Source organism: Coregonus clupeaformis, unplaced genomic scaffold (genome assembly GCF_020615455.1).
Source record: "Coregonus clupeaformis isolate EN_2021a unplaced genomic scaffold, ASM2061545v1 scaf1216, whole genome shotgun sequence".
Lineage (NCBI taxonomy): Eukaryota > Metazoa > Chordata > Actinopteri > Salmoniformes > Salmonidae > Coregonus > Coregonus clupeaformis.
In genome coordinates, this window is record NW_025534670.1 from 1,458 (window position 1) to 145,636 (window position 144,179).

At 42.9% G+C, this 144,179-nt stretch overlaps 2 protein-coding genes, 3 non-coding genes and 3 pseudogenes across 5 annotated transcripts; 6 read left to right on the plus strand and 2 right to left on the minus strand.

Moving 5' to 3' along the window:
* Window positions 1–399: 399 nt before the first annotated feature.
* Window positions 400–12,922, plus strand: LOC121562399 (transmembrane protein 41B-like; the record flags this gene model as incomplete). The annotated part of the gene is made up of 6 exons (XM_045217747.1): window positions 400–535; window positions 6,671–6,799; window positions 10,736–10,829; window positions 10,977–11,081; window positions 11,289–11,427; window positions 12,191–12,922. Coding segments are annotated over 6 exons (773 nt in total), but the record flags the coding sequence as incomplete, so codon positions are not given.
* A 4,516-nt stretch (window positions 12,923–17,438) lies between these two features.
* On the plus strand, window positions 17,439–62,348 carry LOC123486435 (DENN domain-containing protein 5A-like). Its single transcript, XM_045217748.1, is given in 27 exon segments — window positions 17,439–17,723; window positions 37,086–37,154; window positions 38,032–38,141; window positions 38,301–38,585; window positions 38,588–39,002; window positions 41,941–42,128; window positions 46,992–47,306; window positions 49,006–49,221; window positions 49,459–49,693; window positions 49,859–49,948; window positions 50,656–50,806; window positions 50,931–51,024; window positions 51,386–51,490; window positions 52,076–52,207; window positions 52,471–52,623; window positions 52,761–52,848; window positions 52,936–53,020; window positions 57,798–57,926; window positions 58,441–58,562; window positions 58,802–58,947; window positions 59,052–59,170; window positions 59,429–59,610; window positions 59,890–59,972; window positions 60,240–60,363; window positions 60,478–60,646; window positions 61,509–61,537; window positions 61,540–62,348. Coding segments are annotated over 27 exon segments (4,086 nt in total). The 5' UTR covers window positions 17,439–17,623; the 3' UTR covers window positions 61,692–62,348.
* Window positions 29,351–29,405, plus strand: LOC121562414. Its single transcript, XR_005999509.1, has one exon. It is a non-coding gene; the product is annotated as a U7 small nuclear RNA (small nuclear RNA).
* On the minus strand, window positions 32,166–32,220 carry LOC121562413. Its single transcript, XR_005999508.1, has one exon. It is a non-coding gene; the product is annotated as a U7 small nuclear RNA (small nuclear RNA).
* On the minus strand, window positions 35,769–35,824 carry LOC123486436. The gene has a single exon (XR_006659382.1). It is a non-coding gene; the product is annotated as a U7 small nuclear RNA (small nuclear RNA).
* A 1,246-nt stretch (window positions 62,349–63,594) lies between the features above and the next one.
* On the plus strand, window positions 63,595–70,156 carry LOC123486432 (annotated as a pseudogene).
* Window positions 70,157–71,597: 1,441 nt separating this feature from the next.
* LOC123486433 lies at window positions 71,598–88,382 on the plus strand (annotated as a pseudogene).
* A 21,655-nt stretch (window positions 88,383–110,037) lies between these two features.
* The window catches only part of LOC123486434, a 37,728-nt pseudogene continuing 3,586 nt past the window's right edge, over window positions 110,038–144,179 (plus strand).

A 144,179-nucleotide genomic window follows, 5' to 3' on the forward strand; every position in this document is an offset into this window, starting at 1 on the left:
GTGTGATTTTTTTTTTTTACCACCAAAGTAATGTACTTAAATAAAAGGTTGGATTTTTCTCTTTTTTTGCATTTGGGTTCTATGTTGTTTAAAAAAAAAATGAGAATTTTTGGAAGTCCTCGACCACATCTTAAACAGGGGTGCCAATAATAGTGGAGGGCACTGTATGTTCCTCATCAAAGTTAGAATACATGTAGTCAGTTTCAAGGATTATATATCTTGAATGGTTTGACTACATAGCATGCTTCATGTACTCTGGGGAAATCAACCAGGAACTAGAACAACAAGTGATGCAAAGTGAAGCAAGACATTACATGAGGCTTACTGCTGTTGTAACAGAAGAATAGAGGCTTATCAAGGTGTTTTTAATTTGGTGACTGTGTGTGCTATATAACTTAGCTACTCCCCTCTCCACAGAGACACAATACACTGGAGGGGGCTCAGCTCGCATGTCTCTCCTCATCCTGCTGTCTATCTTCACCTGCGCGGCTTCTGTCATGTACATAGTGTACAGGAATTTCCCAGAGCTCAACAAGTAATTGTTCTTCACATTTATCTTTCCAGTAACCCAACCCATGTAGAGTGTTACTTTTGTACAACATTTGTAACTTTTGTGAAACAGCCTACCAAATGGCATTCACCAGCCAAGTAGCTGATTTAATTAAAACGGTTCTCATCATTAGCTATGATAACAGGCTCCTGTATAGCCGTAAAAGGCATATTTTCGACCAACATTTACATGATTGATAATATATATATTTTAATGTTTTTATATATACAGTGGGGAGAACAAGTATTTGATACACTGCCGATTTTGCAGATTTTCCTACTTACAAAGCATGTAGAGGTCTGTAATATTTATCATAGGTACACTTCAACTGTGAGAGACGGAATCTAAAACAAAAATCCAGAAAATCACATTGTATGATTTTTAAGTAATTAATTTGCATTTTATTGCATGACATAAGTATTTGATCACCTACCAACCAGTAAGAATTCCGGCTCTCACAGACCTGTTAGTTTTTCTTTAAGAAGCCCTCCTGTTCTCCACTCATTACCTGTATTAACTGCACCTGTTTGAACTCGTTACCTGTATAAAAGACACCTGTCCACACACTCAATCAAACAGACTCCAACCTCTCCACAATGGCCAAGACCAGAGAGCTGTGTAAGGACATCAGGGATAAAATTGTAGACCTGCACAAGGCTGGGATGGGCTACAGGACAATAGGCAAGCAGCTTGGTGAGAAGGCAACAACTGTTGGCGCAATTATTAGAAAATGGAAGAAGTTCAAGATGATGGTCAATCACCCCTCGGTCTGGGGCTCCATGCAAGATCTCACCTCGTGGGGCATCAATGATCATGAGGAAGGTGAGGGATCAGCCCAGAACTACACGGCAGGACCTGGTCAATGACCTGAAGAGAGCTGGGACCACAGTCTCAAAGAAAACCATTAGTAACACACTACGCCGTCATGGATTAAAATCCTGCAGCGCACGCAAGGTCCCCCCTGCTCAAGCCAGCGCATGTCCAGGCCCGTCTGAAGTTTGCCAATGACCATCTGGATGATCCAGAGGAGGAATGGGAGAAGGTCATGTGGTCTGATGAGACAAAAATAGAGCTTTTTGGTCTAAACTCCACTCGCCGTGTTTGGAGGAAGAAGAAGGATGAGTACAACCCCAAGAACACAATCCCAACCGTGAAGCATGGAGGTGGAAACATCATTCTTTGGAGATGCTTTTCTGCAAAGGGGACAGGACGACTGCACCGTATTGAGGGGAGGATGGATGGGGCCATGTATCGCGAGATCTTGGCCAACAACCTCCTTCCCTCAGTAAGAGCATTGAAGATGGGTCGTGGCTGGGTCTTTCAGCATGACAATGACCCGAAAAACACACAGCCAGGGCAACTAAGGAGTGGCTCCGTAAGAAGCATCGCAAGGTCCTGGAGTGGCCTAGCCAGTCTCCAGACCTGAACCCAATAGAAAATCTTTGGAGGGAGCTGAAAGTCCGTATTGCCCAGCGACAGCCCCGAAACCTGAAGGATCTGGAGAAGGTCTGTATGGAGGAGTGGGCCAAAATCCCTGCTGCAGTGTGTGCAAACCTGGTCAAGACCTACAGGAAACGTATGATCTCTGTAATTGCAAACGAAGGTTTCTGTACCAAATATTAAGTTCTGCTTTTCTGATGTATCAAATACTTATGTCATGCAATAAAATGCAAATGAATTACTTAAAAATCATACAATGTGATTTTCTGGATTTTTGTTTTATATTCCGTCTCTCACAGTTGAAGTGTAGCTATGATAAAATTTACAGGCCTCTACATGCTTTGTAAGTAAGTAAACCTGCAAAACCGTCAGTGTATCAAATACTTGTTCTCCCCACTGTGTGTGTGTGTGTGTGTGTATATATATATATATATATATATATACATATATACACACACACACACACACACACACACACACACACACACACACACACACACACACACACACACACAGTTGAAGTCGGAAGTTTACATACACTTAGGTTGGAGTCATTAAAACTCGTTTTTCAACCACTCGTTTTTCAACCATTCCAACAAACTATAGTTTTGGCAAGTTGGTTAGGACATCTACTTTGTGCATGACACAAGTAATTTTTCCAACAATTGTTTAGACAAGATTATTTCACTTATAATTCACTGTATCACAATTCCAGTGGGTCAGAAGTTTACATACACTAAGTTGACTGTGCCTTTAAACAGCTTGGGAAATTCCAGAAAATGTTGTCATGGCTTTAGAAGCTTCTGATAGGCTAATTGACACAATTTGAGTCAATTGGAGGTGTACCTGTGGATGTATTTCAAGGCCTACCTTCAAACTCAGTGCCTCTTTGCTTGACATCATGGGAAAATCTAAATAAATCAGCCAAGACCTCAGGAAAAAAAATTGTAGGCCTCCACAAGTCTGGTTCATCATTGGGAGCAATTTCCAAACGCCTGAAGGTACCACGTTCATCTGTACAAACAATAGTACGCAAGTATAAACACCATGGGACCACGCAGCCTTCATACCGCTCAGGAAGGAGACGTGTTCTGTCTCCTAGAGATGAACGTACTTTGGTGCGAAAAGTGCAAATCAATCCTAGAACAACAGCAAAGGACCTTGTGAAGATGCTGGAGGAAACCGGTACAAAGGTATCTATATCCACAGTAAAACGAGTCCTATATTGACATAACCTGAAAGGCCGCTCAGCAAGGAAGAAGCCACTGCTCCAAAACCGCCATAAAAAAGCCCGTTTTGCAACTGCACATGGGGACAAAGATCATACTTTTTGGAGAAATGTCCTCTGGTCTGATGAAACAAAAATAGAACTGTTTGGCCATAATGACCATCGTTATGTTTGGAGGGAAAAGGGGGTTGCTTGCAAGCCGAAGAACACCATCCCAACCGTGAAGAACGGGAGTGGGAGCATCATGCTGTGGGGGTGATTTGCTGCAGGAGGGACTGGTGCACTTCACAAAATAGATGGCATCATGCGGAAGGAAAATTATGTGGATATATTGAAGCAACATCTCCAGACATCAGTCAGGAAGTTAAAGCTTGGTTGCAAATGGGTCTTCCAAATGGACAATGACCCCAAGCATACTTCCAAAGTTGTGGCAAAATGGCTTAAGGACAACAAAGTCAAGGTATTGGAGTGGCCATCACAAAGCCCTGACCTCAATCCTATAGAAAGTGTGTGGGCAGAACTGAAAAAGCGTGTGCGAGCAAGGAGGCCTACAAACCTGACTCAGTTACAACAGCTCTGTCAGGAGGAATGTGCCAAAATTCACCCAACTTATTGTGGGAAGCTTGTGGAAGGCTACCCGAAACGTTTGACCCAAGTTAAACAATTTAAAGGCAATGCTACCAAATACTAATTGAATGTATGTAAACTTCTGACCCACTTGGGAATGTGATGAAATAAATAAAAGCTGAAATAAATAATTCTCTCTACTATTATTCTGACATTTCACATTCTTAAAATAAAGTGGTGATCCTAACTGACCTAAGGCAGGGCATTTTTACTAGGATTAAATGTCAGGAATTGTGAAAAACTGAGTTTAAATGTATTTGGCTAAGGTGTATGTAAACTTCCGACTTCAACTGTATATATACATGCATGCATGCATACATACATACATACATACATACATACATACATACATACATACATACAGTGGGGAAAAAAAGTATTTAGTCAGCCACCAATTGTGCAAGTTCTCCCACTTAAAAAGATGAGAGAGGCCTGTAATTTTCATCATAGGTACATGTCAACTATGACAGACAAATTGAGGAAAAAAAATCCAGAAAATCACATTGTAGGATTTTTAATGAATTTATTTGCAAATGATGGTGGAAAATAAGTATTTGGTCACCTACAAACAAGCAAGATTTCTGGCTCTCACAGACCTGTAACTTCTTCTTTAAGAGGCTCCTCTGTCCTCCACTCGTTACCTGTATTAATGGCACCTGTTTGAACTTGTTATCAGTATAAAATACACCTGTCCACAACCTCAAACAGTCACACTCCAAACTCCACTATGGCCAAGACGAAAGAGCTGTCAAAGGACCCCAGAAACTAAATTGTAGACCTGCACCAGGCTGGGAAGACTGAATCTGCAATAGGTAAGCAGCTTGGTTTGAAGAAATCAACTGTGGGAGCAATTATTAGGAAATGGAAGACATACAAGACCACTGATAATCTCCCTCGATCTGGGGCTCCACGCAAGATCTCACCCCGTGGGGTCAAAATGATCACAAGAACGGTGAGCAAAAATCCCAGAACCACACGGGGGACCTAGTGAATGACCTGCAGAGAGCTGGGACCAAAGTAACAAAGCCTACCATCAGTAACACACTACGCCGCCAGGGACTCAAATCATGCAGTGCCAGACGTGTTCCCCTGCTTAAGCCAGTACATGTCCAGGCCCGTCTGAAGTTTGCCAGAGTGCATTTGGATGATCCAAAAGAGGATTGGGAGAATGTCATATGGTCAGATGAAACCAAAATATAACTTTTTGGTAAAAACTCAACTCGTCGTGTTTGGAGGACAAAGAATGCTGAGTTGCATCCAAAGAACACCATACCTACTGTGAAGCATGGGGGTGGAAACATCATGCTTTGGGACTGTTTTTCTGCAAAGGGACCAGGACGACTGATCTGTGTAAAGGAAAGAATGAATGGGGCCATGTATCGTGAGATTTTGAGTGAAAACCTCCTTCCATCAGCAAGGGCATTGAAGATGAAATGTGGCTGGGTCTTTCAGCATGACAATGATCCCAAACACACTGCCCGGGCAACGAAGGAGTGGCTTCGTAAGAAGCATTTCAAGGTCCTGGAGTGGCCTAGCCAGTCTCCAGATCTCAACCCCATAGAAAATCATTGGAGGGAGTTGAAAGTCCGTGTTGCCCAGCGACAGCCCCAAAACATCACTGCTCTAGAGGAGATCTGCATGGAGGAATGGGCCATAATACCAGCAACAGTGTGTGAAAACCTTGTGAAGACTTACAGAAAACGTTTGACCTGTGTCATTGCCAACAAAGGGTATATAACAAAGTATTGAGAAACTTTCGTTATTGACCAAATACTTATTTTCCACCATAATTTGCAAATAAATTCCTAAAAAATCCTACAATGTGATTTTCTGGATTTTTTTTCCTCATTTTGTCTGTCATAGTTGACGTGTACCTATGATGAAAATTACAGGCCTCTCTCATCTTTTTAAGTGGGAGAACTTGCAGAATTGGTGGCTGACTAAATACTTTTTTTCCCCACTGTACATACATACATACATACATACATACATACATACATTACCATTCAAAAGTTTGGACACACCTACTCATTCAAGGGTTTTTCTTTATTTTTACTATTTTCTACATTGTAGAATAATAGTGAAGGCATCAAAACTATGAAATAACACATGGAGTCATGTAGTAGGTTAAACAAATCAAAATATATTTTATATTAGAGATTCTTCAAAGTAAGCCACCCTTTGCCTTGATGACAGCTTTGCACACTACTTTGAAGAATCTAAAATATATTTTGATTTGTTTAACACCTTTTTGGATACTACATGACTCCATGTGTTATTTCATAGTTTTGATGCCTTCACTATTATTCTACAATGTAGAAAATAGTAAAAATAAAGAAACCCGGAATGAGTAGGTTTGTCCAAACTTTTGACTGGTACTGTATATATAAATATGGTGGCGTATACATTGTTGGATGATTAATGGAGCAAAAAAGGATTCGATTTTATAACGGAGCGCTTTCTAAATTCAAACATTCCTCTGCAACTAGCCATCAGAGTTTAGAAGACACTGGGGACGTCCGAATAGAGAACGAAGAAAGTATCACCATGTAAAGGCTGTTTGGAAATCTGCCTATTACAGCTATATATAGGAGCCTGTTATCAATGATTATCACAGCTAATGATGAGAACCATTTGATTTAAATTGTCTACATCCAAGTATGACACTCCAATATAGACGGTCATGTTTTAATTTCTCTGTTTCTGTAAGTGTCAAAGCCCTTGCACACAGATTCACATACAGATTTTTATTTATCCACAACATTGTATGATGGTGAATTGATATCCATGTTTTTTCATTTCCCTTAAAAAAAATTTTTTTCCAGTGATGAGATGGCTACTATTAAAATCCCCAAAGATATGGATGATGCCAAAGCCTTGGGCACTGTACTTTCCAAATATAAGGACACCTACTACACCCAAGTGTTAGTAGCCTACTTTACCACCTATATCTTGTATCCTTTTGGGTAGTAAATGTATTGCAAAGTTGTCCACTTTTGGAGGAGTGAGATACGTACTTATTAGCTGTTTCAACATGCAGCATGTCTTTGAGGCCCCCTATGTATTCAAGTCGGTCAGCAGAGGAGAGCGACAGACGGGGAAGCGGACCAACACATGCTTTTGTTACTCTGTGATGGGCCTGTTGATTGCAGCATCCCTAATCTCCCCTGCCTCGCTTTCGCCCGCTTGGTCTCCCTCTCTCATTCTTCATTTCCTGTGAACAAAGCAGCCAGCCAAGCAGATGAAATCTCCAAGGCCATAGAAAAGGCATGGGCTTGCCTCTGGATAATGAATGGAGAAGTAGGGGATAGGATTACAGTGGGCTTTGATCCTTGAGTAGTAATTCAGGCAATTCTTGTGTGTTCACAACATCCAGAGTGCAGTACATTTTCCCTCGTTTTATGACAGGAGAAGACAGATCAATGCAGACATGCAGTGCGGTAGGTTTTAAGAACTTCCTTTCCACCCACAGCTATTTGTAGTAGAAACTCTGTTCCAGCTTTGTCAATTGCACTTCAGACAGACATTACGGGCAGATAGAAGTATCCTCTATAAAAGAGGGGGGAAAAACATGGTCCGATGCATGTTATGGTACCACCTCATATCTAAACATCATCCATCTTCAGAGCACATTTTATTATGATGAATATGAATAAACACTGCACAGTATGAACTATGAATACAAATGCAGTATCATGCCTTATGTCTTCTACACTGCTTCCTCTGCTAGTTTGCCTAATCTCTAACCTAAAACTACAAGGCAACACATCCCAGACAGTGGCTGGGGCCTGGTCAGCTGATCCTGTCCTTGTGCTGTCAGCACATACTGACCAGAGCACAGACACTATGCATTAACATGTTCCTAGACAGTGGAGGGGAAAGAGAATGAGCAAACTAGCTGTAGAAGACATTTACATTTACGTCATTTAGCAGACGCTCTTATCCAGAGCGACTTACAAATTGGTGCATTCACCTTATAGCCAGTGGGATAACCACTTTACAATTTTCACAAAAAAAATTGGTGGGGTAAGGGGGGGGTAGAAGGATTACTTTATCCTATCCCAGGTGTTCCTTAAAGAGGTGGGGTTTCAAATGTCTCCGGAAGGTGGTGAGTGACTCCGCTGTCCTGGCGTCGTGAGGGAGCTTGTTCCACCATTGGGGTGCCAGAGCAGCGAACAGTTTTGACTGGGCTGAGCGGGAACTGTGCTTCAGCAGAGGTAGGGGAGCCAGCAGGCCAGAGGTGGATGAACGCAATGCCCTCGTTTGGGTGTAGGGACTGATCAGAGCCTGAAGGTACGGAGGTGCCGTTCCCCTCACAGCTCCGTAGGCAAGCACCATGGTCTTGTAGCAGATGCGAGCTTCAACTGGAAGCCAGTGTAGTGTGCGGAGGAGCGGGGGTGACGTGAGAGAACTTGGGAAGGTTGAACACCAGACGGGCTGCGGCATTCTGGATGAGTTGTAGGGGTTTAATGGCACAGGCAGGGAGCCCAGCCACAGCGAGTTGCAGTAATCCAGACGGGAGATGACAAGTGCCTGGATTAGGACCTGTGCTGCTTCCTGTGTAAGGCAGGGTCGTACTCTCCGAATGTTGTAGAGCATGAACCTACAGGATCGGGTCACCGCCTTGATGTTAGCGGAGAACGACAGGGTGTTGTCCAGGGTCACGCCAAGGCTCTTCGCACTCTGGGAGGAGGACACAACGGAGTTGTCAACCGTGATGGCGAGATCATGGAACGGGCAGTCCTTCCCCGGGAGGAAGAGCAGCTCCGTCTTGCCAAGGTTCAGCTTGAGGTGGTGATCCGTCATCCATACTGATATGTCTGCCAGACATGCAGAGATGCGATTCGCCACCTGGTTATCAGAAGGGGGAAAGGAGAAGATTAGTTGTGTGTCGTCTGCGTAGCAATGATAGGAGAGGCCATGTGAGGATATGACAGAGCCAAGTGACTTGGTGTATAGCGAGAATAGGAGAGGGCCTAGAACTGAGCCCTGGGGGACACCAGTGGTGAGAGCACGTGGTGCGGAGACATCGGGCATGATACTGCATTTGTATTCATAGCTCATACTGTGTAGTGTTTATTCATCAAAATAAATGTGCTCTGAATATGGATGATGTTTAGATATGAGGTGTTGCCACTGGACCAGCCCCCCCCCCCCTCTTTTATAGCTGATACTTCTATCTGCCTGTAATGTTGCTGAAAGCAGGCAGATGACTGGCACAAATTAAACTTGCAGCCAGAGCTATAATAAACTGGCACTGTATACTACTACAGTGGAGTATGTCTTGAACTATACTGAACAAAAATAGAAACGCAACATTTTTAAAGTGTTGGTCCAATGTTTCATGAGCTGAAATAAAATATCCCTGAAATGTTCTATATGCACAAAAAGCTTATTTCTCTCATTCTGTGCACAAATTTGTTTAAATCCCTGTTAGTGAGCATGTCTCCTTTGCCAAGATAATCCATCAACTGGACAGGTGTGGCATATCAAGAAGCTGATTAAACAGCATGATCATTACACAGGTGCACCTTGTGCTGGGGACAATAAAAGACCACTCTAAAATGTGCAGTTTTGTCACACAACACAATGCCACAGATGTCTCAAGTTTTGAGGGAGCATGCACTCTGCATGCTGACTGCAGGAATGTCCACCAGAGCTGTTCCCAGTGAATTGAATGTTCATTTCTCTACCATAAGCTGCCTCCAATGTTGTTTTAGAGAATTTGGCAGTACGTCCAACCGGCCTCACAACCGCAGACCACATGTAACCATGCCAGCCCAGGACCTCCACATCCGGCTTCTTCATCTACGGGATCGTCTGAGACCAGCCACCCAGACAGCTGATGAAACTGTGGGTTTGCATAACAGAAGAATTTCTGCACAAACTGTCAGAAACCATCTCAGGGAAGCTCATCTGCATGCTCATCATCCTCACCAGGGTCTTGACCTGACTGCATTTTGGTGTTGTAACTGCCTCCAGTGCGGCGTTGTAACTGACTTCAGTGGGCAAATGCTGACCTTCGATGGCCACTGGCACGCTGGAGGAGTGTGCTCTTCACGGATGAAGCCCGGTTTCAACTGTACCGGGCAGATGGCATGTATGGCGTTGTGTGGACGAGCGGTTTGCTAATGAAGCGAGTGCCCCATGGTGGTGGTGGGGTTATGCTATGGGCAGTCATAAACTACGGACAACGAACACGATTGCATTTTATCTATGGCAATTTGAATGCACAGAGATACCGTGACGAGATCCTGAGGCCCATTGTCGTGCCATTCATCCGCCGCCAGCACCTCATGTTTCAGCATGATAATGCACGGCCCCGTGTCGCAAGGATCTGTACACAATTCCTGGAAGCTGAAAATGTCCCAGTTCTTCCATGGCCTGCATACTCACCAGATATGTCACCCATTGAGCATATTTGGGATGCTCTGGATTTAAGTGTAGGACAGTGTGTTCCAGTTTCCGCCAATATACAGCAACTTCACACAGTCATTGAAGAGGAGTGTGACAACATTCCTCAGGCCACAATCAACAGCCTGATCAACTATGTGAAGGAGATGTGTCACACTGCATGAGGCAAATAGTGGTCACACCAGATACTGATGGGTATTCTGATCCACGCCCCTACTTTTTTTATAAAGGTATCTGTGACCAACAGATGCATCTCTGTATTCACAGTCGTGAAATCCATAGATTAGGGCCTAATGAATTTATTTAAATTGACTGATTTCCTTATATGAACTGTAACTCAGTAAAGTCTTAATTGTTGCATGTTGCGTTTTTATATTTTTGTTCAGTGTATATTTGTGACTGCATCCACAAGTGTGTGTGCACATACTGCTGTGTGTTCAACCCTTGAGCTGTATTCCTTGACGCTGTTGACTCAGCCTCCAGACATTTGCGATCCCTGGATCCATCTTCCTCAGCATCCTGTCTGGTTATCTCTACCCTTTCCCCCTAGCTCTTTTCCTCGTCTGCCTGGTGAGTATACTATGGCCACAAGGAGAACGATGACTAATAATAGTGGTGACATTTACTAAATGTACTTTGACTCTGTAAACCAGACTCTGTTTACAAAATGTACTGCCTCTGTCACTTGTACCTCTGAATGTGTGATGTGTTTTCCAGTGCTCTGGCCTGGGGGCTTCCTTCTGCTACATGCTGTCTTATCTAGTGGGGCGACCTGTGGTCTACAGATACCTGACAGAGAGAGCCCAGAAATGGTCCCAGCAGGTAAGACCTTTTGGAAGGAAAAACGGGTTGATTTGGTACGTGAACAGTGTAGGAAGTTGTTTATATCAGAGTACAAGCCAACTTTAACAATTTAGTAACATCCACATATCTATCTGCACCCACAGAACAGTGGAGTCTTAGTAGGGGGCTAGTAGCCTCCAAGCCTTACTGTGAATGACAGGTTCTGGTATCTGTTTTCAATGGCAGGTTGACAAGCACAGAGATCATCTCATCAATTACATAATATTTCTGAGAATCACTCCCTTTCTCCCCAACTGGTTCATCAACATCACCTCACCCGTCATCAACGTGCCTTTGGGGGTCTTCTTCCTTGGTACTTTCTTTGGTAAGGCTAAGATGTATCAAACTCCAGTATTTCCTTCTCAGTGTAAACACTGTTGATAGTGTTGCATTGTCTTTATTGCTGAGCTATTTTTTTATTTCTCATACCATTTAAAACAGTGGTCACCAACCATTTCTGAGTCAAGATGACTTTCGCAGTCAAAAAGGAAGCCGAGATCTACTGCTCAGATTTTTGTTTTTACATTAACCTAATACAAACAGTTTTGTAGGAATGAGTTTTGGGCAGTAGGCCTAATACATTGTCACAGCATATTGGCTATATGCTTGGCCTGCCAATATTGTTAATCTCAGACCATATTATATTTCAAAATTCGAGCTTTGATAACAAAATAGGTCAGTTGGTTTAGCTCTTGTGAGGCACTGTGGAGCATGAATTGAAATAATTTGCTTTTTTATTTTACTGAACTTATGGTACCAGCATCTGATGGTGAACGAGGTCAAATCATGACGTCAGTGATCTTCAGGTAGGAAAGTCGGAGCTCTAGAAAGATGCCCGAGTTGGAATTCCGAGTTGGATTACCGTTCAAAGGCGGAGTTTGTGTCTTCAGACAAAAACAAATGGGAACACTTTGCTTACCCGGTGCGCAGGGCTTTTGAAGATCGACCGGTTGGTGACCACTGATTTTTAAATATATATTTTAAAAATATATTACTGAATGCATGTTTCTGAAATCTGTTACGAAAGGCATTGTCACTATTTCATCAACCAAACAATACTGACTTCCTCCCTTATCTCTGACTGTCAGGAGTGGCCCCACCGTCCTTTGTGGCGATCAACGCTGGCACAACACTGTACAAACTGACGACAGCTGGGGAGGCAGTGTCCTGGAACTCTCTGATTGTACTAGGTGTCCTGGCCGTACTCTCTATCCTGCCTGTCTGCTTCCAGAAGAAACTGCAGCAGAAGATGGAGTAGACAGTAGACAAAATAGCAACTCCTCTGCCTGATCCTCCTGCCCGTCCCTTGGCTCAGGAATGGTACATGCCGCTATCACTCACATGGTCCTGCCTGTTGCTGTCCCACACACCTGCTGAGGTTGCTGTGGAAACATTGCCCGTTGGCACAACCATGACTCCTGTGTCCAAAACATGTGGTGGTGGCCACCTCAACTTTGTGCTCTACAAAGGACTAAATGGCCTCTGCTCACCCTCGGGTTTGTTTTCCCATTTTTGTTCAATGTTGCTTGCCTGTAAATTGAAGATTCAAGAAAAGATACAGAAAACATCAGGCATCTGTCTTTTAATATTGTTTTTAATCACAATGGTTCTCACAAGTTCAAGCTACACTTCCCTCTTTGTATTTATTTAACCATGTTTTAAATGTATTTGATCTCTTAACCTGTGTGATATGGGTGACATCAAAGCAATACTGATCAGAGTCGCAGTTCAATGTTTTTGATTTTCACAATTTGAAGACGATTGTTATGGCTGTTTTACACTGGTTAGAATGTGAACATATTAAATAATTTAGCATTTTCTATCCTTTGAAGATATTGTTAACACACCCACCCTAAAATGACATGTGTACCATCGATGTTGACATGAAAAATATGCATATGAACACCTAGTAAGATAAATATGAAACCCTTGATGCTTGTGCTGGGCCTATCACTATTACATCGCTAATAATTGGATTTCCCCTTTAATTGTATGAAATGGCATATCAAGTATTGAAAACTAGTATTTTGTATACTATACTTTTATACTTGTTCTACTAATGGTGCTGAGACTGCCCCTCTGCCTGTGTGCTCTCCCTCTTGTGTGTCACCAGTCCAAATGCTATGCCAGTTGAGAAATGCAGTAGTGCGCTCCATTCAATGGATGACCCAGCAGTGCCCTTTGCAAAGCTACCAATTGATTTTTGGTTGCTCATGCTTTTCCCAGGTGTTAGTGATTTCACACTGCTACTTCATGTACAGTGCCTTCAGAAAGTAGTCACACCCCTTGACTTTTTAAAATGTTTGTGTTACAAAGTGGGATTAAAATGGATTTAATTGTAATAATTGTGTCAACGATCTACACAAACTACTCTGTCAAAGTAGAAGAAAAATTCTAACATTTGTACAAAAAAAAAAAATAATACCCCACTAATATACGCTACATGACCAAAGGTATGTGGACACCTGCTCGTTGAACATCTCATTCCAAAATCATGGGCATTAAAATGGAGTTGGTCCCCCCTTTGCTGCAGTCGACGTTCCAATTCATCCCAAACGTTTTTGATGGGGTTGAGGTCAGGCCTCTGTGCAGGCCAGTAAAGTTCTTCCACACCGATCTCGACAAACCATTTCTGTATGGACCTCATTTTGTGCACAGGGGCATTGTCGTGCTGAAACAGGAAAGGCCTTCCCCACACTGTTGCCATAAAGTTAGAAGCACAGAATCGTCTAGAATGTCATTGTATGCTGTAGCGTTGATTTCCCATCACTGGGACTAAGGGGCCTAGCCCGAACCATGAAAAACAGCCCCAGACCATTATTCCTCCTCCACCAAACTTTACAGTTGGCACTATGCATTGGGGCAGGTAGCGTTCTCCTGGCATCCGCTAAACCCAGATTCGTCCTTCGGACTGTCAGATGGTGAAGCGTGATTGATCACTCAAGAGAACGCGTTTCCACTGCTCCAGAGTCCAATGTCGGCGAGCTTTACAACATTCCAGCCGACGCTTATATATAGTGTATCTTGTTTAGATATGTATTCAAACCCCTGAGTCAATACATGTTCAAAAAACCTTAGGCACTGATTACAGCTGTGAGTCTTTCTGGGAAAGTCTAAGAACTTTGCACACCTGAATTGTACAATAGTTGCACATTACTCTTTTTTAAATTATTCAAGAGGGGTCAAGTTGGTTGTTGATCATTGTTAGACAGCCATTTTCAAGTCTTGCCATAGATTTTCAAGCCGATTTTCAGTGAACTGTAACTAGGCCACTCAGGAACATTTATTGTTGTCTTGGTAAGCAACTCCAGTGTATATTTGGCCTTGTGTTTTAGGTTATTGTCCTGCTGAAAGGTGAATTTGTCTCCCAGTCTCTGTTGGAAAGCAGACTGAACCAGGGTTTCCTATAGGATTTTACCTGTGCTTAGCTCTATTCCGTTTCTTTTGATCATAAACTCCCTAGTCCTTGCTAATGACAAGCATACCCGTAACATGATGCAGCCACCACCATGCTTGAAAATATGAGGTGGTACTCCGTGATGACGTTGGATTTGCCCCAAACATAATGCTTTGTATCCAGGACATAACGTTAATTTCTTTGCCACATCTTTAGCAATTTTACTTTAGTGTCTTATTGCAAACAGGATACATGTTTTGGAATATTTTATTCTGTATAGGTTTCCCTCTTTTCCCTCTGTCAATTTAGGTTAGTATTGTGGAGTAACTACAATGTTGTTGAGCCATCCTCAGTTTTCTCTTATCACAGCCATTAAACTCAAACTTTTTTTAAAGTCATCATTGGCATCATGCTGAAATCCGTAAGTGGTTTCCTTCCTCTCCAGCAACTGAGTTCGGAAGGACGCCTGTATCTTTGTAGTGACTGGGTGTATTTATACACCATCCAAAGTGGTGTATAAATACCCATCTACCTACCAATAGGCGTTGGAAAACCTCCCTGGTCTTTGTGGTTGAATCTGTGTTAGAAATTCACTGCTCGATTCAGGGACCTTACAATTATCTGTATGTGTGGGGTACAGAGATGAGGTAGTCGTTAAAAAATAATGTTCAACATTATTATTGCACACATAATTCCCTCTACAAACATAATTCCCCTTTGACATTATGGGGTATTGTGTGAAGGCCAGTGACACAAAATCTAAATGTAATCCATTTTCAATTCAGGCTGTAACACAACAAAATGTGGAAAAAGTCAAGGGGTGTGAATACTTTCTTAAGGCACTGTATAGATTTCTTAGAGTCCATCCTGTATGTATCTGTTGGTGTGATGCCTAATTTTTTCTATAGTTTGGGTGCTTTGATGTGATTGGAGTGATTTATTTAGCCTTACCTGATGTCATTATTCGAATTCTCTGCTGCTGTGAAACCTTCTGGTTGTATCTAGAGGTTGATGCAGTGAATGTGCACTTGGACAGTCTTACTGTTGATGTTTCTTAAAACTTAATGTCTCAAGCACTGTCCACTCTTCTGCATCTGAGATCACTCATAATTAATGAAAATGTATTTGATTTTAAAAAGTGAGAAAGCATTTTAAAAATGTTGATTATCAACAGTCTTATTGGATCAACTTTTTAGTCCATTATAGAAACCCTTTCTGTGTCCTTATAGAAAAGAAATCCCATTTGTTAGTATTTAGTAACCTGAATGAATGTGTGGCCACTTGGCATGTCTAAGGCTGTGTTTACACAGGCAGCCTAAATCGTATATTTTTTCCACTAATTGGTCTTTTGACCAATCACATCAGATCTTTTCACATCAGCTCTTTTCTCAGAGCTGATCTGATTGGTCAAAAGACCAATTAGTGAAAAAAAGATACGAATTAGGCTGCCTGTATAAACGCAGGCTTAGTGCTTCATATTTTTAATATAATGGCCACTTTGGCTGTGTTTAAACAGGCAGCCCAATTTGGATCTTTTTTTACCACTAATTTGTGTTTTGACCTATCAGATAAGGTCTTTTGCCAATAATTGGGCAAAAGATCAGAACTGGTCTGCCTGTGTAAACGGCCCTACTGTATCCCAGTCCCGCTGTAACCCATCAAATTAATGACCTTTCATTTTATTTAGTTGTGTTAATGTCCTTGTTGTTGGAAATTTGGGCTTCAGCTTTTTGTAGTTCAGAGAGGTTGCATCTTTACCTCATCTTGATTGCACTGCAGTAGTTTTCAGAGGGATCAAGCTCAATGGGAGATGCTGTAGCTGTTCAGTCAATACAAAGTGTGTGCTCTTATGAAAGCTGTTTTTGTGTTTAAATAAGAATATTTCGTTACTTAGCCCTTTATATTACTATTACATTATTTGTTCACCCAATTTGATATCAGAAGTAATTCCTGGAACTTCATTGACATATTTGCAATAACTGTTTAGAAGTCCACAGTAGTTTTATCCCATTTTTAAAGATCACTGCAAAATTAGGGTGTTACACGTGTTTCTTATTATGTTGATTTCATGCGGAGAAGATTGAGAATGTCTTCGCTGGTTTGGATGATTCTTGGTGTGTTTCCTTGTCCATTCATTAGGCTTGTGATCTTTACAGTATTACGTTGTGCCAAATGATAATGTATTGCAATATGACCTGTGTTTGTAAATTATATTCATTCTTGTACGTCTTTTTGTCCAAGCTAATGAATGTTGGGTTATTATTAACATATTTATTTAGAAATCATAAAAAAATATTATGTACATTTTTGCTCACTGTCCGGTGAATGATTGGAAAATGAGAATGTGAATCTAATGGCAAAGTTCTGCATCTTTTTACCCGTCACCTTTTACCACATGGGGGAGCTCTTTGTACATGTCTACAGATTTCAGCCCAACAATTGCTTTGATTTATTTGAGTTTAAGTAGGACACATTTTTTTTATGATTTAATGAAATATATTCTAAATTGTGCATCAGATAACGTGTCTTTACAAATTTTTCCTGTTTCTGACACTTACTCCCCATTCTCTGTGCCTTGAATACCTATTACTGTATGTGTATTACAGCTATGGTATTACATGTGTATTACATTACTATATTCAAGGTATGATTAAAACAATTGTTCGGGCTAAATTGGTGAAATTAAAGTTTGCATTCAGTTGTACACTGGATGGTCTTGGCTACAGTGGAGTAAGAATACTATGACTCAGGTTCATTATAGGTGCATTATGGCCTATTTAATGCTTCATTACTATAGCATTATTATTATAAAGGAGAGCATTTTACAGGAGAAATACTTAGAACTCAGGAACTGAAGGGTTAAGTGCATAACGTAATCAGTAAGGAGTTCGCACATGCTCAGTGTGTTCCTTCTACGCAGAGGTAATGCTAGGGGTTGAGAAGATCTGAGACAGATGAAAACAGCTGTACTTGAAGATCCATAATGCAATTCGGCTGGCATTCTGTTCTGATATTCAGGCTTTGCAGTACATCCACAATGGCTGCGCGAAATCGCTACGCGATCCTTTAATATGCACCCAGCTGAAAAAGGCGAGGAAAAGGGTACCACCGGACCAGTCTCAAAATGACCACCGGCTTCAGCTCGAATTCTTGTCGATTCGCAGATTATTTTGTTATCTGCGGACTTGACACTGAAAGCGGGCTTGAACCAGACGAACTGTCCGGTAAGTGTCGGGCACGGGCTGGGGAACCAATAAGAATCATTCTGCATGGTTTATAATGTCTTTCCTAGTTTATGTTTCTTTTATATCGATTTTAGAGTACAATATTATATTCATGTTTAAACATTAAACACATGACAAACAGTTTATTTATAATAAGGTTGAAAACTGGTAATACTGTGTACATCAATAAGTAGGACGGCCCATCAGTGTTGTTCATACAAATTCCTATTTTCTACCTTTCCATTTATGTTATATGCCTAGTCGTTTAGAAGGGAATATTCCAATAAATGTTGTTTGCTTGAAATGCTCGAGAACTGTAGGGCGTCTATGTTCCATAGCCCAGCTGTAATTTAAAGACAACGAAAAACTGTTCATGGATAAACCTCCTCCAGCACTCATTAAGTGGTAAAAAGCAGTACAGACACACATTTACATACGTAAATGTTTCAGACCTTACCAGAAAAATACATGTTTATATTTCTACAATTTGTAAATAACAGGGATGTTTCCCCTATCAGTACTGTCAATGGTAATTACACATGTATAAACAAGCAGATATATACAAGCAGGTTAATAATAGCTACATCCAAGAAGCACATCTGATTTCTTAGTTGTTTATGACATCTGAACCATTTGATTGATTCCCCACTACCTTCTTACACACTTACCCTCAGTGATAGATTGAAATCAATTGATCAATACATGGCAGTTGTGGAGTGCAGAAAACAGAGTGAAGCTGGGGGTATCAGGGACCATAAGGTTCTCCCTGGGGGTCAGAACACTGAGTATGACAGGATGATGTCATTATTAGACTGAGAGGGCCTGCTGAGAGCATGCGTCCTGTGCCTTGTACAATAATGAGGTATAATGTAGGCAAAGAGAAGACCGTGAACTGCCGTAATATAAAAACATACACAACTCACTGGTTTGTGAGTGGCACTACCCTAGAATGTCTCTCATTTCACTAAACATAGGCCTAAGGTTCTACTTTTCATCAAGGGCCAGTTACTTGCAGGAAGGATGGAAACATCTTTAGATAACACACACACACAATATCTCTCTTATGCAAATGTGATAACACATCTGATGAGAGAAATTATTAACAGTATTTGCATTAGTTTTTTTTTTTTAACGTTTGTCGCAAAGACACATTTCCTTCCTCTCAGTGTAAAAGTGGAAGTAGAATCTTTTACAGAAATCAGTCAAGGATGTGTTTACTTCTCTGTTGTTTATCTTGAGAGAATTATGCTATTCAGATTCTTATCATCATTGTCTCCTCTCCTGGAGTACCTGCCTCTCTAATGGTGTAAACAAGGTAGAGAGCAGCTGGTGAAAGTAAAAGTCACTGGGGTGTTCAGCAGGAGATTGCATGTCATTCAGTAATTCGCCAATCTAAGAAGAGTGAATTAGGCAAATAATGGTGGTCCTCTGACCACAGATTAGACTGTAGAAGACGAGGTTATCCTGTAGGTTCCATACTTGGCCTTCATGTTTTCTCCTGCAGTGACTCACTCAGACAATGGAAAGCCTTTTTGGGGGCTAAGGGTGCTATTGGCTGAGTTGATATGGGATGAGGAATTTGTCCTCTTTGCCATTCCATGCATAGTTCCAGGGCCATGAGTGCACTGCTGAGACTTGTAGCACGGTTTGGTGTAATGTTACGATAGGCTCTTATTAGACATGCTTGTTACAGACCGTTTCTTGAGTCTGTCAGCCACATCTAAAGGAATTGAAGCTGTTGGCCTGTCAGATATCTCAAGCTGGGTGTTTTATGCAGAATGTGTTTTGAATGATATGCTTCCAGGATTCCTCCTCTTGTAAGATTGGATCAGCGAATAGGAAGTGACTGCATGCCTGGCGGGGTTTGTGAATAGTGAAGACTGCCTAGGGCCAGACCCTAATGTAATCTTCCTCATTGTGGTCAAGGATCGACAGGGTAGGTTATAATAGTTACATGATCAGACCGCCCGTGCGCGTTCGCCATCACGTGCATGTTGATTTTGTCCACCCACACCAGACGCGATAAGGACAAGCAGGTTGAAATCAACTCTGAACCAACTATATTAATTTGGAGACAGGTCGAAAAGCATTAAACATTTTAATTGCTGTTGCTAGCTAATTTGTCCTGAGATATAAACATTGGGTTGTTATTTTACCTGAAATGCACAAGGTCCTCTACTCCGACAATTAATCCACAGATAAAAGTGTAAACAGAGTTTGTTTCTAGTAATGGCTTCTTCTTCAGAGTTTATATGGCGGTTGGCAACCAACTTTAAGGTGCATTACCCCCACCAACTGGACTGGAGTGTGGACCTCAGTTCGTCTTTCAATCACCCACATAGATATCAGTTTGTCTCTGTGAATGGTCTGTCCTCCGACAAATCAACTGTACATTTCGGTGTTCCTCAAGGTTCCGTTTTAGGACCACTATTGTTTTCATTATATATTTTACCTCTTGGGGATGTTATTCGAAAACATAATGTTAACTTTCACTGCTATGCGGATGACACACAGCTGTACATTTCAATGAAACATGGTGAAGCCCCAAAATTGCCCTCGCTAGAAGCCTGTGTTTCAGACATAAGGAAGTGGATGGCTGAAAACTTTCTACTTTTAAACTCGGACAAAACAGAGATGCTTGTTCTAGGTCCCAAGAAACAAAGAGATCTTCTGTTAAATCTGACAATTCATCTTGATGGTTGTAAAGTCGTCTCAAATAAAACTGTGAAGTACCTCGGCGTTACTCTTGACCCTGATCTCTCTTTTGACGAACATATCAAGACTGTTTCAAGGACAGCTTTTTTCCATCTACGTAACATTGCAAAAATCAGAAATTTTCTGTCCAAAAATGATGCAGAAAAATTAATCCATGCATTTGTTACTTCTAGGTTAGACTACTGCAATGCTCTACTTTCCGGCTACCCGGATAAAGCACTAAATAAACTTCAGTTAGTGCTAAATACGGCTGCTAGAATCCTGACTAGAACCAAGAAATTTGATCATATTACTCCAGTGCTAGCTTCCCTACACTGGCTTCCTGTTAAGGCAAGGGCTGATTTCAAGGTTTTACTGTTAACCTATAAAGCGTTACATGGGCTTGCTCCTACCTATCTTTCCGAGTTGGTCCTGCCGTACATACCAATACGTACGCTACGGTCACAAGACGCAGGCCTCCTAATTGTCCCTAGAATTTCTAAGCAAACAGCGGGAGGCAGGGCTTTCTCCTATAGATCTCCATTTCTATGGAACAGTCTGCCTACCCATGTGAGAGACGCAGACTCGGTCTCAACCTTTAAGTCTTTACTGAAGACTTATCTCTTCAGTAGGTCATATGATTGAGTGTAGTCTGGCCCAGGAGTGTGAAGGTGAACGGAAAGGCTCTGGAGCAACGAACAGCCCTTGCTGTCTCTGCCGGGCCGGTTCCCCTCTCTCCACTGGGGTTCTCTGCCTCTAACCCTGTTACAGGGGCTGAGTCACTGGCTTGCTGGTGCTCTTTCATGCCGTCCCTAGGAGGGGTGCGTCACTTGAGTGGGTTGAGATACTGACGTGATCTTCCTGTCTGGGTTGGCGCCCCCCCCTTGGTTTGTGCTGTGGTGGAGACCTCTGTGGGCTATACTCGGCCTTGTCTCAGGATTGTAAGTTGGTGGTTGAGGATATCCCTCTGGTGGTGCGGGGGCTGTGCTTTGGCAGAGTGGGTGGGGTTATATCCTTCCTGTTTGGCCCTGTCCGGGGTTTCTTCGGATGGGGCCACAGTGTCTCCGGACCGCTCCTGTCTCAGCCTCCAGTATTTATGCTGCAGTAGTTTATGTGTCGGGGGGCTGGGGTTAGTTGGTTATACCTGGAGTACTTCTCCTGTCTTATCCAGTGTCCTGTGTGAATTTAAGTATGCTCTCTCTAATTCTCTCGTTCTCTCTTTCTCTCTGAGAACCTGAGCCCTAGGACCATACGTCAGGACTACCGGGCATGCTGACACCTTGCTGTCCCCAGTCCGCCTGGCCTTGCTGCTATTCCAGTTTCAACTGTTCTGCCTGCGGTTACGAAACCCCTACCTGTCCCAGACCCGCTGTTTTCAACTCTTAATGATCGGCTATGAAAAGCCAACTGAGAGACCTGAGCCCTAGGACCATACGTCGGGACTACCGGCCGTGGTGACTCCTTGCTGTCCCCAGTCCGCCTGGCCTTGCTGCTATTCCAGTTTCAACTGTTCTGCCTGCGGTTATGGAACCCCTACCTGTCCCAGACCTGCTGTTTTCAACTCTTAATGATCGGCTATGAAAAGCCAACTGAGATTTATTCCTGATTATTATTTGACCATGCTTGTCACTTATGAACATTTTTGAACATCTTGGCATGGTTCTGTTATAATCTCCACCCGGCACAGCCAGAAGAGGACTGGCCACCCCTCATAGCCTGGTTCCTCTCTAGGTTTCTTCCTAGGTTTTGGCCTTTCTAGGGAGTTTTTCCTAGCCACCGTGCTTCTACACCTGCATTACTAGCTGTTTGGGGTTTTAGGCTGGGTTTCTGTACAGCACTTCGAGATATTAGCTGATGTAAGAAGGGCTATATAAAATAAAATTGATTGAAAATTGATTGTATACGCTCCTAAAAACCAATGAGGAGATGGGAGAGGCGGGACTTGCAGCGCGTCAAGTGTCACAAATAGTACCAAGTTCTATTTTAGCGCCTGGCCACGCAGACACTCATTGACACTCGCGAGCATTGTGGGTGCAATGATTGAATAACCTGTATGTGTACATTTATTTTGCAACGCTCGCGCATGCGACGTGTGCAGTGTGGTCAGCATGTTAGGGAGCATCTTGTCTAATCAGAGAAGATTGCAATATATCACATTTTCCCTTCTGCTTTTTTAGCTAGATCCTACTAGCTGACAAAAAAACGCTATTACAATGTTACTGCAATGTCGTAGCAAGCGGACAATACATTAGCAATGTTATGAGTGTACAACTCTCTACGGGATGTTGCCACGTCACTGAGACATTGTGGGAATGTTTGTTGTAAACTATATCTGTGAAAAGTGAATCCCTGTGAGTATACCTGTAAATCTCCTCCAGCTGTACACACAGGGCTGTTAGCGTTGGCCTTCCTACAGCTCTAATGTGGTGAGGTGGTGTCGTGATTGACTAGTGAGTGAGAGTAGATAAGCAGGGTTAAGGTGTCTAAGCTTCCTGTAGCCTGGCCTCTGTTCTGCTGCTCACCTTCTGACTGCAGACTGGGCTAGTGTCAGAGAGTGTGGGCACGTACACTGCTGTCACCCTGAAAGCTTTATAGTTTATTTCTGAATCGATTGCTCACCACAAATTGTGATTTTCAACCATCTCTATGGGCCTTAAGTCACTCCCCCCATCTCCCCTGACCTCTACTTCCCGTCTCATCCCCCTACTAGTCCACTGTCATGGCCTGCAAACAAATACACCATTGGCACATTTCCACTGAAGATTTACCTCATTAACATAAAACACTGCCGGCCCACTGGTGTGGGGATAAGTCTCACTGGAAAAGCACCTCTCCCTCTCTCTCTACAGTAGAGATCCATGGAGTATGTATCCTCTTAGAGCAACAAGGCCTTTGGATGGTTACATGAATGCTTTCTCATGCAGCTATTTTAGTATCTCTTGATTACGCCCTCCACCACAGCTATACTCTGTGGAGATACTGCAAGCAGTACTGTTCCTGCTGTATGCAGGCTATGTTTTCTCAGTATGAACTTCCTGCTGCCCTCTCGTTCTCAGGCTGCTGAGACCCAGTTAGCACTAGCAGACCTAGCAGAGCTGCTTCATATACGGTAGCAGCGGTGAGTGGGGGAGCTCTTCTTCTCCCTGGCAGACTGGAGGACTCACGTGCACACAGCAAACAGACAGCCCAGCACAAGCTGCTCTGACTGACCAATCTGAGGAGATTATGGGTGTCGTACTAAGTGGACTGAGCAAGCTTCGAGCTGCAGTCTCTAGAGTCTATGCAATCAGTCTGTGCTGTGGTGAGTGTGTCGACTAAAGGCGTCTGCATGCTTTCCAGCCGAAACAGTTCGGAAGAGTTTGTGCATATATCATGATGACATTTTGTGACGTTTATGTTAGTGTTTGACATCGGTAAGGGTTTTTTCGGCTGTTTGGTTACACAAATTTTTTTCTGAAGGCAAGCCGAGGTTGGTAGCCAAAGTCTATGCCCCTTCGTCGGTGATTGGTCAACAGTAGGGATTCTTCAATAAAGTCTTTGTTGTCATTCAACGAGAGATGACTTGTTTTCATACAAATTTTTCATTGAAAAATACTGCACCAAACATCTTAGTTGGATGTAAAATTGTGCGACTAACATCTCCTTGGCAAAAAACGTCAAAATTAATGACAGATTTCTTGAGTTACTTTAGATTAATTCTGACTATTTTGAGGAAGTGTATACCTGCTACGGCTTCTCAAAATGGACAAACTATTGCCGCTTTTTTCTTATTTTTCAAGTGAAAGTTTTTTATGGGAGTATGTGAGCACACTCGCTAGGCGCCAGAAACACAATTAAGGTAGTGTGGTCCATGAAGCAGGCTCAGTTATCACCCCTAAAAATCTGCTGGGATGTTTGTTGGAGAAAGAGGGGCTTGCCCATACGCTGATCTGGCAACGTTGTGAAATCATAAGAAACACCACAATTCAGGTCACTTGAGATCACAAGCTGATTTGTCAGTTTTACAGTGTGGTTTGAGTCACTCACTGGGCTTTCCATGGCTTGTGTTTTGACTCAAACGGTGAAGTCAGGCTGTCAGGATGGATGGGGCTTTCCAGATGGCCCTTTCTCTGATCACCACCAATGATAGGAGAAGGTTTTAGAGGTGAATTGAACAGCTGTGCCTAACTGACAGCTGGCACTCACCCTGTCCTTCTCAGGCAGTTTTGTGTAACGTGTGTATAGAGGCTACACTGTACAGTAGGTTTGTATTGGTTCACAGAGCCCATATATCCTCACAGGAAGCCTCCGTCATCTTTCTCCAAGACACTATCCCATATTGGGTAACACCACCATGACTTAAAACAGATGTGTCCTTTAGAGGGTTGTCTTAAGAACCGGAACAGGAGTGCGCCTGGAGATATAGGCCTAGCAATGTTCTGTAACAGTTGGACCCCAACACTGTATCACTGTACTGACTAGGTTCTCTTATAAGAGTTCATGCCCCCATAATGAGCAGACATTGTGACTTGCCTGAGGACATCCATGTTAGAGGAGAATGATTTGACTGTCTCAGGGGGAGGTATAGAAAATAACATTTTCCTTCCATTCAAAGTAGAAATTGAAAAAGCTGTCAGTGAAAAAGCATATTTCACTTTCATAAGGGGGCTCTGACTGTCAACACGTTGCAACGTGTTGACATGTGAGGAATATGGCGACTGAGGGTAGTAATGATAAGGCTGAGGTGAATGAGGATGAGCTGTCTGTCCCAGAATGCCTCAGTGCTGTGACCAGTGCATGATTAGCCCCTCCAGATCATGAGCTCTGACGGGGGAACAGAAACCCACTCTCTCTCTATCCGCTGCCTAAACATGGCCTGAAGCTTTCCTCTGTAGAGCACTGCATTTCCTTGTGTTCCCCCCACAAAGAGGCAAGATGGTCATCGGCCCCCTTTCCATTTCCTCTTTGATTTTTAATAGATTTTTGTGCACAAAGCCTCTTAAGATGGGACTCTTATTTATTTATATTTTTTCATGGAACTCCCTTTGTCCTCTTCTTTTCATTTCAAAATGCTGAAGTTATTAAAGTCCAAAGCTGTGTGATCTCCAGAAAGGACTCTTCATATCCAATATGACAGACTAGTAATTATTACATGTGATCCGTTCCAAGGCAACATGGACAGATGTCACATAACTGTTTGCTGTGTCACGATCACGATCACAATGTTATTTTTTTTTTTATCAATATAACTAACCAGCTAATATCTCTCTCCCTCAGTATGTAATGCACATGCTATAATCTTTTCATGACACTGACTTTGCCATCAGGGGGCAGTTATATCACTGGCTGCAGCAGCCAAAACGTGGCAAACTTGATGTCAAAACTCTCCTTTATGCGACAGTGTTGGGGTGCAGGGTGAGACCAGATTAGCATATGTATTAGGGGCCCTCCTGCCAGGCCGACGTGATTGGCTGGCTCACAACTTGGTCCTGCTGACACAAGCCCCCCCCCCCCGCCCTATTCAAATGCTAACATCCCTTGAGTTTCCCAGACATTCCCCTCTCTTTAATCCCTCAGTGAATGACATCACTATAAAGCCCCCCACACATGCTCAGTGTGGGTCTGCACTCATATTCACTGGCTGTTAATAATTCATAGGTGTGTTAAAGGAGCTCAAGTCCTAAGGAAGTTTCCTCAGGCATCTTACAGTGTCTAACTAAATACTGTTTAAGCAAATCTGTAACCCTGTGCAATTGAATAATGGCTGTTGAAGTGTGTTATACACATGGAAGTATAATTCAATAGGGGAAACAAGTGTGTGTGACCTTGAAAAATCTAGCCCTCCGGTATTTGTTGGTTTTAGACATTTCGGATGGCCCAGCTGGATCTCTCCTTTCTGTACTTTTATGTAATTCAAAATCACTTTTCAACTCGAGAAGTTGATACTGAGAAGAAGCCAAGCCATCCTTTATTGAGCAATACACATAATACTTCTCTATATTCTGAGATTATACAAGGCAGATTTCTACACTAAACAAAAATATAAACGCAACATGTAAAGTGTTGGTCCCATGTTTCATGAGCTGAAATAAAATAACCCAGAAATGTTCCATACACACAAAAAGCTTATTTCTCTCAAATGTTCTGCACAAATTTGTTTACATCCCTGTTAGTGAGCATTTCTCCTTTGCCAAGATAATCCATCCACCTGACAGGTGTGGCATATCAAGAAGCTGATTAAACAGCATGATCATTACACAGGTGCATCTTGTGCTGGGGACAATAAATGGCCACTCTAAAATGTGCCGTTTTTTCAAACAACACAATGCCACAGATGTCTAAAATTTTTTGAAGGAGCGTGCAATTGGCATGCTGACTGCAGGAATGTCCACCAGAGCTGTTGCCAGAGAATTGAATGTTAATTTCTCTACCATAAGGCGCCTCCAACGTTGTTTTAGAGAATTTGGCAGTACGTCCACCGGCTTCACAATCGCAGACCATGTGTATGGCGTTGTGTGGGCGAGCGGTTTGCTGATATCAATGTGGTGAACAGAGTACCCCATGGTGGTGGTGGGGTTATGGTATGGGCAGGCATAAGCTCAAGTTATACAGAACTGAAATAAATGCTTCACATAAGGAAACCTGCCTTTAAATCCCAGGCAGAGATCATGACTGGAGAGAAGCTTGTATAATAAGCTAACTCTGCCCTCTCAGCACCCTGAGGCTCTCTCTATCTCCTCTGCTACGCTCTGTGGAAACAGGAAGCGTTTCTTATAAAGGAGGTTTAGACGGCTGCACGGCAGAGGAGCAGATAGCGTTTTTATGAAAGCGATGATGTCTGTCCATTTGATCTCAGCTCTGCTGCTGAGGAGGCAGTCTGCCATGAAGAAAGGCTCATGCTGCTTCTGTTGAAAGGAAATGGAGACAATTCATTTTCAACATTGGTCACAGACAGAGGTAAGCTGTGGTCAGGCCATGTTGAGTCACATGATCTAGAGACTCTTCTGTTTGACAGGGAAAAGCAATGATTGGCTGCCACTGGGGCGCTGCTTCCTGAATAGACTATACTGGACAGAGTTCAGTCTCTTCATAAAGTTAGAGAAAACATGCTTTCAGTCCTACTCATCCTTTGGCATTTGGAATTGTCTCCCTTTGCCATTAAGCAAGGTTTTTACAGTGTGTGAGTTGGTTCAGTGAAAAAGAGCACATTACCCATGTCTCCTTTACGACTAGTCCTAGAAGGTCATTCTTTACATGTCACCCCTGGTTACAGTGTCCATACAATACATCTCTCTGTGGAAGCTACAAACCCTGAAAGCAATACCAGCGGCCAGACTGGAAATGCCAGACGAGATGGACAGTCTTTTCTGTTCACCCCAGATAATGTTACGAAAAAGGCTAGCAAGACACAATATAGTGTTCAGGGGCAGAGACTTCTTTCACTTTGCCACTAACTTTAACTGAATGCTACATTAATCTGTTCTTACTCTGTCCAAGGGGCTCCCGAGTGGCGCAGTGGTCTAAGGCACTGCATCTCAGTGCTTGAGGCGTCACTACAGACCCCCTTGTTCGATTCCAGGCTGTATCACAACCGGCCGTGATTGGGAGTCCCATAAGGCCCATAGGACTCCCAATGGGTGGTGTAGGCCGTCATTGTAATTTGTTCCTAACTGACTTGCCTAGTTAAATAAATAAACAATTGAAAAAAATTACAGTGAACAAAAATATAGAAGATCCTAGAAATGTTCAATATGCACAAAAAGCGTATTTCTCTCAAATTTGTTTACATCCCTGTTAGTGAGCGTTTCTCCTTTGGCAAGATAATCCATCCACCTGACATGTGTGGCAAGAAACTGATTAAACAGCATGAATATTACACAGGTGCACCTTGTGCCGGGGACAATAAAAGGCCACTCTAAAATGTGCAGTTTTTTCACACAACACAATGCCACAGATATCTCAAGTTTTGAGCGAGAGTGCAATTGGCATGCTGACTGCAGGATTGTCCACCAGAGCTGTTGCCAGAGAATTGAATGTTAATTTCTCTACCATAACCCGCCTCCAACATTGTTTTAGAGAATTTGGCAGTATGTTCAACCGGCCTCACAACTGCAGACCACGTGTATGGCGTTATGTGGGCGAGTGGTTTGCTGACGTCAACGTTGTGAACAGAGTGCCCCATGGTGGCAGTGGGGTTGTGGTATGGGCAGGTGTAAACTATGGACAATGAACGCAATTAAATTTTATCGATGGCACTTTGAATGCACAGAGATACCATGACGAGATCCTGAGGCCCATTGTCGTGCCATTCATCTGCCTCCATCACCTCATGTTTCAGCATGATAATGCACGGCCCCATGTCGCAAGGATCTGTAAACAATTCCTGGAAGCTGAAAATGTCCCAGTTCTCCCATGGCCTGCATACTCACCAGACATCTCACCCATTGTGCAAGTTTAGGATGCTCTGGATTGACGTGTACGACAGCGTGTTCCAGTTCCCGCCAATATCCAGCAACTTCGCACAGCCATTGAAGAGGAGTGGGACAACATTCCACAGGCCACAATCAACAACCTGATCAACTGTATGCGAAGGAAGATGTGTCTCGCTGCATGAGGCAAATGGTGGTCACACCAGATACTGACTGGTTTTCAGATCCACGCCCCTACCAACAGGGAATACAGATGCATATCTGTATTCCCAGTCATGTAAAAATCCATAGATTAGGACCTAATGAATTTATTTCAATTGACTGATTTCCTTATATGAACTGTAACTCAGTAAAATAATTTCGCTTCATATTGTTGGCATAGTCTCCCTCCCCTAGTTGTGTATCGTTAGGGTTATGTTAACCTAATTTGCATATGACACGCCCACACCGTGTAACATGGACAACCATGACCCATGTTCCTATGTGTTATGTAGGCATGCCACCCTGATGCCATGTTGAGGTATGGAAAGTTAGCGCTTTTAGTATTTGTTCAGTAGGTTTCCTGATTTAGGAAGCCCCCTAGGCCTTTTAAAAGAAATTAAAACAACAATTTGCATTATCCTGTATGAGATTCCCCCACTGATACAGTACGTTGAGACAGCAGCAAGGTGTGCTGTATGAAAGAGGACCACTGGTTTGTCTCAGATATTTGTGAACAAATGGTTCTCTGCTCTCACAAAGGGGACTTCTGCCCACAGCTGTGTATCTCCAGGTGTTTAGCTGCGCATCCCATTCTCCCAGGAAAGCATTAGGACTCTGCCGTCTGCTCCCTGTCTGTCTTACTAATCACCTGCCTTTATGCTGCTGGAGTCAACATGGAGTCATCCCATCCATCTCAGTCCACTCAGTTATACATGGCCAGTGACTGGCATAATATAGAGGATTTTAAATCCCCATCCATACAAGTGTCTTGGATAGATGGAGTAGTTACTCATTACCCGTCTTGTCCCCTTGGCGTAAAGAGTTACTGGTGGCTGTTAATCAACAGGGCTGATTTACTAAGCTCTCCACCATATGTTAGAAGTATGCCCTTTCTTATTTCTCATTCAAGGAAGTGATTAAACCCCTAGATCCTCTACCCCTATCCCATAAATCTCTGCTCTGTCATGTTTTCTTATACAGCAGCCTTGTGAACAGATTGCGCTGAGACGAGGCTGCTGGCCTCCCTCATCTTTATGTCGGTGTGACGTCTGACGTGGTGTAGTACAAACCCATAGGATAATCCATTGTCCTGAGAGGTGGGTGTGCTCTGAAGGCGCCTCATGCTCAAGAGCATGGTGTCGTGTCATGCACTTGATTGAGTTCAACGGCACGCCAGGTGGGTGGAGTTTGCGCTAATGACCAATGGAATCGCATCTAAAATTCAAACCCCACCCATCTAGCGGTCCCAGCAAGTTAAATCAAGCACCTTTTCTCTCCATATTCCCCTCTCCTGATGAAAGATGGGAATGCTCATGCCCATGGTGCTTGGGGATATGGATATAGTATTTCTCCTTAGAAGTCAATAGTGTCTGTCTTCTTCTCCTGTTTCTTGTTTATGCACTCTCTCAGCAGTGTGCAGGTTTTTTGTTGTCACGACCGTGTGTAAATTATGAATTCTGCTGTGTCGCGGGGTTGGGCATTTGTGTGTGGAATCCCAACAGGCCCAGTTAATGGGGTAGAAAAACACACATGGGTTTTCCAGAGGGAGGCCTTGCTCTGAAGGCTGTGAATAACATAAAAATAAGCTGTCTCCTCTGTGTGAATGAGCCAAGTGGCCCATATCTTTGCTGCATTTTTGGCAGGGCTCACTTGGTGAGAAGGTCATGGTGTCTTTGCTGTGATCTGTTTTTGATATGTTAGCGATGTCTGCATGAACATTCTGCTGTGATGATGACGAGCTGAGCATTTTGATAACTGAGAGGCATGAGGCATCCCTCTATCTCTGCTCTCCTGAGTCATTCCATCCTCAGCTCAGTTGGCTGTGATGGCACTAGGCATGGTATGTAGGTTGAGCACAGGAGGGGGTCTGTGCTGGAGGCAGTCCCTGGCACGCAGGACTAGAGAGAGAGAGCAGAGAGTGGGGAGGTAGAGAGCTGTGGCACGACTCTCCCACTCCCTCCCCAATGGCTCTTATGGCATCACAGGCCCTGTCGTTCCGTAGAAAAACAGAGATTCCTGTTCTTTTGGTTGAAGTTATGGAGCATAACAGTATATATAGCATATATGAGTTTCATACAATGTGGTTGTAGATTGATGCCTTCACCACATACTGTACTTGACACCCCCTGTGAGTGTGATTTGTTTACTGTAGCGGTTGGCTCCTTTCCTCAGCAACCCAGTCTAGAGAGCGTTGTAGTTTATTATCAACCACATCGACCCATTTCCCCCCACATGATACACTACATGACCAAAAATATGTGGACACCTGCTCGTCGAACATCTCATTCCAAAACCATGGGCATTAATATGGAGTTGGTGCCCCCTTTGCTGCTATAACAGCCTCCACTCATCTGGGAAGGCTTTCCACTAGATGTTGGAACATTGCTTCGGGACTTGCTTCCATTCAGCCAAAAGAGCGTTAGTGTGGTCGGGCACTGATGTTGGCCGATTAGTCCTGGCTCGCAGTCGGCATTCCAATTTATCCCAAAGGTGTTCGATGGGGTTCAGGTCAGGGCTCTGTGCAGGCCAGTCAAGTTCATTAGATACATTAGATAGACAGTTGAGGTATAAGTGGGTATTCTCTGTGCACTGTTCTCCTGTCTGATTATGCTTGGTATTGAATCAAACAATCAACAGGAAATCAAACACAGGAAATAATTAATGAAATAATTCCCCACTACACCCCACAACAACATTGTTGTGTGAGGTAGATTTGTTTACTGTATTCTGTAGAAGTTGGCTCCTTTCCTCAGCAACCCAGAGCGTTTATCATCAACCACATCATCACTGACCTGGCTGCCACAGAGGAAGGAGCCAGTACTTTCTGAACTGACTCAGATTCATTGGGTAGTCAATGGATGATACCAGTACTGTGTGTGCGTAGGCGTATGTACTAGGCCTACTGGCAGATAATGAATTCAGTGGCCCATGACAGTGGCTTTTTATATAAGATAAGTTAATTGATCACTTTTATCTTGGCTATTAGGGGCCCTGCCTTGGACAGTATTCAGAGATAACTGCATAACAAGGAAACTTGCTAACTTCTACAGTGATGGATAGGCCTAGTGTTTTTGTGGTGCATTATATAGGCTATTAACTTCTCCATCACTTTGTCAGTATTCTTTCTTTAACATAGTTGTGGGGCTTCCTCACTGAGGAAACCTACTGGACAAATACTAAAAGAGCAAATATTCCATGACTTGTTAGGAAATCATGATATGGACTCTATTTGGCATGTACGTTTCTCGGTCATGGGTGGCACACACTGGTATAAGGGGGAGGGGATGGGGTGGGGTATATGCAAATATGAATTAACATATGAATAGATTTATAGTTGTACAGTAGCTAGGTTTTCATGACTGGATAGTTAGCCTGTTGAGGTCTGTATGCTGTGCTCTCTGTTTCTCTCCTGTCTGATTGTGCCTGGTATTGTTGACATACCTCTCCATTGTTTGGCTAGTCTAATTGTTCACATTCCTGGACTAGTTTCCAGCCCTGGATTCTAGGCTGTGGACGTGAAAGTAAGCAGCAGAATAAGCAGTTAATCCTACAGCCGCGAATCTACGGCTGGCTGGCTGGCTGGCTGGCTGGCTGGCTGGCTGGCTGGCTGGCTGGCTGGCTGGCTGGCTGGCTGGCTGGCTGGCTGGCTGTCGTTACCGCTCACGTCTTGCCTTATCATCAGGTGGATGATAATTGTCCCCCACGATGAAATCGGGGAGGGGACTGTGGATCTGTCTCCGTCAGTTTTTACGTTATTCACATGCGATATCTCAGACAGCACTGGGACGATATTGACGAAACTTGGGTGAATGATGTGTCTTACCATAGAGATCCGGCATTTACAAAATGACACTGATTGGCCCAAGCTGGGAGCTATAGTAATTAACTGAAATGTGTTATTCACACGCAATATCTCAATTGGCACAAGGGACGGGCGCTACATCATTCGTCTGGGACGACTTGTTAACTGTTGCCTTGTTGCAAGGAGAAGTGATCAACATTTTCAAATGAATAGATTTGGTAGATCATTTTTCATTATTATGACCTCCCCACATTATAATTGGAAGAGGAAGTGCGAACTCTAACATAGCCTATTAGCTAGAAAGGTAACTCCAAAAACATTTTTGCTAAGAACAGCTGTTTAGCTCTGGTTAAACAAAGTAATTTATTTTCATATTTTTTCCAAATTCATTACAAGTTAAAATCAAATTTAGTTAAAGTTCAAAATAACAAACAGTAAGCAATCAATCCAACTTACGTTAATCAAAAACAAAACAATAAACAACTAAAACACAAATGTAGTCAATAAAATAAAAACAGATGATCATCAGTCCATCAATTAGTTAGTCAGTCAGTCAATCATGGTTGGTCTGGTGGAGTGGTTGACGGTGTGTTTGTGTCTTTGTGTTGGGGGAGGAGAGGGGAAGGGGTGGGGTGGGGTGGGGTGGGGTCTGGCAGTTGCTGGCTGGAGGTGGCAGTTGTGGTTGGTCAGTTCTGTATCCAGGGTTGGTGCTGGTGTTGGGGCTGGGACCTGGAAGAACTGGGTTTGTGTTGGGGCTGGGTTGGAAATCGTGCTGGTATCAGGGCTCGAAAACCAGGGGTTGGTGCTGGGTCTGGTGCTGGGACTGTGGGCCTGTGGGCCTGGGAGAAACAAAAACCGGGAACTGGGGCTTGGCTGGGTCGGGGTCTATAGAGGGGAGCAAGGACAACCTGAGGAGCAAGCAGACACAAGGGAGCCCTAGACCCAAAGGTCAACGGTAGTACTTCCCTGTGGCCTGCTCGCTCCGGGTGAAGCTGCTGGTTAAACAAAGGTTAGCCATGTGTTGGCAAAAATGAGTGTCCAAGTCAAGAAAGCTTACCAGCAGCCAGCGGCACTTGCCGCACTGGTAGAATATTCGCGGGTGCTTTTTCAAAGCCTATGTCCGATACTCCAGTGAGTGTAATTGGCTCCAATGAGTGTAATTTGCTCAATGTTAGGAGTTGAGAAGTGAAGTTGCCATCATTAAAAAGAAGATACTCTCCTCTTTTCCACTGTAGGTATGTCATTCGTTTATTCTGTTGTTGCTAGCGATATTAATAAAAACATTTGTTTTTCTTTTTTTGGGACCCCCGGTTGAATACCCCTGGCCTAGATAACAGATAGACATCAACACTTACCTTTAGACATCTGAATCACAGCAAAGACGTACAGCGAAATAATAATAGAGGCAACATTGGCTATTTTTTACTTTCCCTCATCATCAGCACAAACTGTATTTCCATCCACAGTTTTTATGCGAGTAAAGTCATACCGTATACAAATAAAAATAATCACGACACCTGTGATGGATACAGGAAGTTTTGGTACAATTTTATAAATGGTGACAGATAATTTGTTTGTTCGACATGGTGGTATCTTTTTGTGTCTGTAAAATTAATTATGCGCGGAATGGTGGTGGAAATGCCTTTATGCGCAAATATTGATAGAATAACCATCATATCGAAGTAAACTTGGAGTCACGCAATGACATGGTGTGTGATCCTCCCACTACGACACGGGAAACCATGCAGTTTATTAGGCTACAGATTAAATAAATTATGATGAACTTCACAGGGTGATGAAAGTGCATGGTATGAGCTTGATGCTCCTTTCCAATGAATGTCGAGGGTCTTATTCTGGTGACATGATGAACGATGCTTGACTGCCGCTTTGACAAATAAAAACATTCCTGCTCTTTTCCATAATCTCATCATATAGACTAGCCTACCCACACTGTATCGCGAGCTGTTGGCTAGGCACATTTGCTATTTAACGCAACAGTTTTTGTGACAAAAGCTATCGGTAGAGTTTAAAATGCGATGGAAACACACTGAACATTAGATTTTTATTCGGTACATGAAAACTTAAGCGAAAAAGTACATTTTGTGTGCACTACGTCATCAAGCATTGATTTTTTTTATCAGTTTGGTGGAAACACACCACTGGTGTGGAAATGTGCATATTTTCTTTATGCAGATTTTAGAATATTTGCATGAAAATCTGTCGCCAATAGGATGGAAACCTAGCTATTGTTTCTTCAGCTTTTTTCCGCTGTCACTAAATGCCAGCTAAAATAAGCAGAATAACATGTTCAAGCAGACACACAATGAATCAATCACGTTACTCAGTACTCAGAAAGAGGCTTTCTTTTCCACAGCATCATCAATAATCTGATGTACTGTGTGTCATCACTGAGGAAAATGATGGGTAAGGCCAGACAGGTTTACCTGTCAGACCAATCAGTAATGGTCCTATTTGTGGGTTATCACAGAGAGGTAGTTATAAATCTGAAGGGTTAGGGAGGACGGTCTGGGAGAGGCTCTGGATTGGACCGGATCTCCTGACTCAGGGAAGACAAGAGAGGGCACGTCATACATCCCACACAGCCACAGGCTCCCTCAGCTCTAAAATGCGGTGTATAATGTGTGACAGCCGGACTGGAGGAGGACTGGACCCTAGCCATGGCACAGAGAGAGAGAGATGCAGACCTAGGTTTCTCTCTCCTTCTGTGTGTCTAAAACAGCATAACACTGAATGAATCAGCAGACTGACACCTGTGCAATAGCAGGTGTACTATAAACTCACCAGGGATGGAGAGATTTGAACAGGCTGGCATTTACTCACTCTTCAGCTGACTATTGGACCTTAGTAACAGCAGTCAGTATAATAATAATGTCATTGAAACATATGTAGATGCGTCAGGTATTTCTTTGACAGAGATGTGGGGGCTTCCTCTTTGAGGAAACCTACTAGAAAAATACTAAAAGAAGCAAGTATTCCATGATTTCTTAAAAAGTCAAGATAAGCTCTATACTTGGCATGTAGGTTTTCTCAGTCATGGGTGGCACACATTGGGGTTTATGGGGGAGGGGAGGGGCGTGGTATATGCAAATTGTACCGTACAATAACATCCATCCCCCAGGTTTATCTAGCTTTGTGGACAGTGTAGGAAGGAACACAGGGACCAGTCTAGAGAGTCTTATTATGATCTCTCACTGACTGTCTTAGGATACACATGATCTACCAACTTCTACCTCAGGCAATCAAGAACATGTTTGTTCATAGCTTTGACTAGAGAAAAACAAAGGCAACAGTATAGAATGGAGACTGTTTATTATTGATGTTTCAGCTGCCAGGCCTTTTTCAAGACTCAATGGGACAATGCACTGTTATGACCATACAGGGAAGAATGTGCGTCATTCATAACTTTGACTTACAGCAGAGCACATATTTTTGTATACTTTCAGAATAACTTATTGTTTAACAAATACCTTCTTTGTTCAGACCCCTAGTCTGTTTTTTATAGACCTGTGTCTGCCACATTCCACTTCTTCTGAAACACTATAGTTAATGTGTGTTTTTCAGGATCCTCCACTATCCCCTCAGGTGTTTTTAAATGATCTCATCCTCCATCAGTTACATTTACATTTACATTTTAGTCATTTAGCAGACGCTCTTATCCAGAGCGACTTACAGGAGCAATTAGGGTTAAGTGCCTTGCTCAAGGGCACATCGACAGATTTTTCACCTAGTCGGCTCGGGGATTAGAACCAGTGACCTTTCGGTTACTGGCTCTTAAACACTAAGCTACCTGCCACCCCACAGTTACACTGTGTTGCTTCCTTCAGAACCAGCACAGGCCTGATCATATTCCCCATGTATTATAACACACAGATACAGCTCTTCAAGTGTGTTCACTGTAATACCATAATCCACAGCATAGCACTGACAACAGGGATTAATCATGGGTTTTGGAGAGGAGAGGAGAGCACTGCATTGCTACAGCAACACACATAATTCTCTGACAACCCACGCAGCTGGTTTAGACAGAAACCTTCTAAACCTGACAGAAACCTCTGTGCCTCCATACACACATGAAGAGGACGTGTTGTTCCCTCAGTGTTTCTCTCACCTATAGGAGAACACTGTCAGAACCCTCCGGTCCTGAGTAACTCCTGCTGTGTATGCACATATTGAGAAGTGATGCGGTACTCAGCAGTAGCCATGTGATTAATTACTGTTGTTTTATCTGTTGTGTAGCTTTATGCCAGTATATAGAGGCTACTAAATTCAGAGATGGGGCCAGAGGATTGGCGAGTGCAGATGAAGGTAACCCCCCCACCCCCCCACCAGCCCCCCTCCTCAGAATGACCTCACCTCCGCTTGCTCCTTTAACCTGACACGCCCTTCTTTCACAGCACTCTCCTTTTGTTGATTTTTAATGTTTCTGAGAACTCAGTTCTGCACAGGTGAGGGGAACTCTGCAAGCACTTTTCCTTCTGACCTTCCTCCCTCTCTCCTCCTCCTCCTCCTCCTCCTCTACCTTCACCTCCTCTTTTGGCAGCTAGCTACTCAACAACAAGCCAATCTGTTTGACAATCACTACGTCTCTACATCACACACACCCAGTTCTACCTACCAGCGCTGGTGTTGCTTGGCCAATGTGTACTCTTCCCCTCCACTCTGAATGACTTATCAATCATGTCTTGGTGTGTGCATCACTTCTGCTTTCACTGTGGGTCTGAATCAATTTGATTTGTGTTGGTTTGTTTGATTGATTGATTGTTTTGCGGGTTGCTTTGCCTGTATTGCCATAAAAGCTGTCACTTTACTGGTACTCCTACATGTAGAAGTTTGTTTTCTTATAAGCAACAAAGCATTGTCTTTTTCTGAATAGATTTATACAAACAAAACCCAATACATAGTATTATTATCTGACTATTTGACCTCTTTGGCAGCGGTTACTTTCCTTCACTGGCCCAGTACATGATGCTGTTGACAGCTTTACATGATGCAATACAGCCTTTCTCTCCAGACCACTGTGCTCACTTCCTATTTCCTGTGTGGAGGGTTGTCTTGTGCCTCAAGCCTGCTTCTGATTGGGCCTCTGCATCCTTTTGCGCTTCTGTTGCTCTTTGGGCCCTGAGTCCTGAATTTTTTTCCTTCTGTCTTTTTCTCTGTCACTCTATTTCTCCCTCTCTTTCAGGTGAGAATTTTGAGCAGAGTCCACTGCGGAGAACCTTTAAATCCAAAGTTCTAGCGCACTACCCAGAGAATGTGGAGTGGAGTCCATTTGACCAGGATGCCGTTGGCATGGTAAAGGAACTGCGGAATGTGTAACTAACACAAAGTGTATTTTCTTTAAAGCTACACCCATTTCTGTTTCCAGGGTTTACATCTGTATGTCTTTATGGATTAGAACCTGTATCGTTTTGCTGATAGACTAACCTGATCTATTCCGTTCTCCTCTCTCAGCTGTGTATGCCAAAGGGTCTGTCCTTCCGGACACAGGCGGACACACGCGAGCCTCAGTTTCACCCCTTCATCATCACACGGGAGGACGGCTCGCGGACGTATGGCTTCGCCCTCACCTTCTACGAGGAGGTGACCAGCAAGCAGATCTGCAGCGCCATGCAGACCCTGTACCACATGCACAATGCCGAACAATATGACATCCTGCACACCCCCCACCACCCCCGCGGTGCCCAGAGGAGCAGCGCCACCTCCATCCCCACCCTCTCAACCCCCACCCCCAACACACGCTCCTCCCCACACCCTCCATCTCCCGGCTGCAGCGCTTCAACTCCTACGACATCAGCCGCGACACGCTCTACGTGTCCAAGTGCATCTGCCTCATCGCACCCATGGCCTTCCCCCAGGCCTGCAGGAAGGTGCTCCAGCAGCTCCACCAGGCCGTCTCCTCCCCCCAGCCCCCGCCCCTCCCCCTGGAGAGCTACGTCTACAACATCCTATACGAGGTGCCCCTGCCTCCCGCTGGGCGCTCCCTGAAGTTCTCGGGGGTGTACGGGCCAGTGGTGTGCCAGAGGCCCAGCACGGCAGAGCTGCCTCTCTTTGACTTCCCTATCAGCCAGGTGTTTGAGCTGCTGGGGGTGGAGAATGTCCTCCAGCTGTTTACTTGCGCCCTGCTGGAGATCCAGATCCTGCTCTACTCACAGCGTAAGTCCTTACTTAGGATCTTTCTCTCTGATCTGCTGAACTTTCTGTGGTTTTCTGTCTATTGTCCCCAAGCATCGCTTTTAGAAAGGATTGTGATTTGTTATTTCAACAGAAATACTGAAAATGTAGAAGAAAAACTGAAATAACAGTTGTGGTTAAGATCTTCGGTATGTTCAATGGAACTATTATCCAGGCAGATTAAATAAACTATCCTGTGATTCCATTAAAGGCCCAGTGCAGTCAAAAACGTGATTTTCCTGTGTTTTATATATATTTCCACACTATGAGGTTGGAATAATACAGTGAAATTGTGAAAATGATAATGGCCTTTTAGTGTAAGAGCAGTTTGAAAAGACCGCCTGAAATGTATGCATGTTTTGGTGGGATGGAGTTTTGGCCTTCCATGGTGACATCACCATGCAGTAAATTTGTTAATAGACCAATAAGAAAGAGAGTTCCAAACCTCTCTGCCAATAACAGTTTTATCCTCCCCACTCAGACCACTCCTAGACAGTCCTAGCAAAATTCTTGCTTGAGACATTGCCCTTTGCTAAGAAGCTATTTTTTAAATATATATTTTTTACCATTTTAATTGAAAACAATCACAGTAAGGTACTTAATTGTTACCCAGAAGTGATTTGATGTTGAGATAAAAACGTCTGCATTGGACCTTTAAAGAAAGCTGTATGCTTCTCAGCTGTACGTTTCTCCTCATGGGCTCTTAGCTCAGGCCTAGCCTGTGTGTGTGGTGTGTGTGTGTGGCGGCGTGTGTGTGTGTGTGGTGTGTGGTGCATGTGTGTGGCGTGTGTGTGTGTGTGATGTGTGTATGTGTGGTGTGTGTGTGTGTGTGGTGTGAGTTGCTGGGGTAAACAGGCTGTAGTGCAGCAGCAGCAGTGTGTGTGCTGTGAAGGGCTGTCTCTGTTGGCTGTGATCAGTCCCTCTTTGTTTTCCCCTGCTCATGTTCAACCCCAGGCCTACGCTGAGAGAGAATGACAGTTAATAGGGACACATTCAAGAGAACCTTTTTGGGAGGAATGACAGATATTTAGATATGACACAGGTCATTTGGCACATAGAAAAATGAGATCTACAGAATTGATAGAAACAGGTCTTCCAGTATGTGTGTGAAAAGAAACAGCATTATACATAATAAATCAGCTCCAATCAGGAATTGTTTTGTTCAGGGACCAATGTTGGAGGTTTTGAAAAGCAAATCTGCCTTTCAGCATTATACAGAATGGCATATTCCTCCTCCATGGAAGCACACAGGGATTTACTTTGATCAGAGTCAGATTGTTTCAGGATTGGGGAGCAGGCGTGTTGATAGGATCCATTACGGAGACAGGGAAAAGGCAAATTGTTTATAAAACGCTAGGGGCTAGAGGTGCAATGCTGTGGTGTTGCTAGGCAACCCTCGCAGGAGGATAAGGAGGAGGACGGCAGTCAGTGATGCAGGGTAAAGATGATTGGTTGGAGATGACATCATCCTTTTTTTTCTCCAGAAGGCTCATCACTGCAGAATGTGTGACCTAAAGAGTGTTTTCTAGAGTGTGAGCCTGTGAGCTTTCCACTGAGCAGGGACAGGGTGTCGTTAGTTAAAACTGCATAGGCTGAGGCAAGTGATGCCCTATACTAAATATGAGCTGCCTGGAGAGGGGCTGTTCTAAAAATAGAGGCATAATTCATAACTCAGATACATAGGCCCTGGCCTGGCCAGTGTCTTTCCCACATACAGTACATTAAACCTCCTTGAAACGAGCATCTGCTGCTGTTTTTCCCATCTCTCCAAGTAGATCAATGGAAGCTTGCCATTTCCCCTGCCTGGCCTGCATGGTAGTGGTCCATATATAGAGCTCTTATTCTGTTAGCAAAGTACTCAAATAGGCTCCGATGACCTTATTCGTCTTAGAAAGGCCTTTTGGGAAGCAGTGTAGCAAAGGGGAGGACAAGTGGAGGACTACACCAACACTGAAGCTCATTAGATTTCCTCCAGTTGAATATCTGATGAATGACCCTATTAAAGAGTATGTTTTCTCTTAGACCAGATTAGCTGTTGGCAAGGCCTGTGTGTGTATGATACTGTGGTGCGGTGTGTGGTTTGTGTGTGTGCACGCATTTGTGTGTGTGTGTGGATGTGTGTGTACTTTAATGTGTTTGTTTGTGCGTGTGCGTGCGTCCTTTCATTTGCATGGGTGTGTGTCGGTCTGTTTGTGGTTTTTCTCAGGAAGGTGGTATCATGCTCTGAAAGGGCCTGTTGTTGTTCACCAGGCAAGGTCAGAGCACTAGCAGACAGGCTAGATTAGTATTCCTGTCTCTGAGTCCCTAGCCCGAGTCCTGGGAGAGGTGGCCCGACCAGGGGGAGACCTGGCCTGGGAGAGGGCCTGTTCTGAGGGGAGAGGGGAGAGGGAAGAGGGCCTGTTCTGGGGGAAGAGAGAAGATGGGAGAGGGTCTGTTCTGGGGGGAGAGGAGAGGGGAGAGGGCCTGTTCTGGGGGGAGAACGGGGGAGAACGGAAGGCGAAATGAAGGACTAGTAGTTATTTTGGCAGTAGAACAGCAAAGACAGAGCTGTTACTGAATATAGGTTTGTTGTGACTGATAGAGAAGGAATGTAGATAAACAGGACTGGATGGACGTTTAATAATAATAATAATAATAATAATAATAATATGCCATTTAGCAGACGCTTTTATCCAAAGCGACTTACAGTCATGCGTGCATACATTTTTTGTGTATGGGTGGTCCTTGGGATCGAACCCACTACCCTGGCGTTACAAGCGCCGTGCTCTACCAGTTGGATGCCAAACACTTGACTTGGAGAGGATTGTTTAACCCTGTACATTACAATACAGTGCGTACTGTAGGTGTCAAAACCATTAGCCTTTGTGACCGTATAAAACCAGTCAGTTTGTGACTCTCTCCTCTGTTGTTTGTGTGACAGATTACCAGAGGCTGATGACTGTGGCAGAGAGCATCACAGCCTTAATGTTCCCTTTCCAGTGGCAGCATGTCTATGTGCCCATCCTGCCTGCCTCACTGCTGCACTTCCTGGATGCCCCCGTGCCCTACCTGATGGGTCTGCACTCCAACGGAGAGGGTGACCGCACCAAACTAGAGCTGCCCCAGGAGGTAACCTATACACTCATGCACCTACAGTTGAAGTCAGAAGTTTACATACACCTTAGCCAAATACATTCAAACTCAGTTTTTCACAATTCCTGACATTTAATCATAGTAAAAATTCCCTGTCTTAGGTCAGTTAGGATCCCCACTTTATTTTAAGAATGTGAAATGTCAGAATAATAGTAGAGAGAATTATTTATTTCAGCTTTTATTTCTTTCATCACATTCCCAGTGGGTCAGAAGTTTACATACACTCAATTAGTATTTGGTAGCATTGCCTTTAAATTGTTTAACTTGGGTCAAACGTTTTGGGTAGCCTTCCACAAGCTTCCCACAATAAGTTGGGTGAATTTTGGTCCATTCCTCCTGACAGAGCTGGTGTAACTGAGTCAGGTTTGTAGGCCTCCTTGCTCGCACACGCTTTTTCAGTTCTGCCCATACATTTTCTATAGGGTTGAGGTCAGGGCTTTGTGATGGCCAATCCAATACCTTGACTTTGTTGTCCTTAAGCCATTTTGCCACAACTTTGGAAGTATGCTTGGGGTCATTGTCCATTTGGAAGACCCATTTGCGACCAAGCTTTAACTTCCTGACTGATGTCTTGAGATGTTGCTTCAATATATCCACATAATTTTCCTTCCTCATGATGCCATCTATTTTGTGAAGTGCACCAGTCCCTCCTGCAGCAAAGCACCCCCACAGCATGATGCTGCCACCCCCGTGCTTCACGGTTGGGATGTTGTTCTTCGGCTTGCAAGCCACCTCCTTTCTCCTCCAAACATAACGATGGTCATTATGGCCAAACAGTTCTGTTTCTGTTTCATCAGACCAGAGGACATTTCTCCAAAAAGTACAATCTTTGTCCCCATGTGCAGTTGCAAACCGTAGTCTGGCTTTTTTATGGTGGTTTTGGAGCAGTGGCTTCTTCCTTGCTGAGCGGCCTTTCAGGTTATGTTGATATAGGACTTGTTTTACTGTGGATATAGATACTTTTGTACCAGTTTCTTCCAACATCTTCACAAGGTCCTTTGCTGTTGTTCTGGGATTGATTTGCACTTTTTGCACCAAAGTACGTTCATCTCTAGGAGACAGAACGCGTCTCCTTCCTGAGCGGTATGACGGCTGCGTGGTCCCATGGTGTTTATACTTGTGTACTACTGTTTGTACAGATGAACGTGGTACCTTCAGGTGTTTGGAAATTGCTCCCAAGGATGAACCAGACTTGTGGAGGTCTACAATTTTTTTTCTGAGGTCTTGGCTGATTTCTTTGGAATTTCCAATGATGTCAAGCAAAGAGGCACTGAGTTTGAAGGTAGGCCTTGAAATACATCCACAGGTACACCTCCAGTTGATTCAAATGATGTCAATTTGCCTATCAGAAGCTTCTGAAGCCATGACATAATTTTCTGGAATTTTCCAAGCTGTTTAAAGGCACAGTCAACTTAGTGTATGTAAACTTCTGACCCACTGGAATTGTGATACAGTGAATTATAAGTGAAATAATCTGTCTGTAAACAATTGTTGGAAAAATTACTTGTGTCATTGTCACGCCCTGGCTCTGGGGACTCTTATATGTTGAGCCAGGGTGTGGAGTTTCTATGTGTTATTTTCTATGTTGTGTTCTAGTTCGTGTTTTCTATGTTGGCCAGGGTGGTTCCCAATCAGAGGCAGCTGATTCTCGTTGTCTCTGATTGGGAACCATACTTAGGCAGCCTGTTGGCACTTTTGTTTTGTGGGATCTTGATCCGTAAGGTTTGTGTTTAACCCTAGGACTTCACGTATCGTTTGTTTTGTTGTTTTTGTCGGTTGTTAAGTAAGTCAAATAAAAGAATGTACGCTTATCACGCTGCGCCTTGGTCCGCTTCATGTAACGATCGTGACAGTCATGCACAAAGTAGATATCCTAACCGACTTGCCAAAACTATAGTTTGTTAACAAGAAATGTGTGGAGTGGTTGAAAAACGAGTTTTAATGACTCCAGTGTATGTAAACTTCCGACTTCAACTGTATACACGCATGTATGCACACACACGCACCGCGACTCACACACATACACACACACACACAAATACAAATATATTTTTTTGATTAATGCATGGAATTATTTCTCGAGGGTTGTATACCTTTTTCATTTCTCTCCTCTCCTGTCCTCCCTATTCCTTCTCTCCAAAAGGCATTTTTAATTGGAAACATTCAGCTCTAGCTGAAACCATTTAGTTGGATTCCCTCAGCCCATCCCTCTTTAAATGCAGCCTGTCAGAGCGTTAACAAGTCATTTCTAATCAGATTGCTATGCGGGAATGATGTGTGTGCTGAGAATACTAACAAAGACTTCCCTCTGGACACTCCTGCCAACCCCATCTCCTTCATCTGCTGTCTGATACACCCAACAAAGTGACGGCGTGAAATTGGCTAATCTGTAGAGAATCACAGGGCCTTACAACTCAGATTACAAACCATCCCTCGTTCCCTAGCTCTCCAGGCTTGTTTTTGTCCTTCGTTTTGATTAACAGTCGTTTTACCACCTAATTTACATAAAGTAGGTACATTTTTTATCAATTTACTTATACACTGCTCAAAAAAATAAAGGGAACACTAAAATAACACATCCTAGATCTGAATGAATGAAATAATCTCATTAAATACTTTTTTCTTTACATAGTTGAATGTGCTGACAACAAAATCACACAAAAATTATCAATGGAAATCAAATGTATCAACCCATGGAGGTCTGGATTTGGAGTCACACTCTAAATTAAAGTGGAAAACCACACTACAGGCTGATCCAACTTTGATGTAATGTCCTTAAAACAAGTCAAAATGAGGCTCAGTAGTGTGTGTGGCCTCCACGTGCCTGTATGACCTCCCTACAACGCCTGGGCATGCTCCTGATGAGGTGGCGGATGGTCTCCTGAGGGATCTCCTCCCAGACCTGGACTAAAGCATCCGCCAACTCCTGGACAGTCTGTGGTGCAACGTGGCGTTGGTGGATGGAGCGAGACATGATGTCCCAGATGTGCTCAATTGAATTCAGGTCTGGGGAACGGGCAGGCCAGTCCATAGCATCAATGCCTTCCTCTTGCAGGAACTGCTGACACACTCCAGCCACATGAGGTCTAGCATTGTCTTGCATTAGGAGGAACCCAGGGCCAACCGCACCAGCATATGGTCTCACAAGGGGTCTGAGGATCTCATCTCGGTACCTAATGGCAGTCAGGCTACCTCTGGCGAGCACATGGAGGGCTGTGCGGCCCCCCAAGAAATGCCACCCCACACCATGACTGACCCACCGCCAAACCGGTCATGCTGGAGGATGTTGCAGGCAGCAGAACGTTCTCCACGGCGTCTCCAGACTCTGTCACGTCTGTCACATGCTCAGTGTGAACCTGCTTTCATCTGTGAAGAGCAAAGGGCGCCAGTGGCGAATTTGCCAATCTTGGTGTTCTCTGGCAAATGCCAAACGTCCTGCACAGTGTTGGGCTGTAAGCACAACCCCCACCTGTGGACGTCGGGCCCTCATACCACCCTCATGGAGTCTGTTTCTGACCGTTTGAGCAGACACATGCACATTTGTGGCCTGCTGGAGGTCATTTTGCAGGGCTCTGGCAGTGCTCCTCCTGCTCCTCCTTGCACAAAGGCGGAGGTAGCAGTCCTGCTGCTGGGTTGTTGCCTTCCTACGGCCTCCTCCACGTCTCCTGATGTACTGGCCTGTCTCCTGGTAGCGCCTCCGTGCTCTGGACACTACGCTGACAGACACAGCAAACCTTCTTGCCACAGCTCGCATTGATGTGCCATCCTGGATGAGCTGCACTACCTGAGCCACTTGTGTGGGTTGTAGACTCCGTCTCATGCTACCACTAGAGTGAAAGCACCGCCAGCATTCAAAAGAGACCAAAACATCAGCCAGGAAGCATAGGAACTGAGAAGTGGTCTGTGGTCACCACCTGCAATAACAGTCCTTTATTGGGGGTGTCTTGCTAATTGCCTATAATTTCCACCTGTTGTCTATTCCATTTGCACAACAGCATGTGACATTTATTGTCAATCAGTGTTGCTTCCTAAGTGGACAGTTTGATTTCACAGAAGTGTGATTGACTTGGAGTTACATTGTGTTGTTTAAGTGTTCCCTTTATTTTTTTGAGCAGTGTATGATTTATGAATTACTTAGATATCCCATTGATAAATGCTAAATGGTTATCATTAAACATTATTCATGCTTAATGAATTTTCTTAAATAAAATGGGTTTGTGTTTACTTCTTAATAATTTAGAGGGTAGAGAGTGTCCTTTGTGAGGACAAACAGCCTTCATTAACCATGTTGTAGTTTACCCATGCTTTTACAGTTGATCAAAACACGTTGCTTTACTACTGTTCACAGCAAGGGCCCTTAAACATAGAGCCTGGAGGAAGGGTGCTGTGTGTGCCAACAAGCTTTTACACATCTTGAGCCGGTCCAATAGAAAGAGCTATGACGCATAAAAAGCCGGAGAATGTATAAATTGATGACCTAAGTCAATCTCAATATTGCCTTATTAATCCATGCCTACATTTAACCCCTAATACTCTTAAGATGAAAGGCAGCATGATCAACAATGGAGGGCTGATCTTATTCAAAAAAGTAGTTTGTTCCATTCAGAATATCTGTTGATATTATATTACTGTCTTCAGTTAATATCTTGAACTCATCCACATCTTTTCTCACTATGCCTCAATTGGTACTGCTCTGCTTTAAGCCACCTAGTGGAGCGAAGTGGTAATGGTTCTGCTATAACGAGAAAATAACTGTCACTCAGTTGGTTTCTCTCTGGTGTTCTCTGTTTCACCAACATGTTTACAATGAAAGCTAAACAAGACCGCCTGTCATTCCAGGCCAACTTGTGTTTCGTGGACATCGACAACCACTTCATCGAGCTGCCAGAGGACCTTCCTCAGTTCCCCAACAAGCTAGAGTTCATCCAGGAGATCTCTGAGGTGCTGTTGGCATTCGGCGTGTCTCCAGAGGGAAACCCGCACCACAGCCAGGGTCAGGCCAAACACCGGTGCTTACGCTCCACCGACATGGTCACGGACAGACGCAACGGCAACCTGGCCAGCTCGCCCCTCAACTCCTACCTGCTGAGGGAGAACGAGACCATCGCCAGACTGCAGGCCCTGGTCAAGAGGACTGGGGTCAGCCTGGAGAAGGTGAGAGCAGGGCCACGGTCATCCGTTTGACTGGAACATATTATTCTAGATACATAGTCTGCATATACACTGAGTGTACAAAACATTAAGAACACCTGCTCTTTCCATGATATTGACTGACCAGGTGAATCCAGGTGAAAGCTATGATCCCTTATTGATATCACTTGTTAAATCCACTTCCATCAGTGTAGATGAAGGGGAGGAGACAGGTTAAAGAAGGATTTTTAAGCCTTGAGACAATTGAGACATGAATGGGCAAGACAAAAGATTGAAGTGCCTTTGAACGGGGTATGGTAGTAGGTGCCAGGCGCATCGGTTTGTGTCAAGAACTGCAACGCTAGTGGGTTTTTCACGCTCAACAGTTTCCCGTGTGTATCAAGAATGGTCCACCACCCAAAGGACATCCAGCCAAATTGACAGAACTGTCACACTCTTTTGAAAATGACTAAGGTGTTTGTAGAGCAAAGATACTGTAGTGCTGGGAAAGGCAGTCTATGAGCTGCCCATGTAAGGTTTCACCTCATCAGCTGCTGCCTGCCAGCTCCAGGTGTTCTGTGTTCAGCCCTGGTGACGGAGGACGTCTACTACATTGCCATCAACAGAAAATTGGCGCCCATACAGAACCTAATTGCCATCTGGTTTGAACACGACACAGAGGGCCGTTGGTAATATATGGTAATGTTTCAGCAAAATCACATTACAGACCAGTGAATGGATAAATTAGCTTTTAACTACCGAGAGTAGGTCTCTCCAACTCGCCATATCTCTAGGAGCCCACAGTAAGCAGCTTATGGACTAGTAGGGGCTAGCGTTAGCTTTCTATGAAGAGATTGCCCTGCCCTGGTAGTCTGCTTTTAGCGCCCCAATTAGTGGGTAAGGCTTCAGGTAGGGTCATTGTGGCCATGTCCCACATTAAGGTAACCACCTGATTTAGGATCAGTGATGTAGAGCAATGAATTAGAGGAGGGCTCAGTGGGTCACATCCCTGCCATCTGATCTGGGCTTCGTAGCCATTACACATCTTCAAGTCTGTGCAGACACGTATAGGTGACTCACTCACTGTGTCCTTTTGTCCTGCTCTTGCATGTTGAGATCTGCAACTGTGTCACACTTTGATTGTAACAGAGGAATGTGTGTGTTTTCAGTTTTTTTTTCTCAATAAATCAAAACATCTCAGACTTCCTCTCCCATGCCCCTATCACTGCTCCAGCAGCCTGTGCTAACATGGAGATAAGATCATGTGTTAGAAACCCATACCCTCTATGGCAGGAGTAGGCAACTAGAATCAGCCGCCGGCCCGATTTTTGTCGGAGCGGATGTTCGGGGGGCCGGAACATAATTATAATAATTTGTACACTGCATATTGACCACAACTAAGCCCAAGAATCTCAAATATAACATATATTTTGATTTGTTGAACACTTTTTTGGTTACTACATGATTTCATATGTGTTATTTCATAGTTTTGATGTCTTCACTATTATTCGACAATGTAGAAAATAGTAAAAATAAAGAAAAACCCTTGAATGAGTAGGTGTGTCCAAACTTTTGACTGGTACTGTATATCTATATTTTATAAACTTCACTCATTGGTTGGTTTTGGCCCGCGGGCCGCCTGTTGCCGACTCCTCACTCTCTCTATTTTTCTGTGCTGTGTTTTCCTGACCCCCTGTGTTTCCTCCCCCTCTCCCTCTTCCAGCTGGATGTGAGGGAGGATGCCAGCAGCAACAAGGACCTGAAGGTGCAGTGTGATGAGGAGGAGCTGAAGATGCACCAGCTCAACATCCAGGTGCGAGAGGTCTTCGCCAACCGCTTCACCCAGATGTTCGCCGACTACGAGGCGTTTGTCATCCAGCCCAGCCAGGACAAGGAGTCCTGGTTCAGCAACAGGGACCAGATGCAGAACTTTGACAAGGTGAGATCAGGGACTGGATTCCCTATATAGTCCACTACTTTTGACAAGGGTCCCTAGGGCTGTTGTCAAAAATAGTGCACTATATAGGGAATAGGGTGCCATTTGGGATGCAATCCCACTCATGACACTGAAACATTCATTTGAGTGGAAGTCTTCAGTAGTCTTTAAAGCTTTTCATATTAATTAGCCCCCAGGAGTCCTCACTTCATTTTGTGATGTGATTTTTGTCCCTTCCAGGCCTCCTTCCTCTCTGACCAGCCTGAGCCCTACCTGCCCTTCCTGTCCCGTTTCCTGGAGACTCAGATGTTTGCCTCCTTCATCGATAGTAAGATCCTTTGCCATGATGACGAGGACAAGGAACACACATTGAGGGTGTTTGACTTCCGCGTGGACAAAATCCGCATGCTGAACGTGCGCACGCCCACTCTGCGCACCTCCATGTACCAGAAGTGCACCAATATCGACGAGGCGGGTAAGAAAAGAGGAAACCCATTTTCACACCGATACTATTAAGGGATCATTGTCTCAGATGGTGCAAGATACTTGTATGTTTTTAAGACACACATGTCTCAAATCGTTCCTCACTGATTTATTTTAACCTTTCTTTGCTAACAGACGTAACTGTTCTCGTTTTCAGACAAACTCCTTAAAAAGCGATATGAGAAAATCGATTTTGTCTCCCCTGAACCTCACTCCATCGGGTTAGAGAACTACAAGGCTCACCTTAGTAATAATCCGTCCTTATTTCCCCTTGGTGGCAGGTTATTGTTTGTGCTTGCAATACATTATGGGAACAATAAGATTAGAGGGCATAGGTTTTTCTTCTACTCTGTCTTTGGGAACAGTCAGTAGCACCTGGAATAATTCATGTGAAGATTAATTTTTTCCATTAACTATAGATTATTTCAAATTTCTCTCTGTAATCGTATGATTCATTGAATGCATTTCAGTTATGTACTAACCTAATACATTACACAGTTATCTACACAGTTGTAATAGTCTTAACTATGTAGCCTGCTGTCATTGGTGCTGATGATGTTGAGGGTTGGGTCAGGTTAGGGATGCAAAATTCCGATAACTTTCCAAAAATTCCCAGTTGGAAGATTCCCGGAATCAGAAGGGAATAAGCAGGAAATCATGAATCCTCCAACCAGGATTTCTGAAAAACCTGACAATTTTGATAAGGTTAATGGAATTTTGCAACCCTAGGTCAGGTGATGATAACTCACAGCATGGAGGTGTGGTGGTGAGGGTAAGGAGTCAGAGATGAGATGTGGAGTGGTGAATCTATGTGACTCCTCAGTGCTATGACTCATAGGCACTCACAGAGTGTCTTAACGATGACATAAGACTGTTAAATCCTCCATGACGGTTGGTGCTAAAGGATCTGCTTTGACAGTACCTCATCCTCCTCCCCTCTCTGTATCACCCCAGAGAAGGCCATAGAGATGCGGGTGGTTAAGATCGACCACACGGCACTGCATCCCCACCTGCTGGATATGAAGATTGGCCAGGGTCGCTACGAACACGGCTTCTTTCCCCGGCTGCAGTCTGACGTGCTCTCCACTGGACCCATCAGCAACAAGTGAGGATCACACCTCCGCAAGAGACACTGATTTACATACTGAAGAAATATGTTTGTTTTGTCTCCATCTTTGCTATTTGGCTTTCGTGTCTTTCTAAGTGAAGTTATTTTGTTTGTATGTTAGATGGGCGAAGAGGAGTGCTCCAGCACAGTGGAGGAGGAAGGACAGACAGAAACAGCACGCTGAACACCTTTACCTGGACAACGACCAGAGAGAGGTGAGAGGACATCAAGCAGCCCTAGGAAAACGGGATTAACATTCCCAAACCATATTCACATGGATTTTGTCTCTCTGTTTTTGTGTTATTGTTAGTTTCTTGTCGATTTCTTCCTCACTCTTCTTCATGGTTTGTGGTATTCACTTCTAAATCTCTAACGTCTGGAACAATTGAATTAAAGTCTTGTTTGTCCATTATCTCTGTTACTCTCTCCCTCAATTATTTTCTCTTGGCCTAACCTCTCTTTCTGTTTCTGTTTATCTCCCTCTGAAACCTACTGTCTTCCTCACATCTACCTACTTTCTCTTACACACTCTCTCTTTGGTCTCTCTCTCTCTCCGTCTCACACACACGCTCCCAGCATGTGGAGTGTTTGTTCCCGGAGCTGCAGCTCCTGCTGTTTCTAGACTACTACTGGCTCTCGCAGTCCTTCAGGCCCTGTCTAAAGTCTGTGACTGTGGATGTGGTATGTGTTGGCAGTGGGTGGGGCCTGAGCCTCACACTACGTCCACATGGCCCCTCCCCCCATGTGGGTCCTCACTCCCTCCTCCTCCCAGCATCACAGCTTTACCTTATACTCCAGATCACTTTCCAGGGTTTCTTCTCAGGTTTAGGGTTTCACTTTAGGGTGCACTTAACTCAACATTAAGAAAGCAATATTTAGATAGATTTGACAGCATCCAGAAAACACATGGCACTGACACGCCTCCCAGGATGGATGTTGAGGTCAGAAAGGTAAAGGACAGAAACACATCATCCATCATGAAATGACCTCAGTACAGGCAGCTCAGCTCATTATACAACTGACTCAGAGCTCCTCCCTCTCCCTCCTCTGGAATGATCAATCCCTCACTGTAGTAGTTACCAGAAATCTGTCCACTGTATGCACTGTATACATTTTTGGTTGGTTGCCCAGTGATGTGACCCTCTGTGTTTATGTGATGATGACCATTGAGCCAGATTGATTACTCTCCCTTGGTGTATAGCCTACTCCACGTGTGTCCTCTCTGACCCTGTCCTCTCTGACCCTGTCCTCTCTGTCTCATAACAGAAATACATCCAGGAGGCCAGGAACCTGGGCACTACCATCCGGCAGCCCAAGCTGTCCAACCTCTCCCCCTCAGTCATCGCTCAGACCAACTGGAAGTTTGTGGAGGGTCTGCTGAAGGAGTGCAGGAATAAGGTACAGTAAATACTAGTCTACATCTCACTCTTACTCAGACATAAAACGATTGCAATGACCACTGCAGTAGACTATCACATGGATATTGAGATACGACACCTTCAGTGAGTCTACATTAGTTTCAATGTCACTCAGAAGTATTCTGATGTCAATGACCATTGCGGTAGACTATCACTTGGATATTGATATCGAACACCTCTAGTGTCAACCATCTGGCCTCCAGAGATGGTAATCTCCCTGTATGGTGATGTGTGTCCCTCCAGACCAAGCGCATGCTGGTTGAGAAGATGGGCAGGGAGGCGGTGGAGCTGGGTCATGGGGAGGTCAGCATTACAGGCGTGGAGGAGAACACACTTATCGCTTCCCTCTGTGACCTGCTGGAGAGGATCTGGAGCCACGGGCTGCAGGTCAAACAGGTCAGTACACACACACACTCACACACACACTAAGTATGATATAAAAACAGTATATATACACACTAACACACATGTATGCATTTAGGTGCATTCAATGCACATTCATTCATTCCCACATCTCCATCTTCATCTGCCAGGGTAAATCTGCCTTGTGGTCCCACCTGCACCACTATCAGGAGAGCAAAGAGAAGACGGATGCAACGCCAGCCGGTTTGGGTCCCCCAGGTAAGCCACTCATTGAATCCTGAAATGTGATAAATGGACGGTGATGTAAAGCCATAACCACATCCCTCTCTCTCCTCCCCACATCAGGTCTCATCCACAACACAGAGAGACGCAAGTCTGACGCTGGCGCTGCCTTGCCCCCTCTCAAGGTATCCCTGATCAGGGACATGAGGTGAGTCTCCTCATCCATTCACCAGGTCTCCCACAGTATCAGTATCAGTATCTTCAGATGCTCTACCTCCCGTATAGACACTATTTGTCAAGTATCCTCGTGAATATACATTTCAAGTCATATGGTCTTGAAATTATGGATGATTGTAAGGGGAACGTTGCAAATGAAACTATACTATTCTGCCTGTGTTGATTGTCCCTTCTGTAGTGGCAGAAGCGGTTCAAATGTATGCCTTCGTACCTCTACGTACTTCTTTGAAAATGACCATTTCGAATCAAGGTGAGATAATGATTGATTGATCATACCGCAGAATGCAATGATTTCCAAGTGTTTTCACTGCCATCTTGTGGCCCACTGATGAAAAACACTTTCAGTCACAACAAAACATTATCAATGATTCAGGACCATATGTAGTGGAAAAATACTGACATCAGCCTCATAGCCATGCATCTCAAGCTTTGCAGCAGGCATAAACACTTGATTTCCAGCTATGTTTAAAAAATATGTATAATATATACATATATACACCAGTGTTTCCTCTGGGAAAATGTGTAGCAGTGGGGGGAAAGGGACTGAGGAGCTCAGTTCTGGTGTCTTTTTAAAAGGACATTCTACTCCAAAATGAAATAAAATAAGTATGCTGACACCATCTAAAATAGAATTTCCACCTCCAGAAATTAGCCCAATAACACATTGGTAAATTTATTTGAACATATTGGGCCATGTACAGTATATAGCGTATGCATGGTCCATATTATCACATGCATATTATCAGGTATGCTATTAGCAATAAACATTATCACCTTTAGCCCAACTAATGCAGCAAAGTGCAAATGCATAGGCTGAAGCATGGGGTTGCCTATCTGCATTTACCCTATTGGGCTAATCATTAGCCAGATCTCAAATGTGATCTTTTAACTAGTTATTGTCATATTGATGAATTTTATGTCCCAAAAAACGTGCATAAACACTGAATATAATGTAGGCCTACCTGTTAGGGTAACTTAGGGTAACTCGCCAATGGGGGTAAAAAGCCCCCTGCCTGTACTTCTCACAGAAACCACTTCATGTCACAATTTTCCCCCCAACACTTTCCCTGGTTTCCACTACACTTGCTCAACAAAAAATATGATCTGTCTCATCACAATTTTAAAAGTAATTCCAAATAAATAATTTTGATGTAGCGAGGCTTTGTACCCCAAGTCACCCTACAATTGACCCGTGTTACATTTAGCCCCACTCTCCCCTATGCACTCACTGCCCATATTTAGGAGTTGAGAAATAAATAAAGTAGGAATGGAAAGCTGGGATTCCCCTCTTTATAACAAAAACCATTAAAACTGCTGTTTAGCATAGAACACAACAACAAGCCAACTAGGTAAATAGATAAACTATTCTACTATGGGGTTGTTAGATTTTTCTATGAATTACTCGTTTTGTTTGCAGAGGAAAAGTACAATGTTCTAGCATCTTTAAAATGCACCTCAGCAGAAATATCTTTTCATGTTCCATATTTTTTGGCTTGCGTGGCGGCAAATGATTTTGCCGTGGCGCAGCACCACAGCAAAATGAGTGCAGAGGAAACACTGATATACACACTGTACAGCATATACTGAATGCTTAGCCTTCCATCTTTGTGCTCTAATTGATCAGACTTAACCTACATTCCTCATGGTCCTCATGTCTGGCCCCTCATGTCTGGTCCGAATGCTATACTAGCAGTGTCGATTTTAGCGGACGTAGTCAATATAACTATTTGTTCAGCACTTTTGAAATGTACAGCGACAGAATTCAGAACATAGGCCGTTCTTACAGTATCCTCCCCTGTAAACCAAGTCAGAACCGTAGGATAAATAAAAGGGGGCATATAAGCAGACAATGAAAGCTCTTACAATATTCAAAGATTACATTTCTCTAAAACAGGCTATAGGCTACATGTGCACCACCAAGTCAGAACAGTAGGCTAAGTTATGAGGGGGAAAGGGACCAAATTATTAGGGTGAGGCACATGGGCTACTAACAGCTTACTACATAACTTACACTTAGTATTACTTTCTTATCTACAGTATACATATCTCCCTGGCATATTACATCATTTATGCAGCGGCATACAATACATTTTTGGACTCACCTTGTTGTGCTGTGCTCACTTGAACAGGAAGGTGGCGCGGCGGTCCTTGTGGGGAAATTTTGTCATCAAACTTTGTCATCAAAGTCTGGCATTCTCTGGTGCTTTCAAGACCATGACGTCAGTGATCTTCAGGTCGGAGCTCTAGAAATAAGTCCTAGTTCCCAACTTGGAATTCCGAGTTGGATAACCGTTCAAAACGTTCCCAGTTGTCTTGAACTCACTGAAGTCTGAGATTTCCCAGTTCTGGGTTTCCAGTTGTTTTGAACTCACTGAAGTCTGAGATTTCCCAGTTCCGGGTTTCCAGTTGTTTTGAACGTGGCAGAAATCATGCTGGATTGACAACATTAATGTTTATCCTTTTAAGCTTGGAAAAGAGACCCTTAAACCCAGACATGGACCGCACACCCACTCCACTGAATAGCAGGCTAGTGATTGCTTTGCAACACTTGCAGTTAGCCACTGATTCCTTCAAAACCACTCATTGTTGAATTTGCGATTTCCAACGTGTTGTGTAATGTTTATGGCCGATGAGCACCGATACATTTTATCTATAATTTGTCTTCATATGACAAGGATTGAAAAGGATTTGCCAGTAGATTGTTGACATGATTCATGATGATGACTGCTTGTCTAGCTTGCTAGCTAATATTTTGAAAGTATGATGTTGACATGATCAGTCCAATCAAAGCTACGGTAGATATAACGTGATTTGAAGTCATTTTATCTGTGGCCAATGACCTTGAGCCTTCTTGGATGGGCACTTCTAATGTAACTGGCAGCACCCAAGGGGGCTTGACTTTTTGAGCTCTCCCCGTAGATTTTGCGGTGACATAGTTTTCCCCATGAGTGACAGAACTCTGAGCCAAACACGGCGCAACTAGAGAACATTAACAACCCCTATACTCCGTATTTTCCGCTGGCTGCCCCACCAACACAGAAAGCACTGAGCTAGGCTGAAACACCTGCATTTTGGAGCTGCCTTACTCAAGAAAGCAAAAAAGAGACCAAGTTTGTATGCGTCTTCATTAACTCAATGATTGTTTGCAAACTGATATGTGACATGTATTAATGCCAAAATAACATGAAAAACAGGCAACAACATTTATATATAAATATATATATATATATATATATATTATTTTTTTTATAGCTAAACAGGTGGGGCTCAAAACCCCACCTGACCTGAATGACGGGTCGCCACTGTATACCAGTATGATTGTTCTGAAACACAACCACACTAGTTCATTTAGCAGACACTTTTATCCACACTAGTTCATTTAGCAGACACTTTTATCCACACTAGTTCATTTAGCAGGCACTTTTATCCACACTGGTTCATTAAGCAGACACTTTTATCCACACTAGTTCATTTAGCAGACACTTTTATCCACACTAGTTCATTTAGCAGACACTTTTATCCACAGTAGTGCTCAGCCAGGCTGAGAGGAATCCTGGAGTAGGCAATAGTTTATGAGATGCATTATGTGTTAAGGCAGTCAGAGACCATTGTCATGTCTACAGTGCACCATAGCCAGTGGTGTTGAGTCATGCAGGACGTCATTCCTGGTGTGGTGTGAAGTAGGTGGTAAAGAGAACTGGGCTAATCTGTGTGACAGCATGTTACTTCCAGCCTGATTCCCCTGCAGGCCCCTGCAGACCAAGCCAGGGAGAGCGGGGTCTGGCTCAGGGCAATACCAGGCAGCTGTGCAGTAGTCTGTTGTAGAAGTCTACTCTGATCACATGTCTGTACAGACACACACGTCTTCTTTCCAAGGATCCAGAATTTTCCATTGATGCTTTTTCATTTGTGCTTTGTCGCATTGATATACGAGCACATTTTAATTGATAAATATTTATATTTGGGTATCTTTACTTTAAATGGACAATAAAGGTTGACCAGGTTGCTTCATTCTACATAACGACTTTCATATTTACCTTGCTGTGCACTTCATTATTCTACAATGTTCTCATTTCTATTTCTGTTCTACAGGAGGTAGATTTGTGTAGTCAGTCTGCAGATTACAGATAACCATTGTTTTCTTACAATACCATTCATGCAATAACAATCTGCATTGTGAATGTTGATATTTTGCTCTGTTGCCATGGGAAACAGAGTGGAGTGGAGGAAATTGGGTTAATTCGTGAGAGTGAGGGGAGAGGGGGAGGAAAAGGGGGGATGTGAGAGGAGGAGGGGTGCATAGGGAGCACTTATAGCATAGACAGTTCAGTGCTCACTGGCAGAGGTGGAGTGGAAGGGAATGTGTCTGGACATGGAGGGCATGATAGTGGCTGGGAGCGATGACAGGAGGCTGGCTTAAACACCAGGGAGTCTGGGGCTGGCTAAGGCTTCTTCCTGGCTGGGCTGACTACCCCTCTCTCAGCCCTGCATGCTCTGGAATCCAGGGCCGTGGTGAAAACAACATGCAGCAGACATCTATCACCTTGTTCAGAGGGACTGTCGCTGCTCTTCCATCTTCTCATATATTAGGTTTGGGGTTCTGTGCTCACCTTGGCCAAAGGATGCAAAACATGCTACAATATTATAGACCATTTCTGAAAGGATGACTGTTTGTGTATGTGTGTATATGTGCATTTGTGTGTGTTTTTCTCCTCTGACCTCTGTGCTGTGTACTGTATCCTCCGTAGACACATCCAGAACATTGGGGAGATCAAGACAGACGTGGGCAAGGCCAGGGCCTGGGTGAGGCTCTCCATGGAGAAGAAACTGCTGTCCAGGCACCTCAAAAAGCTGCTATCTGACCATGAACTTACAAGGTGAGGAAAACAACAAGGACTAGTATACAACGAGCATATCGAGCTAAACACAAATGTTTTTATAAGAGCCTCTGCCTCAGTAATTGGGATAATACCCCATTCCCTTTAGGTCAGTCTCCTCATTCATCCTCACTCATTTATATTGGAAGGTCCCACTCAGTCTCATACACATGAATCAACCTGATGTCTGAAAACTATGCATGTATAATATATGAGCTCTTTTGACAGATCCAAACGTCATAGTACAATCACCTATTAAACATTTACAATTGTTTTCATAATTGATGAGATGGTGGTGAAGTGGGTCACGTTCAGGGAGATTCATTATGGAGGTATTGCATTGGGACCATTCCTTTAACATTCTCCAGTTGTTTACCAAGGAAAACACATAAATCAGCTATTGAATCAGCCTTTTAGGCTCCAGACTTTTTTATTGTTCAATCTATAATCATTACATCATATGCTAAACTGATTTGTTTTTGTGAAGTTTTTGTTGCTTTTGTTTCTTTTGCAGGAAACTATACAAGCGTTATGCTTTTCTGCGCTGTGACGATGAGAAAGAGCAGTTCCTGTACCACCTCCTGTCCTTCAACGCTGTGGACTACTTCTGTTTCACTAATGTCTTCACCACCATCAGTGAGTGCCAGCAAATACCATACAACCTGGCCACGACACTGAACACCATGTAACCAGAAGCTGGGTAGACTTCATTCAATTAGAGTAATAGATTCATTAGACTTCATTCCTGGCTAAACCGTTTTCCTGGATTTGAGATGCTTGCTGAGAAATATACTGAAGACAGAGGTAGCTCTTCTTGTGACCAGACTGTACTTGACTGAGTGATTTCAGGTTTCCCTCTCTTCTCTGTCCCACAGTGATCCCATACCATGTGTTGGTGATTCCCAGTAAGAAACTAGGAGGCTCCATGTTCACAGCCAACCCCTGGGTGTGTGTGTCTGGGGAGCTGGCTGAGACCGGGGTGCTCCAGGTCCCCAAGCACACTCAGGAGATCACCTTTGAGGTTGGTGCTCCCCTCAAGATTTAATATTCTTGGTATTGATAATAATATCAAGATATATTCACCTTAACATGACCTTTGCCCTTTGCCTTCTCTCTCTGTCACAGTGCCAGAACCTGGGCAAGCTGACCACAGTGCAGATGGGCCATGATAACTCAGGCCTGTACGCCAAGTGGCTTGTGGAGTATGTTATGGTCCGGAATGAGATCACAGGGCATGCTTACAAGTGAGTGAAAGATTTGGTAGCAGCTGCCTTATGCTAGAGATTTCAGTAGCATCTACTCACAAGAAAGACCCTGTTGAAGCTTTGGCTAACTGTTATATTGTACTGTGTGTGTTTGTGTGTGTGTGTGTGTGTGTGTGTGTGTGTGTGTGTGTGTGTGTGTGTGTGTGTGTGTGTGTGTGTGTGTGTGTGTGTGTGTGTGTGTGTGTGTGTGTGTGTGTGTGTGTGTGTGTGTGTGTGTGTGTGTGTGTGTGTGTGTAGGTTCCCGTGTGGCCGGTGGCTGGGGAAGGGGGTGGACGATGGCAGTCTGGAGAGGGTCCTGGTGGGAGAGCTAGTGACACCAAACTCAGAGAATGAGGACAGAATGTGTCGTACGCCCCCCATGCAGCAGTCCCCTGGGATGATGAGGAGGTTCGTCACCATCTCACCAAACAGCAAACCAAGTGAGTGACCATTCAAATACACTGCAAAAATAGACAATAAAAACCAATAATCTTCAACAAGGGACTGCACACACCGAACCGAATGCCGTTCGTCTGCAGTTCTTTCACCGTGGTGTGTTTTAGGGACCACACTCGGTTTGCGAATTACGGCCGGCACTCTGTTCAGAGGTACTCTCGGCCGGCAAACGCTACCGGTGTGTCCGTGCCTTTAGATCACTTTTGAGGGTCTTGTGTCTGCTGGCATGGACAGATATTGTCTGACTCTTTCCCATTATCCAGAGTTGAACACTGGTCAGATCCAAGAGGGAGTGGGAGAAGCCATCAATGGGATAGTGAAGCACTTCCACAAGCCAGAGAAGGAGGTGAGAGACACAACCCCCCGCCACATTGTCTATTATTCATCACAGTGAAGGAGACAGTGGGTCCTCTGTCTGTACACTGTCTGTACACTGTCTGTACACTGTCTGTACACTGTCTGTACACTGCAGGCAACACTGATCATAGTCTCACTCACATGTGTTCCAAATGAACCGTTTCATATGGCCACAACTGATGTGTTGGACCAGGGTGCTTTGAAAAGAGACAATATCAGTCACACTCTTTTTCTTTCCCTGTCTGTTTTTCTATAGAGGGGCAGTCTGACCCTTCTGCTGTGTGGGGAGTATGGTCTAGTCTGGGCTTTAGAGCAGGTGTTCCAGCATGGCTTCAAATCCCCACGCCTCTTTAAGAATGTCTTCATCTGGGACCTCTTAGGTAAAGCCTCCAATACACAAGCATTACACCTGAATATATACAGTATCTTCCGTGCCATGCTAATGGATGAGGTTGCTCTTATCGATGTCTTTTGTCTGTGATTTCTCCTTATAGAAAAGTCACAAGTGTACTTTGAGAGTGCTGAGCAGAGGGAGGTGACTCCAGATGAGAACTGGCAAACCAGAGTACGCCACTTCTGCCGCTTCATGCGGGCCATCAACAGCACATCTAGGAACATAGGCAAGGATGGGAAGTTCCAGATGCTGGTGTGTCTGGGTGCCAGGTAATATCTCCTCTGTAGCCTCACAAACACACACAGAACAACAGCTATCATCAGGAACATTTTAATGGGAATTCATTGTACAGCACTAAATGTCCTGGTCAAAAGGGCAAATGAGATTGTTTGAGATGTTTTACAAGACATCTTCAATTCAACTGAAAGAGAGGTGTTTTCATTATCTCTCTAATAGCAGCACAGCATTTATCAATGCGATAACAGAGTGGGCAGCTTCGTCCTTTTCTGTAGCGCTAGCGTGATCCCTCCTCCGCCTCCTGCTTCAGTTATTCTCCCTCACACTGTGTGTCTGCCTATCATGTTGGGCATTGTATGAGTGTGTGTGTATTTGTGGAGGTTGTATACATAGAAATACAATTCAATTTTTATGGTTGTATAGTCCCACCTTAAGCTTCCACACACTAGTTCAAAATGTACAGTATATATCCTACTAGTTGGATATTGATTAAGGCAGCCCCCCGCACCTCTCTGATTCAGAGGGGTTGGGTTAAATGCGAAAGACACATTTCAGTTGAATGCATTCAGTTGTACAACTGACTAGGTATCCCCTTTCCTTTTCCTTCGTTATGACAACTCAGGCTTCCTCTTTCTCTCTCTCAACCCTTTGTGGCAGAACAGGGCTCAAATGCACCTGCCACTTCAATGAAATACCTTCTCTTTGTTCTTTGTCAGAAATCTTTTTAAGTGGCACATAGCGAGACCAGACATGCCTAAATGCAACGTAAATAATACCTCAGTCATAACCAAGCTTGAGCCCTTCCTATCCTGTCTTTTAGCAGGTATGAGGATTTACTAAAAAAGTTCCTGAAGTCAGTCTGTTAAACTTCCTGTTTCTCTCTGCTCTTCCTAGGGACCATTTGTTACACCACTGGATCGCTCTCCTGCAGACTGTCCAATCACGGTGCAAATGTACGAGGACACAGCACTGATAAAGGACCGCTCATTGGTAAATTCTCTGATCAGAGTGCTACAGACTTTGCAGGAATTCAACATTACCCTAGAAGCTTCACTTGTCAAAGGGATTGGTATCTAGGCCGTCCTTCGTTTGCACCAATTGGACCTGACTAAGGAAGACTGTTAGGGACCACTAAAGAACAATTAAACCTTTTTATGCGGAAAGAGACTTGAACAATTAAGGCACGATTTCTGGCTTATATTAAAGCTACTGTTACATTTGCCATATATTAAATGCAATGAGCCTTTCAAAATGTGTTGTTATTTCTATCCTCAACAATGTTGCTGTTAGACGTTAAGAATATGTTTTCTATTACGATCCATGATTTTCACATTGTTGAAGAAGATAACCCACCTGTTCTATACTGCTTTATTGAAAGCTAAATATTTTCATTGTTATTGTGAACTGCTGACAATGGCTATATTCTAAAAAAGGAAAACAAGGAACAAAAATTGTTAATATATTTTCGGAGAAGAACAGTATTATTTTGATATGTCTGTCAAGTTGCTTGCTCTGTTCTAATTCTAACTGTCATAATGCAGAGCTTGAAGCAAATGATGTAGAAGTATGCTTTATAAGTATGAATATGACATGGTATAGATGTTTGTGAAGGGTGGAAAACTGATTCACCTACATCAATATGACAGTGTGTAAGTTTGGATCAATCCCCCTGGAAGTACCGTAGTATGCAACTCTTCTATATGGAATAACTTGGCCTAAGAAGAGGCTCCTGGCTCCCCGTGAATAAGATAATGTATCGTATGCTAGTGATGCACAGTATGTATTCAGTTGGAGAAGTATCAGTATACGGCCATGTCAATGCTTCACACTTGACACACAACTCTTCAACAGTACAGTACTTATCATAACCATGACTTGGAAAGTGAGTCATTTTATAAAATGACAGCCTTCATGTAAATACCTGTAACCAGTGCATCCTTCTTTCCAACAACTTCTCATTATTCCTCACCTGTTCTTCCCATTCCTGGCAGGTTTACAACATCATGTCTGTTCAGTAGGGAAAATTGTATGAGCTTATTGCCAGTTAAATTCATAATGAGTGGTACATATGGTTGCTATAAAAGGCCAGATTCAAAATAGAGCAAACAATTCTCCTCTGAACTGTTGGCGTTTCTGCTATGCAATATAATCCACATCACACAAAAAAATCAACCCAAGATCTAGATGAGAATCATTGGACCTCGTCCATTTTTCTTACTGTGCAGCATATGATGATGAATAACAACAGCAGTTTGATAGAAGTAGGTGTGAAGGATGTCTTTCCTGTGCCAACGTCTGGATTGTGTTGGTTGTACTATTCCATGTACAATCGACATGAGCATCTTGGGAGATATATTTTTGTTTTTCAATACTGATTTATTGACATAGCCGTATAATGTAGTGTTTACTAAGTGAGGAAATGTGTACAGTGTAAAAAATATATAAAGAATAAAATTACAGAAATGCATTAATATGGATATGTTTATTATATTTTATTATAGGATTATAACTGACTGGAATGGGTACACTATAAATTGCTATATGGTTATTGATGGTATTGAAAGTACACTATAAATTGCTATATGGTTATTGATGGTATTGAAAACGCCCCATATATTTCCCATATGTACTTTAGAGCATAAAGAATAGCATTTGACCTATCAGAGAAATCAAACACTGATAACAACAACAAATGCTGGTTTTAAAATGTAAACAAACTCATTCGCGCCATTTCAGATACCTGTTTTTTTTCTTGTCCATTCATACGTTGCTGATACGATGCTTGCTGGGACATGTAGTCTCGTGAGGTGTTACTACATAGGATTAGGCGGAAAGCATTTCCATACTCACTACTACTCCCAGAATTCAATATTATTAAATACCATGCATAGTGTGCTCCCATTGGTTGAATTTGTGTTCAAACAGACATGTTACACTCCTAATATGGTGTTTCTACGATGGGACACTTTATTTTCATGTTTTTTTATGCTAATGACATTCTAAAACCCAGCTGTATGCAGCAGTAGTAGTAAGGCATGCGCAGTGTGTAAAAAGACAACGGCGAAGATTCAAAGTTTTTGTTCGGTAAGTCCAATGTTATTTACCTTTTACATTATTTGCATTTAGAAATTAACGTAAATACTAATGTTTTACAGATATTACATTTAATTTCAGTCTGTCGCGTGCGAACTATATCAGCAAGGGGGTCATTGTAACAATGGGAGAGCATGGATGTGGAGCGTGGCGTGGTAGCTAGCTAACGTTAGCAGGCTAGCTAACAACAATAGTCAGATTGCTATTTGGCGCTCTCAGCGGGCGAACGTTTGAATTTAAAGGGAAGGAAACGATATAAATGATTGTGCGTGTTAAATATTACAATTTAATTTAAAATTATAAAACAAGCCAGTGTCGCTCAATTCACTTTTTTGTGCCGCTTTTTTTTTTTATGACTTCGGCCGCTTTTTGTTTCTTCACTGAAAGGAGTTCTCCTTCCCCGCTTTTTGTTTCGGATTCCCCAAGTAACGTTAACTGAGAATCACTTTCCCGACGGGAACATATCAGTTTTAAACACAGATAAACGATCAACATTGCAATAAGAAAAGCATAGTTACTTTTCATTACCAGCGACCCACTGTTCTAATTTGTCGAGTATTTGTAGTAGCCATGTTTGCTAGCGATGGCGTCATTACATTACTAGCGGGGGTTGCCAGATGCTGCCATTCTATTTTGGTGGATTGCTTGCAAGCAACAATCATACAATGACAGTTTTGGCAATGTACCCTTGGTGTATTGTAATCTACTAAAGGGAATAGCTAGTTTGCAATAGTTGGCCAGATTTAGTTGTGTGAGTCTGTGCTCAAAAACCCATTCAACCAATTTCATCCTTTGCCAAAGGCTTTGGTTCCTGTCCCGCAAGCTTTGGTTAAAAATAGTCTACTCCAGTCAAGAAACAAAAAATGAGATGGGAGTCGCAGCCTATAACGTTACTTGTGTATGCATAATAACCGGGACGTCTAGCTAGATATAACACCTGTGGCTAAGTGATTGCCATTAGTCGGTATAGTAGCTTGCAAGATTGATAAAAGGTGTATCTAATTGCACAGAAGGAATGTTTTGTGTGTGTGCTGAGTATCGTTTTTTTTGTGTAGTTAAAATCGTCAATTAATATGAGAAAGCTTGTCTCAGGTGAAGTTATGACATCATAGATAGCTGAAATTGTAGAATAAGGCTTCTAAATGGAAATAACCCAATGTTTTGACCACATGTGGTGACCTGCCCCTTTCCACCAGGGAAAGCATTACAACAGTAACATAACAGTGCTATTACTATTCTGCATTAAATGGATGCCATCCCTTTTGTAATCTATTTGTTCTTTCTCTGTAGGTTTCCCATTGATCATCATGTTTGGTTTTCACAAGTCGAAAATATATCGCAGCCATGAAGGATGTTGCATTTGCAAGACCAAGTCCTCCAGTTCACGCTTTACTGACAGCAGCAGATATGAAGAAACCTTCAGGCTATGTTTTGGGTAAGCATTAAGTCTTAATGACATGATAACATTGCATTAATCAAATACTTCCTTTTTCGGGACGATTAAACCCTACGCACTTTTATTTCTGTATTGTATATTGTAATTCATGTTAATGCTGAGTTTGCACCAGTTTTTCCCCGGTGATTGTATGCAATAAAAGGTCAAACGAGTGATGGTCACCAGATTGAATTAGGAAGATGGCGTACCTTTATTATTAGGATGGCGTACCTTGTTTTTTTTGCTGTCTGAAGAACAGTGATGTTAACTTTGCACTGGTTCAGAATATGATTTAATATAGAAGTGTTTCCTCTGGAAAAATGTGTAGAAGTGGGGGGGAAAGGTCACGGAGTGGGGGGGAGGAGCTCAGTTCTGGTGTCTTTTTAAAAGGACATTCTACTCCAAAATGAATTAAAATAAGTATGCTGACACCATCTAAAATATAATTTCCACCTCCAAAAATTAGCCCAATAACACATTGGTAAAATTATTTCAACATATTGGGCCATGTACAGTATATAGCGTATGCATGGTCCATATTATCACATGCATATTATCAGGTATGCTATTAGCAATACAAATTATCACTTTTAGCCCAACTAATGCAGCAAAGTGCAAATGCATAGGCTGAAGCATGGGGTTGCCTATCTGCATTTACCCTATTGGGCTAATCATTAGCCAGATCTCAAATGTGATCTTTTAACTAGTTATTATCATATTGATTAATTTTATGTCCCAAAAAAACGTGCATAAACACTGAATATAATGTAGGCCTACCTGTTAGGGTAACTTAGGGTAACTTCGCCAATGGGGGTAAAAAGCCCCCTGCCTGTACTTCTCACAGAAGCCACTTCATGTCACAATTTTCCCCCAACACTTTCCCTGGTTTCAACTTCTCTTGCTCAACAAAAAATATGATCTGTCTCATCACAATTTAAGGCATTCCAAAGAAATTATTTTAAGGTACTAGGCGTTGTACCCCAAGTCACCCTACAATTGACCGGTGTTACATTTAGCCCCACTCTCCCCTATGCACTCACTGCAAATTGCAGAGCATAATGTGCTTCACCATGCTTCACCATGCTTCTGCTAAAAAATTGGGTAGTTCACGCATATTTAGGAGTTGAGAAATAAATAAAGTAGCAATGGAAAGTTGGAATTCCCCTCTTTTTAACAAAAGCCATTAAAACTGCTGTTTTTGCAATTGCAAGAATTGTGGTGCATTGACTGCTTGTCAGAATACATGTTTCCCTCCCTATGGCACTTATAGCATGAATGCGCCACTAGAGGAATATTTATCTAGCATAGAACACAACAAGACGACTAGGTAAATAGATAAACTATCTATTATGGGGTTGTTCGATTTTTCTATTAATTACTTGTTTTGTTTGCAGAGGAAAAGTACATGTGGAATGTTCTAGCATCTTCAAAAAAAAATTTACATTTTTGTTTTCTTTCAAAAATGCGCCTCATTAGAAATATTTTGTCATGTTCCATATTTTTTGGGTTGCGTGGCGGCAATGATTTTGCCGTGGGGCAGCACCACAGCAAAATCAGTGCAGCAGAAACACTGATATATAAGTTCATCTTCTGTCACTGTCTGTTATGTAAAGACGTTTACTGATTTGCTTGAGGTGTTGTTGTTTTATCATGTGCTTATGTGTGTTTTCATTTCCATGATTATTTATCAAGGTTGTCAGAGGATCGTGTGGGAGACATCTGCAATGCCTGTGTGCTGTTAGTAAAAAGATGGAAAAAACTGCCAAAAGGCTCTAAGAAGAACTGGAACCATGTATGCACCATATTTTATTTTATTTTAGTTCAATGAGGATTCACTGTGATTGTTCATGATATTGATGCTATGTGGAAGTTGAGTGATTGACATGTATTATATGACATTAGGTTGTGGATGCAAGAGCTGGGCCTGGCTTCAAGCTAACCAAACCCAAGAAGATGAAGAACAGTGATGGGAAGAAGAAAAGCAAGCTGAAGAGGCTTCACAAATTCAAAAGACAAAGTAGGTCACTTGTCTTGTTAAATCAACAAAATTATAGCATATAATAGCACACCTTCCAAATGTTTTAACCATTGAGTTTTACTGCATAAGTCTTTGTTTCACTTTAGTGTGTTGCCATGATGTTGCCTCTAAAACATTTACCATGAGAGAATGCCACCAAAATGGTCCTGTTTGTCCTTTCAGACTCTGATGCCCACAGCACGACCTCAAGCATGTCTCCATCCCAGTCCCCCAGTTACGAGTCAGATGACGGCTCAGACGTGGAGTCAAACAGAGGCGCCCCACTCCTTCTGTCTTTTCCTTCCTGGACCGTTCTTACTGGAAAAGGTATGTCAATGAAGTATATGAAATTGAAGTCTGTCTGGAAAATCTAAATTTATTTATTTTAGTACTGTAATTTATCTGGGACAATTCTGCAAAAAAATTGTTTGCTTTTTGGACAAACTATTGAATGGATACTTCATCATCTTCCCTGTAGGCAAAAGGTGTGCTGTGGGATTGTCTACAAAGGGCGTTTTGGTGAGGTGATGATTGACCCACGTCTCTTCAAGCCCTGCTGCAGCTCTAAGAAGCAGGAGACGTTGGTTCCCCTTCCCGCCATTCACCCACCGCCTCTCCCGCTACCGGAGGCCCTGAAAGAGGACTGGTGATGGCTCTTGAGCACCCCCTTGGGGTGTCCATGGCACCCTACAAGTTGTCTCCAGTGGCAGACTACCCCCAAAACCATTCCCTATTAGTTCACTGTGCATTTAGACGGCTAAATGATTTTCCTATTTTTGCTTTGTTGTGTGTATTTTTTTATTTTATTATATAGAATTAATGTTCATATTTTTTTTAAAGAAAACTAAAAAAGAACCAAAAAAATTGTTTTGATAAAGGCATTAGTTGTACTATTTATAGGATGAGGAGGCAGAATTCTATTTGGCCTTGAAGGGCACACTATCCAGGTCTGATTTAATTTGGTTTGCAACATTTAAAGCTTATTTTCTGTGTTACGGTTACCAGCATTTGTATATATTATGTTCCTTTTGCCAGCATCAAGTCTGTTCTTTTTTTATTCTTTTTTTACAGCTGTCTAATTGGCAATGAAGTGTTCATGTGCTGATATGCAAGACTCTGCCAGCTAGATTTCTAAATCCAGCTTATTTGCATTGATGGAATGGACATTTGAAGTGTTTTCTTATACTTGTGTTCCCCTGACACTCAAGCAGGGGTATTAGATTTATAGCATCTTAATATATAAAGGGCTATGGGCTATGAGAGTTAGGGGTCTTCAGTGAGTTTACACAGTATGAATGGCCTTTTAAATGTATACATGCATGCGTTGTCTCACTCTTTCCCACACATTCATGGTTTGGCAAGCACTGAGTAGGATTGTACATTGTCAGATTTGTAAACACTCCGTATCATGAGCTTATCAATTGCTTTTCCAGCATTTTCATGCAAGTGAATCACATTAGATTGAGTTAACTCAAGCATGCAGAACTCATCTTTGCCTTGGAATGAAAACCAGCAATTATTTATTTGTCATTTGTATAGTCTTCCATGAAATGAAAATGCACATTTTATAACCATATGTTGAAGTGTTCTTGTATATACACTTGTGAGTGTTTTGTCCTTTTGGCCATGAGAACCATTTTAAATTACAGGATTGACAACTCTTTTTAAACCACTAAGTGTGTACAGATATGAAAATATTTAGATTGAGGCATTCTTTTATGGCATCACTTGCATTCATTGGCCAATAAGTGGCTAGCCTAATCCCCAAGTTTGTTACAACACTTCAGGAGGGTTGTGTTGGGTAAGGCACAATGCAGCAAAGATTTTGCAACCGAATAAGAAAATTAGCTTTCTGTTATTGGAAAACTTCTGGCAGTAACTCTGTTTTGTGCCTGCTGAATACCACCCATATCTTTGTCCTAGAAGATGAGTTGAAGGCCACAGGATGAAGGCAAAAGCAATACTTACACTATTCATGTTCTGTGTTTGTTGGCATCTTGATATTCTGTTATTGAACATGTATTTTATGTTTTTTGTTTTGTTTTGTTCATCTACAGAAAGCAAATCAAAGCTGAGACTATGCAGACATTTTGAATGTGAGAAATGACCTAAATGTTAAAGGAGCAATGTTTGTAAGTCCATCTCCGCCTCTTATGTTATTACCAAATTGTTTTTCAGTGGTTCGTAAAAAAAAAAAAAAAAGAAGCTATATTTCATATTTTTCATAATCATAATGGAACTTTGCCTCAAGGGACAACATAAGTTTCTGGTTAGTGGTCGGGTCAAACCAATAAGATGTGTACCTCTGTTAAATAATGCTCAGATTGCACCGTTTTGCAGTAAGTGGCAATAATTATTATCAGTTTGTTGTCAGACATGCAGACAGGTAGTCTGAGTGCCAGTCTGTTTGTTCCATCATGCCAACTTCTTACTCATTGTCATGCCAATGAGTTTGCAAGAGCACAAACAGATCTGGCACCTGGCTAGTAGACAGGGTATCCTGTTGTGCAATGTTATTTATTTGCTGTAACTGAACTTCCATCACAGCAGAATGGTTTGTGTCAATATACTGTATGACCTTGGTTTTCAAAACACTTACTTTTGTGTTGCAGGTTAGTTGAGTATTGAAAATATGTATGTGATTCTTAAATAATGTCATTAAAAGGAGAGATGCTGCTTCCTTTTATCAAGATGGAAATTCTAAACTGTTTTTGTATATAGGGAAATGCCTTTTTATTGGCGTTTGCATGGTACATTTGATCATATGAGGTGTGCCTTATATAAGAATGAACGTTCCTTTTACATTATGAAATTCAATCTGTCATTTAATATTTATTTATTTCAAATCCATTTGTAAAACTGATGCTGTTAATTGAACTGTTAGGACCTTCAAGTCATTTTCATATTGTGCACTTTGGATTTTTTTCTTTTCTATATTGTTATTTTGTATCTCAACAACTACATTAGTTCTGTCTTGTAATAAAACACAAAATATAATTTTTGCACCTGCGTGATCTCATTTCAACCGCTGGATGGTACTCAAACCTTAACACTTGTTTAGTCACGGTAGAGATTGGAGAGAGGGTTGGTTTAATTTAGAGCAATGAATAATGCATTTTATGATGAGTTGAACTTGACCGCCTTTTTCCACTAGTTCAGTATAACAGCTCACAACTACAGTATTTTAATTTCGTCACCAGTACTCTTAAGAAGTGACATATCTGAGAAATGCCAACCCACTTCGTGAAAGTACGCCTAGCGCCACACAGGGGAGCAGTGCGCAGAATCAATGATCATAGGTAGGCCTACGAGTCTGTTGCCCAAACCTCTCATTTTCATTTGGATAATCGAATATTGAGCGGGTAGGGCGCCTTTGATGTTGAACACTCAAAGGCGCGTGAAGTAGCTTGCGTGAAGGCTTCTTCAATATAATGCCGCATTCACGTCATGCTAACCTAGGCGGAAGAGTCGGATCCCGAGTTTCCCATTTGGAAGGTACCAGAATCAACCAATAGGAAGCTCCACGCAAATAATTTACTTTCATTTTAACTCTGAGGTCCCGAGATTCCGACATTGCATGAACGCGGCATAAATCCATGTTCCAATGTCGATTGCCTATTTAATGTCGCGTTCATCTCTTGTCGGAAACTCGGTAAATGTCAGACTCGCTTAAACTGCGTTCACATGCTAGTCGGAACTCGGAAATGTACGACTTGCTAACTCGTTGTATAAGGATGATCCCGAGTTTCCCACTTGGGAAGTAGTATCAGAATCAACCAATAGTAATCTCTAAGCAAATAACTTACGTTCATTTTAAATAACTTACGTTCATTTTAACTCGGAGGTTCCTAATTCCGACTAGCACGTGAACACGGCATACTCGTTGTAGAAAGATTATACCCTAGTTTCCCGCTTGAGAAGTATCGCATAATCAACCAATAGGAAGCTCTACGCAAATAACTTACATTCATTTTAACTCGGAAATCCCGAGTTTCCGACATGACTTGAACGCTGCAAAAGCCTAGGTTTAGATCTGTTGTGAAATTATATTCACTTGGATACAGAGCCGCGCGCTTCGACGCAGCTGTGCTTGCGCTTATTTCAACAAAATGAGTTTTAGACAATAGACGGATTTCAAAGGATGGCACTTTGATCGCCGACAAAGACTCTACACAAGTCTGGAGCAGTCAAGTGTGAAATACAATGGGATAATTTATGGCCACCATTATTTCGAGGATTGGGCATTCAGGGTTGTCCGCTTTATTCAACAGGAGGATGAAAAATAACACAGAACAGGGCACAGTGCAGATGTGCGGAGTTAAACTTATTTTACAAAGTCAGGCTTTTAAGGAACATTTCGGGAACCACTCTTTTCGTCCAGCCAGAAGAGAGACACATTTCCTAGGCCTACTTAAAACACTATAGGCTATAGGTTTATGGTTATAAAATCAGTTATACAACCTTATCTAATATTCTCAATTGCTTCTGTTTTCAGTAGTCTCTCTCTCTCTCTCTCTAAATTCAATTCAAGGGATTTATTGGTATAGGAAACATTTTTACATTCCCAAACCAAGTGTAATAGATAATATACCAAAGTGAAATAAACAATCAGAAATGAACAGTAAAATTTACACTCACAAAAGTTTACAAATAATAGAGAAAATAATAGAGACTATCTCTCTCTCTCGCGCTCACTCACACACACACAGTCACTCACACACACACACACACACTCACACACTCACTCACACACACACACACACGCACTCCTTTCTCTTTCCAAAGCGACTCGTGAGGCCGATTGACAGGTTAGAATGAAAATGAGGCGGACACTTGGTCACGACTTCAGTGCAAACGCGTCCTTTTAAGGAGAGCTCTAAACTTGGATCATATCACCATGGGAGCTATTTGTATTGCAAGGGACTTTTGTTTGTTTTTGCTCTTGTTAAATACTCGCCAAAGCGCTGCTCTTCTAGAGAACCCAGGTACGTTTTCTGAGTTTCAAAGAGGCTGTTTTTACGCACGCTTTATAAGAGTGTTTGCGCTCATGTTGTTGTTGTTTTCAAAGGATGTATAATTTCCAACTACTTGGCAGACTTAATTTTGTTTTACATTATTATAGTTTGCCCACTCAGTATGGGCTTCAATTGTAGATATTGGAACTTGATGAATCTCTTTTGTTAGTTTGCTTTTTTAATGAAGTCCTAAGAAGTTTTAATCTACCTACTAACTTGTTTTCTGATAAAAGGAATAACAAATGTACCAATGATAAGGAATGGGTCCTGACTTTTATTTTTCTTCATTTGAACACTTGGGAATAATGGATCAGGGTCAATGGGATCAATGTTTTGTTAACTTTAGTACTCAGAACCTGGTGAATTAGACTTTTACCTATTTAACTGAAATTATTCAGTGTTGAATTGAATATCGGGGATTTAATGAGGAGCACATTCATCCCAGAATCCTAATGTACTTGACTAAAATACAGATTTTTGAGTTTCATAACGAAATGTTGTTCTGTTAACATTTTATGCCATAATGTGTATTTCAAATCCAGATCCATGCGCAGAAGGAAGTGATGATGGCTGTCACATTGATGCTATTTGTCAGAATACCCAAGCCTCTTACAAGTGCATGTGTAAAGCAGGCTTTAAAGGCGACGGTAAACATTGTGAAGGTAATTATCTCCCTCTGTAATTCATTGTTCCTTTCATCACTCATGTTTGTATTCGGATCATATGAGACACATTTGAATTCTTTGGACTAAGAGCTCCATAGATTACCAATACAAGTTTCAATTACATTTGGATTATATATCATAAACCTTGGCATAATGCATGGATTTGTATTTAAATTATGTGGCCCATCATTTGAAAGGACCCTTTTCCACTAAATGCTCAAATGGCAAACATTAATCAATCTTGACTTGACTCCCTTTTCTTAGACATTGATGAATGCGATATCGAGTACAATGGTGGCTGTGTACACGAATGTAACAACATACCAGGCAATTATCGTTGCACTTGCCATGATGGATTCAATTTAGCGCACGAAGGACATAATTGTCTAGGTAAGAAACATTTCAAGCTATAAGGTAAACAACATTTGATGTATTGAGTGTCTGACAATCATTTAGCAGATGTAACTTTAGGCCTATACAGTGAATTAGGATGGCATTAAAAGTGTATGATATCAATAGGGAATTGGTTTATATTGTGCTAAGGCCATTGAACAATGTGTGACAGCCAGGTAAATAGAGATTTGATGTAATATTTCTTTATAGTTTTCATGAAGACTTAGCCTAGAAATTCATTAACATTCATCCAGTTATTTCATTGTTCTGAGAAGTCATGTCCTGGCTCTCCCTGCAGATGTGGATGAGTGTGTGTTCAACAATGGAGGGTGCCAGTATACATGTGTCAACACCATGGGAAGTTATGAGTGCCGCTGCAAAGAGGGCTTCTTCCTCAGTGACAACCAGCACACATGTATCCACCGCTCTGTGGGTGAGTACCCCTGGAATACCTGCCCTGTGATGGCTTCCAACTCTCCTTCCCACCTTCAAATGTGTGTATGTGTGTGTATGTGTGTGTGTCTGTGTGTCTGTCTGTGTGTGCATGCGTGAGTGTGTGTGTGCACGCATGTCTGTTGTGTCTCGGTCCATCCATGTTTCTGTATGTTTGTGTCTCAGTCTATGTGTGTGTGTGTGCGTCCCTATGTGTGTGTGTATGTGTGTGTGTGTTAAGGTAGGCTACTAAGCCGTGTCAGGGGCACAGCAGAGAATTATGGAGCTAATTCTCGAATGTTCACATACAAGAGTGTGATTGACAGCACAATGAGGGATGACAGCTGTTAAGTCGGGTCCCCTCTCTGTGGCATTATCTAGAGCAGTCGGGTTCCAAAGGGCCCATGCTGTGGGAAAAAGAGCCCTGTGTCCCAGAGAACAAAACAAGTTAATAACTGCAACACTTGGGCTTTTGTGGCCTGTGTCTTACATTAGAATAAAGCTCCCTTTTTATGTGTCGGTAGCTTCTTAGCCACAGGTGTTTTTTTATTCTCACTAAATGGAATGAAGAGATGCAAAAGCTTTTCACTACATTGGGTTTCCCTTGGAAAAGTTGCTAAATCCTACCAGCACATCCACTCAGCCGTTGCAGCATAAGTTTAAAGAAGCTGCTCTCTCACGGTGACCTGGGAGAAGGCCAATGATGGTATTAGGTTAGAAGATAATAATATGATTCTGACTCCCATACGCACTGAGTGTATAAAACATTATGGACACCTGCTCTTTCCATGACATATACTGACCAGGTGAATCCGGGTGAAAGCTATGATCCCTTATTGATGTCACTTGTTAAATCCAGTTCAATCAGTATAGATGAAGGGGAGGAGACAGGTTAAATGAAGGATTTTTAAGCCTTGAGACATTTTAGACATTGTGTATGTGTGCCATTCAGAGGTGAATGGGCAAGACAAAATATTTAAGCGACTTGACACAACTGTGGGAAGCATTGGAGTCAACATGGGCCAGCATCCCTGTGGAACGCTTTCAATACCTTGTAGAGCCCATGCACCAAAGAATGTGAAGCTGTTCTGAGGGGCAAAGGGGGGTCCACTGCACATTTGATGGGTCCACTGCACTTGCATGTCAGCTGAATGCATCAGCCCTCTAGGAAGTGGTATTGTTGGTCCATGGGTTGTGGCAGATTTCTAGTCAGGGGCTTCAATAATCTATCTTGAGACATCATTGATGTTGCGCAGTGTGAGTTGTTTTGCCTCTGTATTTCATTACGAAGTACTATATGTAACAACATGTGAATACAATGTTGTTAGTAGTGTAATTACAGTGTTATTACACAGGTATAGGAGCAACCTAATGTAAAGTGTTACCTCTCTTTCCCAGAGGGCCTTAGCTGTATGAATAAGGAGCATGGCTGTGCTCACATCTGCAAGGAGACACCCAAGGGAGGAGTGGCCTCCGAGTGCCGCCCAGGATTCGAGCTGGCCAGGAACCAAAGAGGCTGCATCTGTATGTGTGAAGTTTTGTGATTGAACGTATAGCCAGGTCAACCAAGAGTCTTGTTCAGATAACACATCAGTTGAACTTTGGAATTGACCCAAGTTTTGTGTCATTGGCATAGTGACCTGTAACCATGGTAACGGGGCTGCCAGCACACCTGCGAGGACATGGAGCAGGGGCCCATCTGCAGGTGTCATGTGAGGTACACCCTGCACCCTGATGGCAGGTCCTGTGTAGGTAAGAGATGACCAACCACAAACCACATCCAGGCCTACTTACATACCTGGTACTTACCTGTAAGCATCTCTACGTATGGCAAACCAGTTTACTTAGTCAACATCGGTGAAATGGACTGAATCCTTCTAGATATTTCCATCTGTACACTTCTTCATTCTCCTCCTTTTTGTTACTCTCCCCACTGAAACGCACCTGTTTAAATGATCACATCTTGAGCCTGTGGATGAAATGGCAATCCTTTCGAGGAGCTTGCCAGCTCTCCTGATAGCCAGTGTGTATTTCTTCCATTTGCACACCGTGGATATGATAAGCATCAGCCATCAGATAGGAAGGAGACGTACAGTAGTATCTGTTCCTCCCGCGGCGCTGCTGTGTGTGTGGGGTCCTGGATTATCACTGAGTTATCTCCATCTCCATCTCACAGTTCCATCTCCTGTCTTATCTGCCACACGCACTAGACAGCCACACTGCATGCCTTAGGTGTAAACATGTTACTTGTTACAGAGAGGAACACAGAAGAACATCCAGGGGAGGGTAGACTACACTTATAGCGCGCCAAGGCGTGCACTGTGCAGTTCAGCTACTGTGCATCAGCAGACAGAACAGAACAGGAGGCAACTTAGTGCAAACCATTTTCTTAAATGTTGACTTATGTTTATTTTAGTTAGGCTAAAACACTGTGTATGTATCTATGTGTATTCTGTTGGTTAGGTTACTGACTGTTACTCACGTCACCCACTGTCTGTGTTACAGAGCGAGATGAGACAACTACTGAGAGCTCTGATCACAAGCCATGTCCTTCACTGAGGTTGACAAACGTGTCAAGCGCAGACTGCTAATGGGTAAAATTTTTATAATTGCACAATTTCCACTGTTATTACCCATTGTTACCTATACAGCCTAAAATAACTAAACCAAACAGACTCAGCTACTGACTGAGAGGATTCTGTCAGTTGGACTATTTGAATGACTAGTTACCATGGGTTACGCCGGGAATCAGCCAGAGGTGTTTTCAAAGGGGAAAAGAGCAAGGCCCAGTAAACTAAGGCATTCCACAGGCTTTAGAGCAAACTGTGAAATGACTATGGACCCTACTTTCTCACCACCCAATTCCTCCCCCTGAAAAATATGCTTTTGTGACAGTGTGGTACATTTCACATGTTTTCCTTCCGTTTAGGATGGGGATGGCGTTGGGTTGCCCAATGTATAGCACTGTCAGTCATGGTGTGCTGAGTCAATGTTCACACCTAGTAAAACACTGTATTGACTGTATGTATGTGACTGGGTTGCTAGCTCAGTGTCTATGACTACTGCTGTTGTCTACTCAATGTCTGTTGGTAGGGTTAAAAACCAGACTTTGGCAATAGCACAATAACGACAGTACATGATGTATAGGCATTTTTATAACACTTTATTTAGTACAGTACACAACAGGAGCATGTTGACATTGAATCTATTCACGTTGGCCTTTCAGAGAACTGTGCCGTGAATAACGGGGGGTGTGACTCCACCTGTAAGGACACATCCACAGGCGTACGCTGCAGCTGCCCTGTGGGCTTCACTCTGCAGCCTGATGGGAAGACGTGCAAAGGTCAGACCAGCCGTCCACCAAGAATCTCAACTCCATCTCTATGGCCTGCCTCCAAAATGGCACCCTATTCCCTATTTAGTGCACTACTTTTGACCTGGGCCCATAGGGGCTCTGGTCAAAAGTAATGCACTTTATAGGAATAGGTGCCATTTTTGAGGCAGGCCATCTTTATCTCCATCTCTTATTATTCAGGTCAATGTACTTTTTATTTAACAAGCTTCACATCTCCCCTCCATAGGTATTTGGACAGTGAAGCTAACATTTTTCATTTGGCTCTACACTCCAGTATTTTGGATTTGATCAAATGTTTCATATGAGGCTACAGTACAGAATGTCACCTTTTATTTTAGAGTATTTTCATACATATCTGTTTTACCGTTTAGAAATGAAAACACTTTATGTATCAAGTTCCCCCCCTTGTGAAGAATTCATAAGTATTTGGACAAATTTACTTATAGTGTATAAAAGTAGTCAAAAGTTTAGTATTTGGTCCCATATTCCTTGCACGCAATGACTATATCAAGCTTTTGACTTTACAAACTCATTGGATGCATTTGCAGTTTATTTTGGTTGTGTTTTGGGTTATGTTTTGCCCAACAGGAACTGAATGGTTAAATGATGACTGGAGTAATTTCCTTTCTAAGTGAGTAGATAAGATGTTTCTGAATACTTCTAAATTAATCCTGATAATGCCATGATTAAGAAAGATCATGAAAGAATCATAAATAATGATGAGTGAGATCATTCTTTCTGCCTCTGTAACCTTCTCACTCATCATTATTCAAGAATCATCCAGAATCATCGTAGCGTCCACATGAATGTAGAAGTGTTCAGAAACATATTCTATTCTTACTTACAATAAAAGTGACTCCAAAATGGCACAAGACATTATTCACCATTCAGTTCCTATTGGGCAAAACATACCCAAAAACACAACCTAAACAAACCGCAATGCTTGATGTAGTTTTGCTTGCAAGGATAATGGGACCAAGTGCTAACCTTTTGACAACTTTAATACACTAAAAGTGATATACTTATGACTTCTTTAAATGGGGGACTAGATAGATAAAGTGCTTTCAATTCTAAACAGCAAAACAGAGATGTATCGAATACCCTCAAATAAAAGCTGACATTATGTACAGTTTCATAAGTATAGAGACACATAAAAAAAACTTGCTTCACTGTCCAAATACATATGGAGGGGAGTGTATGTCTGTCTGAATAATAACTGTTTTATCATTTGCCTTTCACAGACATTAATGAGTGTGAGCTACACAACGGCGGTTGCGACCACTTCTGCAGGAACACCATCGGCAGCTTTGAGTGCAACTGCTGGAAGGGCTTCAAGCTGCTTACTGAACGAGCACTCCTGCCAGGTAGGCCTCTTCTCTTCACTCTCCTGCCCGTCTGCCCTACATCTGGGGAAGAGGGCTGAGACAGCACACTATACTGGGCTGTTGTTCTGTGTAGGTGTGCTGGTGGAAGATAAGACAGAGGGTGGGAGGCTGAACGGTTTGCCAGTATCGACTTGCAGGATTCCTCTGAAGATCCTTAACATGTGCTAGTATAAAGCTTAACGTTTAGTACAAACTGATTTCTTCCTCTGATACAACGCGTCATTAAGACGTTGCTGTCTCTATCATTAACTATCAAAGACAATGCCACATTTCATCACGTGGTGATACCATGCTGTACAATGTAAAACCCCAATATCTACTACCTTAAATTGAAAAAGAATATCCCTCTGCTTTTGATTACAGATATCAGACGAGTGTTATTTCGAAAGGACATGTGGTCACACGTGTGTGAACTCCCCCTGGTGGTTTGAGTGTGTTTGCAACAAAGGGTACACCCTGTATGGACTGGCCCACTGTGGAGGTAAGACTATAAGATGAATGCTTGTGGGGCATTATACTTATGGTATGGGGAAAGGGCTTTGACACCATTCTGAATAGTTCATGTTGGTGTTTTCTATAAGACTAATGTGTATAGGGTATTATGCTTATGGTGAAAAAGCGTTTGGTACCATCTATACCATTTCACACCATTCTGAATAGTTCATGTTGGTGTTTTTAGTAGTTTTTGCTGAAAAAAGGATGGATGCTTTAGAATGAAGTGAGGTGAGAGATGCTGCTAATAACATATGGATGTTTTCCCTGCTTTCTTCTCAGACATAAATGAGTGCAGTGTGAACAATGGAGGTTGTGAGCAGGGTTGTGAGAACACCATGGGTGGGTTTGAGTGCCACTGCCACCCTGGCGATAAGCTACACTGGAACAAAAAGGATTGTATCGGTAAGACAGTGCCCCTTCAGGCCTGGGGGGCTCTAGAAGGTTTAGGGTGTGTGCAGTGCACGGTTTGGTGTGTGTGCTCCCTGAGTTGTCCTTTTGGGGGAGTGTTTGACATCAAATCAGTGGTTGTATCACATGATGTTTTGAAACTTTTGGGGACTAAAAACAGGAGATACTTTGAGTTATTTTCTTCTCTTTCTCTTTACTGCTCTGTGTCTTTCTCTCTGGTCTTTTGTTTAAAACCTAGGACAAAAACAGAAAAAAGGCAATTGCTGTTGTTCCCATTGTCTTCTTGTCTCCTTGGATAGGTTTCACTCTGTTCCCACAACTTCTCACAACTTATATGTCTGTCTGTCTGTCTGTCTGTCTGTCTGTCTACCACGGTCCAAGTCTGCTCTTTACCTTTGAGTTTGTTATGGTTTCCATCTAGAGGCAGAGGGTTTCCCAGCAACAAAGCCCCCCTCTAAACCGACCTTGAACTGTAGCAGGCAGGAGGGAGGTGACCGCTGCTACCTGACCTGCCAGTCCCAGGTCCATATCACCAGTGGTGAGTTATCAGTTACTACTACTACTATCAGACTGCATCCCAAATGGAACCTATTCCCTTTATAGTACACAACTTTTGACCAGGGCCCACAGGGCTCTGGTCAAGAGTAGTGCCCTATACAGGGAATAGGTACCATTTGGGACACATATTTAGTTACTACTACTATCAGTCTGCAGAGCAGCGCAGCCTCATGTTCCGGCACGCCGTCTGTTTGCTTTTGGCAGCCAGGCCTTTTGTGGCTCTGCCTTTTGTCTGTGGTGGCCTGTCTCATGCCCCTGTGTGTGTTTACAGGGACGGAGGATTCTTATACAGTGACCTGTGGAATGCCTCTGCCCTGCTTGGCTGGAGCACAAAGGAATGGAAGTGGCTCGTATTGCTTGGGCAAGTACACACCATCACAGATCTGCATCAGCCTCTGTCACTCTAGCCTGACGTAAACAACCAGAAGCACAACATATAAAGGCAAAACAACTTCATACCAAATCAAGTCTTCAGTATTTGCATTTTGATTTATAGACATATGGAAGTCAAGGGATTTTTCCTTTTGATCAAAGGTTAACAATGTGCTATTATTTCCTTTTGTACCATAGGACCAGAAATGTCAAGTGTCCTGCGAATTAAGACCACAGCCACTTTTAAGTCTGGCACAGGAAAGTGCAACTTGAAACGTAGTCAAGAGAGACTGAAGGAGAGCCTGAACGCAGCTCACTCAGGTACAGAGGTTTCTAAAGAAGTCCTCATTCGTTAAAACAATGCAGATTAACCAGGCACTGCCTACATTTAATGCAACAAACTTGATAACAGGAACCAGACCTCAAGGCTGCTTAGATTAAAGTAAACTGAGAATGAGCCAAATATGAAAGAAATACATGGGGGTAAGTAGTGCGGTCTGAAATGTTTTGAATGTCTCAGCACTGCACATTGTCTGGCAGTGACAGGGGGAAAATTTAATTAGCCATAGCATGCCTTTCAGTTGGGCCCTAACCAGCCATCAATCAAACGGACTTCCGATTGTTGGATTATTTTGTTTCTCCAGTGGGTTCCGCAATTGTGCCATCTCAAAGGGACACAATTGGTTCAAATAAAATTTTTCCCAGTCTCCTCTCTCTTTATCCCCTTGTCCAAAGGCAACAAAAAGAGCAGGGGGAAAAGAGTGCATGTTAAACCGGATACACAGAAGAAGTCACTGCTTTTAAAGAATGATTAGAAACATCAGTACTTGAACACACAAAGGATATGATCTCCTTCGATTTAAGTGTTATGACATTGCAGTTAAGTTTTATCCTCACTCTACCTGCTACAGGTGGACAGTTATAGACAATATAGTTATTCAGTAGCATGTGTGCTGTGTGTGTGTGTCTGTGTGCATACATGTGTGTGTTTGTCTCTGTGCATGCATGTGTGTGTGCGTGTCCATGTCCTGTGTGGCTGGCCGTGTCCACAGACAGCAGGTCCCCCTTCACGGAGAACGTCCAGTTCAGCTAGTGCGCTTGCGCTGCAGCTCGTCTGGCCACCGGATGCGAGACGCCACGGCAGGAAGGCGGGTTGCGAGGAGGAGGTCTCCTCCATCACGGCTGAGTTTGAGTTGGATGTGAACCTAGAGGAGGTAACAGGTTGGTCTCTCTGCCCTGCCCTGCTGTAACCCCAGTCCTCTGGCTGACACTCTGCTTTCTGTTTCTCTCTCTGCTCTTGCTTTTCGTCACTAAACAAGCCAAACATGTTAAAGTATCTCCTGTTTTGACGTGGGCGTTTTGAGTGTGGTGGGATCTTTGGGAAGGTGGAGTTTTGGAGGTTTCCTTTGTATACTGAGGAGCAAGTGGTTGATCAATTTGCCTGGTGTCTGTGTGTTGGAATTGATATTTTAGTACCGGTATGTGTGTGTGGTTTTGTTTTGCGTGTGTATTGTGGTCTCATTGCGTTGCGAGGACCGTTTTGGTATCTGGTGTTTCTCTCAGCAGAGAACTGTGACCTAGGCTGTGTGCGTCGACGCTCAGAGAAGAGGCTGAGAAGACCATCCGTACCCTGAGGAAGTCCATCCACCGGGAGCAGTTCCACCTACACTTCGCTGGCTCTAACTACGGAGCTGGCCAAGAGGCTGGCCCGGCCGGTGGACCTGCCGGAACACTGTGGGAAAGGACAGGTGCTGGTGGACAGGAAGTGTGGTGAGTGAGCATCTTGAGTGTTCTGAGTATCATAATATATAGGTATAAGTGTATCTATAAGATGAGTATCATGTTGAACATCTACCTGTATCTGTTTCTGCCTGTATCTGAGCCACCACTGGGGCCTAGCACAGGACAGAGCCTAGCCCTGGCTCCCACACAGAGCAGCTCAAAGTCATGTCTTAAGAGTCATTGAAATTGGCCATGCCAGCGAGATATATTTAGACAAGTTGGTTTAATGATTGGATTTGGAGCAGGTGTTGGCCAGATGACTGCCAATTTGGGTGCAGATATGCTGTAATGAGCTGGTATGGGGGAGCGCTTGCTCGGCTCGCACGGAGAACAGAGAGGCTGTTGTTGGCTTGCTCGCAGGGGTGAGGAGATCTTCCAGCATCTCCCTGGGATAAAGTGCAACAGAAGGTGTGATGGCTGCCGCTAGCTTTTGCTGTTGTTGCCGCTGGTCCTATTTAGTTTTACAGCCATAATGGAGGAAAAGTCCATTGGCTTTAATGGCACCCTGTCAACATCAGCGGTGGAAAGGAGGCTGGCATGTGTTTTCTCTGGCAGAGGGGGGGAGCAGAGAGCTGCGTGCCCCCAGTTCAGGGCCTCACAGTAAGCATAGTAAGCCCACTGCCTGCTGCTGCGCTCTGCTTGTCTGTCTCAATGTGGTCAGTAGAAGAGGGTCAGTTTTTCTGTCCACCGTTAACTCTGTAATGATTGGTCTTCTACCTCTAGAGCCCTGTCTGAACCTGATCCAAGCCATCTATTTAAGAGGTCTGAAGACTATTGTAGACCGACCTCAAAGCTGTTCTAGCCTGCCTCTGTCTTGATCCAGAGCTCTCCTCTCTTACTCCCCACCCTTATTGAGGTTGAGTGGGGGAAGGATGGAGGGGGTTGAGTGGGGGAAGGATGGTGTTTGATCCATTCTGGTTCTTAGAGCTTTTTAAGAATAAAGACTGCCCATAGCTGGTTAAATGTATTGATTTTCATACAAGAGGGAAAAATCATGAAACTTAATCATTTTTGGCGGAAATAGTCTAATTGTTTTACAAACCAAGCATCTCTTAATCTAATTTAAAATAAATGTAATCCTTAATCCAAGGTATCCCCAGCAAAGCGGACTCTCGCTGGTGTCTGTTTCTTTCTGCCTCCAAATAACAGGAGACTAACATGTTGTGCTGGATTCAAATTACCCTTAGCTGTTGTTTTTGCTTTGTAGCTTGTTGTTTTTGTGTTTTATATGAGCTACTTACCTCATAAGTAAGTCGTAAGTCTTAAAACTAAAAGAACCCAGAAGAGTAAAGTTGCCAATGTGTAGGCAGTGGTGTAGACATGTAATTTGGAAGGGGGCTGAATGGAAGCCGTAACCCCCTGCTCTATAAAGGAGCTATATTTTTCCTCCATCCTGGCTTAGCTCACTGGAGTGCAGTTTAAACCTTTCAGTTTGCCCACTCCATTGTAAATACCATTGGGGCTCGTTCTCACTGATTCAGTGGGAAGATAAATCCTCCACAACAACATGGCCTCAGCCTCAGTAGTACTGAGAGAAAAGCAATGCCTTCTTATTCCTCACTCTTCAAATATCTAGCACTCTTTCTCTCAAACCAAATTGCGAACGTTATGAATCTCATGATATAGTACAAGGCAGTATTCCAATAAACCAACCGGGGAAATATCCCATATGTGTGATCAGAGTTTTTTTCATTCTAAATAATTCATGATTGATCAACAACAGCATTCATTCCTTATGCCTCAACCCAGTATAAGAATCAGCTGTATGTTGGATTTTAGTTTCAGACCACTTAATGAGGCAGAATGACTGTATTACTATGAAAAACAACAATAGCCAACAGCAAAACGTGCCAGTGTGTAGTGTCTGAAACCCTGTGTACAAATATTCTCCTGATCTCTTTTACGTACAATTGTGCATGTTCGTTTTAACATGGGAGATGATTAGGAAGTGCTGTGAGTTTGAGTGCTATATCCCCCTCAGTCAGGGCCACTCTGCATGACCCCAGCCACTAAACTGCTGCGGAGAATTGACTTCAGCGACACCATGGGAATTAATTAGCATCAGCTGTTTGGGCCCTCTGCTTGATAGGCGCAGAAGTGACTGGGGGTAGGCAGAATGGGAGATTCAGAACCCTGACCCCTTTTATTGGGTTCAGCTCCTTACCATTGTGACACCATAGTGTTTGCCTATGTCATCAAATACTTGAATAGAGGTGAAAGGTCTTTTAAACCTCTTTGGGGCCATCAATTCGAGGACTCTATAGAATTGCCTCTGCATTTGAAAGGCTTCAAGGTTTTTCCCTCTCTCTCTCTCTTCTCTTCTCTCGCTCTCTCCATCATATAAAAGCTGGTGGAGACAATGCACGGTGGCTCCTCATGGTCATTCAGGATAGACAAAAGGCAGAAAAAATGAACTGCTCTTGAGAGAATTACATTTTCTTTCTTTTAAGGAAAATCAAGTTGCTGAGGCACATATAATGGATGTGCGTTAAAGCCTTTAGTGTGTTCCTCATTAACTCATTATGGCTGGTTCTCTCCTGAAAAGCTCTTTCTTACTTAGATTTTCCTGAGGATATATTTTTATGAAAATGCAAAATGATTTCACTTCACTGCTCTCTGTTCGGAGAGATGATTAGATATCATTTCCCCCCTTTAAGAAGTTCTTGACATCACCAGACACACACAATAATTCAAACATGAATTAGAGACGTTGTTCTACAAAAGTAAAACATGAAAAAGGGGGAAATTAAAGCTGATGGTGTGCATCCCTATAATCAGGCTTTGCACGCTCTTGTGAGATAAGAGACAAACACTCCTTTTGACTGGCTCTGTGTGTGCTTTGGTAGAGGTGATGGGTGCTTAGGATGGTTGATGTAGAGTTCTTTCCCCAATGCACACCGGGTGTTATGTAAGTGTAAGAACTTGTTTGGATTTTGTGGGACACCTTAAAGAGTCTGCAAAAGTGTTATAAATGCATCTGGGGGAGCAGCTTCAGTGCTCTATAAATCTGAATTTTTCATAGCTCCATCAGGCTTCGATTTGCAATGCCTTTTTAAACAGCTTAACACTGGGCTCTCTTGTGGTAGGCTTGAATGCCAGTGTTGTGTGTGTGTGTGTGTGTGTGTGTGTATGTGTGTGTGTGTGTGTGTGTGTGTGTGTGTGTGTGTGTGTGTGTGTGTGTGTGTGTGTGTGTGTGTAATATCCTTATCTAGCCCTCTGCCTCATTCCTCTACTTCTTTAAGTAGAGCTGCACTGTTGGGAACGTACTATGACAGGATCATTGTGGAAGGGGGGTCTGTGTCAGCTGGGAATGTACCAAGATGAAGAGGGGCAGACGTCTATGTGTCTGCCCAGGGACAGAGGTGAGAGGAAGCCCAGGTCGGTTGGGGCGAGAATATCCTGAGGTTCAAGAGTTGAGGATAAGGAGTGTTGCTGGGATCTCCTCTAACTGTGTACAAGACAGAGAGGGAGAGGTACCTGGGTATTACCATACTCAACCGATCATAATCATAAAGATAACTGCGGCAAAATACACGGAACTCCACCAAAGAAGACCCTGGAACAGCTTCTCATGGTTTGATCTTTAAAAAAGTGATCTTTAAACTAGTCTCCCCAGTCAGAACTGACATCCTGTTATGAGTATATATGAAATACACAGGAAGGAGTTTGCAAGATAAAATTCTCATAGCAGATGTTGTGCTTTGTATAAAGCCGCAAGCCTCAGAACGCTCGGGGCCTGCCTGAATTAAACAGCCACACCCGGGCCCTGCCCACTTCAATAAAGAGAAGCAAGGATCCACCATGGTTTCACTCTCCCCATACTGCACAATAGCTGCAGTAAAACCACAATCATCTCATTTCCCCACCAATAGACTAAACAAAAAGAGCTATAGGGAGAGACAGGAATAAAGTATTTGGTGGGAGATAAGAGAGAGGTGTTCCTGCAGATAATGGCCTTGCATTACATCACCCACACACATCTGCTCCTGGCCTTTGTCTTATTGTGGTAGAGGGTTCTTCTTTTAAGTATTGGATAAGAACGTTGTCTGCTAAATGACCACATGTACGATGGGAATGTTAAGCTTTGAGCAGACTGAGTGTGCAAGTATCCTCTGACCAGTCAGTGTTGTGTGGCCCAGGTCAATGTCCTCGGGTTTCCCATGATGGCTTCATCCCTTGCCTGCCCTGTCCCCCTGGGCACCTACCAGCCAGAGGTGGGGCGCATCTCTGCTCTCCACTGTGGAGGAAACCTGGTCACAAACACAATGAAGCCTCCCAGGAGTGTGAGACCAAAGGTGAGGGTAGCTTATCCATCCCATTTAGTTATGTAAAGTTGGGACACCCCAAATGACAACCATTCCTTACATAATTAATTATTTTAATCTGTGAACCCTATGGATCCTAATGAAAGTGTAGTGTCTTTAATGGAATTCTCTGCAGTTTCTGTTTTATGGAAATATATTACATTGGTTTATGTTGTATGTTGGTGTTTGAGAGGCGCAAACCTACTCATTCTGCGCCTGTGAACAAAGCCCAATCACCGGGACATTACTACAACACCAGCACAACACACCGCTGTATCCGTTGTCCCATGGTGACGTATCAGGAGTTTGGCGAATTACTGCATTCCTGCCCAGGGAATACCACCACCGAATTTTGACGGCCACCAACACTGTGCAGTGCAAGATGTATGTTAGACAAGAGAAGTATGTGTGTGTGTGTGTACATTTAAAGTGCATGCATGTATTTGTGTGTTATGTTCATTTTAAATGTATTTAATGGCTACACAAACTACATGCAGGTTTCTCTACTACTGTTACTGTGCCCAAATCAATATTGTTCCTGGTCCTGTTTTGGGATGCTACTGTAGATAATTAGCGTCGCAGCACCAAGGCAGCTGCAGTAAAATATTTGACACTATCCTGTCACCCACAGACAGACACTGTGGGGGAGAGCTGAGAGGATTTCACTGGCTACAGAGAGTCCCCCAACTACCCAGGGAAACTACCCAGCCAACATCGAGTGCACCTGGACCATCAACCCACCACCTACGGAATCCTCATCGTGGTCCCAGAGATTTTCCTCCCATCGAGGATGAGTGTGGAGACTACTCTGGTCATGAGGGAAGAGCTGTGAGTGTTTGTGTTTTTGCTTATGTGCGTACATGCAGGATGCATGCGTCGTCTGTCTGTCGGTCTGTGGTGTGTTTGTAAAAATGTGGAGGTTAGTTGTTAGTGACTGGGTGTTATCAGGGCTACAGTATTAATGTGATTTGTGCAGGTGACCAGATGTTGGTGAATAATGGCCTTAGAATTATAAGAGGGTGGCAGTGTTGGTGCAGGGAGGTCTCTGTACAGACATGGACAAAGTGACCTCTCAGAGAAGCAATTTTTAATAGACATTAGGATCATTAAATTCGTAGAGTAATGAATGTAGTTAGTGTTGATTTGTATAATGTGCCATTTCTCAAATTCACAGCTCAACTCTGTGATATTCATGAGACTCTGCCAGACCTATGAGCGGCCTATTGCCTTCACCTCCCGCCTTCCAAGAGGCTGTGGATACAGTTCAAATCGTAACGAAGGGAACAGTGGAAGGGCTCCCTTATGTGACCATGATGGTAAGAGACATCCATTGGTGGAAATATTGATATGTTGCTTTAAATGTAATGTAAATAAACAATGGATCAAGTGTTTCAGAAATGTAATTTATTTGGAATTTTAAGTTGGATAGGTTACGTAATGCCACAAATGCATCACCTACTCCAATTGCACAAATAATATAGAAATATACTCTTGGGTATGTTTAGAGTATGATATATGTTTCAGAGGATCACCAGAACTCAATGAAGATATAGTCAGAGATGGAAGATTATATGCCGAAAATCACCAAGAAATTCCAAGTAAAGATTTCATGTATTTCAAGTGGTGCATATACCACCCTTCTTTCTGATACAATAAGAAATTAAGGATGCAATTCACTGAGGCATCAAAATGTAGACACTGTTGGTCGTGGTCTCAGATTAAACTATAACCTGTACTAATTTTTGCCACATTCTTCTGTGATAAGCAGTTTATGAAGTAATTGTTTGATGTATTGACCTAAACCGACAGAACCCTTCAACTACACAGCACAGGAGTCAAGAGAAATGTTGCCCAAATCCCTCATCCGATTTCTACTGCCTAAGGTTTTAAGATTCCTTCTGGCCCTTAAGAAGGCACTATCATCAAGTTGGTTTGTGGATATCTCAGAAAATAAATTTATACCTGTTACTCTCACTGTTACGTAATTCACTGACAAACAGAAAAGACCATCTCAGTTATCCTGGTCGCGTTGGGAGACGACTGGAGGCTGAGCGACTGACATCCTAATGACTTCAATTCGGACGTTCTGGGAAATGGGTACTGGACTGTCAGCGGCGCAGATAAAAGGTTCCCTGTAATCACATCTGGAACAGCATTCTAGAGCTAAATGCTTTGTACTGATATCACTCAATTCCTGATACTTCCACACACCCCTGTGTGAGCACTGTAACGTTTAGACAGACTGTCACTTCCCTTTTCAACCTTCAGTCTGTGTATAAAGCTTAAGTGGAACGATTGATTAATTGACAGAATGCTTCTGATTTTCATATGGTGTAACAACAATATCTTGAAAATAATTATGGTAAATGAACTCTACATTAGCGGAGAGTTTGAGAGACAAGACTCTGACTGAACCAGAATAAAGTTTGAAGTGGTAAGTGATTGATTAAATTAATGAAATGTCACTTAGCACTGGTGTAACAATAAATATCTTAAAAATAATTATGGTAAGAGTAGAAAGGGATGAGACAAGATTCTCTGATCAAATATAAAACTTTTTACTGAGTGGTTGTGAAAGTAATGTAACTATATAGAGTTAGTGTATATTTATAACATTAAATTCATGTTTCACATTTAGATCAGAATTGTTGACAGAAATATGCCTGAATATGAATAAAGAATATAGTGCACAAATGTGACCTTATGGTGGGAACATTAAAGCACTACAAGAATGTAGGATACCAAAGCAATTATCCTATGATGTTGCTTAAATATTGTAGTAAAAAGTAAGGTATTGAAAATGTTAACGATTGTAGTTAACTGCATTCTCGATGCCACCCAGCATCGATAAATCCTCACAACCTGTATTTTTGCTTGTTTCAAATTAATGTTATCGTTTTCTCGCTGTCCTGAAAACATGGTTTTACATTAAGAATTAATTGAGGTGAATACACCATGCTACTATCAAGCTTGAGGAACAACAAATGTCCATGAATCAAGACTAGCTCTTTCACTATGATCATTCAAACAGCTACCAAAGACTACTTTTCACCACTTTATATAGAAGTGAGATTATTGAGGGTGTGACTAGAAATGTAGAGCAACATGAGGTGGAGAAGGGGAGATTATACATTCAGATATGGAATGAGAGGTTTGTATTACTTATGATTTAAAAAAGAAATGTATGTTGTATTTTATAGGTTTGTACATATAACATGTTGTAAATAAAGCAAAATAAACATAATATTATGCGCTTTGTTTATTTTACTTTCTGACATATGCTATTTTCAATATAAGCAATAATACTTGTCCAAATCAAAATAAATACATTAATTATATTGCTTTTTCTAGGTTTATAACACAAGAAAAAAAAGAATTAAACTAAACTATTGCCTGCCACACTGTATCACCTATATAATGTATAATTATTTTTATTTTCTGTAATCAGAGACTTTGGGATATCAGAGATACTGTAAGAAAACAGAAGCGGTTAGTGCTATCCATGTTGGAACGACCTCACTCTAAACCCCTAACCTCAGATTTACCCTAGCCTCGCGTTACCATACCTAAAAATCACGTCAGCAGCCGGGAAGCCTGTGAATTTCCATCATAGGTAACGTCAACTATGACAGACAAATTGAGAACATTTTTTCAGAAAATCACATTGTAGGATTTTTTTATGAATTTATTTGCAAATTATGGTGGAAAATAAGTATTTGGTCACCTACAAACAAGCAAGATTTCTGGCTCTCTGGATATGTAACTTCTTCTTTAAGATTGATTGACTATGACTTTTCAGAATCACCCAGTAATGCTATCTGCAAGGTTAGCTCCAGGTAAATATTGCAATCCTTTAGCCCATTCCTGGACCTGTGTCCAAAAACAAGCTACAAATGGACAGAACCAAAACAAATGATCTATATTAAATGATCTAATGATTCTGTCTCTTCACAGCAAAATCAACAGAGCTGGGAAGATTGTATCCCCCATATAAATAACATTCTATTGGTAGCAAGAATTTTATATAATAATTTAAATTGAAAGGTCCAAATTTTTTGAATCCGGTGTCGTTTTCGTGTCAGTTCATAAACACTATGCCATGGGATCGAAGTAAATCAAAAATCTCTTCCCAACTATTTTTGCAATCTATATGGGACGGCTGTCAATCCTTTGGTCCTTAAAGTGTTGATAAACCTTTTATTAATCCTGGATTTCCTTGACCAATTATGTTCTTTAATGCAAGGCGATAGACAAGTTCCTTACTTTCTTCTCTTCCACTTTCCTCTTTAAAATTGCGATGGGCTGCAATTATTTGGTTGTAATTTTAGGTAAACCAGACATTTCCATATGTTTTTATTAGCTGCATGTGCGACATAACTCCACCAGTCATACCGATGATATCATTTACGAAGATTATACCTTTTTTAAACATTCTGTCAAAAATAAAGGTTTTTGTCAATTAGTATAGTTGAATTTAACCACAATATTTGTTGCATTATTTGTTCTGTCGTTCTGGAGGATTAAATTGAAATTGCAACCAACTTTCTATAGCTTGTTTTAGAAATAGTGATAATTGGGGGAGATTATTTCCTTTTCAAATAACTGCAAATGAGTTGTTGTAATCTGAATAAAGGGGAAAAAGGAGAAGCGCTCTTGAACATTGGGTGGACAATCTTACTAATTTGCTTGAGAACCAGTTGGATTTAAGTATAACTTTGTATGACTGAAGCTTTTAGTGATAGGTCTAATGCTTTAATATTTAGTAATTTCTGTCACTCCGAATTCATATTCATTATATAAATATGCCCTTTTAATTTTGTCTGGCTTGCCGTTCAAATAAAATTGAATATATTTTTCTCATATAATTCCAAAAAAACTTCGCTACGCAAAATACAGCAAATAGCGTGCTGGGATAATACTAAAAGAGTTAATCAGGGTGATTTTTCCACAAATTGACAGGTATTTTCCTTTCCATGGTAGTAAGATTTTTATCTTATATTAACATTTATTGAAGTGAGATCATTTCATTTCCTTTGGGATATATGTATTCCGAGTATATCCACATCACCATCGGAACATTTTATTGGTAAACTACATGGTAATGATAAAAATTGTATTTTTAGTGATCCAATACGTAATATAGTACATTTGTCCTTAATTTGGTTGTAATCCAGAGGTTAGAAAATGTATCTAGATCCTCCTATGAAGCTGGGATTATAGTTGTGGATTTAAAGAAAACATGAATCATCAGCAACTACAATGACACCTTTGTTTTTAAACCCTGGATTTCTAATCCTCTGATTATTATTGGATCTGATTTTAATAGCTAACATCTTGATGGCCACAATAAATAGATATGTCGATAGTGGACAACCTTGTTTCACTCCTCTTGACAGTTTAAAACTTTCTGAGAAATAGCCATTATTTACTATTTTTCTAGGTTACTATACATGATTTTGACTCCCATTTTATAAGAGATTCTCCAAAATTGAAATGCTCCAGGCATTTATATATAAACCCAGTCAAACTTTTATCAAATGCCATTTTCGAAGTCTGCTATGAATACTGAGGCCTGGTTTCCCCATATTTTCCATAGTGTTCTATTGTTTCCAATACTTGCCTTATATTATCTCAAATGTATCTTCCATTTAAAAAACCTGTCTGATTAGAATGAATAATATCCGACAATACCTTTTTAATGTCTATGCGCTATCCATTTTGCTAGGATATTTGCATCACAACACTGAAGTGTAAGGGCCTCCAGTTTTGTAAATGGACTGGATCTTTATATTTTTCCACTTGTATCCTGTTTCAGTAATAGTGAAATCAGGCTTTTCTTGAGTGTCAGATAATCTAGCATTTACATAGGAGTGGTTAAAACATGCTAATAACGGTCCTCTTAGTATATCAAAAAAGGTTTGGTATGCCACCTCGACTGGTATGCCATCCAACCCTGGAGTTTTCCCAGACTTAAAGTCTCTATTGATCATATCTTTACTAATGCTCCAGAACTTTGCTCCAAAGCAATATCAGTTTTCCATTTGCTGTAGTGACCATAAGAAGGAAAGCCAAAGTGCCGAAGGTTGGGCCTAAAGTAATTTATAAGAGATCATACTAAATGTTTTCTCAGGACTCTTTTTGTTGAAGATGTTAAAAAATCTATGTAGGTCAAAAGTAGTGCACTATATAGGAATAGGTGCCATTTTGGACATTGCTGTGCTCTAGCCCCTAGCACACAAGAGCCATGGCCACCTCTTACTAAACATGGTTTGGCAGTTTGCTGCTGCTTTGACATCCCAGGAGAGAAACAGTCTTGTTTGTGACACTTCAAATGTAGCTTACAGAGAGCTAGCTCTGAGCTTGTAGGTTATAGCTTGTTTTTTAATGTGAAGAGATGGTATCAGTCTCCAGGAAGTCGGCTGGCTAAAGCCTTCTCTTTACTCCCCAAAAGCTCCATCTCGGACTTCTCTGCCAAATCTCTCCATTGTTGTACATATAACCTATATCCACTACACTCTTAGAAAAAGCAGGTTCCAAAAGGGTACTTTGGCTGTCCCCATAGGAGAACCCTTTTTGGTTCCAGATATAACTATTTTTGGTTCCAGCTTCCACAGCTCTTTTGGGTTCCATGTAGAACCCTCTGTGAGAAAGGAGTTCTTCAAAAGGTTATTCAAAGGGTTCTCCTATGGGGACAGCCAAAATTAAAAAATAAAATGTTCAAAGAGTGTAGCCACAGGTGCCACAGTAAATATTGGCCGTTGCACATAGAGTATGAGAAAGATGCAGAGACATTGCTACAGTGTAAGTTGAGACACAACACTCAAAACTGAACTAACAAAATATTAAAGTAGGCATTTGATGTGAATTTAATTTCCATGAATCCACCAATTCACTTGTTGCCCTCAACTGGCTTGTTTGTAATTACATGCTGAAACCTGCCTACTGTTCTTGAATTGCACAAGTAGCCTGTTACAGGGTATTTAATGAGCAAATTACTGCCATTTTCCCTTGTGTTGCAAAGTGTTCCATATATGCTGAGTGCTTACCAAACATTAGGAGAGCCTTCCTAATATTGACTTACACCCCCTTTTGCCCTCAGAACAGCCTCAATTCGTCAGGGCATGTACTCTCCAAAGTGTCCAAAAATGTTCCTCAGGGATGCTGCCCATGTTGACTCCAATGCTTCCCACAGTTGTGTCAAGTTGGCTGGATATCCTTTGTGTGGTGGACCATTCTTAATGCACACAGGAAACTGTTGACGTTAAAAACCCAGCAGCGTTGCAGTTCTTTGACACACTCAAGCCGGTGCGTCTGGCACCCTACTACCATACCCCGTGCAATGTGCACTTAAATATTTTGTCTTGCCCATTCCCGAATGGCACACATACACAATCCATATATCAATTGTCTCAAGGCTTTAAAAAGTCTTCTCCCTTCATCTACATTGATTGAAGTGGATTTAACAGGTGACATCAATAAGGGATCATAGCTTTCACTTATTTCACTTCTGGTCCAGTCTATGTCACTAGAAAGAGCAGGTGTTCCTATTGTGTTGTACACTCAGTGTAGCATTATAGGCAATAAGCCCCATATTTGGAACTGTACTATCTGAAGTAGTGCAAAATTGATCCGTAGGCCTATAAATAATCCCAGGGCACTCTACATTTGTTTTGATAGAACCATTAAGATTAGCATGAGACACTTAAAATGTGTTTTTAATTGCTGTGGTTGATCAGTATGCCTACAAGTAAGTAAGTTCTCTTTTTTTTAACTGTATTTGCTTCCCAGATATTACAATTGAAAATGTTTTTTATGCGACAGTATTTTTACAGGTGTGGCATCTTTCAACAAATCAATGAACATATTCAGCCTCACTTAAAGCAGCACTTCTCCCATGAATGCATTTCATCAAGCTGTAGCAGTATTTAAAAAGAATATAGCAACTATTTTCAGACATCTGATATTCTGTCCAAATTTCATCTACTATTTCATATGCTTCAGTGCGGTTGGTGGCCCACGCTTAAATTTTTTTATGAGCATGGCCTTATTTCTATTACAGCATATTGGATGACTGTCATTCATATTCCATTCACCCAGCTCAATGTAAACATCGATAGGGTTAGGCTACTACGTGATACTCAAAATGTTCCTATACACATCCTTATTGAGGTTCTGCTACAGCCTAGCCTATGAATGAAGTTTACAACGTAGGTGCACAGGTCAGAAATTTTTTTGTTGTAATCAAGGTGACAGACAGTGACACATTCAATACTCTTCCTTGCACCTCTTGCCTGATTCTCGCTCGATCTAGGGTGTAATCATTAGTCCAACAGTTGCAAGCGAGTTTCTATTGGACAAATTAAAGTATGTTTATCCCGTTTTGTTCACTTTGCTTCCGTTTTTTTTTAATCGTAACACACCACCTGATCACATGCAAACAGTTCACTTTCATAGCTTAGCCCACTCAAACAGCATGAACATTTTGCTCTTTATAATTCCTTCTTGCGTCTCTTACGCGCTCTCCTCCTCTCACCTTTTCCCTTCGGCTTGTGGACTTCCAGTGCACAACACATCAGCTATCTGTGACCATGGCGAAAAAACCTTTCCAAGCCAAACCTTCATATCATAACACTTCTAACCGCTACACACAGCCTACATCTTTGTCACCATATTTAGTTAGCGTCTCATAGTTAAATAAATAAATTGATCATTTTGCAGGCGCTCTTATCCAGAGCGACTTACAGGAGCAATTAGGGTTAAGTGCCTTGCTCAGGGGACATCGCAGATTTTTCACCTGGTCGGCTTGGGATTAGAACCAGCGACCTTTCGGTTGCTGGGGCTGGCGCTCTTAATCCGCCACTAAGCTACCTGCCGACCTAAGGCGTTAGTAAACCGCTACAATCATGCCATACAGTGTTAAGTCGCTTAAGCAGTTTGGCAGTTAACGGTGGGCCCGGTGGCAATTATTAAAACCCAAAGCTTATCTTGACTTGGAAGAGTTCCAGTGTTGGATAGCTGCATAGCCAGCTAGCTAACATAGCATCCCCCTCTGTTTGAGCAAGGCTAGCTGCATTCTCCATCTAAGTGAAAGTGAAAGTGAAAAAAAGACAACAAAATATCTCTTTCTCTTGCTTCTCTCCTTCATTTTTAAAAGAAATGTAATTTGTTAATTTTTTCAACTATTGTCTTTCTCTCTCTTTGAGTCAACTACTCACCACATTTTTATGCACTGCTGTGCTAAGCTAAGGTGTGCACTTATGCTTTCAGTTCTTTAGATTCATTCACTGATCCTTTGATTGGGTGGGCAACATGTCAGTTCATGCTGCAAGAGCTCTGATAGGTTGAAGGACATCCTCCGGAAGTTGTCATAAGTGCTGTGTGGGGTCCTGATGGAAGGGGGCGAGAACCATGGGCCTCCTAGGTTTTGTATTGAAGTCAGTGAACCCAGGAGGGGACGGGAAACTAGCTGTCTTCCGGCTTTCACCATGGTGCTACCATACAGAGTGCTGTTGAGGCTACTGTGGACCTTCATTTGCAAAACAGTGTAGTTTTAATCAATTATTTGGTGGCGTGAATATGTTTAGTATAGTTTTATCCTAAAAGGATAACTTTAATGTTTCACTCTTTTTAAATGTTTGTGAAATTCACTGAAAGAGGATGGTCCTCCCCTTCCTCCTCTGAGGAGCCTCCACAGATGTGCTTTCATGTTCTGTTTTTCTCACACACCTTTTTAATGTTGGTGACATTGGTGGGTGTAGTAAGTGAAAACGTATACAGGTGAAACTCCAGAGTACACCTTTGGGTCCTTATGGTTGTGTGCACAGAAATAAATACAGACCAGAGCCTATGGCTGTGTGTTTGAGTGTAGCCTAATCACCATCATTTGCACTCCAAGGCTCACATTCTGAATACCTTGGCCCTGCCTGCAGAAATTCGAATGAACCAAAACAACTGCAGTTGTTAGGATAGGTCAGGATATTCTGGCCATTCCCTGTGCTGGATCAAAATAAAGACGTATGCTCTGTCCTCTCAGTCCACTAAAACAGGAAATAGCTGACAGCAGGAATGCCGTCTCTCTCCTCCTGTCTCTCTAGGGCTCAAGTCCACTAGGGCTACTGCTGTAAACAAACAGCTTCTGACCAGAGCCCAGCAACCTCCCTCCTATCCACCTCTGATCTCTCTGGGTTTTCTATTGACCTCCAGGTAGAAACCAAAACACTTTGGATAAAGAGAGAGGGGTTGTTTCAGTGCTGAGACTGTATTTTTAGATGGGATTGGCATTTGAAGGAGGAATTGTGCAGGGACATGTGGGCATGCAGGGACTGTTTATGGTGAAATTACAGGGTGTTCATTTACATTTACGTCATGAGCAGGCGCTCTTATCCAGAGCGACTTACAGTAGTGAAGCGCACACATTTTCGTACTTTTTGGTACTGGTCCCCGTGGAATCAAACTCCCAACACTGCCGTTACAAGCACCATGCTCTACCAACTGAGCCACATGGGATCATGGGTTACTAACACAGGTTCCTCAGAGTGCTGATATCTGCGATGTCATGGACACCACAGAATGTGTGGCGTTATAGAGAGGAAGCGTTGAATAAACAACACATTTGATCTGATATCCATTTCACACAATAATACATGAATATATAATAAAGATGTTTTGGTGAGTTATGATAATGGTAAACATATGAACTACAATATCAGGCAGAGAAATACTGCGACTGGAAGTCATTACCCTTTGATTGAATGTAATGTTGATCAGAGTAGTGTAAATGTGATGACCCTTTTGGCTCACATGCAGACTAAACCGGCACGCATGTTGATTTTGTCCATCCACACCAGATGCGATCAGGCCTTGCAGGTTGAAATATCTAAATGAACTCTGAACCAACTATATTAATTTGGGGACAGGTCGAAACACATGAAACATTCATGGGCATTTAGCTTGCTAGCTTGATGTGGCTAGCTAATTTGTCCCCGGATACAAACGTTGGGTTGTTATTTTACCTGAAATGCACAAGGTCCTTTTTTCTGGATCATTGTAGAACTTTGACCCATTTTGAGTCTTTACTCTGATAATTAATCTACAGATGAAATGGGAAACCAGTTGGTTTCTAATAATCTCTCCCCTCCTTCAGTCTTCTTCTTTTCTGTGGCCTTTATATGGTGGTTGGCAACCAACTTTAAGGTGCATTACTACCACCAACTGGAATGGAGTTTGGACCTCAGTTCATCTTTCGATCACCTACGTGGGTATATGCTCCTAAAAACCAATGAGGAGATGGGAGATCTATTTTAGCGCCTGGCCTACGCAGATGCTCGTTGAAGGGCCTTGTAGAGCAGTTTGAATGAAATTATTGAATAACATGTATAGGACCAGTCGGAAAGTTTGGACACACCTACTCATTCCAGGGTTTTTTCTTTATTTTTACTATTTTCTACATTGTAGAATAATAGTGAAGACATCAAAACAATGAAATCACACATATGGAATCATGTAGCAGCCCAAAAGTGTTTTATATTTTGATTCTTCAAAGTCGCCACTTTGCACACTCTTGGCATTCTCTCAACCAGCTTAATGAGGTAGTCACCTGGAATGCATTCAATTAACAGGTGTGCCTGTTAAAAAGTGAATTTGTGGAAATTTCTATCCTTCTTAATGCTTTTGAGCCAATCAGGTTGTGTTGTGACAAGGTAGGGGTGGTATAAAGAAGATAGCCCTATTTGGTAAAGACCCAAGTCCATATTATGGCAAGAATAGCTCAAATAAGCAGAAGGAAACGACAGTCCATCATTACTTTAAGACATGAAGGTCGGTCTAACCGGGAAAATTCAAGAACTTTGAAAGTTTCTTCAAGTGCAAAAACCATCAAATGCTATGATGAAATTGGCTCTCATGAGGACCGCCCAGGAAAGGAAGAACCAGTTACCTCTGCTGCAGAGGATGAGTTCATGAGAGTTACCAGCCTCAGAAATTGCAGCCCAAATAAATGCTTCACAGAGTTCAAGTAACAGACACATTTCAACATCAACTGCTCCAGAGGAGACTACAAGTAAATCAGGCCTTCATGGTCGAATTGCTGCAAAGAAACCACTATTAAAGGACACCAATAAGAAGTGACTTGCTTGGCCAAAAAACACGAGCAATGGACATTAGACCGTTGGAAATCCTGTCCTTTGGTCTGATGAGTCCAAATGTGAGATTCTTGGTTCCAACCACCGTGTCTTTGTGAGACGCTGTAGGTGAACGGATATTCCGCATGTGTGGTTCCCACCGTGAATTATGGAGGAGGAGGTGTGATGGGTGTGTGGGTGCTTTGCTGGTGACACTGTCTGTGATTTATTTAGAATTCAAGGCCCACTTAACCAGCATTGCTAACTCAGCATTCTGCAGCGATACGCCATCCCATCTGGTTTGCGCTGGTGGGACTATCATTTGTTTTTCAACAGGACAATGACCCAACACACCTCCAGGCTGTGTAAGGGCTATTTGACCAAGAAGGAGAGTGATGGAGTGTGCATCAGATGACCTGCCTCCACAATCAACCGACCTGAACCCAATTGACCGCAGAGTGAAGGAAAAGCAGCCAACAAGTGCTCAGCCTATGTGGAACTCCTTCAAGACTGTTGGAAAAGCATTCCTCATGAAGCTGGTTGAGAGAATGCCAAGAGTGTGCAAAGCGTGTCATCAAGGCAGAGGGTGGCTACTTTGAAGAATCAAAAATATAGACATATTTTGATTTGTTTAACACTTTTGGGCTGCTACATGATTCCATATGTGTTATTTCATGTTTTGATCTTCACTATTATTCTACAATGTAGAAAATAGTAAAATAAAGAAATACCCTTGAATGAGTAGGTGTGTCCAAACTTTTGACTGGTACTGTATGTGTAAATGTTTTCTGCAACGCTCGCTCACGTAACGCCCGAAGGCGATGTGGTCATCATGTCAGTCAGATCAGAGAAACATGTCTCTTCCTGTTTAGCCTGAGTCCTCAGAGCCTTCAGCATCACACAAACCACAAGCCTCAAACGAATATCTGCTAAAAACAGCCTGGCTTTTTTTTTCTAGCCCTCTAGGTGAACACGTTCATGGGAAGAGAGCAAGTCTGTTAATCTTGGCTGCTCTAGTCAAGCAGAGACGGATACAAACACACATTCCAATCAGAAGGGGATGGACTGTCTCCTCTCTTTAGTTGGCTCTGTGCTGTGTTTGCAGATACTGGCTATTCTTGCCCACTTCAATCTGAAACAGCCATTTTAAGGTTGGAACCGTAATCACAATCTGACACCGTGCTCTGTAATTTCTTTAATTCTACCTTAAAGTTTTGTGCTCTCTAAATTGATGGGATAACAAGGTTTCTTTTGAAGGTTTCTTTTTAAACAAGCCCATATCTCCTGTCCAACTGGCCTGAATCATTCAGAAGATATTTATGTTTCTGTGGCAACCAAAAGACGTTTGTCTTCTGTTGTGACTTCAGGGCCCATTCTCGTTGGAGCGGTGACCTCTGATTCTTTTATTTCCATTAATTTGTATGAGAAGAGAGAGCGAGAGAAGTGCTGGGTTAACAGAACAGAGCCTACAGCACAGATGGGTCCCTCACACAGCACAGCCCTTTCTCTCCTTGGCTGTTGTATTTTATGCTTTGGTGTTTACTAACACTGTTTGGAATCCAGTGAAGTCGTTCATCTGATATCTGAAATGGCACTCCCATGGCTGAGATTAAGCTCCATATTTGTTATGGTTTTTGGCCAAATATGCACAGAGCACATTGACCCACTTAAACTCTCAAAGGTCTCAAATTCAAGCGTGAGTGTTTTGGGTAACGCTTTATTTCACATAACTAATTTTCTTATTACTGCAGTTGATTAACAGTGCGAAGTAATGAATTGTTGTGATTATAAACACAACATGTATACGGGCTACAAGTGTACCCAAACAATCGACAAAGACTTCAATATGTTGGATGTTGATGTATTGTAAACGTTACGGCTGGGAAGTTTCTGTGGTGTGTCGTGTCTGTCCATCAGGCGAGTGGGCGGTCCGAGGTGACGATGACTGCCATCAAAAGTTCCAAGGCTGCACCCCGAGCAAGAGGCTAATGTGCCCCTGGACATCCCCGACAGGTCAGTGACATCACCACCAGCCTTGAGGCCAGGGGAGGAGAGGGAGAGGGGAGAGGGTGGAGGAGGGGAGAGAGAGAGGGATGGCTCTCAACATGCACTATGATGTCAGGAATAACCAGCGCAGGTGCACATATCCTTTATTGCCTCAGTCAGGACATTTTCTTCAGGAGGAAAGTTATTTTTGTAAGTCTGTATGAGTGATAGAGTGATACCGTGGGGATCCCACTATGTGTCTGTGTTGAGTAATACACTGATACGGTAGTGACATAGCTCATCAACCCACAGTTGTTAGCATTACGTAATTGTTAATAAGGAAGTACTGATTGGCTGCAGTATTCTGTCTTGCCTTTTCTCCAGAGTTACAGGGAAGCAGGGATAAGACTAGTGAGTCTCTGCTTTTGTACCATCCTCTACATTCTGAATAGGGCCCCATTCAACTATAAACTCTTTCTGGTCTGAGCAGAGGCTTGTTTGAGTTACCATGTTGAGAGATGACATCTTCCTCCTGGAACAGAGAAACAAACAGGGCTCGTAATGAAAGTGCTGGCGATAGACTGTTCTGTTTTGTGATCTGTCTTTCCCTTCAACACTATATATACACAGAGAGGCTGTAGAGTGAAGATTTAAGATCTGCAGGAACTGGCATCAACTGGCATGGAAATGCTTACATCGGACTCACAGGGTGCTAACTGCAAGCCTTCACCATCTGCTACTTGGTGTGTAGTCTGTCAGGATGTTAGTTTACCAAGTGCTACATGTCCTTGTATAACACAGCAGCCAGTGGCTGTGGCTCTGACGTGTTTTAGTTGGATCTCTTGTGTGAATAACCTTGAGAAGGGATGCCAGTTGGAAGTTAGCTAAGCAGCCCTGGCTGCTACATGGCTCAGTGTGAAATCACCATAGCCTGTGAGGAGTTTAAACATGAACATCACTGACAGATATTTTTAAGAGAAATTGATTTTGTGCTGAGTAGTTGTTTTCTGTTACCTCACCATGTCTCCTGAGGTTAGATACACTCTTAGAAAAAGGTGATATCAAGAACCTGAAAGGTTATTCTGCTGTCCCTATAGGATAACCCTTTGAATTACCCTTTTTGGTTCCAGGTGAACCCTTTTGGTTCCAGGTAGAATCTTTGGTTCCATGTAGGACCCTTTCCACAGAGTGTTCACATGGACCCAAAGTAGGGTTCTTCTTGGAACCAAAAAGTGTTCTCCCTGGAACCAAAAGTGTTATCCTATGGGGACACCCAAATAACCCTTTTAGAACCCTTTTTATAAGAGTGTAGTGAGCCCTGGTCTCCTTCTGATAATCTACTCAGGTTACATCAAGTGTTTGAATCTAACAATTGTACCCCATCGCTCATCTAACGACCCCAGTCCAAAGAGATAAACACAGTTCTCTAGAAACAATAACACTCCCCTAGCTCTGTTACATCAACACTCTACACAGTTCATGATGTTTCTATAGTTTTTACTTGTAAAAAATTGCACAATGTTAAATAAAGGTTAAATAAAATAAAATAACAAATAAAAATATGATTTAAGAGAGGGAAACTGTAATTTATGCACAGAGAGAGCAGCGTTATAGTACTTGCCCCCACCTTCCCACAAGTCTCTCTATCCTAGATGGAGAAAAAGAAAGGATTCTGTCGGTAAATTACTATCATTCCCTTGGCAGGAGAATTCTGAGAAGACAACATCTCATAAGATCTGGGAGGGTGCAGCACGTCTTTGATGGGCACTTCTTTTAATAGAAAAGATAATTGCTGAGAAAAGAAATTAAGTAACTGGAAAGCTGGATATAAATCTATAAAGGTCAAAGGAAATGAAATTAAACACATTTATGAGAGGAAGAGAGAGGGTGTCGAGGGTGAAGCTCAAAATGAAATAGAGGGGATGTTAATGGCTTCTCTCTCTTTGAAAATCTATCTATTTATCTGAGTTACTGGAAGCCCTCCTGTTGTGGCCCGGTCTATCAACAGAACAGGAAGTGGCCTATGGTTGATGTGATGTGGCCTGGCTGGCCTGGCTGGAGGACAGTGGGTCCAGGACCCAGGAGCCAGGCCCTCACTGGCACCCAGCTCAGTACATGTGTGGCCGCCACAGTTGAAGCTGCCCAGCACCAGAGCCAGGCTTGTTTTAACTGGCCCAGTCCTGACCACAGAACACCCCCACAGACCCCATCCCCAACGCAGCTATCCGTACTGGAGAATTCTGCACTTTATGTTTTCCTTTTGTGTGAAAAGGAACTTACAGGAGCATAATGCAGTCAAACCAGCTTTATGACTCCTGGAGTAATCTTGGCCCAAGGCGTACCTAAGGTATTTTTGAACGTGCGCTGTTATTCTACTGGCTGATTGAACTTACATTTGGGTATAATGGTCTGATGGGTGGATAGGGGGTGTTTGAATCGATATATTACAAAGGTTCTGTTGCTATTTGAAATACATCTACAGTGATATTACACTGGGGCAGTTTTGACTATCACAGAATGTTATGGCTGTTGAGAGGTCAAACAAGAACCAGACTGAATTTATACTAAACAAAAACACAAATGCAACATGCAACAATTTGCAACTCGATTTTACTGAGTTACAGTTCATATAAGGAAATCAGTCAACTGAAAAAAAAAAATGTATGCCCTAAATCTATGGATTTCACATGACTGGGCAGGGCACAGCCATGGGTGGGCCTGGGAGGGCATAGGCCCTCCCACTTGGGAGCCAGGTGTCAACTGATATTGAATACTTATCGTTCTAGTGAGATTCCGCAACCAATCATATTATATTATATTGTGATATGTTTAAAAGTTGACAGCTATTTCAAATCAGCTGTCAGAAGCTGCATGACGAGCAGTTTATTTTGAGCCAATCAAAACTCAATATTCTATCCTAGTCCCTCTCCTAACCTCACATTTCTACACCAGTGGGCTCCAACATGTTGAAAAGGAGCTAGAACGGAACATGAAGAGCTACCGCCATTCTATGGAAGAAAAACTATGTTTCAAATCGTCATGGGAAGTTGTATAAAATTTAACAAAAAAAGAGAGAACTGGATATAACACTCACTTATCTATCCGAACATGCTGTGAAGGTTTTGAGGGGAAGATTAACGCCAGGATTTGGTGAGTTTTCATAAGGAGACCCAGCCACTAGCGATTAGGCTAGTTAAGCTATTGCTAGTATTTTGTGTGTGTTCATACTGAACCAAGCATACGCTCAAGCTGTTAACATTTAGGCTAGCTCAGCTATCGATCAGTTGAAATAGCAAGCGTTAGTGATCATGCTAATCATGCATGGCAAACTATTTTAGTTTTCATACTTTTATAAAATGTGATTAGCTATTATCATAATCCATTTTGGTACGCAGTTATGTTTTAGATGACTTTCAAGAAATGGTGTATAGGTATAAGCACTAGCGCTTTCCATTTGCCCAGGCTAGTCTATTGTTCAGTCCACGTGCGCCTGGTGCTGTAGTTGTGTAAAGATCTTTCCATTTGCCCAGGCTAGTCTATTGTTCAGTCCACGTGCGCCTGGTGCTGTAGTTGTGTAAAGATCTTTCCATTTGCCCAGGCTAGTCTATTGTTCAGTCCACTGCGCCTGGTGCTGTAGTTGTGTAAAGATCTTTCCATTTGCCCAGGCTAGTCTATTGTTCAGTCCACGTGCGCCTGGTGCTGTAGTTGTGTAAAGATCTTTCCATTTGCCCAGGCTAGTCTATTGTTCAGTCCACGTGCGCCTGGTGCTGTAGTTGTGTAAAGATCTTTCCATTTGCCCAGGCTAGTCTATTGTTCAGTCCACGTGCGCCTGGTGCTGTAGTTGTGTAAAGATCTTTTGCATTGCTCAGGCTAGTTTATTGTTTAGTTCAAGTTTTATTTTCTTAAGCTAAGAGCTATATTAATGTTTATATGAAAGGTACTCATGGTATATATAGTGTGTGATCCTGTTTGTAAAACAGGTCCGTTTGTTGTTGTATGGATTCAGTTCCACCAAGGATGGCGAGCCGCCTAACCCAGGACATCCGTAAGAAGATTTGCTGCGAAGATTTCATTTTCCTTTTCCTTGGAGGACACTGAATTTGCACTGCCATACTACGGTGTGGTAGGATTCTTTGTTGCAAGACATCATTGCACCATACATTGCAGTGGGACTGACATAAGCACATACCACTTTTAAACACCTTACAGTGTTTATTGATATGCACAGTCACTCACATTTGATTCCATCTCATAGTGGTTTATAAGTCAGTATTTGTGAATTGGAGTTGTGTTTTTCTGTGGATTCATGTTTATTTTATTTGTATTGAACTTTGAACATTGAAAGCTGAGCTACCCTCAGATTAAAATAGTTGGGTGCACCCTAGTAAACTTAGGCGGGCTATATGGCCGATATCTAAGTCTATTGTACTGTTGATGTATTGAATTCATATTGAGCTCATTGTACAAATGTCACATCAATATTTACTCAAAGTGATTCTTTTTTTTGTAAATTTTAATTACAAATGCAAGCCGGCATTCTTTTCCCTAAATTATTCAGTTGTGCGGTCTTCATTTCTCACTACTTCTCAGTAAGCGAACCTAACTGGTCCAATAGAGTTTAAGCTTAAACATGTGTTAAGCAATTGTTACACAGGCCCACCCACTAGGGAGCCAGGCCCAGCCAATCAGAATGAGTTTTTCCCAACAAAAGGGGCTTTATTACAGACAGAAATACTCCTCAGTTTCATCAGCTGTCCGGGTGACTGGTCTCAGACGATCCCGCAGGTGAAGAAGACGAATGTGGAGGTCCTGGGCTGGCATGGTTACAAGTGGTCTGCAATTGTGAGGTTGGTTGCGACTTACTGCCAAATTCTCTAAAACAACGTTGGAGGCGGTCTTATGGTAGAGGAAATGAACATTAAATGATCTGGCAACAGTTCTGGTGGACATTCCTGCAGTCAGCATGCCAATTGCACTCTCCCTCAAACTTGAGATATCTGTGACATTGTGTTGTGTGACAAAACTGCCATTTTAGAGTGGTATTTTATTGTCCCCAGCACAAGGTGCACTTGTGTAATGATCATGTTGTTTAATCAGCTTCTTGATATGCTACACCTGTCAGGTGGATGGATTTAAATTGGCAAATTAGAAATGCTCATTAACAGGGATGTAAACAAATTTGTGCCCAACATTTGAGAGAAATAACCTTTTTGTGTGTATGGAACATTTCTGGGTTCTTTTATTTCAGCTCATGAAACATGGGACCAACACTTTACAAGTTGCGTTTCTATTTTTGTTCAATATATACAGTGGGGGGAAAAAATATTTAGTCAGCCACCAATTGTGCAAGTTCTCCCACTTAAAAAGATGAGAGAGGCCTGTAATTTTCATCATGGTACCACGTCAACTATGACAGACAAAATGAGATTTTTTTCTCCAGAAAATCACATTATAGGATTTTATGAATTTATTTGCAAATTATGGTGGAAAATAAGTATTTGGTCAATAACAAAAGTTTCTCAATACTTTGTTATATACCCTTTGTTGGCAATGACACAGGTCAAACGTTTTCTGTAAGTCTTCACAAGGTTTTCTACACACTGTTGCTGGTATTTTGGCCCATTCCTCCATGCAGATCTCCTCTAGAGCAGTGATGTTTTGGGGCTGTCGCTGGACAACACGGACTTTCAACTCCCCTCCAAAGATTTTCTATGGGGTTGAGATCTGGAGACTGGCTAGGCCACTCCAGGACCTTGAAATGCTTCTTACGAAGCCACTCCTTGTTGCGGGCGGTGTGTTTGGGATCATTGTCATGCTGAAAGACCCAGCCATGTTTCATCTTCAATGCCCTTGCTGATGGAAGGAGGTTTTCACTCAAAATCTCACGAACATGGCCCCATTCATTCTTTCCTTTCACGGATCAGTCGTCCTGGTCCCTTTGCAGAAAAACAGCCCCAAAGCATGATGTTTCCAACCCCCATGCTTCACAGTAGGTATGGTGTTCTTTGGATGCAACTCAGCATTGCTTTATCCTCCAAACACGACAGAGTTGAGTTTTTACAAAAGTTCTATTTTGGTTTCATCTGACCATATGACATTCTCCCCAATCCTCTTCTGGATCATCCAAATGCACTCTAGCAAACTTCAGACGGGCCTGGACATGTACTGGCTTAAGCAGGGGACACATCTGGCACTGCAGGATTTGAGTCCCTGGCGGCGTAGTGTGTTACTGATGGTAGGCTTTGTTACTTTGGTCCCAGCTCTCTGCAGGTCATTCACTAGGTCCCCCGTGTGGTTCTGGGATTTTTGCTCACCGTTCTTGTGATCATTTTGACCCACGGGGTGAGATCTTGCGTGGAGCCCCAGATCGGGGAGATTATCAGTGGTCTTGTATGTCTTCCATTTCCTAATAATTGCTCCCACAGTTGATTTCTTCAAACCAAGCTGCTTACCATTGCAGATTCAGTCTTCAGCCTGGTGCAGGTCTACAATTTTGTTTCTGGTGTCCTTTGACAGCTCTTTGGTCTTGGCCATAGTGGAGTTTGGAGTGTGACTGTTTGAAGTTGTGGACAGGTGTCTTTTACACTGATAACAAGTTCAAACAGGTGCCATTAATACAGGTAACGAGTGGAGGACAGAGGAGCCTCTTAAAGAAGAAGTTACAGGTCTGTAGAGCCAGAAATCTTGCTTGTTTGTAGGTGACCAAATACTTATTTTCCACCATAATTTGCAAATAAATTCATTAAAAATCCTACAATGTGATTTTCTGGATTTTTTTCTCAATTTGTCTGTCATAGTTGACGTGTACCTATGATGGAAATTACAGGCCTCTCATCTTTTTTAAGTGGGAGAACTTTGCACACATTGGTGGCTGACTAAATACTTTTTTTCCCCACTGTAATGTGCATTTGGAGCAATACTGTGGATATATACTGTACAGTTTGATTTAAAGGCCATTAGCAATAATGTTTCCCCAGCAGAAGCTTATTGTTGAACATAGCTACATCAAAATGCTTTTTAGATATATTCTTACAAATTAATGTGGCAAATCAAAACTAAATGTAGATTAATTACAGAACTGAACAATGGAGTTCAACCTTGAGAATGTTGGTTACTAAAAGTAATCCGTCCTCTTGCTATTTTCACCCTTGTTTGGTCTTTATCCATTTGCTTTCCTTTGAAACCATATCGCATATGTTTCCATTTTAGGACGCACTGGATAATTGGACATAACTTTGGACTTTACCACAGTCAACTGGAACGTGATCTAGCTAGCACTATTCTGCAAAACGATGATGTATGAATAGCTTCATCCAGGACACTGGTCATTATGGTCCTGGACTAGGCTTAAACTGTGTCCAGGAAACTGAACCTGTGAGTCCAGCCTCTGGACTGGGTTTAATGAGAGTGAACGCTGAGTCCAACCCCCAGGTCCAAACCAGGCATGTGGGGCCAGTTTCCTCCCCTCTACCTCATTATGAGAAACCAAGCAGTTTCAACTGGAGAAGTTAGATGCAGTAGTCCTCAGAGCTAATCTGTAGTGATCTGGTTCTCAATTTATTTTCTGAGATTTTTACAAATCAATTAAAAATGAAAAGCTGAAATGTCTCGGAGTCAATAAGTATTCAACCCCTTTGTTTTGGCAAGCTTAAATAAGTTCAAAAGTAAAAATGTGCAATAAGTTGCATGGACTCACTGTGTGCAATAATACATTTACATTTTAGTCATTTAGCAGGACGCTCTTATCCAGAGCGACTTACAGTTAGTGAGTGCATACATGTTTTTAGGTTGTTTTTAAATATTATTTTTCATAATAGTGTTTAACATGATTTTTTAAAGAACTACCTCATCTCTGTACCCCACACATACAATTATCTGTAAGGTCCCTCAGTCGGAGCAGTGAATTTCAAACACACAGATTCAACAAAGACCCGAGGGAGGTTTTCCAATGCCTCGCAGAAATAAGGGCACCTATTGGTACATGGGTACAAATAAAAAAAGCTGACATTGAATATCCCTTTGCGTATGGTAAAGTTATTAATTACACTTTGGATGGTGTATCAATACGCCCAGTCACTACAAAGATACAGGCGTCCTTCCTAACTCAGTTACCGGAGAGGAAGGAAACCGCTCAAGGATTTCACCATGAGGCCAATTGTGACTTTAAAACAGTTACAGAGTTTAATGGCTGTGATAGGAGAAAACTGAGGATAGATCAACAACATTGTAGTTACTACACAATACTAACCGAATTGACAGAGTGAAAAAGAAGGAAGCCTGTACAGAATAAAAATATTCCAAAACATAATGTTATGGGTATGCTTGTAATCGTTCCGGACTGGGATGTTTTTTCAGGATAAAAAAAGAAACGGAATGGAGATTAAGTACAAGCAAAATACTAGAGGGAAACCTGGTTTAGTCTGCTTTCACCAGACACTGGGAGATTAATTCACCTTTCAGCAGGACAATAACCTAAAACACAAGGCCAAATCTACACTGGAGTTGCTTACCAAGAAGAGAGTGAATGTTCCTGAGTCGCCAAGTTACAGTTTTGACTTAAATCTACTTAAAAATCTATGGCAAGACCTGAAAATGGTTGTCTAGCAATGATCAACAACCAATTTGACAGAGTTGAAGAATTTTGAAAAGAATAATGTGCAAATGTTGCACAATCCAGGTGTGGAAAGCTCTTAGAGACTTACCCAGAAAGACTCACAGCTGTAATCGCTGCTAAAGGTGCTTCTACAAAGTATTGACTCGGGTGTAGTAAATTAGATATTTCTGTATTTAATTTTCAAAACATTTGCATAAATGTCTAAAAACATGTTTTCACGTCGTCATTATGGGGTATTGTGTGTGTAGATGGGTGAGAAAAAACATCTATGTAATCCATTTGGAATTCAGGCTGTAACACAACAAAATGTGGAATAAGTCAAGGGGTATGAATACTTTCTGAAGGCACTGTAATTGAAATACTTTTTGTCACTCATATTGTTATTTGTTCTATAATAGGCCCACCCTACACTCAGAAAAAAAAGGTGCTATCTAGAACCTAAATGGTTCTTCGGCTCCAGGTAGAACCCTTTTGGGTGCTGTGCAGGTGCTGACAGCTCTCTCCCTCGTAGTCCCCACCCTAGGTTTGTTCTGTCAACTCTGTTGGATTTGAACCCGTAATGCTTGTTTAGAATTTAAAATGTACAATTAGGATTGTTTGAGAAGGAGGCAGGCAGTTTGTCAGGAGGAGTTAGGTCACTGACACAGTGAGTCAGACAGTCTGACTCTGGCCTGCAGGTGATCAGGTGCTGCACAGCTCTCTCCCCAGTAGTCCCCACCCTCGTGTGAAAGACAGAGCCCAGTGGTGTGAAGAGATCTGTCTCAACCTGCAGCTCGGATCACAGCCATCACTTCCTCCTCCCTGCCCAGCCCAGCTCACACTTGTTATTCTAACCATCGCTAGCTGTGACATCAGATCCCCACCACCGCCTTGGGTTTCGCAAGCCTCAGTCAGGAGCCAAGTCCAGAAAGTTCCCAAAGTCTTCTGAGTGGGGTAGAAACGGAAGAGTCAGAGATGGGTGAGAAATAGTGTGTGTCTCTCTGTGAAAAGCCCAAATGAGGTCAGCAGCAGGGTGTTTTATCCACATTGCTCAGCAGTGAGCAGCAGCACGGCGTCGGTGTGAGGTGAACAATGGGCCAGTCTGTAATGAGCCAGGGGCCGGGCCGGCGTCCTCTCTGTGAGGCTGTTAGCTGTTAGCATCAGGAAACACAGACAACTCTCCCAGGACTAGTGCGGTAGGCTGCTGGTGAAGGTAAGACCTAAGAGCGTCTCATCTGTCTCTCAGTGTGGTGTATTCCCATGGCTTTGTGTGTGGCGTCTACATCAATTCTACCCAAATTATTTTAATTATGTGGAAAAATCCACACATGCATTTTTACTGTAGATATGTATTTGCTTTGGCTCGAACAGGGATCCCATACTGCCAAAGTTATGTCACATTACTGGGTGCTTTCCATTGGTTATTTTACATGAGTGGTCAAAGTTTTCATGTTGCCTATTATCTTAGAAATACATTCTGGCGTTTAGGTTTTTCTTCTCCAAAGAAAGCGTTTTTCCCCCCTCTGTTGCCATATAAGCTTTAGCTGCAATGATTAATCTTCCGCTGGTAAGCAGAAAACACCTGAGGTAACTACTGGTATTCCACGCCTAGTTTCTCTCAATGTGCAGTCAGCAGTGTTGAGAGGAATTCACAGCAGCTCTCAGTGCCAGACTCTTCGAGCTGTTTAGTGAGCAGAATTATTATTTTGCTATTTGGGAGCAAATAAAGTAACGCGTTGTAAGGAATGGTACCATGATGTTTCTGACCCAGCCCCCCTACTCTTGTTCCAGGTGCCAGTCTGCGTCCCCACCCCCCCATTCTCTCTGCCACACAGGGCGGTGCCACCCCAGCTCAGCGACAGCGAGGACAACAGGAGCACGTCAGATACGTCAAAACAGACGGCAGACTCTTGGGCCGGGCCGCCTGGAGCCAAGACCGCTAGCCTCTGCAGCGGAGCCTCCCTCTCCTGTGACCTACCGTCCCAGAGCCGACTTACCAAGTCCAAGAGCATTGGCTGCCTGGACAAGCTCTCCATCTACAAGCCCTCTGGTGGGGCTCAGGTGGGTCAGGAGGCCCAGAGGGGCCAGGAGGAGCAGAAAGAGAACCAGAAGCAGGAGGATCTTCCTGGGGGTGGACTGAGTGGTGGGCCCCTGAGCTGGAGCACCCTATCCCTGGGACCCTCGTCCAACCACGTCCTGAAGCGCACCCTCTCTCTCAGCCGCCCCGTGTCGGGGGGCATCCTCTGTGGCCATCCGTAGAAGATCTCAGAATGGGGAGTGCAGGAGGGTGGCTCTGCCTAGGATGAGCCTGTGTCTGGAGAAGAGGCCTGTAGGTGAGCGTGTGGGCAGCAGCGAGGGCTGCCCCAGCCTCCTCTCCTCACCTTGCAGTGAGAAGACCTTTGACTTCAAGAGCATCCGGAGGATGAGTATGGCTTTCTCAGAGTGCTCCTACCCAGAGACGGAGGAAGAGGAGGCAGCCTCAGACAGGGAGGGCTTGGGCCGCTTCCAGAAGAGGCCAGGAAAGACCGACTCCTCTGCGTTATTCATGCACTCCCTGTCTGCGCGGAAGGAAACGTCTGCTGTACTCAATCGGATACAAAAGATCGAGAAGGTGCTGAAGGAGAGCCCCAGCCAGCCACCGCGGTATCTTAGTAACTGCTATGCACCAGACAAAACGAGACAGAAGTCTTTTACAATAGGTGGGATCGAGACTTGGACAGTAGGGGCACCAGTAAACGCAGCAGTATATGTTCCGTGGCCACAGAACCAGAGCGCCCCGCCGGCATCTGATAAACTCTCCAGACAGAGGTTCAGTGTGAGCTCAACCCGGTCAGAGACCGAGAGCCCAGAGCCCCCATGTCAACAGACCCCGGAGGGCATGCCAGTCAACCCCCTGCCCAAACCTAAACGCACCTTTGAGTACGACGCCAACCGCAACCACAAGGGCATGTGCCCAAGCAACCGGACTACCTCCTGGCAGTGCCTCTGAGGAGTCACCACCCCTGCTGCCCACCACTCCCCGCACCCAACATGACGCAAAATCTGACAAGGACGGGAGCACCCAAGAGACTACAGGACAGGTGAGAATAGTCACGTCACCTCTAGATGTGTACACGCTTGGAAAAAGGGTTCCTAATAGGTTCTTCGGCTGTCCCCATAGGAGAATCCATTTTGGGTCCAGTTAGAACCCTTTTTTGATTCCAGTTAGAACCCTTTTAGTTTCCATGTTAGGAACCCTCTGTAGAAAGGGTTCTTTCTATCTGGAACCAAAAAGGGTTCTTCAAAGTGTTCTCCTATGAGGACAGCTGAAGAACTCTTTAAGGTTCAATATTACACTCTTAGAACAGAATGTGCTGTCTTTTATTGTAATGGTATGTGTCAGTAAGTACACGGTTCAGTGAACTGATGTTTTTGTGTTGTGCTTAGTGCATTCTCAGACAGTACAAACGTGTATCTTATCCCCCGGGCCCTCCCTCTCCCTCAGAATCAGCCATGCTGATCAAACAACATGGTGAACAGGAGATGCTGATTTATGTAGCTGCACAACAAAACATGGGTCCTGCAGGCTGCAGTAAAAACAGAGAGGCAGCGAATTTGTTTAGTTCCTTTCTGAGAGTTGCACATGGACGACTAGAACATTTATTTGTCTTGGATTTGTAAATGTCTCTAACATGTCCTGAGAATGTTTTTAGGGGGGTAAGGATCACAGACCAAGCGTTTACTTTGTTGGTGTTCTAGTGTATTGAATTATTGGCCTTTTGTCTGTCTCTGGCTGTAGTCAGATAGACAGTAGAGCGGTCGCACTCACTTCATATTGATGCTGCTAACTGAATTGGTTCCACCAAGTCTGCCTCTGTTCAGCGTTTGATAATAAGCAGATAAATGTTGAATCTGCTGTTAATTTTCTCAAGGCCTCAATGTTTTCCTGCATTAGAAAGATGGTATTTTTGGCCTCATATGAAGAGTATCGCATTGTTCTATTGATATTGCTTATAGCTTTTTTTTCTTCGGCTTTTCTAATATGAGTTGTCTAGAATGCTGCCATTGAAATGGAATATGTTAAATTGAGTTTCTGCCATTTTTCCAGTGTTCTTTTGTAAGAATGCCAGGCTTTCATTGAACAAAATTAAGTAGCCTAATTGCAATACAAACAAATTGCAAATGTCAACTACATTAGACAGGGCATTGTATATCTTAGTATAAGGCCAGGTAACAAAAGTCTGCTGTCTGTGAGAAACAATCAAAGTATTACTGTAAATAGCTCTATAACACAATGCACTCTAATAATTACATTTTACATTTACATTTTAGTCATTTGTGAGCAGACGCTCTTATCCAGAGCGACTTACAGTTAGTGAGTGCATACATTTTCTGTTTGATATAGAACATCCTTAAATATCTCTACTCAGCTCGAGCGCAAACTGTTAATATCCAAGACCATAAATAGTTCTATCCTTGAAATCAACAGCTTTTCAACAACGTTCCAAGTAACTCTTACATCAAAACAGGACTGTATTATTCTTCAATCATGCCTGTTATATAGCAAAGGCCTACAGTATATTGTCTTGCCAGTGGACATCCCAAGGTTCCCAGTGTGCCTCCTCATCCCTCTTCATTATGTTGCTATAGAGCTGTGCAGTACAGGCAGCTATTAGCCTGTTATGTCTTTCTGGAACACTTGATATTGTTTATTACCCTCATTCTTTATCCCCCTTCAAATTGACTTCAGAGCACAACTTGTTTAGGCCAATGACTGAGGGCAGGGCCTTGCCAGATCCTCTTGATGAGCGGGGAGGAGGAGGAGGAGATCTTTTAATGTCCCTGACTTGGAGTCAGTGTTTAACATTCCTGCGGCAGAGGCAATTTCAGAGCATGTTTAAAAGCCATGAGCCGTCAATGGAGCAGGACAGCAGGCTTGAGCTCACTGATTTAATGGAGGGACACTCCCCCTGTCCTGTCCTGTCCTGAGCATTCAGAGTCCAGACACACATAAGCTGTCATGCTATGTACATACGTACAGTACACAGAACTCCAGAAAAGATGTGGGTTGGTGGTAAATAAACAGGAAATGACTTTGTGATTGGAGCACATGTTGCTGTCAGCGTAATTAGATTAGTGGTGCTCTGAACCAGTGTTCCAGGTCTTCTCTCTCTCTCTCTCTCTCTCTCTCTCTCTCTCTCTCTCTCTCTCTCTCTCTCTCTCTCTCTCTCTCGCTCTCTGCTCTCGCTCTCGCTCTCGCCCGCTCTCGCTCTCGCTCTCGCTCTCGCTCTCGCTCTCGCTCGCTCTCGCTCTCGCTCTCGCTCTCGCTCTCGCTCTCGCTCTCTCTCGCTCCCTCGCGCCCGCTCTCTCTCTCTCTCCTCTTCTCTCTCTCTCTCTGTTTAATTGGCAGCTTCTTAGAGGGCTGTTGAGGGATGAGGCATATTTGGGTCTCCTTGGAACATTCTAAGTGGCTTTCATCCTCTCAGGTGGTCCTTGTCGATTGTAATCGGCCAGTAGAGGATGTCAGGATGGAATGAACCAGACCCTCTGGACTGCAGCTCTCCTCTCCACTGTGTCAGCACACAGCCATGCATGATTAAATACCATTTTCCTTTCTGCTTTTTTCATCCTCCTTGTTTCTTCCCATCTTTTCCTCCCTCCTCTCGCTCTCTGTCCTCCCTCGTTTCCTTTCTGTGATTCTCCCTCCATCAATCCCCTCTCTTTCTCTTCTGACTTTCTTTCTCTCTCTCTCTCTCTCTCTCTCTCTCTCTCTCCCATCTCTCTCTCTCTCTCTCTCTCTCTCTCTCTCTCTCTCTCTCTCTCTCTCTCTCTCTCTCTCTCTCTCTCTCTCTCTCTCTCTCTCTCTCTCTCTCTCTCTCTCTCTCTCTCTCTCTCTCTCTCTCTCTCTCTCTCTCTCTCGCTCTAGGGAGTCATGTGAGTTGGAGGATGCTGCCAGCCTGGCCTCCTCGTACCCGTCCTCTCCCACAGAGAATGGCACTGTTTCCACAGAGACCTGCGGCAGCAGCCGGCCCAGCTCCAAAAGCACTTTAGAGGAGAACGCCTATGAGGACATAGTGGGTAAGCATGGTGCTGTGTCTGGAGACCTGAGGAGAACTCAGCCTGACCCGGGACACGTACTTATGCATTATAATTCAGTGAATAACCAGGATTGTGAAAGCCAAACTCTATCAGTGGCTCCTGATGCAAGCAGTAATTCCAAAATCCTTTCACACACTTGGTAGATTTCTAGAGAAGTCTGATTGTTGGCCACTCTCTTATATCCTCACGCTCTCAGCTGCCAAGTAGACTGGATTGTTTTTATTCTAAAGGATGGCATGAAGATGTGTGCTGCTTTCTGGTTTCACCATCAACTCCTAATTGTTATGGACTGATAACAAGTATTTCTTCTTCTGCTGAAAGCTCTGTGTGTCTGTCTCCAGACAATGGTTATCGGGAGCCAGCAACAACAGATGGGTTATATAATGCTAGCTGGCCTTCCCCTGGTTAAAGGAATTTGACAGTCATGGTGTACATTTATATCGCATCTGCTTTCTATTGGAACAATCCCAATTAGCTGACTGAAAAACTCTCAGGGCTTTTCAAAAATCAATGGTAGGTTTATACTTCATATTCCTGCTTTATGTTTATTCAGCCCTGTATGGTCATGTCAAGAAAATATGATCATCACTCACTCTACATTATCAGGCCATTCCTTGAGACAAAGAATGGCATTCCACCGTTTACTGGATTATATTGTAAGATTACTCTGTGGTTGTAGCACTTTGGGAAAATGTCAACTTGATATGCCTCAGCTAAAGCCCAGACCTAGCACTAAAGCTAATTTCACATAAATCAAGTGTTCGACAGTCTCACAAGGAATTGCTTTCACAAAATTGGGGGAATATCAATCCTCCAACAAGGACTTTTGACCTCCTGATAGTTTTAGTAACATGGAAAACTACAATATCACAGTATAAGCAGGACCAACTCTAATTTCTCTGTATTGAGGTTGACAAAGTACAAATGTATGCCAAATTCCTTTCCAGTAGTAAATGTCCTGAGGACTGTGGACAGTGAAAAGGCTGGTTCTCCTGAGGTGCTTCATGTGGCATCGATGTCTGTCACGGCTTGAATGTAGACCCGTAAAAGAATGGGGGGAAAACAGGTTTTCAGTTGGAAATTGAGATTGAGTGTTGGTTGAGATATGTTTGTAGCTTGAGCATATTTTTTTGCAAGCACATGGGTCAAATTAAGACTAATGGCCATATTTCTCCCTCCTACATGGTTGACTCTCTTCCTCTATTCGTCCTGTATGGCGTTTTTTCAGTCACTGAGATGACCAATGGTTCCAGGCAGAGCATGAATCGGTGGCCGCGAGGGAACCGGGGACTTTCATGCGTACCCCAACAAAGAGTCCATTGTTCGCCGGCCGAACACCTCGAGTATGGGATCGGCGATGTGGTCAAAGGCATTTTGGCTGAATGCTGGTTAGTTGAGAAATACATTGCCTCTGTGAGCTCTCCCTCCCCAGTGATCCTGGCTGCTCCAGTCTGAAATAGGCCTAGCTGGCTCTGATCACGGCATGGAATGGTGGTTCCACCACCATTAAGCAGCGGTTTACAGGTCAGATGTTCCGTTGGAGAGGCAGCAGCCACAGCAGTGGGAGATAGGCCATGTTCTAGTCCCTCTCCCTCGTATTTCAACGTGTAGCAGCTCAGACACTTTGGACTCAGACACACACGGCCCTTCTCGAAGCATTTAATCAACTGTGAGGGAGATCATGGCTGTCTGAGACAGTAGGCCACTGGCAATGAGTACATTAAATAAAGACTCTTCTCAAAATCAAATCAAATACAATTTAATTTGTCACATGCGCCAAATACAACTGGTGTAGACTTTACAGTGAAATGCTTGCTTACGAGACCTTCCCAATGTTGCAGAGTTTTAAAATAATAATAAAAATTGTAACACAAGGAATAAAATTAAATACACAAGAATGGAGCTATATACAGGGAGTACCAGTACCAGATCAATGTGCAGAGAGGTACGAGGTATATGAGGTAGATATGTACATGAAGGCAGGGTAAAGTGACTAGTCATCAGGATAGATGATAATAAGAGTAAGATAGAGAACAGAGTAGCAGCAGCAATTGATAAGTGTAAAGGTGTATGTGTGTTTGTGTTGTGTCTGTGTATGCATATGTAGTGTATGTGAATGTGTTTGTGTGGGAGTGTCAATGTAGTGTATGTGAGTGAGTGTGTATGTGGTGTGTGTATATATAGTCTAGTGAGTGTGCGTAGGGTCAGTGCAAGATAGTCAGTGCAGATAGTTTGGGTACCATTCATTTACTATTTAGCAGTCTGGCTATTTAGCAGTCTTATGGCTTGGGGTTCGAAGGTGTCTCGGAGCCTGTTGGTCCGAGAGCCGATGCTCCGGTACCGTTTGCCGGACGGTTTTCATCCTCCTGAGGGGGAAGAGTTGCTGCCATGCCCTCTTTGCGGGTGTGTGTGGACCATGTTAAGTCCTTAGTCATGTGGACGCCAGGACCTGAAGCTCTTGACCTGCTCACAACAGCCCGTCGATGTGGATGGGGGCGTGCTCTCCCCTCTTTCTCCTATAGTCCCACAATCAGCTCCTTGGTCTTACTGACGTTGTTGTCCTGGCACCACACTACTAAGTCTCTGACGCCTTCCTGTAGGCTGTCTCATCGCCGTCCATGATCAGGCCTACCACCGTTGTGTCGTCAGCAAACTTGGTGATAATGTTGAGTTGTGCGTGACCACGCAGTCGTAGGTGAACAGGGAGTACAGGAGGGGACTAAGACACCCTGGACCCGTGTTGAGGGTCAGCCTACCCTCACCAGCTGGGGCCGGCCCATCAGGAAGTCCAGGATCCAGTTGCAGAGGGAGGGTTCAGTCCCAGGGTCCCTAGTTTGGAGATAGCAGCTTGGAGGGGTTTGGTGGTGAACGCTGCGCTGTAGTCTATGAACAGCATTCTCACATAGTTGTTTTTCATCTTGTCCAGGTGGGAGAGGGCAGTGTGAAGTGCAATTGTGATTGCTTCATCTGTGGATCTGTCGGGGTGGTATGCAAATTGGAGTGGGTCTAGGGTGTCTGGGCTGATGGTGTTGATGTGTGTCATGACCAGCCTTTCAAAGCACTTCATAATTACAGATGTGAGTGCTACAGGGCGATAGTCATTTAGGCAGGTTACCTTCGAGCTCTTAGGAACAGGGACAATGGTGGTCAGCTTGAAACATGTTTGGATTACAGACTGGGACAAGGAGAGATTGGAAATGGCTGTGAAGACACTTGCCCAGCTGGTCTGCGCATGCTTTGAGAACGTGCCCTGGTATTCCAGCCTTGTGATTGCATTCCACCTTCCTCCTATAGTGTCCTTTTGCATCTTTGATGTCTTGTCGGAGGTCAGATCGGGTTTTCTTGTATGCGTCCATGTCCATGTCCCGTTCCTTGTAAGCAGTAGGTCTAGCCTTTAGCCCAGTGCGGATATTGCCTGTAATCCATGTTTTTTGGTTTGGATACATTCTTATAGTCACTGTGGGGATGAAATCGTCTATGCACTTATTGATGAAGCATGTGACTGTTGTGATAAACTCCTCAATGCTATCGGATGAATCCCGGAACATATTCCAGTTTGCTTCATCCAACCACTTCCGTATTCAGCGCATCACTGGTACTTCCTGTTTGAGCTTTTGTTTGTAAACAGAATGCAGGAGAATGGAGTCATGGTCAGAGGATGGGGAGGGCCTCGTATGCGTTTCTGTGGGTAGAATAAAAAGTGGTCTAGAGTTTTAGTGCCATTGTGACACAGGAGACGTGTTGGTAGAAGTGAGGTAGGACGGTTTTAAGTCTCACCCACCCACTTGTTTGTTTATGGCCCCATACAGATAGTTGAGTGCCAGAGTGGTGTTGGCTTGTGGAGGGATGTAGACAGCTGTGATAATTACGGATGAGAACTCTCTTGGTAGATTAAAGGGTCTGTAGCTAACCATGAGGTATTCTATATCAGGTGAGCAAAAGCTTGAGATTTCCTTTACACTGGATGCAGCACATCAGTTGTTATTTATGAAAAAAACACACTTTCGACTTCCCGACAGCCGTCCGATTCTGGCTGCATGGAGAATCCACAGAGTACTACGTGCATAAAGGCGTCATCATCCAGACTACGTTTCAGTAAGACATCATATTGCAGCTTTTTCAAGTCTCTCTGATAGGAGACTCTTCGAATCCATTTATTCTTGAGTGACTGGACATTTGCCAATATTCACTGGCTTCACTGGTTTCTCAGTCTGAAGTCAGTGTCTCTTATGTCTAATTTTGGCAACTGTCAAAATGTACTTTAGAAGATCAGTCATCTGCCACCTGATGATCAAATTCATGATTCATCATGGTGTTATGGTATAAATGGTTATATTCTGGCTATAGTTTGATTAGCGTAGTGCCCTGGGAACAGGTTGTGTACACAGCAGTGACTCAGTATAATGGATAGTCTGTGTCATCAACCCCAAGCTGAACTGAGTCTCTCTGACATCATTATGTCAGCAGTGGTGGTGGTGGGGTAATGGCCACTCCCTGGCCTGTCTGTCTGAGCCATATTATCTCTGCTCTAACACTGCAATGGCAATCTGCTGACTGGAATAATGATGCCTTGTTTTGTCTTTGTAATCACTTTACATTTCACATAGATTTATGAATTGCTGATGAATACAGTATGGCATTTCTCTTTAATTTACAGTTGAATATATCTGTAGTTTTTAGCATTTTTGAGGTATAGTGTTAAACAATTTTAGATTCCATAAATACTGTGCATCTCCCAGCATAATTTGGCCCATGTGGTCACAAGCCTTCTCTGTCCTCAGGGTGAAGGATGTACACTGTACAGTTACAGCATGGTTTGTGGTGCCACCAAATGTTTAGACAGATCTCGAGCCCGTTTGGTCACACAACATCTCTGTTTATCCACATGAATGAGTGGTGCCACTGCTAGCAGCCACTCGGCGGTGAGGGACATTCTGTCCATAGCCCTTTTATAGGGTAATCCGATCCTGACATTGTGTAGATAGTCTGTCCTCTGTCTCGCTCTAGAGGGCCTATTGTGTAAGCCGATGCCGGTCACACGTGGGTGCAGCCAGCCAGGAGAGGTGTGCCCCACTCTGTGTGTGTGTTTGGATGTGAGTATCCACAGCAGTTGATTAGTACCCTCCAGTGCGTCAGAAGCCAAGGAAGACATATCATCATCCCAGCAGCTGTCATTACTCTGCTTCAGTTGAATGGTGTCCCAGAACACTGAGGGGTCAGTCAGTCCATCCCTAGAGCTGGGTCATATGGACCAAAAATCATATTGCGATCTAAAGTGCCTGAATTGATGCGATAGCGATAAATAGAACTATATGTTTATAACATTAATGTGCACTAGTTTTTTTATTATCTTTAAACTACTACTACTAGTTTGAAGTTTGTAGCCATCAATTGTCCCATTAACAATCACACATATTAGTAAACTTATTTCATTTCAAACTTCACATTTCTCTAGTATAGGCTACTTGTACGTAATGAGCGGTATCAGCAAAATGCCTCGGTAAGTAATCATGGTGGTGTCGATAATTTTTCAGTTTATGGTCCCAGCTCTATCCAGGCCTGTTATTCTATTCCTCACTCTAATAATACATAGGGAGGGAACAGGGGAAGAGACCAGTCTGGCTGGAATTTCATTTTCAGTATGACATGGCAGAATGCACTGATGATCTCACTAGATGGTTCCTAAATAGGCTATAAATGATGAACCCCTTTTAACAAAACAATACCTTTAGCACAGTTTAACTTTGGCCTTCAAGGTGTTCCTCCAGTTCATGGATTCTCTTCCATCATATTGAGATGGAAAGAATCTCAGACATTCATGCTGAAGTGTAGATTTAGTCTATTTTGACAGACACTAGCTCTGTTGTAAGACTCATGCTCCTTTCACTGCAAGTCTTTTCCCCCTCATGCCTTTCGACACCATCTGGCTCTGTTTTCGTTTTTAGTGCAGTTCCTTCTTTCTCCCAACCCTTTCAGACCCAGCCAAAATGCTATTCTCCAGAGCACATGTCTGGATGGACATGGGAAGGGGTGTTACACAGTTTTTATACAAGCTGGCTGGCCCTTTTCCAAGTGACATCAGTGAAAGCAGTGCTGTGTGAGATTCCCATTTTTCCATTTCTCTTATCAGTTATTGATTGTATGCCAGTCAGTCAGTGTTTAGTGGGAAAACCCAAAACCCACACTCTTTGCACAACACCTCTGAAGTGTTGAGTGAACATTTCTACATCTACAGTCTCATTGAAAGGATGCGAGAATGAAGTTCTGTGATACCTGAGAGGAGGAGGAAGATGCCCCCCTCCTCCCCCCTCCCCTCCCCCTCCCGCAGCAGACAGCCTGCATACTCCGGCCATGACTCACCACCAGCAGCCCAGTGTCCGGGAGTCTCGGCACAGTGCAGTCGGTCAGGGGCCAGCAGGGCCGCCGGAGCCCTGGGCCAAAAGTAACTTTTTAAAGAGACAGTACATTTGGGCATTGTAGCAGCCAGCTGAGAGTGACCTTTAACCTGGCCCCTGCATGACCTATCTGATCTGAGCTACACCACAGGGAGCCTCTCCAATTCCCTCTCTTGCCCCCCGTCATCTCACACAGACCCTGGCCTGAAGCCTCTCTGGCTGTGTCTTGTCTAGTCAAATACCTTCCTTCTCCCTGAACCTTAACAGATCCTTCTGAACAGCTGCTGCTGTTATCTTAGACCTTAATCTGTTTTCTTAATGTCGTCACACAGAGAAGGAGAACCCGTACGGGGGCGTGGACCTGAAGAGGAGGAGTTTGGGTCGGAAAACCGCTTGGTACCGGAAAGCAACCGGACCTGGAGCTCCCCAGAAACTCAACTCACCTCCTCAGTAACCCAGCTAGCTAGCAGAACTGATGTATTTTCCTGCGGTAAAATTCTCCCCTCAGACTAGGTTAGATCTCTGAAACCTGGACAGGATCCTCCAATAATCTTGTTTCACAGCTAGATTTCTCATTGGTTGTGCTACAGAAGCCTTTTGATGCTGCTGAAACCATTTGGAGTTCCGGTTAAATACTGTCTGTCTGCCTGGAAATGTAGGTTTTGGCTCTGCTGCTTTATATATGGATGGGCACTGTCTCGTCATTAGGAAAGATGATTTAGAATTTCCTTGTGTTCAACTGGGATGAGTCACTGTGCGGTGAGGAAAATATATTGTATTGTCGGGTATGGTTACTTATTGTCATGACAAAAACCTCAGTCAATCCCCAGACCAAACCAGGATCCATTGCTTCATCCCATGGGCCCTGGATCTAAGTAGTGCACTATAAAGGGAATAGGGTTACCATCTGAGACACAGCCTCAGTATTGTCTCTCTCTCCCCCTCCACAGCTGCCCTCTAAGCCCAGTAGCCTTTCCCTGCGCCTCTCTGGTCCCACAACAAAGAGTCACCCGGGCGTCCCGCCTGTCCAAGCGCCACAGCCATGATGACATGCTGCTGCCGCCCCGGCCGGCGGTCTCTCCCTCCCCTGCTGTCTGCTGGATAGCGGCTTAGCAGCGCCAGCGACACCCCTGGCCTCCCGTAGACACCGGAGGATCCCCAAGTACAATACCAAAACACTCCAGGCTGTAGGAATGAATTCTGTTCTCTCCATGAGGATCTCCTCAAGGACTATTCTGGAATGGAGCTCTTTTGTTTTAACGTTTTTTGCAAGCCATATATCTAACTGAAAGGCAAAATGGAGATGTAATGGATTTGCTATAGAGCTATACAAATGTCATTCTTTCGAATAATTCCTAAATGCACTGTGTCCGAACTCTTTGCTGATTCTCTTCATACTCTTGTTTTAAGCACAAAGCCATATCCCAGGGATATTTCTGGACATGGAAGAGAGAGAACTGAGGAAAGGATTTTATGTCCAATCTCTTCCCTCCTCCCACACACTCAAATGGGACTTTCAACTTTGAAGAGCTTCACCACAGGAGATCAGATAGTCCTATACTGTAGGTGGTACACACACTGAGCTTCCCCTTTCTCTCACTGTTTACAGATGGTCCAAAATCAACTCCATTTACTTCCAACACTGGGAGGGAAGAAGAGGCTTAAGAAGCTGACCTTGTCTAACATTGAGCCCGGCATCTCTCTGCAGGAGGTGCGTAGGGCTCATCCCTCTTCTACTCCATCCACTGTCTGGATCAGGGAGTAAATATTTGTGTCTCCTCCACCCACACAGTGTCCCAGTCAATCTGTGTAGCATAAGCATATAGTTGTAGAGTTGACCCTGACCCTAAACAAACCTTTTTTTCTCTCTCCGATCTGTTTACAGATGTGCAACAGCTAGAGCAGAGCGACTCTGATGTGACAGGTTCAAAGGTGAGAGGTCACAGTATGCAGTTGAAGCTCAGTCCCTGGAGACGGTGGTGCATGGATTTGTTTCACTCAAGCAGATACAACAAGCGCACGTCTCTGTTAGTTTTAACAAGTCCAGTGTTTGGAACGAGACATCGATCAAGTGACTTGTGACCGACACGAAATGTAATAACTGAAAGGCAAGATGTAATGGATTTGCTATAGACTATACAAAAGTCATTATTTCGAATAATTCTTAAATGCACTGTGTCCGAACTCTTTGCTGCTGATTCTGTTTCTCACTCTGTTTTAAAACACAAGCCATCTGTGTTGACAGTTATTAGTGAACTATAAGGTTTGTATTTCTCTCTAATCTGTGTTTAGGTTGTTATGTTTTGGACTGTGTGAGGATAAACATGCAAGTGGGAGTATAGAGGTTTAATCAGTGTGTGGAAACCCATCTAACGTTTTAAATCCAGTTAAGTTTTGGTTCCCAGAATGCTTTTGGTAGGTTAGAGATAACAATCATTTAACCTCCATTTGTTTTAGGTTTTTAAAGCATTTACGTAAATGTTTTTTTTACTATGAACAGCCTGGCAAAGTTTTCAGGGGAAGTTCCCACAATGTTTGATTTCATTTCCTTTTACATATGTAACAGCGATTTTCGAAACATCTTGATTGACTAAATATGTTCCAATAATGTTTGGACTGTTAAGCTCTTTGTCAGACTGCAGGGCTTGTATTGCACTATTAGCTGTGAGTGATGTCAGTTGTGTTTAGTACACAGTATTTGGGCTATACATTGTGTCAACCTAGGCCCTGTACTGAAGGTTGAACTGTCCATATCCCTCTCTCTTCTCTCCCCAGCCCCACACCCAGAGGCTGCTGAAGCTGCAGTCAATGCTGCGGCGGAGCCCCTAGCTACCGCACACTGGAGCTGCAGCTGATTGAGTGGCAGGGGGGAGCTGTTTGAATACTTTTGTGGTGGTGTCCCTCAGAAGAAGCCCACCAAGAACTCCCCTTCTCCCCGAGTCACCACCAGTTCCCCAAGGTAAGGGAACAACCCAAACTGTATTCTGGCCCCTTTGGGCCCCTTGGTCATGGGTCAGACAGCAGTGTCAATTCCCTTTTAAGTGAGAGAGAGGATTTAAACATGAAAGGGGTCCTCGTAGAGTAACTCTTCTGAGACATTACTCACTGGACCTACGAAGTATGTATGCTGAGAGCGCTGATACAGTTGAAGTCGGAAGTTTACATAAACTTAGGGTTGGAGTCATTAAAACTTGTTTTCAACCACGTCAACAAATTTCTTGTTAATAAACTATAGTTTTGGCAATGCGGTTAGGACATCTACTTTGGGCATGACACAGTAATTTTACAACAATTGTTTACAGACAGATTATTTCACTTATAGTTCCTATATCACAATTCCAGTGGGTCAGAAGTTTTACATACACTAAGTTGACTGTGCCTTTAAACAGCTTGGACATTTCCGAAAAAGATGTCATGGCTATAGAAGCTTCTGATAGGCTAATTGACATAATTTGAGTCAATTCGAGGTGTACCTGTGGATGTATTTCAAGGCCTACCTTGGAAACTCAGTGCCTCTTTGCTTGACATCATGGAAGAAGAAAAATTTGTAGACCTCACAAGTCTGGTTCATCCTTGGGAGCAATTTCCAAACGCCTGAAGGTACCACATTCATCTGTCAAACAATAGGAATGAAAGTATAAACACCATGGGACCACGCAGCGTCATACTGCTCAGGAAGGAGACGCGTTCTGTCTCCCCTGAGATGAGCGTACTTTGGTGCAAAAAGTGCAAATCAATCCCAGAACAACAGCACAGGACCTTGTGAAGAGATGCTGGAGGAAACAGGTACAAAAGTATCTATATCCACAGTAAAATGAGTCCTATATTGACATAACCTGAAAGGCCGCTCAGCAAGGAAGAAGCCACTGATCCAAAACTGCCATAAAAATGCCAGACTACGGTTTGCAACTGCACATGGGGACAAAGATTGTAGCCTTTTTGAAATGTCCTCTGGTATGATGAAACAAAAATGGAACTGTTTGGCCATAATGACCATCGTTATGTTTGGAGGAAAAAGGGGGTAGCTTGCACAAGGCGAAGAACACCATCCCAACCGTGAAGCACGGGGTGGCAGCATCATGCTGTGGGGGTGCTTTGCTGCAGGAGGGACTGGTGCACTTCCAAAATAGATGGCATCATGAGGAAGGAAAGTTATGTGGATATATTGCAACATCTCAAGCTCCGTCGGAAGTTAAAGCTTGGTCGCAAATGGGTCTTCTAAATGGCAATGACCAAGCATACTTCAAAGTTGTGGCAAAATGGCTTAAGGACAACAAAGTCAAGGGTATTTGAGTGGGCATCACAAAGCCCTGACCTCAATCCTATAGAAAATGTGTGGGCGAACTGAAAAGCTGTGCGAGCAAGTGGGAAGCCTACAAACCTGACTCAGTTATCCATTCCCTCACCTGCCTGGGCACGCTTGGCCACTTGTGTCGACACCCATAGGTCTCCGTTCGCAAGCCACTACGTACCTTGACTTATTCCACATTTTGTTGTGTTACTGCCTAATTCAAAATTAATTTAAACAAACAAATCACACCCATCTCCTGAATTGGGCCCCATATTGACAAAGTGAAAACATGTTTTTTTTTTGAAATTTTAGCACATAAAAAAAATGACATACAGAAATATCTAATTTACATAAAAATTCACACCCCTGAGTCAATACATGGTATAATCACCTATGGGGCCCGATTACAGCTGAGTCTTTCTGGGTAAGTCTCTAAGAGCTTTGCACACCTGGATTGTACAATATTTGCACATTAAATTTTAAATTCTTCAAGCTGTCAAGTGTGGTTGTTGATCATTTCTAGACAGCCTTTTCCGAAGTCTTGTCATAGATTTTCTGTTTTAAGTCAAAACTGTAACTAGTCACTCAGGAACATTCAATGTTGTCTTGGTTATCAACTCCAGTGTATATTTGGCCTTGTGTTTTAGGTTATTGTCCTGCTGAAAGGTGTGAATTTGACTCCCAGTATCTGTTGGAAAGCAGACTGAATCAGGTTTTCCTCTAGGATTTTGCCTGTGCTTGTGGTCCTCTGTAGCTCAATTGGTAGAGCATGGCGCTTGTAACGCCAGGGTAGTGGGTTCGATCCCCGGGACCACCCATACGTAAAAATGTATGCACACATGACTGTAAGTCGCTTTGGATAAAAGCGTCTGCTAAATGACATATTATATTATTATTATATTCCGTTTATTTTTATCCTAAAAAAAACTCTGTAGTCCTTGACGATAACAAGTATACCCATAACATGATGCAGCCACCACCATGCTTGAAAATATGAAGAGTGGTCCTCAGTGATGTGTTGTGCTGGATTTACCCCAAATATAACACTTTGTATTCAGGACATAAAGTTAATGTCTTTGTCCACACGATTTGCCACTTACTTTAGTTATTGCGAAACAGGATGCATGTTTTTGGAATATGTTGATTCTATACAGACTTCCTTCTTTTCTTCTCTTCTTTCCTTCATTTAGGTTGTATTGTGGAGTAACTACAGATGTTGTTGATCCATCCTCAGTTTTCTCCTATCGCAGCCATTAAACTGGAACTGTTTTAAAGTCGCTATTGTTCTCATGGTGAAATCCCTGAGCGGTTTCCTTCCTCTCTGGCAACTGAGTTAGGAAGGACTGTAGTGACTGGGTGTTTGATACACCATCCAAAGTGTAATTAATAACTTCACCATGCTCAAAGGGATATTCAATGCATCTGTTCGTTTTTTTACCCATCTACCAATAGGTGCCCTTCTTTAAAGGCATTTGAAAACCTCCCTGGTCTTTGTGGTTGAATCTGTGTTTGAAATTCACTGCTCGACTGAGGGACCTTACAGATAATCGTGTGTGGTACAGAGATGAGGTAGTCATTCAAAAATCATGTTAAATAACATTTCTGTCTGCAACTTATATGACTTGTTACCTTAACTGGTTTAGACTTGCCATAACAAAGAGGTTGAATACTATTGAATCAAGACATTTCAGCTTTTCATTTTAATTAATTTGTAACATTTCTAAAAACATAATTCCACTTTGACATTATGTGTTATTATGTCGGAGGCCAGTGACACAAATTCTCTTAATTGAAGCTGGTAACACAACAGAAATGTAGGAAAAAGTCAGGAGTGTGAATACTTTTGAGGCACTGTAGATGCGGAGATTGCGGAAGAGTAGGGTTGGCCGTCATCCGAGTTGAGGAGTTTTGGGAGTTGATTGACAGTAGTGGTGCTTAACCAGGAAACGGTTTCTTGGTGCACATAAGCGTTTCACTTACTCAAAGATCTCTTTTTAGTTATTTAAGATTTGGTTCAGTGATAGAATCCCCTGGGAGATGTCGGTATGTTGGTTCTCTGTCAGAGAAAAGCCTGACCAATGACGTCGGGGAGGGTTGGTGGTAATGATAAGAGGGAGGCGCTGACCTGTGGGAGAATGCTTAGGCTGGTAATTTATTCGTACTAGGGAGGTTTTTGGGGACCCTGTAAAGAGGACACTCAGTAGACTGTAGCGTCTGGGTCTGTTTCTGACTGAAGCGTTTCCCTGTTCCTTTCTCGTCTCGTCTCCACAGCTAGAGAGGCCCACCAAGCTGATGCATAGGGGGCAAGAGCAGAGACTCAAGCCATCCCCCAATTCTGCTTTCCAGATGCCAAGGACTGGACCCCAGTGTCTGAATACAGCAGGTACAGTATGGGTTACTATACAACCCCACTGCATCACTGAAGAAAGCTCACCACCACACTGTTGGCCTATTAGTCCCATTCCTTCTACAACCAAGATGGGCACTAATCAGTTGGGATGCACAAGTGTTTCATATATAGATTAAAGTTTTAAAAACTACCAAATCGATAGTATGATTAGACGTGTAAATATCAACGGGTAAAATTAGGGAAGAAAACACAGAGATTTAATGCCATTATCTCCATGTGAATTCCTGGTAGACTCTTACTCTCACTCCTACTCCTGACAGCACGTGGGTCCCTAAAACAGTCTTCTCTCTCCGCCCACAGAGACTGACTCTTCACCAACCCTAAAGTGGGAATGAGATCCAACACTATGTTTCCTTTGATCACTGTTCAGTCTCTACAATCTGAATGCTGGTTTGACTATAATAGAGCTGTGTGTCTGTGTCTCTGTGTGTGTGTGTGTGTGTGTGTGTGCTCGGTACAGTGAGACCTTCTCGTTCTGTTGACTGGAGAGGATGGCAGCAGGAGTTTGGGTACTGCAGGCGTCTGCTGGTAAGTAAGCCACCATTAGTTCACTGGTCCCTGTTCTGTTAGCACCCTGCTGAGCCAGCCCTGTTTGTTTTTGACAAGGTTTTTTTTATCTGAACAACTGATGTTTTTTTCCTGTGGGACCATTGAGGAGTTATTGCGTCACCAAGCTGGGTGTGAGTAGGAGAGAAAGTAAATAAGTGAATTTTAATGGCCGTATGTAAACAAAGCTTGGTTGTTTTTGCCTTTCAACATCGGTCGGGATTAATCCTAGTATAACTGGACTCCTTCTGTTTCATGAGAGTTTCTCAGGAGAAGAATGACGGAAAAACAAACCATAAAATGTCTAAAGTCATTGTAGAGCACAACCCCATAAGGGTTTCTGTCTGATGTTTTATAATGAGCCCACATTTGGCTTGGAGTTCAGAAAGTATGGCTGTGTGGGATGTGTTGTGCTTTGCTGTGATTTTTTTATGTCACTGTTATGCCCAAGAATGTGTACATTCACACAGTGTGTATGTTTGTAGGGTTTGTCAGTGTGTTTTAGTAGCCTACTGTATTTATGTGTGTCACGTAGTCTTAAATTCAGTTGTGACTGTTTCTTGATTGTATTGAGCTCCGTAAGTTGCTGACATTGTAAGTAGCTGTGATCAGGCGACTCCTGATGCTGTGAGAGGTGTGAGGTTAGTTTTCTCCTCTCCAGTAACCCAGCTCCTTCCTTCCCTGGTGGAAGTCTAAGGAGCTGGCATGAGCAACGCATTCCTAAGGACTTGAACCAAAGCTCCAGCATGCTTGATTTTAATCATCCATTTGGAGAAAGCAGAGGAGAAAATTGCATACCTAATATGGACAAAGTGGATTGGGATTTCTTTATATGTATGCACGTAGTAATTTTTTGTGTGTGTGTGTGTGTGCTTTGGAGATGGATAGATCCAGGAGGCCTGGTTGGCTCCAGAGTAGACTGGTGTGTGATTGGTTTAGTGTGGAGGGTAGAGGTGATCATTAACTGTGTAGAGACTGCAGCACCTGTGTTTGTTTACAATGGGAAGCCTCAGTCTCTCCAGATTAAAGACGTCCACCAGGCAGAAAGGACAAATCTATAAATATTTGGTCAACCAAAGCTGATTGTGAATAACCTGGTGCTTTATCTGAATAAAAGCAAGTGCACACCACATAGCTTTGGTCAAGTTACGCTGTTGGCTTTATCATGTTTGTGTAGTATGATACTGTTACAGTATATTCTCATTGATGTTGCATATAAACCTAACCAAGCCCCTTTCTATTTATCTTAGTATCTATTGCCATATTACTGTCTGTGTCACCTTATAGCCTCTCTTCCCCAGTGACTGACTCTTAATTTGTGGTCCCCTGTTCCAGCTAAGTGGAAAGGGCCCTCGCCTTCCTGAGTGTGTACTCGTCATCAGCCGACTGGGCTGTTTCCACCTGTTCTCTAAGGTGAGTTCATGCCTCATAGCAGCAAACACACACACACACACACACACACACACACACACACACACACAAGACACACACACAACACACCCCTAGTTTTAGCCATTGTTGCGGTTACCTGTCTCTGCATTCGAGCCGGGCGCGGTGTTCCCAGGAGTGAGCTAGTTGAGGCTGTGCCAGCATTTCCACTCAAGGCATCTGTTCAGCATAAACCTTATTTTCTCGTTTTTCTCTTTCTGATTTCCCAGTTAAATTGATTTCCTTCTACTTGTTCGTGAGTTGAGATAACATGAAACAGAGTGCTCATTGTGTTTAAGTTCTCCATGCCTTATCTGCCTCCTCGAATCCTCTATGAAGAGTGTATTTAGTGAATAAGGCCCGTGAGGGAAACAGTTAAGAGGTAGTGAGGACGTATCTGATGAATGGAAATAACTTTTTGTTACTGTGTAGTGAGTGCTAAAATGTGCCGAAAAACTGTCTGAGTTCGTATCGTATTCATTTGGGCTAAAAGGATGCATAAATACAATGATTGTTTCTGTCTTGTGACAGCACGGGCACCTCAACAGTGAGGGTTGAACAGCCCCTCATACAGATGGGGGTGTGTTTGAAAGCTACCGTTTGAGGGCTTAGTAATAAGGAGAGTGAGAGAGGGAAATGTTTTCCAAGGAGTTTGAAGTGCTTTTCTAGTTAAGGGCGAGAAAGATCAGGAGTGTTTGATTTCACCGGGAACAGAGGGTGTGTGGGGAGTGGAGGTGATATCATATGACCCTTATGTGAGTGTCTCTCCAACAGACTTCTCCAGACAGGAGTAGGCAGGTCTGAAACAGACAAACACATGGGCATATTGGGTGGGATTTTCCTTTGCCCTTTTCCACACATATCAGACAGCCACAGAAAAGAAATTCATACTGTATTTGTCAAAGGAGCAAAGTAGCCTGGTTCCAGACATTATGCGGAGCTTTCCTTCAGACAGCAACACGCTTACCATTTCCATTCTTCATTCACTGGCCATACTGATTGAAGGTACTGGTCTTGGTCTGTTACTAGGACTCTCAATCTCATCCGCAAGTGACACCTTATTCCCTGTTTGGTTAACTGCTTTTTGATTCACGGTCCTGGTGACCAGCACTATATTGGGGCTGAGTGGTGATAGCGGTCTCACGCACTGATCGCAGTGCTAGAGCGTCACTACAGACTCTGATGTCCGATTCCAGGCTGTACTAGTCCATTCTAAATAAGAATTTATTTCTTAACTGACTCCTAGTTAAATAAAAAAATTAAGGAATTGGGAGATTCTGTTTAAAAAATTGAGTGTTATGTCTGCAGTGTGGTCTAACTCTCAACCCCCTGTCCTGTGCTGTATGTAGATCCTGGATGAGGTGGAGAGGCGGAGATCTCTGCAGCCCTAAGTCTACCCCTTCAGGAGGAGTCTGATGGAGTCACCCTTCCCAGCGCGAAGACCATCAAAGTCAAGACCCTTTCTGCCTGGAGCAGGGAATGAGGTTGGTAGATACATCAGCCCTTGGTTACTAAGGTTCCAGCAAGAAGGATGATGCATGAAGATAATGAGAGATGTATGCTTAATTGAGAAGCATGACCTGGTGACCTCTGTGAATGGAAGACTGGTTGTTGTTGACTGTGACCCCAGGTGGTGTTCTCTCCCAGGTCATTGAGCTGAGGCGCCCACATGGACTCCAGACTGGAGCATGTAGACTTTGACAGCTCTTCGAAGCTGCCTGAGTGGTCAGGTGGTGCAGGTCTTCGCCTCCCTGCTGCTGGGCGCAGAGTCATCTTTGTGGCTGATAAACTCAGGTGAGCGTTGCCAGACTTATTGTTAGTAACCCTTCTAGTGATGGGTAAAGATGAGAGAGAGAACTGAATCACCTTCTCATGGGAAGCTGTACCTGACTAATGGTCATGCCTCTTGTTAGAGGCAGGTGGGGGTTGTTGAAACTTGTAGTGTTAGATGATAGTTACTTGTGCCAAGTGAAAATGCTCAATAATACCTTTAGAGGAAGTGTAGTTTTCTGTTTAGGTAGTTCTGCAAACTGTTGTCATTTTTAAATAATGATTGAAACTACAGGTATTACAGATAAATCTGATACGTAGAGCTCTGAAGGCCTGCTCATATTTTAGTGTAAGGTTATCGCCCGACAAAGATCTTAACCCTCTGACATTAGGCTATAAATGGTAAAAATAGTTCCTAGGAATACTTCATCCTTCTCACACATGGTGGCTAGGAGTGAGATAAATTGCTGTCTAGGATTACATTGTATGTTAGCAATAATATCCCTCCTCATTTATCGCTGAAGTCCACTGTCTTTTTCTGCAGTGAATCCACCTATTCTAACTCCATTACAATAACATCTGCCTTAAATGAGAGGGATTTCATGTATCGCATGCTCTTTGTACATTTTCCCTTTTCTGTTGTACGTTCACACAGAGGCCTGACTGGATTTGTTCAATTTAAAAGGTTTTCTCAGACCCACCTCATTGCTGAGCTCAGGGTTCCTCTATCTGTAGTATTTCTGGACACATGGCTGTAAAAGTACAGACTGACTATGATAGTCATCATAACACTGTTTCACATGTCTTGGGCATTTCCTCTCACAGAGATGACATATCCTGAACTTTAAAGAACGGACTAACTTCAAAGAGAGATTATTTACATAGTATGTATAAAAGTTACAATAGTGGGGATTGCCCTGCCACTCTGCCAGTGCACTCTGGCTCACCCCTAACTGTTGATGCCAGATTTAATTCCTCAGTTGAGCTACTTGCCATTCACCCATCTGCACGGAAAATAGCAGCCTTCTACCGTTGGCTTTGTCGGTTGGTGCTTAACGGGTTTAGCATGCGGGGACAGGGTTAGAACTGTTAAATTAATCGGTGTAGCCATCTTGGACCGCACCTACCATCATGGAGTAATGGAACTCTCCCTGCATGGACTCACAACTGATGTGGTTCCAGAAGTGGGTCATCTCTCTGCCGGGGGCCACTGTCCAACCACAGCAGGCAGGTTGGGGTGGGGCCGATAACATGGAGCTAGGGGTCTCCAAGGAGCCAGAGTCCCACCAGGCAGGCACAGCAATCTGCCCCTGGCATAGCACAGCACTCTGGGCTGAGGGCTCTGTTAGGGGGGGCAGGTTTGTGTTGAACGGTAATCTCTACATATCAGAGGACAGTTTAAACAAACATCAGTGGGGGCAGACTGTGAGGGGAAGGAATGTACTTCCTGTGTGCAGCGACTCTCCCCTCTGATCTATGGCTTCACTGTCACTGTATGACTGATGGCGCCATGTTCATTCCCTGGTCCCTGCCTGGCCTGTTCACTACAGCCCTCTCTCCACCCAGGGGGACTCCGAAAAAGCTGTTTTTGTCGTCACTCTGCCGTTTGAGACAACGACAACGACTCCCGGGTTCATGTCAGTTGGCACATCACCCAAAGATTGTTAATCAGTCACCCATTTCTAAGGGCTCTCGTGAACAGCAGCAAGGACTTGAGAGCTGGATCGAATAGTCTGTGTCTGAGGTACTGTTAGTTAACAACACTGAAAATCAGCACCATGAGTCTGAACAGACTACAGTACTACAGCCCTGCTCAATATTATAACTTCATTGAAAACCATACACTATGACTTTTTTGAATATCATAAAACCTGCTTTGTATCAACACAATCAGCGCTCCCCAGAAAACGGACCAGACCCCCTGTGTCTCAGTTCCCATTGAAAACAGGATTCAAGGAGCCACTCTGGGCGTCATTGGGCCGTGTTGGGGAGAAGGGAGAGACCCTCTACTGACTTCACAGGGGTAAAAGGGTCTGGTCCCGCTGGAGACAGAGAACACAATCCAATCCCCAGAATTCCCTTCCAACACAACATGCATATAAAGGTGACTGGGTGTAATGTATATCCAATAGGAGAAGGGTCTGAGGGAGAGGAAAACACCAAACAGGCCATGTTAGGGGAATGTGTCAACACTGGGTTGTACTGTGGTAATATTTGATATATAAGTATTATTTTTAAACCAGATGGTTCGAGCCCTGAATGCTGATTGGCTGAAAGCAGGGGTATATCAGACCGTATACCATGGGTATGACAAAAAAGCTAAAATTATTTTTTGCCCTTACTCTATTAGCCCATACAAATGCATTGAATAACAGATTCACTACATGGAACAACAGATGGTCCCCCCCAAAAATCAGATGTTTATTATTATTATTATTATTATTATTATTATTGTAGTTTTTTTTTTTTTACATGTATTTAACCTCTTTATTGTTGGCGCTAAACAGTCTAAGTCCTGTCTAAGGGGGTTCTACTAAGCTATATGGAATTGTTTTAAGAAGGTCCATATAGGATCATTTTGCTATTTGATTTAGAATTTTGAGACCCCTTATATATTAAAATATGATTTGATTAACATTTTTATTTGGCCTTACTGCTGTTAGCCCATACAAACGCATTGAATAACAGATTCACTACATGGAACAACAGATAGGCCCCCCAAAAAAATAAAAGGATGTTTGTTCTGAAATGTCTGTCCTATATCTGAGAGAAATAAGAAAGATCAGCAAACATATTTTTTTTTTTTTACATGTATTTATTAACCCCTAATTTTTGGCACTAAACAATGGGCCATATATACAGTTGTATCATGTTTCAGGAGATGACCCAGATGCAGACAGTGTCGAAGTAACAAAAGTTTATTACAAAAACAGGGGGCAGGCAAACGACAGGTCAAGGGCAGGCAGAGGTCAGTAATCCAGAACAGAGTCCAAAAGGTACAGAATGGCAGGCAGGCTTTGGATCAGGGCAGGCAGAATGGTCAAAACCGGGAAAACTAGAAAACAGGAACTTGAGAAAGACAGGAGCAAGGGGAAAACCGCTGGTAGGGCTTAACAAAACAAAACGAACTGGCAACAGACAGAGAACACATGTATAAATACCCTGGGGAAAATGGGGAAGATGGGCGACACCTGGAGGGGGTGGAGACAATCACAAAGACAGGTGAAACAGATCAGGGTGTGACAAGTAGAGCAAAATGGAGAACACCATCGTGTTTGTGAGAGTCTCATCTTTCCACAGAGGTTTGTAGGCCAAACCGTTCGGACGCAACAGACGATTTTGCGAGAAGACCGATTTTCAGGATGTCTCATGGTCTGAAAAACACAGCTCCTAGCTCTGTCACCTTTCATTGCAGATGGAAGTGCGACATAGATGGATGCGGTGGATTGAGACGATCAATGCAAACAAACAGATATCTCTAGCTTAAACTGACAATTGTTTGTTTTTTTATTATTAATAATATGCTAATTAGAATATGCTAATTACACGTCAACCTTCGTTTTTTTTTTATGTTTATCTGACTTTTTTTGAAATTATGGTAAAACCATGTGCAATCAAGTATAATGCGTTTAGCCGACTAAGATCAACAAATGGTCATGAGAAGCGAATATCAAATTACAGACAAGGTATTAAAGCTTATGTTATAAGGCACTACTGACCCCTTAGGCATTGTTCTGGGCCATTAGCCATGGGGCCAGTAAATTAGGGGCTTGAGCCTACGGGGGTTACATGTACATTTTAGTCATTTAGCAGATGCTCTTATCCAGAGCGACTTACAGTAAGTATTTTTTCATACCGGCCCCCGTGGGAATCGAACCCACAATCCTGGTGCAGCGCAATGCACTACCAACTAAGCTACACGGGACTACGTGTACTGTTGCGTTAACCCTTTATTTGTACTGTAGGCTGTGTGACTTGTTTAAGGGGGTCACAGTGTTCGTTTGCCTAAAGAAAAGCGTCTTGGTATGTCTCACCAAAACGTTTTCAAAATGCTTTTATATCAGACATGTTGCTGCTTATCTGTGAAATCAAACAGCCAGACAGACAGTTACTCAGAACTGATGCTGATTAACCAGCAAATGGCTGCTGTAATAATAAAAGCGTTGATGCCTAATTACAAATTCATCGTGGTTACATCAGTCTGTAATTGCTTAACCAGATTTACCTGAAGGTCTCTGTGCTGGGATTGCTGCAGTGCTCATAATGTAAACACAATCTTCCAGTTATTATGGGTCTAGGGAGAGAAGGTTACCACCACAGAGAGAGTTTAGGCTTGTTTGATCTGCCTGTGAGTCTAAATGGGCGGGTCTAAACTTTCCCTGCCATTCTATTGTTAGGGCTTGCCTGTGGGCTAGGTTCAGAATATACAGGTTAAGACAAGAGGATTCTAATATCCCATAACTCTTTGCAGCATTCATGGGACCAGCATTAGTTAGCAACGGCGCTAGTAGATATCAATGGAGCTGATCCCATTTAATGTGTTTATTTTCGAACGCCCGCATGGAATTACTTTGTTGTCTTAACCTTCCCATTTTCAGCCTAGCCTGTGGGTGTAGAGGTGATTGAATCGCTTCTCTTTTTTTGGGCCAATCTGAGAGCATGGAGGTAGTTTCCGATTACTGAAGTGCTTTAATAAGTCAATGTTTCTATTGTATTTGATGAGAGGCCAACAGTAGAAGAGACAGGGGGTTGGGGGTAGGTAGTGTGTGTATGAGTGGGAGAGAGGGAGAGAGGGAGAAAGCTAGTGGGTAAGAGAGGGAGAGAGGGAGAGAGGGAGAAAGCTAGTGGGTAAGAGAGGGAGAGAGGGAGAAAGCTAGAGGGTAAGAGAGGGAGAAACAGGGAGAAAGAAAGAGCGGGGGGTGCAGAGGCAGAGCAAAAAGACCGTCTCTGAAAGCTTTTCTCATGGTCATGGTGAATTAATCAGGCTCTTGTTGTCTGAGGGGAGAAGGAAGGCTGCTTTCTGTACCTAGTTTCCACACCGCCACTGTAATATCAGGAAAACTTCAAACTAACCCATGGTAGTCACCAGATGTATTGCATTTTATTTGTTTAAAATCCTCCATTCACACCCCATTCATAATCTTCTTCTACCACCTGTTGAAATGACTGGGGTTTGCAGTGATTCAGGAAGAGCCCATTGCTCCAGACTCCAGCAGCCGTATTAATATGGTGTATGGCAGTCACTGTAACCCCAGGCTGTTAAAGTGAGCCACTGGAGGTAAGCTACAGTGTACCGCTCTAATCTGGGAACATGCTGAACAGTTTATTTAGTCCCTTATTACTCCTGAACACTGTTGTATCACACTGGAGCAAGCTGCTGGCACCGCACCAAACAACCTACAACAACTAACCTGCTGTGTTGTATTTCCCCAACACCCAAAGGTGGAGTGGATGAACATAGTGGAAACATAGGTCAAAGATTTCTGAGACTGAAAAGGAAACTCAGATGAGGGAAACCAGAGGCCAAGCATCTGACTTTCCTATAATTATTATTGTGTATTAATATATACACACACTACAAAGCCTTTTGCCTGCAAGAAGCACTGGATTCAATAGGACCATGTGTAGGGTTGCCCAAGGAAGCCTGATCTTTACTCTTCAACAGCTTCGCTGCAACTGTTCATACCAGGGAGTCCAAGCTTGGGCTTCGAGATGGGGACTTGAGATCCTTATGGAGAGGAAGTGGGGGAAAGACATTGGAGCTCTATGTGAATACTAAAACATTCTGCTAGATGAGGACTGAGGGTTGATTCATTACTTATTTTATATTTACATCATTTAGCAGGGATGTCAATGGGGGAGAAGTTGAGTTATGAGCATACATCAATTAAGATTCAGCTCTGTATAGATAATACACACACACAAAATGCACCAATGAGCAGTAACACTAAATTCAATCATCATTCTCATCATTGCTTAATTTGAGCCGGATCCTAATAAAAGCGATCAAAGTTCATTTGAGTTTCCTCAACGTTAATTCTCCTGACTCTAATCTGTCTGTTGTAGGCTACTAAAATATTTGATCAACTTCAAATATTGTTTCAAAAGTAAAACAAAGAGAGATAGACTTTTTGGCACAACTACATCGGTCATCACCGGCACGTGAGTTGCATGATTGGGTTATTGAGTCAGTGAAACTGGAAAGCATTTTTAGGACATATAATTTCAACCTCATGTGCAGCCTACAATATGTAGTGTCTCCACACACCTAGGCCTAGGCTATTGATGGATTCAAGACAAGGTCATTTTTATTGATCCAGTGTGTCAGTGTCAAAGTAGCTTGTCATTTAGACATTTGTGAGATATTAAAAAGATTCTGCCAAAGTCTCCAGTCATGTAAAATGATGCAGAATTGCATGAAATGCATTTATAAAAGGCACAACAACAACAAAATCCCAGACCCTAGGCTACTAAAAATGTTCCCCATGTGTGCAACTTCTGGAAGTGCCTCTACTCTACTGCAGTGCTTTATCAAGAGCTCCCCAGGTCACCCCCTCTCTTGCGCTCACTTTTTTCTTCCGGTCCCTCCCGATGTACATTCATTCATCATTCTCACCTGAAAAATATGTAACAGAGTTATATGTGCAGCATTAGGAGCTGTTAGGCAATAGGTGTACTGATGCTCCTGCCAGGGCCTGTGTTTGTCCTGGGGTGAAATGGGCCCGTCTGCATTGGCTGGTGGATGGTGTTGCAGACACTGGGACCTCCATCCTGCACCTGTGGGTCTGACAGAGTAGCTGTCCTATCCTGAGAGTTTCCTGGGAATCTGCATGCTCAGCCACAGGCAGACCCAGGCCAACCATTCCTGATCCGACATGCTTATATAACCCCAAAATGCAAATATCCACAAAGCAAAGTTAGGATCCCTCTAAACTTAAGTGGACATGGTTTTGTTATGACCTGGTCTGTAAAAGTCTAGCCATTCCTTTCTGCTTTAGGCTGCGTCCCAAATAGCACCCTTTTTTTCCCTATTGTCCCAAAAACAGCACCCTTTTCCCTATGTAGTGCACTACTACAATGAGCTCTGATCAAATAAGTTGTGCAATATATAAGGAATAGGGTGCCATTTGGCAGCAGCCTTAGAGAGTTGACTGGCAACGCTCTGGGCAGAGATGGTGTTTTTATTGCAAGTTCATCTTTTCCCATGAGTGTTTCCCTCAGGAACTGAGTCGTGTAAGTGATACTCATGGTATCAGTCCTCCTCCCCTGCAGCGCTAGCTCCCTGGCAGCATGTGGCCGAGGTTCTAAGAGCTGTGCCCCATCACTCCCTGTTTGAACATGTCAAACCCGGAGACTGGCTCTGTTGAAAGTGATCAGCTCCTTCTGCAAATAAAAATCAGACCGTGAAACTGAGACCGCTTTGTGCATCTATGTTATGATGAGTGAATAAGAAAACTGAACAGACCAGGACCTGCAATCATTGAGCCATGTAGATACTGGTTGCTTCAAAGTGTTATTAATAGAAAAGTAAAATGTATTAAACAAGATAAAGGTGTAGGAGAAGATTACATAATGAATGATAAGCGGGACAATATTTTGAGGGGAGTATGTGGTTGTGTAGAATATGGTGGAAGAGAACAATATGGAGAAAGATTCCTTATTAACACTGCATTCATTCGAGGGAGTATGTATAAGTGAGGTTAGTTTGTCGGTCCCAGATTTAGAGTTGTGGTATTTGTGTGTTGATGGGCCCCATGGTTTATTTTCCTCTCTATCTGTGTGTAAGGACGGAGGGACTGAGAGGGGGACAGAGGGGAGGGGGGGCACCTGTAGGGAGTGAGAAAGAGACATATAGTTGGGATTGTACGAAGCTGTCAAAATTCACCACCGGCAAGGGTGCTGTTGGGTAATATCAAACGGATTAAGATCTTCGCTAAACTAGGTAATACACAACCATCTTGATGGGTAAGGGAGTGGTTACCGTGGCGTTGCCACAGTGGAAGTGGTGTACTGAGGCCGGTACAGATGCTTTATATGAGCAGACTGTAGCTGTGGGCCGTGTGGTTAAGGGTGTATACACTGTAGTGGGAAAGGGAAATGAAAAAAAAATAAGTATGGGTGAATGTGTGGCTCCGGTGGTGTAAAGTGACTCAAGTAAAAATATTGAAAGCACTTACAATAATTTTGGGGGTAAATTTTATTTTATATTCATATTTGGGACAACTTTTTACTTTTAGTTCACTACATCTCCCAAAGAAAAGAATGTATTTAATCATTACATTTTCCCTGACACCCAAAAGTACTTATATTGAATGTTAGCAGGACAGAAAATGTAAATACAAATAAGAGAACATCTGGTATCATGTTTTGATCTGGTATGACTCACTAAACAACAAATGTTAATTTGTAAATGATGTTGAGTGTTGGAGTGCGGGGCTATCCGTAAATTTAAAAAAAACAAATGGGCCGGGTTTGCTTAATATAAGTAATAAATGATTTATAATATTTTGATATTAGATTTAGAAATTAATTTATAATTTAAGTATATTTTAAAAACCAAATACTTTTTAGACTTTTACTCAAGTAGATATATTGGAGTCATTTTTACTTCACATTTTCAATTAATCTCTTTTACTAATAATGAAGATTTTTCACCACTGGCTGCAATGGAAGTTGTCAGAATCAGTCTCCTGGCAGCCGGAATGTCAGGGAGGAGTGATTTATTGCTCATCCTTTCCTTTCCTGCCTTTTTTTATTTTCTTTTTTTGTTGGAGAGAAAGAACAGCCTGCTGAGAATGGATTTAGATGTTTAGACCAACTGATGAGGAAGGAAACGGTGAACTGGGTACATAGCTGCAGGTGTTACCCCCCACATATAAAGAATTGTTTAAGAAAAGATGGATAAGGTTGGTTTGGATGTTGGAAAGACTGGTTATTTATGACATTAAGTAATACGCCTCATTTGGGCTTCTTCTTGAGATTAGAGGAAGATAATGATGAACTTTAAACAATATAATAAGGTTTTATTTTTGTATTTATAGAAGAACATGAGAGTCACATTTTTGTTGTATCGTTTGTTGTTTTGGTCCGCCGCTGGCTCGTTGTTTTAATATTCAGGTTCATTTCAAAACACAACCCACCAAACCCTTTCAAAGGTAGGATAAAGTGAATTGATGGAAAATTGGATCCATGCTTTTCCCCAACAGTGTATATCTGGTCGGCGGATCGGCCCCTGAGTTCTGTGTTGGGATTTGTGAAGGTGGAGTGATAGTGTTCCTCCCGTCAGAGATATGATGCAAGAGATTTAAAATGATTAGATATAGTGATTGATATGTAATTGTCTGTCTCCTTCTGCAGTACCTGTCAGCTGTATCCAGTGGTGGCTTTATTCCGTGGCAGCACACCTTATCCCGGCCCTGCCTGCCTCCCATGGTGGATCATCGCCTGCTGCCCCACAACCCCCGGTGGGGCTCCTGTTCAGCTCACTGCCCAAACTCAAAGACCTGCCTGTGGAAGAGGTTGGTACTTGATTTTTTCCATTGGCCCCCTGGCTTTTCGTGTCTCCACTTCTTGCTTTTTTGATCAGTTTAATGTATTGGCTCCTCTCATCTGTGCTCTGATTGGTTTGCTTGAGGTAAGATTAGAGGTATTCCACTGTAATTCCACTCTGTTAGACACTGGGCTGGGGAGTTGGTACGGTAGAGAGAACCACAACAACAACAGTAATTAAAGTAATTTATCCTGTTGTTTTATTAAAATTATAATGAGGGATATATTTCATGAGGATTGCGTAGAGAATTTGATCTTGGATTGGTGCAGCATGGGAAGATTCAGAGGGATCGGATATACAGTAAGTAGGACATCTCACGAGACAGCTATAATGGTGGTCCCAACTCCCTCCCTCAGAGACCCAGTACCACCCTGGGTCCAGGATGAAACCACACTCTCATGATGACTGTCACAGGCTAATTTGAAAGAATGCCCTCTTGTCAATTGTTGGACCATCTGAACAATTATTTTCCAGTGATTCAGAGCAATTTTACCCTCAAACTTTTTTTAAATGTCATATTAATTCAAGCGCTACATACCAGAGATAGTTCTAAATCAGTCTCCAGTGTTAAATTCACAGTCACACATTGAGCAATAGCATTGTGTTTTCGAAAGGTCAGCGCTCAATTCTCTCAGAGCGGCTGGATGTAATATGACCCGTTTCTCTGTTTTGCTGCCCATGGACCCTGTAGGCTCCCAGTATTGAGTATTAGAATTCAAGCCATGAGCTTCCCAATATTGAGCTGTCAGAGTCCACACAAAGTGTGAGGCCTGCATAGCTATAATTGCCTGTTCAGTGCTGTCCAGCAGTCTCGCTGTGGTCAAAGTCTGACAGGACGTTGACCTGCAGTAGTTTTGTCACCAATTACAGAGAGAGGAGGACAAGACGACGCGTCTGCTTCTCTGCTCTCCCAGCTGGACTGTTCTGCTCTGTTCTGCAGCATTCTTGGAACGGAGCGCTGATTTGCCGAGGCACAGTGGAAAGAGGGGAAATCACTTGAATCTGTCCTCGTTAGAAAGTAGCAACAACTCCTCCTGCCTCAATGTGCTGTAGTGTGGCTGACCCTGGCCTAAACCCCCCAGTGAATGTGGCCTTGGCAGTTGGCAGCTGCTGCTGCCTGCAGGGCCCATGCCAGGGCAGCCTCAGCCCTCCACTCTGGGGTCCTGGGAGGGAGGTTCTGTCTCTCACTAAAAGCCTGGCAGGAGAAGCCATCAGGCCTCTTAAAGCCCAGCTCTCTGCCATTAACACAGTTAGTCCAAGTCAGCAGCATCTGCCCTCAGCCCGTGGAATGAGTGAAAAGACCATCTCACCTCGTCTGTCATACTTAACACAGGGCTTTTAATGGCCTGTCAACAGCATCTGTTGTCTTTACATCTGTCTTGATGTTGCTTGATCGACTCAATAAAAATTCCTCAAGTATCCTTTCAGTGCTTTTAAAGATCTTGTTTTAACGCTGGTATAACACTTCCAACTTCTGGAAGAGCTCGTCTTTCTCTTGATGGAGAGTTAGATTTATTTGTAGAGGGCATTGGGATTCCACTGTATGCACATGGAAGAAGCCTGGATTTGATTGAAGATTCCTAAATGTGATCGACCACCTCGATTCGGTCTTATGGAGCAAAAATAGTTTTTTTTAAAATTTTTTTTTTTTTTACATTGATAAAAGTAGAGCCTCAGAGCTAGAACATGGTATATCATACAATGCAGTTGATGAACAATGGGAAAGTAATTCTGCTTTGAAAGTTGAGTAAACTTGTAACCCCACTTTTGAGAAAATGGCCCTTGAATGTTTTGGTACACCTCCTGAAAGCTCTCCTTTGTCTACACCCATTCAGCATCGTTGACACATTCTTAAGCCTTAGCACCCATCTCTTTAAGGATTCATATGTGAGGCCATGTAAGCTAAACAGAGTGAGCAGTTTAGTAAACAACCAAAGATTTCAAGACTAAAAGTTGTAAAGTAGTAGCCTACAATAAAGAAAACTCCAGGATATACACTTTATCTAGTCCTTGGCCTATATCCTAATCTGACTTTGGTGCAGGTCATGTTGTTCTTCACATTACCATCTCTGGTAAACACACACTATATTAAATAAATAAAATCTAAGTTAATTTGTCACATGCACAGGATACAGAAGGTGTAAACGATACAGTGAAATAGTTACTTGCATAGTAGAAATATCAAAAACAGAAAGTGTCCAGATAAAATATTTTATAATTATTAGATGACACTTACCACACACTTGTCTAAATTGATGGGTCATGTGAAGGAAATGCTATAACCACCCCCCAGCCACATCTAGCTAAGTGGATGGGCCACAGTTGTCTAGACATGTGCACATGTTCATGAAATACAAGAGATGGCCGTAATACACCTGGCTAACTTGATGGGTCATGTAATCATCTGGCAAGTGGAGTCTTTTGTTTAGACATGTAGCTAGCTAGCTAAACAATGAACCGGCATAATCGGGCCAGCCGGGGACTCGGACGGTAAATATAACTACTACTACCAATACAAACATTGTCATAGCTGTAGTATGAATCTGCAGGTAGCTAAAGCTAACCAACTAGGTTCAATGTTAGCTAGCTAACATTAGGCTATAACTAGTAATGAAAATGGTTTTCTGATTCAAATAATATTACTACACAGATCATAACCGTAACGTTAGCTAGCGAGCCAGTAAGCTAAT